Source organism: Lithobates pipiens, unplaced genomic scaffold, assembly GCF_037356315.1.
Source record: "Lithobates pipiens isolate NorthernLeopardFrog02 unplaced genomic scaffold, aLitPip1_a1.2 Scaffold_28, whole genome shotgun sequence".
Classification (NCBI taxonomy): domain Eukaryota; kingdom Metazoa; phylum Chordata; class Amphibia; order Anura; family Ranidae; genus Lithobates; species Lithobates pipiens.
In genome coordinates, this window is record NW_027507789.1 from 82,663,439 (window position 1) to 82,804,441 (window position 141,003).

At 46.0% G+C, this 141,003-nt stretch overlaps 34 pseudogenes; 17 read left to right on the plus strand and 17 right to left on the minus strand.

Annotated features, from left to right (window-relative positions):
• Window positions 1-11,073: 11,073 nt before the first annotated feature.
• LOC143936490 (5S ribosomal RNA) lies at window positions 11,074-11,192 on the minus strand (annotated as a pseudogene).
• A 5,612-nt stretch (window positions 11,193-16,804) lies between these two features.
• On the minus strand, window positions 16,805-16,923 carry LOC143937183 (5S ribosomal RNA; annotated as a pseudogene).
• A 3,716-nt stretch (window positions 16,924-20,639) lies between these two features.
• On the minus strand, window positions 20,640-20,758 carry LOC143936659 (5S ribosomal RNA; annotated as a pseudogene).
• Window positions 20,759-20,859: 101 nt separating this feature from the next.
• LOC143936949 (5S ribosomal RNA) lies at window positions 20,860-20,978 on the minus strand (annotated as a pseudogene).
• Window positions 20,979-21,298: 320 nt separating this feature from the next.
• Window positions 21,299-21,417, minus strand: LOC143937414 (5S ribosomal RNA; annotated as a pseudogene).
• A 1,774-nt stretch (window positions 21,418-23,191) lies between these two features.
• Window positions 23,192-23,310, plus strand: LOC143936894 (5S ribosomal RNA; annotated as a pseudogene).
• Window positions 23,311-27,238: 3,928 nt separating this feature from the next.
• On the plus strand, window positions 27,239-27,357 carry LOC143936941 (5S ribosomal RNA; annotated as a pseudogene).
• Window positions 27,358-27,452: 95 nt separating this feature from the next.
• LOC143937085 (5S ribosomal RNA) lies at window positions 27,453-27,572 on the plus strand (annotated as a pseudogene).
• A 14,199-nt stretch (window positions 27,573-41,771) lies between these two features.
• LOC143936830 (5S ribosomal RNA) lies at window positions 41,772-41,890 on the plus strand (annotated as a pseudogene).
• A 667-nt stretch (window positions 41,891-42,557) lies between these two features.
• On the plus strand, window positions 42,558-42,676 carry LOC143936626 (5S ribosomal RNA; annotated as a pseudogene).
• Window positions 42,677-46,215: 3,539 nt separating this feature from the next.
• LOC143937501 (5S ribosomal RNA) lies at window positions 46,216-46,334 on the plus strand (annotated as a pseudogene).
• A 321-nt stretch (window positions 46,335-46,655) lies between these two features.
• On the plus strand, window positions 46,656-46,774 carry LOC143937751 (5S ribosomal RNA; annotated as a pseudogene).
• Window positions 46,775-46,875: 101 nt separating this feature from the next.
• Window positions 46,876-46,994, plus strand: LOC143936596 (5S ribosomal RNA; annotated as a pseudogene).
• Window positions 46,995-49,464: 2,470 nt separating this feature from the next.
• Window positions 49,465-49,583, plus strand: LOC143937145 (5S ribosomal RNA; annotated as a pseudogene).
• Window positions 49,584-49,743: 160 nt separating this feature from the next.
• LOC143937705 (5S ribosomal RNA) lies at window positions 49,744-49,862 on the plus strand (annotated as a pseudogene).
• A 3,894-nt stretch (window positions 49,863-53,756) lies between these two features.
• LOC143936868 (5S ribosomal RNA) lies at window positions 53,757-53,875 on the plus strand (annotated as a pseudogene).
• A 95-nt stretch (window positions 53,876-53,970) lies between these two features.
• Window positions 53,971-54,090, plus strand: LOC143937055 (5S ribosomal RNA; annotated as a pseudogene).
• A 17,500-nt stretch (window positions 54,091-71,590) lies between these two features.
• On the plus strand, window positions 71,591-71,709 carry LOC143936684 (5S ribosomal RNA; annotated as a pseudogene).
• A 694-nt stretch (window positions 71,710-72,403) lies between these two features.
• LOC143936433 (5S ribosomal RNA) lies at window positions 72,404-72,522 on the plus strand (annotated as a pseudogene).
• A 3,264-nt stretch (window positions 72,523-75,786) lies between these two features.
• LOC143937400 (5S ribosomal RNA) lies at window positions 75,787-75,905 on the plus strand (annotated as a pseudogene).
• Window positions 75,906-76,659: 754 nt separating this feature from the next.
• Window positions 76,660-76,778, minus strand: LOC143936444 (5S ribosomal RNA; annotated as a pseudogene).
• Window positions 76,779-78,910: 2,132 nt separating this feature from the next.
• On the minus strand, window positions 78,911-79,029 carry LOC143937245 (5S ribosomal RNA; annotated as a pseudogene).
• A 5,933-nt stretch (window positions 79,030-84,962) lies between these two features.
• LOC143936906 (5S ribosomal RNA) lies at window positions 84,963-85,081 on the minus strand (annotated as a pseudogene).
• Window positions 85,082-85,180: 99 nt separating this feature from the next.
• Window positions 85,181-85,299, minus strand: LOC143936283 (5S ribosomal RNA; annotated as a pseudogene).
• A 101-nt stretch (window positions 85,300-85,400) lies between these two features.
• Window positions 85,401-85,519, minus strand: LOC143937111 (5S ribosomal RNA; annotated as a pseudogene).
• Window positions 85,520-86,047: 528 nt separating this feature from the next.
• Window positions 86,048-86,166, minus strand: LOC143936907 (5S ribosomal RNA; annotated as a pseudogene).
• Window positions 86,167-86,265: 99 nt separating this feature from the next.
• LOC143936284 (5S ribosomal RNA) lies at window positions 86,266-86,384 on the minus strand (annotated as a pseudogene).
• A 101-nt stretch (window positions 86,385-86,485) lies between these two features.
• On the minus strand, window positions 86,486-86,604 carry LOC143937112 (5S ribosomal RNA; annotated as a pseudogene).
• Window positions 86,605-87,971: 1,367 nt separating this feature from the next.
• On the minus strand, window positions 87,972-88,090 carry LOC143936749 (5S ribosomal RNA; annotated as a pseudogene).
• Window positions 88,091-88,187: 97 nt separating this feature from the next.
• LOC143936908 (5S ribosomal RNA) lies at window positions 88,188-88,306 on the minus strand (annotated as a pseudogene).
• A 99-nt stretch (window positions 88,307-88,405) lies between these two features.
• On the minus strand, window positions 88,406-88,524 carry LOC143936285 (5S ribosomal RNA; annotated as a pseudogene).
• Window positions 88,525-88,625: 101 nt separating this feature from the next.
• LOC143937114 (5S ribosomal RNA) lies at window positions 88,626-88,744 on the minus strand (annotated as a pseudogene).
• A 36,064-nt stretch (window positions 88,745-124,808) lies between these two features.
• LOC143936452 (5S ribosomal RNA) lies at window positions 124,809-124,927 on the plus strand (annotated as a pseudogene).
• Window positions 124,928-125,243: 316 nt separating this feature from the next.
• On the plus strand, window positions 125,244-125,362 carry LOC143937234 (5S ribosomal RNA; annotated as a pseudogene).
• Window positions 125,363-141,003: the final 15,641 nt, after the last annotated feature.

Here is a 141,003-nt window from a genome sequence, read left to right on the forward strand (position 1 = left end):
TCGGCCATTTTCAAGCTAAGCTTTCAATCTCTTACCTTTGAACAGCGATACTTCCTCCCTACAATATTAAGCCATTTAAATGTCCTATTGGTCGCCTATATTATACAACTCTCTGAAAACCCTATATGTAGATAATAAAACTAGTCTTACATCTAAATAAAACAGTTTTATTGCTCAACCAAGTATCAGCTGTCATGACAAATAAAGTTTCCACTGTTTGACTCTATTTTCTGTATTACTTCTTTTTCTCCACCTTATCTGTCACAGTTAAAACACAGTGACAAAACATTTCTTTTTACCGCAGCAAAATGTGAGAAAAGCAGTGTAAGCCGTCGAGATTACTATCTCTAAATCATTGTAACAAATTATAATGTCTACAGCTAATTTTACGTTAAAGCAAAAGTCACACAAAACCATCTTTTTAAAACCTTTTACACACTGCACATTAAGATTAATGCAACCATCTCTCGCTACCTCTATGCAATAGGATTCTCTTTCTGACTCTATTTTGTGTATTACTTTTTCTCCACATTAACTGTCACACTGATAACCATTTGTAACACATAACACTTGCAACACATTTTTTAACAGCGGCAAAAAGTGAGAAAAGCAGTGGGACTTGATTGAGAAGTGGTTGCAGTAGCAAAGCATAGCAATACAGTTTGATTACATTAATAACACATAATGCAACTATTTTACATTCATTTTACATTCACATCATGCATACATCCTAATGTAAGCTGTCTATCACTATTAATGTTCATGGTTACTGATACATTATGCCGATGACCAATGGAAACGGAAAACAGTCAGTGTAAGCCGTCTTCGTGCGTAACATATTTAATGGAACGATTTACACGTTGGAATTTTCAAGCTACGTCAATTTACTCTTAAATACCCTTTAGCTGCTTAGCTCACACTTTGCTGTATGTAGCCGCGTTTACATGTAAGTAACCAATGGGGATTGACATTTCATGTCCATCTCACATCTCTAATGCAATTTGTCTCTTTGCCATGTCATACTTTGCCAGTTATTATACTTTCTCATCCGATAGAAACCTAGTCGTTGCTGATATTTCATGATTACAGCAATCATCTCATCTAATTGCTATTCCGACAATTCTGCCTTGGTATTACTTTGCAACGCTCTATTGAACAATGTAAAGGTAAGCTAGATATTTTGTGTATTTCCAGTTAAACTCGACCTGTATATACTGTCTCAATATTATCTTTTCTAATTTTGCTAAATTAGATTATAGAGTTTGCTATGTCTAAATCCAGGTTACCTACTCACCTTTATTACGTATACTGCTAATTTTAGGATAATACAAAACCATCTTATTGCTTCTTTACACGCTGCACATATTAAGAGTAATGCAAAGCTACCGTGAACAGTTTAATTGCTCGTCTCACATTTAGCTGGTATCTCTCTGCTATAGGAAACTGAATTTGTACTAGAACGATCACTCATCTAATATCAGTCCACTCAGTGCTACCGGGATAACTTTTACATTTAGAGTAATGAAATGATTTCTCAGTCATTTTGGAGCTACTGCAACTAACGCTTCCGATCTCATATCGACTGCAATACTTAATCTCTGCTATTGCAGAATATTTAGCTGCTTAGCTCACACCTTGCTGTACGTAGCCCTGGAGATTGGCATTTCAACTCTAATTCATATTCACATTTCTAATGCAGTTTGTCTTTTTGCCATGCCATCCTCTGTTAGTTATTATGCTTTCTCATCCTTGTGCTCCAATATTGGGGTATATTCACTACATGATTAAAGACACGTAATGAACTTGATTGATAAAAACCTACACACGTTGTTGCTGTTATTTCGTGTATTTCCACTTAAACCCGTTATAGTTATTTTGCTATATTTATTACTAGTAAAAACAGATTACTATCTCTAAATCCTGGTAAACCAGCTCACACTAAACCATCAAATTTCTACCTTACACGCAGCACATATTAACATATTAACATTTAGCCGGTATAGTGAAATAGTAAACGAAATGTGTAGATCACTCATCTAATATCGTCTTTTCAGTGCTGCCGGAACATATTTTAAATTTAGAGTAATGCAACGATTTCTCAGTTTTATGAAGCTACTGCAACTAACGCTTTGAATCTCTTTCCTGATAAATTACGCTCTGCAATATTAAGCCATGTAAATTGTCCTATTGGTCTGCTAACAATGCTATGTATAATAATACAAATCTTTTAAAAGCAATATCGTCTCACTGCAATACTTACACTCTGCATAATATATATGAATAATGCGAATAATGCTAATAATAAAGTCGTCTAAAACTCGGCTATAAGTAGAGAATAAAACTATCTTACATCAAAATAAACCATGTACTGCCAAACCAATAACGGCCAATTACTTAACGTCTATCAGTCAATGACTTAACAAAATAAACTTAGCACTCTTTTGCTCTATTTTGAATAGTTGTAGTTCTCCACATTAACTGTCACATTGATATCACCACTGACAATACACCACTTTTTAACAGCACCAAAATATGAAAAAAGCACTTTATATGTTTTAAAAGTAGTTGCATTAGCAAAAAATAAAGTCCTGTCTTCTTTACACGCTAGCTTTTCTGTATACATTAATCTCTCTGTGTACACCAGCCACTCAATATAGACTAGCCTCTCTGTCTTCTGTATACAGGTGCCCGTAATCTATATACACTAGCCTGCCTTCTTTTTACAATAGTCTCGGTGTCCGAGCCTCTCTGCATACACTAGCCTCACTGAATTCCCCAGACTGTGTTCTGTATACACAAGCCTATCTGTAAAAAAAAATAGCCGTTCTTCTGCATACTCTAGCCTCTCTGTGTAACACAGTCTCTCTCTGGATTCCCTAGCCTACATCTCTGCATACCCAGGACCTTCCTCTGTATAATCTAGCCTATCTGTATACACTAGCCTGTCTTTTGTACAAATTAGCTTCTCTGTAACCGGTCTTCTGTATACACGATCCTCACTGTCTACTCTTGGTTGTCTTTTGTATACACTAGCATCTCTTTATACATATACATATACAGCTCTCTGTATACCCAAGCCTCTCTGTATACACTAGTCCACCGGTATACACTAGCAAGTCTGCCTACACTATCCTCTCTTTGTAACTCAACTTCTCTCTCTGTATACCTTAGCTTCCATCTCTGCATACCCAGGACGTTCTTCTCTATAATCTAGCCTATGTGTATACACTAGCCGGTCTTCTGTAGACATAAGCCTCCCTGTATAAACTAGCTGGTCTACTGTATACACTAGTCCATCTGTATACACTAGCAAGTATGCGTACTCTAGCCTCTCTCTCTGTATAACTTAGCCTCCATCTCTGCATACCCAGGACGTTCTTCTGTATAATCTAGCCTATCTGTATAATCTAGCCTATCTGTATACACTAGCCATCCATCTCTGCATACCCAGGACGTTCTTCTGTATAATCTAGCCTATCTGTATAAACTAGCCTGTCTTTTGTACACATTAACCTCTCTGTATAAACTAGCCGGTCCTCTGTATATACTAGTCCGTCTGTATACACTAGCAAGTCTGTGTAACCAAGCCTCTCTCTCTGCATACCCTAGCCTCCATCTCTTGCATAAACCAGGACCTTCTTCTGCATAATCTAGCCTATCTGTATACACTAGCCTGTCTTTTGTACACATTAGCCTCTCTGTGTAAACTAGCCGGTCTACTGTATACACTAGTCCATCTGTATACACTAGCAAGTCTGCATACTCCTGCCTCTCTGTGTAACCCAGCCTCGCTCTCCCTCTCTGTATACCCTAGCCTCCATCTCTGCATACCAAGGACGTTCTTCTGTATAATCTAGCCTATCTGTATAAACTAGCCTGTCTTTTGTACACATTAACCTCTCTGTATAAACTAGCCGGTCCTCTGTATACACTAGTCCGTCGGTATACACTAGCATCTCTTTATACATTAGCTCTCTGTATACCCAAGCCTCTCTGTATACACTAGTGCACCGGTATACACTAGCAAGTCTGCCTACACTAGCCTCTCTTTGTAACCCAACTGCTCTCTCTGCATACCCAGGACGTTCTTCTCTATAATCTAGCCTATCTGTATAATCTAGCCTATCTGTATACACTAGCCATCCATCTCTGCATACCCAGGACGTTCTTCTCTATAATCTAGCCTATTTGTATACACTAGCCTGTCTTTTGTACACATTTGCCTCTCTGTATAAACTAACCGGTCTTCTGTATTACACTAGTCCCCCTGTATACACTAGCAAGTATGCATACTCTAGCCTCTCTCTCTGTATACCCTAGCAAGTCTGCATACTCCTGCCTCTCTGTGTAACCCAGCCTCACTCTCTCTCTGTATACCCTAGCCTCCATCTCTGCATACCCAGGACGTTCTTTTGTATAATCTAGCCTATCTGTATAAACTAGCCTGTCTTTTGTACACATTAGCCTCTCTATATAAACTAGCCGGTCCTCTGTATACACTAGTCCGTCTGTATACATTAGCAAGTCTGTGTAACCAAGCCTCTCTCTCTGCATACCCTAGCCTTCATCTCTTGCATAACCAGGACCTTCTTATGTATAATCTAGCCTATCTGTATACACTAGCCTGTCTTTTGTACACATTAGCCTCTCTGTATAAACTAGCCGGTCTACTGTATACACTAGTCCATCTGTATACACTAGCAAGTCTGCATACTCCTGCCTCTCTGTGTAACACAGTCTCCCTCTCTGTATACCCTAGCCTCCATCTCTGCATAACCATGACGTTCTTCTGTATAATCTAGCCTGTGTTTTGTACACTTTAGCCTCTCTGTATAAACTAGCCGGTCTTCTGCATACACGAGTCTCTCTTTATACCCTTGGATGTCTTTTGTATACACTAGCTGCTCTTTATACATTAGCTCTCTGTATACCCAAGCCTCTCTATACACTAGTCCGTCTGTATACACTAGCAAGTCTGCATACACCAGCCTCTCTGTGTAACCCAGCCTCTCTCTCTGCATACCCAAGATGTTCTTCTCTATAATCTAGCCTATTTGTATACACTAGCCTGTCTTTTGCACACATTAGCCTCCCTATATAAACTAGCCGGTCTTCTGTATACACTAGTCCGTCTGTATACACTAGCAAGTATGCATACTCTAGCCTCTCTCTCTGTATACCCTAGCCTCCATCTCTGCATACCCAGGACGTTCTTCTGTATAATCTAGTTTATCTGTATACACTAGTGTATACAGACAGACTAGTGTATACAGAGGACCGACTAATGTGTACAAAAGACAGGCTAATGTATACAGATAGGCTAGATTATACAGAAGAACGTCCTGGGTATGCAGAGCGCTCAGCTTCAAGGTATGGCCAACGTGAGTAATATGAGGGACACTCCTCACCCCCGCCCCCACCTACCAGATCTGAGTTTCATCCCCTTGCCCTCTCTGCCCCGGTCATCTGGTGGCAGTTTTATGCACTCCCTGGCCCCCACCCATTCATAATCCTTACCGACCTTTCTTTCCGCTGCTCACAGGAACACACTGGATGACTTGTCTAATTAACCAACTTGTACAAGACACAGCTATCCTCCTGTCTGACACCGGTCCCCCTTGGAGGCTTTACCCCTCACTGTTTGGGTGGTCCCTGCCTCTCCCTGGATGCTCCACATATACCACAACGACATTGTCAGAGGGGCACCACTTGACAGGACACAGGGCTTTCATTCCGGTGGCATCTCCCATTGAAGGAAGGGATGATGGCCCCAACCCCTTGGCAGCAGGTTCTTTCATGTACAGACCAGGGCGGCTCATCTTCCCTTCTGGAGTCTTGACCTTAGATGGGGGAGTTGCACTTTGGGGGGTCTGAGTGATACCTAATGCGCTGTACTGGAAGGGCTTGACATTCCCGCATATGTGTCCCCTCCCCCTGGATGTGCCCCTTGTCCCCCCCTCTGGCTCCCACCTACTCTTTGCCGACATTGCCTTCTGCAGCTTTCGGGGACCCTGGATGACTTATTTATTGAGCCTATTGGTACGAGACACTGCTTCCCTCCAGGGTGACTCTGGACCCCCCTGGAGGATTTACCCCTTACTGTTTGGGCGGTCCCAGCCTCCCTCTGGATGCTCTACACAGCCCCCGATGGCGATGCAGGAGAGACACTAATTGGCGGGCCCTAGGACTGCTGCTCGGGTGAAGTCTCCCATTGGATGGAGGGATGGTGGCCCCAGCCCCTTGCCTGCCGGATTTTCCATGCACCGACCAGGGCTGCTCCTCTTTCATCTTGATGTGGTGACCATGGAGGGGAGGAGTTGAAATTTATGGGGTCCGGGTGTTTGCTGGTGGGAGTGCGCTAAAGGACTTGACATTTCTGCATGTTTGTCCCCTCTCCCCTGTTTCCCCCCTCCCTTCCCCCCCTTCCCACCCTTCCCTTCCCTCCTTTCCCTCCCCCTTTCCCCCTTCCACTCCCCCTTTCCCCCCTTCCACTCCCCCTTTCCCCCCTTCCCTGCCCCTTTCCCCCCCGGGGCGTGGACAGGGGAGAGGGGGTAAGGAGAGGACAATCTGCCAAAGGGAGAAATGCATTTGTTCGGGGACTGCATGTACTTTAGGGGTATGGGATGGGGGGTGGTGGATCCCATTCTGTGATGCCTTTTCTGTTGTGACGGGCTCCCTCGTGCATGCCTATGTTTAGGGCGAGCCGAGGAGACCCCTCAGTGCTGACAGTTATATGCTCTACCTCTGTTTTGGTTATACTATTGTTTTTTGTTTCTTTGATGTTACTGATTGTCTTTTATTTGCATAGCGGTATCAGACGTGACATTTACCACTGCCGGGACTGGGGGGACTAGGATTCGGGGGCTCCCTCTCCGACCTGTCTACCCAATAACCCAAGTAGGACAGCGCTTTAAACCCAGTGTACATCTGGTAAGCGCTATAGCATAATTGTGCTGTTTTAGTATACCCTTCCTGTACTGTTGAGTGCGGACAACCCTTAATTTCCCTCTCCCCCTGGGGTTGGGGTGCCCGGCCTCTTTTTCCCTTTACCTTTCCTTCCATTTGCCCTTCCTTTCTCCCCCTTAGTTCCCGCCATGCATTACCTACCCAAAACCTACCTTGGTTCAACTTTCTTTGCTTTTCTCTGACGTCCCCCTCCCCCTCCCCGAGGAGCGATGGGAGACTCAGTCAAGGTCACCTCTCTAAACGTTAAGGGACTGAACTCCCCTGAAAAACGGTGGATCCTCCTGGGAAAACTGAACACATCCTGTACTGATGTGGCCTTTATACAAGAAACACATTTTAAAAATACTAGCCTCCCCTTTCTATGGTCGAGATCCTTCCCTAAGGTCTACCACTCTACTAACCCCTCCTCTCCATTCTGATCTCTAGCAGGCTCCCCTGGGTTCTCCAGGATTCTCTGGTGGACCCTGGGGGCCAATATCTTTTTCTTAGGGGCCACATTGGAGAGCGCCTTTTTACATTTGCCACTGTGTACGCTCCCAATGATCACCAAGACACGTTCCTCAGAACTACCCTGCACAGATTATGTGACTTTCGGGAGGGCCAATTGATATTAGGTGGGGACTTTAATGTCCCCTTTCGCCATCGGTTGACACTTCTGCCTCTTGCTCCTCGCTCCCTACCCCTCACCTAGGTCTCTATTCTGGCACCTTAATGAGAGCCTCATCCAGATACCGGAAGTTTTAGCAGATGTGACCAGGGAATTGAACCTTTATTTCCAAGAAAACTAAAGCAGGACTGTGACCCGGGGATAATTTGGGAGGCTCACAAGTCAGTACTCCGCAGGGTACTTATCAGGAACAGCTTGCTAATCTGTTTCGTGAACTTGCCTTTGTGGAAGCGAAACATAAACATACCCCCTTACGGACCTTAGAGATTGAATTGGGGACACTCCATACCCATATTGCTGTCCTTCTCCATTATAAAGCGAAAGCGGCACTCCAGTTCTGTCGTAAACTGACGTAGGAGTCAGAGGACAAATGCAGAAAAATCTTAGCCAGGTCGGTAAAGGAGTTGAAATCTTGCTCTTACATACCACAGTTGATAGATGAGAATGGCCAGAGGGCCTCTACCCCAACCCAAATAGTTGAAGTCTTTGAAAAATGTTACTCTGATCTCTACAACCTGCCCGATTCAGGGTCTGGACAGGACAATATAGACAGATATGTAACCGGTTCTGGTCTACCAACCCTCTCATCGGAATCACGGGAGTACTTGGAGGACCCGATCACACTGGAAGAAGTCCAGACGGCCGTGGGACCTCCGAAGGTGGGTAAGGCTCCGGGCCCTGACGGATATACCGCACAATACTTTAAGACCTTCCTCCCTATTCTCGGCCCGCGCTTGGTGAATTTATTTAATACTCTGAGCTCAAATGGGGATTTTCCTGAGGATACCCTTAGAGCCCACATCTCGTTGATACCTAAGGAGGGCAAAGACCCGGGCCTATGTGGGAGCTACAGACCCATTTCCCTCCAAAATTCGGTCCTAAAACTATTCTCTAACTCCTCGCCACGTGATTGGCACATTACTTGTAGTCCCTTATACATATTGACCAGTTAGGTTTTATTCCCACCAGGGAAGATAAGGACAACACCACTAAGGTGCTTACCCTGATCCGTAAAGCAAAGTCATCTGGGACCCCTTGTCTTTTCATGAGTACTGATGTCGAGAAGGCTTTTGATCGGGTCAAATGGACATTAATGTTCTCGGTCCTTTGCCATATAGGTCTGAGTGAACGGATGCTGGCATGGATAAGTAAGATATACTCACGTACTTACATTCCACCGGACATCGCGCGTACGTTTATGTTGAACTTCCCCCCACCCCTTGTCACTAAGATCCGCAGTTTGCTTCACGGGTGGCATTCTGGCCTCCATTCCTGGTTCAGCAGATGCAATCTCATTAAAATGAACATACTCCCTAAATTTACTTATCTTTTCCAAGCTCTCCCGATCCAGATTCCAGTCCTGTTGTTTAAGCAAGCTCAATCCTTGCTCACTCAATTTAACTGGGCCCACAAAAATCCCAGACTTAAGCGGTCACAGCTGACATTGTCTAAACAACAGGGAGGGTTGGTTCTCCCTAACTTGCGACGCTACTACCTGGCCTCCCATCTGGGCCGTGTATTGTACTGGAATCGAAACAAACTTTCTAAGCTCACTCCCGAATTCCGCTAAGAAGCGCCATGTAGTGCTATAAGTATTTACCCACAGAATTTATGTCACATCCCACTATAGGGGCTTAGTTGAAAGTCAGTCACCTGATCGCTACCCAAAACACACTCACGTCTTTGACTTCCCCCCTATTCCCTATACGTGGCCATCCAACCTTTGAACTGGGGACCCACTTAGAAATTCCAACCTAGACAATGCGTCTAAATTCGTCATTGATGGAAAATGGCCTTCTTTCTCAATCCTAACAGATCCGACAGGGCTTTTCCAACTGCCTTTTTGGAGAGCGGCGCAACGACATCATTTTCTCCATTCCATCCCCAATCCTCAAACGTTCGCCCGCCCTCAGACGGAGTTTGAGACTCTATGCAGGAGCGAAGGCCCTTTGGCCCACATTCTCTCTCAAACAGATTACCCACACTTAACCTGTCTGTCCAACTGGGAAAAGGACCTTAATTGCTAATTTTCCCCAGCACAGAGACAACGCATTATCACTTTGGCTCTCAAAATGTCGCTGTGCACGAAGATACAGGAGACGAATTTTAAACTTCTCACCAGGTGGTATTTGACACCATCAAAGCTGCAGAAATGTTTCTCCTCTTCCTCGAACATATGCTGGAGGTGTGGAGAAGAAGAGGGCACGTTGCTGCACATTTTTTGGTCCTGCCTCAGCTTGGTGGACTTCTGGACAGAGATCCGATGCATAACACAAAAATTCACAGACTTCTCCATCCAGGAGGAGGCTGCATTCTTTCTCTTGCACCATTCACAGATTCCCATTAAGAAGTACAAAAAAATCTATTTTACGTCATGTGATAAATGCGGCGAAATCCTGCATCCCTCTCTATTGGAAAAAATGTTCCCCCCCTTTCATTACTCACTGGCTTAAGAAAATAGAGGACATTAAAAAAAATGGAGGACTTGATCCTCACATCACAAGGTATACAAGAATTTTTTAAACAAACCTGAGACATCTGGAATACCTTTATATTCTCACTGGAAGGATGTCGCCTGCTATCGCCTTAGTGCTCTGAGCTTTCCTTGACTGGCCCCTTGGACAGTGGCTGCCATCGTGTCTCGTCCCCTCTTCTCCTTTTCTGATCTTTCAACCCTTCTCTTTTCTGCCTTCCTCCCCTATCTCTCACCCCCTCCACCCCCTCTCTCTTTTGGAAAGAGTGGAAAATTGGGAATGACGGCCCCACACCCCCCTCTGGATGGATTATGCCGGAGGGACCTGGGGGTTTGTGTGACCCTGGATCTTGGTACAGTACTTTATCCGTGCCTCGAATCATTGTGATTGATGGAAGGCAGACTCACAGTTGCGAATATACCTGTATCAAGTATTGTTCAGCTGCTTTTTGCTCTGTATTTCTCTGTTGCATTATGTACTCGGGGGACCGTCTTCCCCTATTTGGAGAAAAAATTATATTTGAAAAAAAAAAGAAGCCTACGACACCTGGTATTCCCAGGCGGTTTCCCATCCAGGCATTAACCAGGCCTGACCCTGCTTAGCCTCCAAGATCAGACGAGATGGAACAGAATCAGGGCGATGTGGCCGTAGCCGATATCTTCAGGCACTCTCAACTCTCTTGACAAACACCAAGATGGTCACCTTGGAAACAAGCGGAAAAAAATAGGTCAACGGCCACAACATAAAAAGAAGCCTACGGCATCTGGAAATCCCAGGCGGTCTCCCATCCAGATACTAAACTGGTCCCAACCCTGCTTAGCCTCTGAGATCAGATGAGATTGGGCTCTTTTAGGGTGGTGTGGCCGTAGGAGATTTCTTCAGGCACTCTCAACCTTGACTAACGCCAATATGGTCACCTTGGGAAACAAACAAAAAAATCAAGTCAACGCCAACAACATGAGAAGAAGTCTACAGCACCTAGTATTCCCAGGTGGTCTCCCATCCAGGTATTAACAAGGCCCGACCCTGTTTAGTCTCTGAGATCAGACGAGATCTGGTGCTTTCAGGGTTATGTGGCCATAGGCGAGCTCTTCAAGCACTCTCAACCCTCTTGACAAACACCAAGATGGTCACCTTGGTAAACAAACAAAAAAAAAAAAACAAGTCAACGCCAACAACATAAAAATAAGCCTTCAGCACCTAGTATTCCCAGGTGGTCTCCAATCCAGGTACTAGCAAGGCCCGACCCTGTTTAGCCTCTGAGATCAGAGGAGATCGGGCGCTTTCAGGCTTATGTGCCCATAGGCAATCTCTTTGGGCACTCTCAACCCTCTTGACAAATGCCAAGATGGTCACCTTGGGAAACAAGCGAAAAAAAAACAAAACGAATCAAGGCCAACAACATAAAAAGAAGCCTACAATAACTGGTATTCCCAGGTGGTCTCCCATCCAGGTACTAACCAGGCCTGACTCTTCTTAGCCTCCAAGATCAGACGAGATTGGGTGCTTTCAGAGTGCTCGGACTCTTTCCCCATCACTAATGGGACGAGGCAGGGGTGCCCTCTGTCTCCCCTAATTTTTATTCTGACACTGGAACCACTTATGTGTCACGTTCGGAATGACCCGAATATTACTGGCATATCCAAACCCTCGGCACACCACAAAATTGCGGCGTACGCTGACGATCTAATTTTTTTCGTCTCCAATCCACACATTTCGCTTCCCAATATACTCGTGGCTCTCCGGCGATACGGCAGCCTATCAAACTATAAAATCAATTGCACCATCGGCTGTATTGAATATATCGGTCCCGGATGGTGAGGCCAAGAGGCTATGCTCCGCTTTTCCATTCTACTGAGCTGAAAAATCTATACGTTACCTGGGCGTTGACATCGCAGCGGATTTGGTGCAATTGTACCCGCTTAATTTTCTTCCTCTCCTGAATAGACTGAAATCTGATTTGGGAAACTGGCATGATTTAACACTGACCTGGTTCGGGCGCTGTAATGCATTCAAAATGACGGCCCTCCCGCGGATCTTATACTTGTTCCAGACATTATCGATCCGGTTACCCCTAATCTTTTTCAGACATCAGCAGGTGCTGCTCCTGGACTTTATTTGGGCGCGCAAACCGCCCAGAGCCCGTTTGCAATTGCTTGCCAGACCAAAGGACAAGGGGGGTCTGGGTCTCCCAGATCTGAGACAATACAACAGAGCGACTCTGCTAGCGAGAGTCGTTGATTGGCATTGTAATGGCCCACACAAGCAGTGGGTGGAGATGGAGATTGAGGATGGATCCATTCCCCTATTGACCTCCCCGTGGCTCCTGTCCTCCCTACCAAAAGACCTCAGAGATCACCCCGTAGTGGGAGCTACGTTGGCTGTTGTGCGGAGGTTGTTCCGCTGCACACACATTGCTCCCCTGCCGTCACCAATGACTCCGGTTATAGGTAATCCAGACTTCCCACCGGGATTTACCAACAAGAAACTGCGACAGTTGACAGTGGTGGGGAAACAGCGTCTGGGAGAGGTGTGGTCCTCGGGAGGGCTCCCGACCACGCAAACTGTCGCCGAGCTTTCTGACCCTCCGCTTGACTTGTTTAATGCTTATCAACTTCGTCACTTTCTTCTGGCCATACAAAGGGCCCCCTACACTCCTAGAGACCTGACGCCCTATGAATCCATCTGTCACAAAAAGGAACCTGTGCAACACACCCTCTCCCTCCTGTACAACCTATTAAGTAGTCAGGAGGAGGAGTCAACCCCACCATTTATCCACAAATGGGAGATTGCATTTGGCATCACATTTACCCCACAACAGATAGGGAATATCCTGACATTAGTACATAAAGCTTCCATCGCAAACCAATATCAAGAATCAGGATACAAGATAGTCTCACGCTGGTATAGAGTCCCATACCTTCTGAATAAAATGAATAGATCGATTCCGGATGTTTGTTGGAGGTGCAATTCAGATACGGGGACCATGGGACACATTTTCTGGGCATGCCCGGCCTTGAGGAACTTTTGGGTGGAGGTGACCGGGACAATAAAAACAGCCTGTTCGAAAATACAAAAAAACCCTCACGATGCAACTCCTGAACGCCGCCCGGGCCTGCATTCCCACACTGTGGAGGCAGCCTCAGCCCCCATCCAAGGTGCTGTGGTATTCCAAAGTCAATCATATTCTCCGGATGGAAGAATTGACCGCCACCCTTCACAACACTGAAGAGGCATTTAGTGTTACATGGAGGCCCTGGAGGTATTTTACTGGTACTTGAGACTACATTTGGGAGGTGAGCAGCGCCCCTGTCCCAGAAAACGACTGAACATCTAACGTTTACCTACGTAGGCCAAGTCTGCCCTGGGTGGCATTCCCCCCCTTCCCTTTTTGTCTTTATTTTTCTTTTTTTCCCTGCCGCCATCCCCCCCCCTCTTCTCTCTCCGTCTTTGCACTCTCTTCTTCCCCCGTCCTCCCTTTTGACTATGCCTTGTCTCCTTACTAGCCTTTGGGACCCAGAAGAACCCCAGGGTTCTGGACACGACCGGCTCATATTTTACTCTGGTTCACGTAGGTCATGATAAGCTGGCTCGCTGTGGTCCCAGTTGTTCTCCAGGATTACATTTGTCCGAACGGAGCTGCATTAGTTATACTGTACTACATGTCGGAGGTGGGGTTTCTCTCTTTTCTGCATGAAACTCTAGGACTCCCCTCTGAGAACCCAGAGTTATTTGGCTGCCTATTTTTTGTTACCATGTAATTGTGACCCTGGGTCATGCTGTATGGTTGACTGTTATATTTATGTTGTTCTACTTATACTTAATAAAAGAATAAAACAAAAAAAAAAAAAAATAAGTCAATGCCAACAACTTAAAAAAAAAGCCTATGGCATCGAGAAATCCCAGGCGGTCTCCCATCCCGGTACTAACCAGGTCCCAACCCTGCTTAGCCTCTGAGACAGGGCTGGTGCAAGGATCGTTGACACCCTAGGCGAAAACCTAATTTTGCCACCCCCCCCCGGCTGCGCCCATGACTCCACCTGCCCTTGCTACACATCACCTATCTGACCCCTACACTGACCCCCTGACACATAAACTAATCCACCTGACTCCTACTTCCTGCACTACTCACATCACATTGACCCCTACACTGACCCACCTGATAATTACACCGACCCACCTGGCACCTACACCAACCCACCTGGCACCTACACTGCCAATTACACTGACCATCGCGCTGACACCTACACTGACCATCACGCTGACACCTACACTGACCATCACGCTGACACCTACCCTGAAAACACATACCCTGAAAACACATACCCTGAAAACACATACCCTGAAAACACATACCCTGACACATAAAATGGCACTGACGCATACACTGACGCATACACTGACGCATACACTGACATGACACATACACTGACACGACACATACACTGACACATTACACTGACACGACACATACACTGACACGACACATCACACTGGCATGACACATACAGTGGCATGACACATACACTGACACATCACACTGGCATGACACATACACAGACACATCACACTGGCATGACACATACACAGACACATCACACTGACATGACACATACACTGACATGACACATACACAGACACATCACACTGACATGACACATACACTGACACATCACACTGACATGACACATACACTGACACATTACACTGACATGACACATACACTGACACGACACATACACTGACACATCACACTGGCATGACACATACACAGACACATCACAATGACATGACACATACACAGACACATCACACTGACATGACACATACACAGACACATCACACTGACATGACACATACACAGACACATTACACTGACATGACACATACACTGACACATTACACTGACATGACACATACACTGACACGACACATACACTGACACATCACACTGGCATGACACATACACTGACACATTACACTGACATGACACATACACTGACACATTACACTGACATGACACATACACAGACACATCACACTGACATGACACATACACAGACACATCACACTGACATGACACATACACAGACACATCACACTGACATGACACATACACAAACACATCACACTGGCATGACACATACACAGACACATCACACTGACATGACACATACACAGACACATCACACTGACATGACACATACACAGACACACCACACTGGCATGACACTGACACACATCACACTGACCTACCTGACTCCTACTTCCTGCATTACTCACACACAAACCCCCTCCATACAGCTCAATGGATCCATCCTCCTCCTTACCTCTGCTCTTTGATGCTGCCTTCAGCGACCATCATCCCACCGGGCCTCTCCGACTCCTCCGCACTGCCAGCGCCGTCCACCCGCTCCGCCGGGGCCACGCCAGCGCCATCCATCCGCTCCGCCGGGGCCACACCAGCGCCGTCCACCCGCTCCGCCGGGGCCACACCAGCGCCATCCATCCGCTCCGCCTCCATCATATCCCCGCCGGGACCAGGCCAGCGCCGTCAACCCCGCTCCATGATGTCCCCGCCGGGCAGGAGGTCAGCTGACCGACCTCTCGAAGCTCCCATCTCCGCCGAGCCCCGCCCCTCCGCTGCACTCACACAGACACACAGCGCAGCTCCAGAGGGACAGGCTGGAGCAAAGGAGTCCCGGAGCGGCGCTGTGAGATGAGTACGGTGGGGCGCTCAGCGGGAAACATGGGGGATTGGTGGCGCCGGTGGAACACCACAGGGGGGGCGAGAGAGCAGAAGAGGAGCTCACACTGGGCAGAGGCCGTAGTTGCGCCCTAGGTGGTAGTGCGCCCTAGGCGGCTGCCTACTTCGCCTAGTGGTAGCGCCGGCCCTGCTCTGAGATCAAATGAGATTTGGCTCTTTCAGGGTGATGCAGCCATAGTAGATTTTTTCAGGCACGCTCAACCCTCTTGACAAATGCCAAGATGGTCACCTTAGGAAACAAACAAAAAAAACAAGTCAACACCAACAACATAAAAAGAAGCCTACCGCACCTAGTATTTCCAGGCGGTCTCCCATCCAGGTATTAACAAGGTGCGACCCTTTCTAGCCTCTGAGATCAGCAGAGATTGGGCGCTTTCAGGGGGATGTGCCCATAGGCAATCTCTTTGGGCACTCTCATCCCTCTTGAAAAATGCCAAGATAGTCACCCTGGGAAACAAGCGAAAAAAAACAGGTCAACGCCAACAACATAAAAAGAAGAATACGGCACCTGGTATTCCAAGGCCGTCTCCCATTCAAGTACTAACTAGGCCCAACCCTTCTTAGCCTCTGAGATCAGAAGAGATAGGGTGCTTTCAGGGTGATGTGGCTGTAAGCGATCTCTTTAGGCACTCTCAACCCTCTTGACAAATGCCAAGATGATCCCTTTGGGAAACAAGCGAAAAAAACAGGTCAACACCAACAACATAAAAAGAAGCCTGCGGCATCTGGAAAACCCAGGCAGTCTCCCATCCAGGTACAAAGCAGGCCCAACCCTGCTTAGCCTCTGAGACCAAACGAGATTGGGCGCTTTCAGGGTGTTGTGCCCATAGGCAATTTCTTTGTGCACTCTCAACCCTCTTGACACATGCCAAGATGGTCACCTTGGGAAACAAGGGAAAAAAAACAGGTCAACGCGACAACATAATGAGAAGCCTACGGCACCTGGTATTCCCAAGCTTTCTCCCATCTAGGTACTAACCAGGCCCATCGCTGCTTAGCCTCCGAGATCAGATGAGATTAGGCTCTTTCAGGGTGATTTGGCTGTAGGCACTCTCTTTGGGCACTCTGAAGCCTCTTGACAAAGGCCAAGATGGTCACCTTGGGAAACAAGCTAAAAAAAACAGGTCAAAGCCAACAACATAAAAAGAAGCCTACGGCATCCAGTATTCCCAGGCGATCTCCCAATCAAGACACTAACCAGACCAGATCCTTCTATGGCACCTGGTCTTCCCAGGCAGTCTCCCATCCAGGTACTAACCAGGCCTGACGCTGCTTAGCCTCTGAAATCAGACGAGATCGGGTGCTTTCAGGTTGATGTGGCCGTAAGCGTTCTCTTCAAGACACGCCTAACCCTCTTGACAAACGCCAAATGGTCGCCTTGAGAACAACAGACAAAGCCAACAACATAAAAGGAAGCCTATGGGCTTACAGCGGACCTTAAAAGATGGGACCCACTAGCTCTGTCATGGTTCGGACGCTGTAATGTGTTGAAGATGAACGCGTTGCCACGACTTCTGTATCTACTACAAGCCTTACCTATCAAAATACCCCAGACTTTCTTTCATTCGGTTCGCTCAATCTTTATCAAGTTCCTCTGGCGCGGAAAACATATGCGTATTGGTAGGGAAATGCTATTGCGACCGAAATTGCGGGGAGGTATTGGCTTCCCGGACCCTGCTCTATATTACACAGCGAGGCACATGACACCGGTGGTTGACTGGTGCCGGTGTTCTGCCATATACTGTCCGGCCATGATATAGTGTCCGCTGTGTACTCCGAAGCTGAACGGCTCCTGCGCGGTGAGTGGAGGTGGTAGCCCCACCATCCAAGCGGACATAGGGTTGTGAATATTAGCCACTTCCCGACCAGCGCACGACGATGTACGTCGACAGCATGGCACGGGCAGGCATATTGGCGTACATGTACGTCCAATATTCGTTGCCGCCGTGCCATCGGGAGCGCGCCGCCGGCGGCGCGCTCCCGCGCTGGTCGGGACCCCCGTGAGTCCGGTCGCGGGACCCGCGGACTCGATCGCCGCGGGCATCCCCGCGATCGTCTCACGGAGCGGCGGAAGTGAGGAAATGCTGTATAAACAACATTTTCTCATTCTGCCTAGCAACTAGTGACGCTGATCTCTGCTCCATGTGATTGGAGCAGAGATCCGTGTACACTAAATGAAAGCCCAACCCCCCCACAGTTAGTAACACTCCCCTAGGAACACTTAACCCCTACACTGCCACTCACTGGTTAACCCTTTCACTGCCAGTGTCATTTACACAGGAATCACTGCATTTATATAGCAGTGATTACTGTATAAATGACAATGGTCCCAAAAATGTGTCAAAAATGTCCGATGGGTCCCCGACAATGTCGCAGTCACAATAAAAATCGCAGATCGCCGCCATTACTAGTAAAAATAAAATAATAAAAAAATATTAATAAAAATGCTATAAAACTATCCCTATTTTGTAAACGCTATAACTTTTGCGCAAACCAATCAATAATCGCTTATTGCGATTTTTTTTACCAAAAATATGTAGACGAATACGTATTGGCCTAAATTGAGGGAAAAAAATGTTTTTTTATATATTTTTGGGGGATATTTATTATAACAAAAAGTAAAAAATAATGCGTTTTTTTCAAAATTGTCGCTCTATTTTTGTTTATAGCGCAAAAAATAAAAACCGCAGGGGTGATCAAATACCACCAAAAGAAAGCTCTATTTGTGGGAAAAAAAGGACGTTAATTTTGTTTGAGAGCCACGTCGCACGACCGCGCAATTGTCAGTTAAAGCGACGCAGTGCCGAATCGCAAAAAGTGGTCTGGTCTTTGACCAGCAAATTGGTCCGGTCTGAAAGTGGTTAGAGGGCCCCTCGCAGGCGAGCTTCGCTCGCCACGCTTCGGGCTTGGCTTCGCTGCGCTCGGCTCTTTTATATTCTTACTCTATGTCCACTTGGATAGTGGGGATAGAACCTGTACTCAGTGCGCAGGTGCCGTTCATGCTCGCAATTTTTGGAATCTGTGTTGCTGTGTACTGCGCATGCGCAGTACACAGCGGACACTATCCGATGGGGGACCATATGTGATAAGACACCGGCATGGGGAACTGAAGCTATGGGTCAAGCTAGAGCAGGAGATGGCGCGGGTTCCACTGGCTGGTCTGCCTTGGGCGGGGAGGCCATTGGAGCCCTGTGTGACTACTCACCCATTAATTGGCCCCTCGCTCGCCGAGATGGATAGTTTTTTTTACCTTTCCCACCTGACTAACTTCCCTTCTCCTATGACCCCAATTATTGGACATCCTAGATTCCCTCCGGGCCTGTCTGACCAGGCCTTTACCAGGCAAGCCCCGAAAGGGCTTCTGAGAGCAGCCCTATTTCTTGGACCCACAGGCTTGATTCCCATGGGAACCATACTGCTAGAGCAAGTACCTGTTGCATTGGATAGCTGGAGAGCTAGACAGCTAATCCATTTCCTCGGATCACTACCTAACCATTCGTTCTTCTCTAGACAATTCCACCCCTTCAAGGAACTTTGCCTGGATGATGGCCCAATTCATGGTTCCCTCTCTAGGTCCTACCTAATCCTGACAGATGCACAATCCTCCACGGATCCACCCTTCCTAGCTAAATGGAAAAGGGACTTACAAACTACATTCTCCAAACCACAGAAGGACAGAATACTCTTTTTCGCCCATAAGTCGTCACTCTGCAGTAAATATCAGGAGATCTCATATAAGCTGATCACATGCTGGTATCGTACACCGGTGGTGTTGGCCAAAATATTCCCCGGTCAATCTGACCGCTGCTGTCGCTGTGGGCAACAGGCTGGCACCATTCTCCACATTTTCTGGGAATGCCCTAAATTACAAACATTCGGGTAGCCTGTCCTGAGACTCATCCACAAGTTCACAGACATTTCCTTAGCCAATGATCCCGCAGCAGTTCTTCTCAATCTAACTCCTATGTCGATAAAGCGTTATCATAAGTCCTTACTTAAACATCTCCTCAAGGCAGCTAGGGCCTGCATCCCAAGTCAGTGGAAAGAGCAATCTGCTCCAATGGTGACCCAGTGGTTCGCAAGGGTTAATGATATTGAACGAATGGAAGACCTGACTGCCACAATGAGGGATAAAACGGAGGAGCATGGGAACAGATGGTTCTACTGGACCCAGTTTCGCTTTTCGGAAGAATACCTCCGCGAGATATAGTAAGCTCATGGTGATCGTTGGAGATCGCTGTTCCAAACGTTGGACAGCTGATGAGCTGGTGAGCCGAGGGCGTCTCTTGCTCCCTGGGAGGGGACCCCATCCTATCCACTCTACCCACGACACCCCCTTACCCCTTCTTTTCCTTTTCTGCCATTTCCTTCCCCAATCTTCTCTTTCCCCTTCTCCCTCCTTTCAGTTCTACTATTTCCCTTCTTAACTCAAAAAAGGGAAAAGAAAATGGTATGTTCCGACCCCATTTGACTACTACACAATACTCTTCCTCTATCTATGGATATCTAAACTCTTTGAAGGTAGCAGGGCTAGTATCAATAATATTTTAAGTGGTAGAGGATCCCAACGAGATGGAGCTTTAATCTCATCTTGATATGACCGCAAAGCTGTACACGTGCTATTCTCCTCGGACTTCTTACCATTGGCTCTGATATCCATGCAATATGATCGTTTGTTTGTAACTATTTGTATCACACATTCTGTGAAGTTGCCTTTGCATTGTATGTCGCATACTACTAAATAAAAAAAAAAAAAAAAAAAAAAAGCCTATGGCATCTGGTATTTCCAGGCGGTCTCCCATCCAGGTACTAACCAGGCCCGACACTGTTTAGCATCCGAGATCAGACGAGATTGGGCGCTTTCAGGGTGATGGGGCCGTAGGTGATCTCTTTGGGCACTCTCAACCCTCTTGACAAACGCCAAGATGGTCACCTTGGGAAACAAGTGAAAAAAAAACCAGGTCAAGGCCAACAACATAAAAAGAAGCCTACAGCACCTAGTATTCCCAGGTGGTCTCCAATCCAGGTACTAGCAAGGCCCAACCCTGTTTAGCTTCTGAGATCAGAGGAGATTGGGCGCTTTCAGGGTTATGTGCCCATAGGCAATCTCTTTGGGCATTTTCAACCCTCTTGACAAATGCCAAGATAGTCACCTTGAGATACAAGCGAAAAAAAACAGGTCAATGTCAACAACATAAAAAGAAGAATACGGCACCTGGTATTCCAACGCCATCTCCCATCCAGGTACTAACTAGGCCCAACCCTTCTTAGCCTCAGAGAAGAGAAGAGATAGGGCTCTTTCAGGGTGATGCTGCTGTAAGCGATCTCTTTGGGCACTCTCATCCCTCTTGACAAATGCCAAGATGGTCACCTTGGGAAACAAGCGGAAAAAAAAAACGAATCAACGCCAACAACATAAAAAGAAGCCTACAATAACTGGTATTCCCAGGTGGTCTCCCATCCAGGTACTAACCAGGCCCGACTCTTCTTAGCCTCCAAGGTCAGACGAGATTGGGTGCTTTCAGAGTGATGTGGCCAAAGGCAATCTCTTCAGGCACTCTCAACCCTCTTGACAAACACCAAGATGGTCACTTTGGGAAACAAGCGGAAAAAAAACAGGTCAACGCCAACAACATAAAAAGAAGTCTACGACACCTGGTATTCCCAGGCGGTCTCCCCTCCAGGTACTAACAAGGCCTGACTCTTCTTAGCTTCCAACATCAAACGTGATCGGGTGCTTTCAGGGTGATGTGCCTGTAGGCAATCTCTTCAGGCACTTTCAACCCTCTTGACAAACGCCAAGATGGTCACCTTGGGAAACAAGCAAAAAAATAAAAATAAGTCGGAAGCTAGAGACAATACGGCCCGAGTCCTCAATTTAATCCATGCGGCGCATGTACAGGGAAGGCCCTTGCTTATGTTGTCAACGGACGTGGAGAAGGCCTTTGACAGGGTGGCCTGGCACTTTATGCAGGCCACCCTGAAACATATAGGTCCAATATATATATATATATCCAATGCAACAGGTACTTGCTCTAGCAGTATGGTCCCCATGGGAATCAAGCCCGTGGGTCCAAGAAATAGGGCTTCTCTCAGAAGCCCTTTCGGGGCTTGCCTGGTAAAGGCCTGGTCAGACAGGCCCGGAGGGAATCTAGGATGTCCAATAATTGGGGTCATAGGAGAAGGGAAGTTAGTCAGGTGGGAAAGGTGAAAAAAACTATCCATCTCGGCGAGCGAGGGGCCAATTAACGGGTGAGTAGTCACACAGGGCTCCAATGGCCTCCCCGCACAAGGCAGACCAGCCAGTGGAACCCGCACCATCTCCTGCTCTAGCTTGACCCATAGCTTCAGTTCCCCATGCCGGTGTCTTATCACATATGGTCCCCCATCGGATAGTGTCCGCTGTGTACTGCGCATTTGGGCAGCGAGGCCAAGCCCGAAGCGTGGCGAGCGAAGCTCGCCTGCGAGGGGCCCTCTAATATTCACAACCCTATGTCCACTTGGATGGTGGGGCTACCACCTCCACTCACCGTGCATGAAAATCTCCGAAGCTTCGTCTGCTCCGTACTGCGCATGCGCAGTACGGCGCAGACACTATATCATTGCCGGACAGTATATGGCAGAACACCGGCACCAGTCAACACCGGTGTCATGTGCGTCGCTGTGTAATATAGAGCAGGGTCCGGGAAGCCAATACCTCCCCGCAATTTCGGTCGCAATAGCATTGCCCTACCAATACGCATATGTTTTCCACGCCAGAGGAACTTGATAAAGATTGAGCGAACCGCATGAAAGAAAGTCTGGGGTATTTTGATAGGTAAGGCTTGTAGTAGATACAGAAGTCGTGGCAACGCGTTCATCTTCAACACATTACAGCGTCCGAACCATGACAGAGCTAGTGGGTCCCATCTTTTAGGGTCCACTGTAAGCCCATAGGCTTCTTTTTATGTTGTTGGCTTTGACCTGTTTTTTTTGCTTGTTTCTCAAGGCGACCATCTTGCCGTTTGTCAAGAGGGTTGGGCGTGTCTTGAAGAGAACGCTTACGGCCACATCAACCTGAAAGCACCCGATCTCGTCTGATTTCAGAGGCTAAGCAGCGTCAGGCCTGGTTAGTACCTGGATGGGAGACTGCCTGGGAAGACCAGGTGCCATAGAAGGATCTGGTCTGGTTAGTGTCTTGATTGGGAGATCGCCTGGGAATACTGGATGCCGTAGGCTTCTTTTTATGTTGTTGGCTTTGACCTGTTTTTTTTAGCTTGTTTCCCAAGGTGACCATCTTGGCCTTTGTCAAGAGGCTTCAGAGTGCCCATAGAGAGTGCCTACGGCCAAATCACCCTGAAAGAGCCCAATCTCATCTGATCTCGAAGGCTAAGCAGCGATGGGCCTGGTTAGTTCCTGGATGGGAGACAGCTTGGGAATACCAGGTGCCATAGGCTTCTCATTATGTTGTCGGCGTTGACCTGTTTTATTTTCCCTTGTTTCCCAAGGTGACCATCTTGGCATGTGTCAAGAGGGTTAAGAGTGCACAAAGAAATTGCCTACGAGCACAACAACCTGAAAGCCCCAATCTCGCTTGGTCTCAGAGGCTAAGCAGGGTTGGGCCTGGTTTGTACCTGGATGGGAGACCGCCTGGGTTTTCCAGATGCCGCAGGCTTCTTTTTATGTTGTTGGTGTTGACCTGTTTTTTTCGCTTGTTTCCCAAAGTGATCATCTTGCCATTTGTCAAGAGGGTTGAGAGTGCCTAAAGAGATCGCTTACAGCCACATCACCCTGAAAGCACCCTATCTCTTCTGATCTCAGAGGCTAAGAAGGGTTGGGCCTAGTTAGTACTTGAATGGGAGACGGCCTTGGAATACCAGGTGCCGTATTCTTCTTTTTATGTTGTTGGCGTTGACCTGTTTTTTTTCGCTTGTTTCCCAGGGTTTTGGCATTTTTCAAGAGGGATGAGAGTGCCCAAAGATATTGCCTATGGACACATCACCCTGAAAGCGCCCAATCTCCGCTGATCTCAGAGGCTAGAAAGGGACGCGCCTTGTTAATACCTGGATGGGAGACCGCGTGGAAATACTAGGTGCGGTAGGCTTCTTTTTATGTTGTTGGCATTGACTTGTTTTTTTTGTTTGTTTCCCAAGGTGACCATCTTGGCGTTTGTCAAGAGGGTTGAGCGTGCCTGAAAAAATCTACTATGGCTGCATCACCCTGAAAGAGCCAAATCTCATTTGATCTCAGAGGCTAAGCAGGTTTGGGACCTGGTTAGTACGTGGATGGGAGACCGCCTGGGATTTCTCGATGCCATAGGCTTTTTTTTTAAGTTGTTGGCATTGACTTATTTTTTATTTTTTGTTTTATTCTTTTACTAAGTATAAGTAGAACAACACAAATGTAACAGTCAACCATACAGCATGACCCAGGGTCACAATTACATGGTAACAAAAAATAGGCAGCCAAATAACTCTGGGTTCTCAGAGGGGAGTCCTAGAGTTTCATGCAGAAAAGAGAGAAACCCCACCTCCGACATGTAGTACAGTATAACTAATGCAGCTCCGTTCGGACAAATTTAATCATGGAGAACAACTGGGACCACAGCGAGCCAGCTTATCATGACCTACGTGAACCAGAGTAAAATATGAGCCGGTCGTGTCCAGAACCCTGGGGTTCTTCTGGGTCCCAAAGGCTAGTAAGGAGACAAGGCATAGTCAAAAGGGAGGACGGGGGAAGAAGAGAGTGCAAAGACGGAGAGAGAGGAGGGGGGGGATGGCGGCGGGGAAAAATAGAAAAATAAAGACAAAAAGGGAGGGGGGGGAATGCCACCCAGGGCAGACATGGCCTACGTAGGTAAACGTTAAATGTTCAGTCGTTTTCTGGGACAGGGGCGCTGCTCACCTCCCGAATGTAGTCTCAAGTACCAGTAAAATACCTCCAGGGCCTCCATGTAACACTAAATGCCTCTTCAGTGTTGTGAAGGGTGGCGGTCAATTCTTTCATCCGGAGAATATGATTGACTTTGGAATACCACAGCACCTTGGATGGGGGCTGAGGCTGCCTCCACAGTGTGGGAATGCAGACCCGGGCGGCGTTCAGGAGTTGCATCGTGAGGGTTTTTTTGTATTTTCGAACAGGCTGTTCGGTCAAGTGTAGAAGGCACGCTGCTGGGTTGTCTGCGATATCTACATTTCTGAGAGTTTTTATCGTCCCGGTCACCTCCACCCAAAAGTTCCTCAAGGCCGGGCATGCCCAGAAAATGTGTCCCATGGTCCCCGTATCTGAATTGCACCTCCAACAAACATCTGGGATCGATCTATTCATTTTATTCAGAAGGTATGGGACTCTATACCAGCGTGAGACTATCTTGTATCCTGATTCTTGATATTGGTTTGCGATGGAAGCTTTATGTACTAATGTCAGGATCTTCCCTATCTGTTGTGGGGTAAATGTGTTGCCAAATGCAATCTCCCATTTGTGGATAAATGGTGGGGTCGACTCTTCCTCCTGACTACTTAATATGTTGTACAGGAGGGAGAGGGTGTGTCGCACAGGTTCCTTTTTGTGACAGATGACTCATAGGGCGTCAGGTCTCTAGGAGTGTAGGGGGCCCTTTGTATGGCCAGAAGAAAGTGACGAAGTTGATAAGCATTAAACAATTCAAGCGGAGGGTCAGAAAGCTCGGCGACAGTTTGCGTGGTCGGGAGCCCTCCCGAGGGCCACACCTCTCCCAGACGCTGTTTCCCCACCACTGTCAACTGTCGCAGTTTATTGTTGGTAAATCCCGGTGGGAAGTCTGGATTACCTATAACCGGAGTCATTGGTGACGGCAGGGGAGCAATGTGTGTGCAGCGGAACAACCTCCGCACAACAGCCAACGTAGCTCCCACTACGGGGTGATCTCTGAGGTCTTTTGGTAGGGAGGACAGGAGCCACGGGGAGCTCAATAGGGGAATGGATCCATCCTCAATCTCCATCTCCACCCACTGCTTGTGTGGGCCATTACAATGCCAATCAACGACTCTCGCTAGCAGAGTCGCTCTGTTGTATTGTCTCAGATCTGGGAGACCCAGACCCCCCCTGTCCTTTGGTCTGGCAAGCAATTGCAAACGGGCTCTGGGCGGTTTGCGTGCCCAAATAAAGTCCCGGAGCAGCAGCTGCAGTTGTCTGAAAAAAATTGGGGGTAACCGGATCGGTAATGTCTGGAACAAGTATAAGATCCGCGGGAGGGCCGTCATTTTGAATGCATTACAGCGCCCGAACCGGGTCAGTGTTAAAGCATGCCAGTTTCCCAAATCAGATTTCAGTCTATTCAGGAGAGGGACAAAATTAAGCGGGTACAATTGCGCCAAATCCGCTGCGATGTCAACGCCCAGGTAACGTATAGATTTTTCAGCTCAGTAGAATGGAAAAGCGGAGCGTAGCCTCCTGGCCTCACCATCCGGGACCGATATATTCAATACAGCCGACGGTGCAATTGATTTTATAGTTTGATAGGCTGCCGTATCGCCGGAGAGCCGCGAGTATATTGGGAAGTGAAATGTGTGGATTGGAGACGAAAAAAATTAGATCGTCAGCGCATGCCTCAATTTTGTGGTGTGCCGAGGGTTTGGATATGCCAGTAATATTCGGGTCATTCCGAACGTGACACATAAGTGGTTCCAGTGTCAGAATAAAAATTAGGGGAGACAGAGTACACCCCTGCCTCGTCCCATTAGTGATGGGGAAAGAGTCCGAGCACTCTGAAAGCACCCAATCTCATCTGATCTTGGAGGCTAAGAAGAGTCAGGCCTGGATAGTACCTGGATGGGAGACCACCTGGGAATACCAGTTATTGTAGGCTTCTTTTTATGTTGTTGGCCTTGATTCGTTTTGTTTTGTTTTCGCTTGTTTCCCAAGGTGACCATCTTGGCATTTGTCAAGAGGGTTGAGAGTGCCCAAAGAGTTCGCTTACATCACCCTGAAAGAGCCCTATCTCTTCGCATCTCTGAGGCTAAGAAGGGTTGGGCCTAGTTAGTCCCTGGATGGGAGATGGCTTTGGAATACCAGGTGCCGTAGTCTTCTTTTTATGTTGTTGACATTGACCTGTTTTTTTTTCGCTTGTTTCCCAAGGTGACTATCTTGGCATTTGTCAAGAGGGTTGAGAGTGCCCAAAGAGATTGCCTATGGGCACATAAGCCTGAAAGCGCCCGATCTCCTCTGATCTCAGAGGCTAAACAGGGTCGGGCCTTGCTAGTACCTGGATTGGAGACCACCTGGGAATACTAGGTGCTGAAGGCTTATTTTTATGTTGTTGGCGTTGACTTGTTTTTTTTTTTTTTTTGTTTACCAAGGTGACCATCTTGGTGTTTGTCAAGAGGGTTGAGAGTGCTTGAAGAGCTCGCCTATGGCCACATAACCCTGAAAGCAACAGATCTCGTCTGATCTCAGAGACTAAACAGGGTCGGGCCTTGTTAATACCTGGATGGGAGACCACCTGGGAATACTAGGTGCTGTAGACTTCTTCTCATGTTGTTGGCGTTGACTTGATTTTTTTGTTTGTTTCCCAAGGTGACCATATTGGCGTTAGTCAAGGTTGAGAGTGCCTGAAGAAATCTCCTACGGCCACACCACCCTAAAAGAGCCCAATCTCATCTGATCTCAGAGGCTAAGCAGGGTTGGGACCAGTTTAGTACCTGGATGGGAGACCGCCTGGGATTTCCAGATGCCGTAGGCATCTTTTTATGTTGTGGCCATTGACCTATTTTTTTCCGCTTGTTTCCAAGGTGACCATCTTGGTGTTTGTCAAGAGAGTTGAGAGTGCCTGAAGATATCGGCTACGGCCACATCACCCTGAATCTGTTCCATCTCGTCTGATCTTGGAGGCTAAGCAGACCAGCAGGCCTGGTTAATGCCTGTATGGGAAACCGCCTGGGAATACCAGGTGTCGTAGGCTTCTTTTTTTTTTTCAAATATAATTTTTTCTCCAAATAGGGGAAGACGGTCCCCCGAGTACATAATGCAACAGAGAAATACAGAGCAAAAAGCAGCTGAACAATACTTGATACAGGTATATTCGCAACTGTGAGTCTGCCTTCCATCAATCACAATGATTCGAGGCACGGATAAAGTACTGTACCAAGATCCAGGGTCACACAAACCCCCAGGTCCCTCCGGCATAATCCATCCAGAGGGGGGTGTGGGGCCGTCATTCCCAATTTTCCACTCTTTCCAAAAGAGAGAGGGGGTGGAGGGGGTGAGAGATAGGGGAGGTAGGCAGAAAAGAGAAGGGTTGAAAGATCAGAAAAGGAGAAGAGGGGACGAGACACGATGGCAGCCACTGTCCAAGGGGCCAGTCAAGGAAAGCTCAGAGCACTAAGGCGATAGCAGGCGACATCCTTCCAGCGAGAATATAAAGGTATTCCAGATGTCTCAGGTTTGTTTAAAAAATTCTTGTATACCTTGTGATGTGAGGATCAAGTCCTCCATTTTTTTTAATGTCCTCTATTTTCCTAAGCCAGTGGGTAATGAAAGGGGGGGAACATTTTTTCCAATAGAGAGGGATGCAGGATTTCGCCGCATTTATCACATGCCGTAAAATAGATTTTTTTGTACTTCTTAAAGGGGAGGGCCACCCTGAAAAACAAAAAAATGTTAAAAATTACAAAAAATCTGAAAAAAAAAAAAATGAAAAAAATTTTTTTTTTTTACTTACCAGAAATGCCTGTTGCTAGGCACTTTCTCCTAATCTTCCTCTTCCTCCTCCGCGGAGGTCTTCTGTCTTCTGTCTTCGTCGCGGCGTCTTCTGGGTAATGAGTCGCGCTGTGTTCTGGGAACTGTGTGTTCCAGAACACAGCGCGTCCCATTCAGAAAGCGCTGCGGGACTCGCGCATGCGCAGTAGCTGCGGGACTCGCGCATGCGCAGTAGGAAACGGGCAGTGAAGCCATAAGGCTCCGCTGCCTGTTTCCCTTACAAGGGATGGCGGCGCCGGGACCCGAGAGCCGAGGGACGGGTCGGCCTCGGGCGGCCGACATCGCGGGCGCCCTGGACAGGTGAGTGTGTTTATTAAGTCAGCAGCTGCAGTGTTTGCAGCTGCTGACTTTTTTTTTTTTTTTTTTTTTTATAACCGGCCCTCCACTTTAATGGGAATCTGTGAATGGTGCAAGAGAAAGAATGCAGCCTCTTCCTGGATGGAGAAGTCTGTGAATTTTTGTGTTATGCATCGGATCTCTGTCCAGAAGTCCACCAAGCTGAGGCAGGACCAAAAAATGTGCAGCAATGTGCCCTCTTCTTCTCCACACCTCCAGCATATGTTCGAGGAAGAGGAGAAACATTTCTGCAGCTTTGATGGTGTCAAATACCACCTGGTGAGAAGTTTAAAATTCGTCTCCTGTATCTTCGTGCACAGCGACATTTTGAGAGCCAAAGTGATAATGCGTTGTCTCTGTGCTGGGGAAAATTAGCAATTAAGGTCCTTTTCCCAGTTGACCAGACAGGTTAAGTGTGGGTAATCTGTTTGAGAGAGAATGTGGGCCAAAGGGCCTTCACTCCTGCATAGAGTCTCAAACTCCGACTGAGGGCGGGCGAACGTTTGAGGATTGGGGATGGAATGGAGAAAATGATGTAGTTGCGCCGCTCTCCAAAAAGGCAGTTGGAAAAGCCCTGTCGGATCTGTTAGGGTTGAGAAAGAAGGCCATTTTCCATCAATGACGAATTTAGACGCATTGTCTAGGTTGGAATTTCTAAGTGGGTCCCCAGTTCAAAGGTTGGATGGCCACGTATAGGGAATAGGGGGGAAGTCAAAGACGTGAGTGTGTTTTGGGTAGCGATCAGGTGACTGACTTTCAACTAAGCCCCTATAGTGGGATGTGACATAAATTCTGTGGGGGAATACTTATAGCACCACATGGCGCTTCTTAGCGGAATTCGGGAGTGAGCTTAGAAAGTTTGTTTCGATTCCAGTCCAATACATGCCCCAGATGGGAGGCCAGGTAGTAGCGTCGCAAGTTAGGGAGAACAAACCCTCCCTGTTGTTTAGACAATGTCAGCTGTGACCGCTTAAGTCTGGGATTTTTGTGGGCCCAGTTAAATTGAGTGAGCAAGGATTGAGCTTGCTTAAAAAACAGGACTGGAATCTGGATCGGGAGAGCTTGGAAAAGATAAGTAAATTTAGGGAGTATGTTCATTTTAATGAGATTGCATCTGCTGAACCAGGAATGGAGGCCAGAATGCCACCCGTGAAGCAAACTGCGGATCTTAGTGACAAGGGGTGGGGGGAAGTTCAACATAAACGTACGCGCGATGTCCGGTGGAATGTAAGTACGTGAGTATATCTTACTTATCCATGCCAGCATCCGTTCACTCAGACCTATATGGCGAAGGACCGAGAACATTAATGTCCATTTGACCCGATCAAAAGCCTTCTCGGCATCAGTACTCATGAAAAGACAAGGGGTCCCAGATGACTTTGCTTTACGGATCAGGGTAAGCACCTTAGTGGTGTTGTCCCTATCTTCCCTGGTGGGAATAAAACCTAACTGGTCAATATGTATAAGGGACTACAAGTAATGTGCCAATCACGTGGCGAGGAGTTAGAGAATAGTTTTAGGACCGAATTTTGGAGGGAAATGGGTCTGTAGCTCCCACATAGGCCTGGGTCCTTGCCCTCCTTAGTTATCAACGAGATGTGGGCTCTAAGGGTATCCTCAGGAAAATAAATTCACCAAGCGCAGGCCGAGAATAGGGAGGAAGGTCTTAAAGTATTGTGCGGTATATCCGTCAGGGCCCGGAGCCTTACCCACCTTCGGAGGTCCCACGGCCGTCTGGACTTCTTCCAGTGTGATCGGGTCCTCCAAGTACTCCCGTGATTCCGATGAGAGGGTTGGTAGACCAGAACCGGTTACATATCTGTCTATATTGTCCTGTCCAGACCCTGAATCGGGCAGGTTGTAGAGATCAGAGTAACATTTTTCAAAGACTTCGACTATTTGGGTTGGGGTAGAGGCCCTCTGGCCATTCTCATCTATCAACTGTGGTATGTAAGAGCCAAATTTCAACTCCTTTACCGACCTGGCTAAGATTTTTCTGCATGTGTCCTCTGATTCCTACGTCAGTTTACGACAAAACTGGAGTGCCGCTTTCGCTTTATAATGGAGTAGGACAGCAATATGGGTATGGAGTGTCCCCAATTCAATCTCTAAGGTCCGTAAGGGGGTATGTTTATGTTTCGCTTACACAGAGGCAAGTTCACGAAACAGATTAGCAAGCTGTTCCTTCCGTGTTCGTTTGATGCGCGCCCCGTGCCTGATAAGTACCCTGCGGAGTACTGACTTGTGAGCCTCCCAAATTATCCCCGGGTCACAGTCGTGCTTTAGTTTTCTTGGAAATAAAGGTCCAATTCCCTGGTCACATCTGCTAAAACTTACGGTATCTGGAGGAGGCTCTCATTAAGGTGCCAGAATAGAGACCTAGGTGAGGGGTAGGGAGCGAGGAGCAAGAGGCAGAAGTGTCAACCGATGGCGAAAGGGGACATTAAAGTCCCCACCTAATATCAATTGGCCCTCCCGAAAGTCACATAATCTGTGCAGGGTAGTTCTGAGGAACGTGTCTTGGTGATCATTGGGAGCGTACACAGTGGCAAATGTAAAAAGGCGCTCTCCAATGTGGCCCCTAAGAAAAAGATATTGGCCCCCAGGGTCCACCAGAGAATCCTGGAGAACCCAGGGGAGCCTGCTAGAGATCAGAATGGAGAGGAGGGGTTAGTAGAGTGGTAGACCTTAGGGAAGGATCTCGACCATAGAAAGGGGAGGCTAGTATTTTTAAAATGTGTTTCTTGTATAAAGGCCACATCAGTACAGGATGTGTTCAGTTCTCACAGGAGGATCCACCATTTTTCAGGGGAGATCAGTCCCTTAACGTTTAGAGAGGTGACCTTGACTGAGTCTGCCATCGCTCCTCGGGGAGGGGGAGGGGGACATCAGAGAAAAGCAAAGAAAGTTGAACCAAGGTAGGTTTTGGGTAGGTAATGCATGGCGGGAACTAAGGGGGAGAAAGGAAGGGCAAATGGAAGGAAAGGTAAAGGGAAAAAGAGGCCGGGCACCTCAACCCCAGGGGGAGAGGGAAATTAAGGGTTGTCCGCACTCAACAGTACAGGAAGGGTATACTAAAACAGCACAATTATGCTATAGCGCTTACCAGATGTACACTGGGTTTAAAGCGCTGTCCTACTTGGGTTATTGGGTAGACAGGTCGGAGAGGGAGCCCCCGAATCCTAGTCCCCCCAGTCCCGGCAGTGGTAAATGTCACGTCTGATACCGGTATGCAAATAAAAGACAATCAGTAACATCAAAGAAACAAAAAACAATAGTATAACCAAAACAGAGGTAGAGCATATAACTGTCAGCACTGAGGGGTCTCCTCGGCTCGCCCTAAACATAGGCATGCACGAGGGAGCCCGTCACAACAGAAAAGGCATCACAGAATGGGATCCACCACTCCCCGTCCCATACCCCTAAAGTACATGCAGTCCCCGGACAAATGCATTTCTCCCTTTGGCAGATTGTCCTCTCCTTACCCCCCTCTCCCCCGTCCACGCCCCGGGGGGAAAAGGGGCAGGGAAGGGGGGAAAGGGGGAGTGGAAGGGGGGAAAGGGGGAGTGGAAGGGGGAAAGGGGGAGGGAAAGGAGGGAAGGGAAGGGTGGGAAGGGGGGGAAGGGAGGGGGGAAACAGGGGAGAGGGGACAAACATGCAGAAATGTCAAGTCCTTTAGCGCACTCCCACCAGCAAACACCCGGACCCCATAAATTTCAACTCCTCCCCTCCATGGTCACCACATCAAGATGAAAGAGGAGCAGCCCTGGTCGGTGCATGGAAAATCCGGCAGGCAAGGGGCTGGGGCCACCATCCCTCCATCCAACGGGAGACTTCACCTGAGCAGCAGTCCTGGGGCCCGCCAATTAGTGTCTCTCCTGCATCGCCATCGGGGGCTGTGTAGAGCATCCAGAGGGAGGCTGGGACCGCCCAAACAGTAAGGGGTAAATCCTCCAGGGGGGTCCAGAGTCACCCTGGAGGGAAGCAGTGTCTCGTACCAATAGGCTCAATAAATAAGTCATCCAGGGTCCCCGAAAGCTGCAGAAGGCAATGTCAGCAAAGAGTAGGTGGGAGTCAGAGGGGGGGACAAGGGGCGCATCCAGGGGGAGGGGACACATATGCGGGAATGTCAAGCCCTTCCAGTACAGCGCATTAGGTATCACTCAGACCCCCCAAAGTGCAACTCCCCCATCTAAGGTCAAGACTCCAGAAGGGAAGATGAGCCGCCCTGGTCTGTACATGAAAGAACCTGCTGCCAAGGGGTTGGGGCCATCATCCCTTCCTCCAATGGGAGATGGCACCGGAATGAAAGCCCCGTGTCCTGTCAAGTGGTGCCCCTCTGACAATGTCGTTGTGGTATATGTGGAGCATCCAGGGAGAGGCAGGGACCACCCAAACAGTGAGGGGTAAAGCCTCCAAGGGGGACCGGTGTCAGACAGGAGGATAGCGGTGTCTTGTACAAGTTGGTTAATTAGACAAGTCATTCAGTGTGTTCCTGTGAGCAGCGGAAAGAAAGGTCGGTAAGGATTATGAATGGGTGGGGGCCAGGGAGTGCATAAAACTGCCACCAGATGACCGGGGCAGAGAGGGCAAGGGGATGAAACTCAGATCTGGTAGGTGGGGGCGGGGGTGAGGAGTGTCCCTCATATTACTCACGTTGGCCATACCTTGAAGCTGAGCGCTCTGCATACCCAGGACGTTCTTCTGTATAATCTAGCCTATCTGTATACATTAGCCTGTCTTTTGTACACATTAGTCGGTCCTCTGTATACACTAGTCTGTCTGTATACACTAGTGTATACAGATAAGCTAGATTATACAGAAGAACGTCCTGAGTATGCAGAGATGGAGGCTAGAGTGTATACAGACGGACTAGTGTATACAGAAGACCGGCTAGTTTATATAGGGAGGCTAATGTGTGCAAAAGACAGGCTAGTGTATACAAATAGGCTAGATTATAGAGAAGAACATCTTGGGTATGCAGAGAGAGAGGCTGGGTTACAAAGAGAGGCTGGTGTATGCAGACTTGCTAGTGTATACAGACGGACTAGTGTATAGAGAGGCTTGGGTATACAGAGAGCTAATGTATAAAGAGCAGCTAGTGTATACAAAAGACATCCAAGGGTATACAGAGAGACTCGTGTATGCCGAAGACCGGCTAGTTTATACAGAGAGGCTAAAGTGTACAAAACACAGGCTAGATTATACAGAAGAACGTCCTGGGTATGCAGAGATGGAGGCTAGGGTATACAGAGAGAGAGACTGGGTTACACAGAGAGGCAGGAGTATGCAGACTTGCTAGTGTATACAGATGGACTAGTGTATACAGTAGACCGGCTAGTTTACACAGAGAGGCTAATCTGTACAAAAGACAGGCTAGTGTATACAGATAGGCTAGATTATACAGAAGAAGGTCCTGGTTTATGCAAGAGATGGAGGCTAGGGTATGCAGAGAGAGAGGCTTGGTTACACAGACTTGCTAGTGTATACAGACGGACTAGTGTATACAGAGGACCGGCTAGTTTATACAGAGAGGCTAATGTGTACAAAAGACAGGCTAGTGTATACAGATAGGCTAGATTATACAGAAGAACGTCCTGGGTATGCAGAGATGGAGGCTAAGGTATACAGAGTACGCATACTTGCTAGTGTATACAGATGGACTAGTGTATACAGAGGACCGGCTAGTTTATACAGAGAGGCTAATGTGTACAAAAGACAGGCTAGTGTATACAAATAGGCTAGATTATAGAGAAGAACGTCCTGGGTATGCAGAGATGGAGGCTGGGTTACACAGAGAGGCTAATCTGTACAAAAGACAGGCTAGTGTATACAGATAGGCTAGATTATACAGAAGAAGGTCCTGGTTTATGCAAGAGATGGAGGATAGGGTATGCAGAGAGAGAGGCTTGGTTACACAGACTTGCTAGTGTATACAGACGGACTAGTGTATACAGAGGACCGGCTAGTTTATACAGAGAGGCTAATGTGTACAAAAGACAGGCTAGTGTATACAGATAGGCTAGATTATACAGAAGAACGTCCTGGGTATGCAGAGATGGAGGCTAAGGTATACAGAGTACGCATACTTGCTAGTGTATACAGATGGACTAGTGTATACAGAGGACCGGCTAGTTTATACAGAGAGGCTAATGTGTACAAAAGACAGGCTAGTGTATACAAATAGGCTAGATTATAGAGAAGAACGTCCTGGGTATGCAGAGATGGAGGCTGGGTTACACAGAGAGGCTAGTGTATGCAAGCTTGCTAGTGTATACAGACGGACTAGTGTATACAGTAGACCAGCTAGTTTATACAGGGAGGCTAATGTCTACAGAAGACCGGCTAGTGTATACACATAGGCTAGATTATAGAGAAGAACGTCCTGGGTATGCAGAGATGGAGGCTAAGGTATACAGAGAGAGAAGTTGAGTTACAAAGAGAGGCTAGTGTATGCAGACTTGCTAGTGTATACCGGTGGACTAGTGTATACAGAGAGGCTTGGGTATACAGAGAGCTAATGTATAAAGAGATGCTAGTGTATACAAAAGACAACCAATAGTAGACAGTGAGGCTCGTGTATACAGAAGACCGGCTACAGAGAAGCTAATTTGTACAAAAGACAGGCTAGTGTATACAGATAGGCTAGATTATACAGAGGAAGGTCCTGGGTATGCAGAGATGTAGGCTAGGGAATCCAGAGAGAGACTGTGTTACACAGAGAGGCTAGAGTATGCAGAAGACCGGCTATTTTTTTTACAGATAGACTTGTGTATACAGAAGACAGTCTGGGGAATTCAGTGAGGCTAGTGTATGCAGAGAGGCTGGGACACCGAGACTATTGTAAAAAGAAGGCAGGCTAGTTTATATAGATTACGGGCACCTGTATACAGAAGACAGAGAGGCTAGTCTATATTGAGTGGCTAGTGTACACAGAGAGATTCATGTATACAGAAAAGCTAGCGTGTAAAGAAAACAGGACTTTATTTTTTGCTAATGCAACTACTTCTGAAACATGTAAAATGCTTTTTTTAATATTTTGGTGCTGTTACAAAGTGGTGTGTTGTCAGTGGTGATATCAATGTGACAGTTAATGTGGAGAACTACAACTATTCAAAATAGAGCAAAAGAGTGCTAAAGTTTATTTTGTTAAGTCATTGACTGATAGACGTTGAGTAATTGGCCATTATTGGTTTGGCAGTACATGGTTTATTTTGATGTAAGATAGTTTTATTCTCTACTTATAGCCGAGTTTTACACGACTTTATTATTAGCATTATTCGCATTATTCATATATATTATGCAGAGTGTAAGTATTGCAGTGAGACGATATTGCTTTTAAAAGATTTGTATTATTATACATAGCATTGTTAGCAGACCAATAGGACAATTTACATGGCTTAATATTGCAGAGCGTAATTTATCAGGAAAGAGATCCAAAGCGTTAGTTGCAGTAGTTTCATAAAACTGAGAAATCGTTGCATTACTCTAAATTTAAAAGTTGTTCCGGTAGCACTGAAAAGACGATATTAGATGAGTGATCTACACATTTCGTTTACTATTTCACTATACCGGCTAAATGTTAATATGTTAATATGTGCTGCGTGTAAGGTAGAAATTAGATGGTTTAGTGTGAGCTGGTTTACCAGGATTTAGAGATAGTAATCTGTTTATACTAGTAATAAATATAGCAAAATAACTATAACGAGTTTAAGTGGAAATACGTGAAATAACAGCAACAACGTGTGTAGGTTTTTATCAATCAAGTTAATTACGTGTCAGCAGCTAAATATTCTGCAATAGCAGAGATTAAGTATTGCAGTCGAAATGAGATCGAAAGCGATAGTTGCAGTAGCTCCAAAAAAAATGAGAAATCATTTCATTACTCTAAATGTAAAAGTTATCCCGAGCAATTAAACTGTTCACGGTAGCATTGCATTACTCTTAATATGTGCAGCGTGTAAAGAAGCAATAAGATGGTTTTGTATTATACTAAAATTAGCAGTATACGTAATAAAGGTGAGTAGGTAACCTGGATTTAGACATAGCAAACTCTATAATCTAATTTAGCAAAATTAGAAAGGATAATATTGAGACAGTATATACAGGTCGAGTTTAACTGGAAATACACAAAATATCTAGCTTACCTTTACATTGTTCAATAGAGCATTGCAAAGTAATACCAAGGCAGAATGTCGGAAACACAATTAGATGAGATGATTGCTGTAATCATGAAATATCAGCAACGCCTAGGTTTCTATCGGATGAGAAAGTATAATAACTGGCAAAGTATGACATGGCAAAGAGACAAATTGCATTAGAGATGTGAGATGGACATGAAATGTCAATCCCCATTGGTTACTTACATGTAAACGCGGCTACATACAGCAAAGTGTGAGCTAAGCAGCTAAAGGGTATTTAAGAGTAAATTGACGTAGCTTGAAAATTCCAACGTGTAAATCGTTCCATGAATTATGTTACGCACGAAGACGGCTTACACTGACTGTTTTCCGTTTCCACTGGTCATCGGCATAATGTATCAGTAACCATGAACATTAATAGTGATAGACAGCTTACATTAGGATGTATGCATGATGTGAATGTAAAATGAATGTAAAATAGTTGCATTATGTGTTATTAATGTAATCAAACTGTATTCCTATGCTTTGCTACTGCAACCACTTCTCAATCAAGTAAACCGTCCCACTGCTTTTCTCACATTTTGCCGCTGTTAAAAAATGTGTTGCAAGTGTTATGTGTTACAAATGGTTATCAGTGTGACAGTTAATGTGGAGAAGAAGTAATACACAAAATAGAGTCAGAAAGAGAATCCTATTGCATAGAGGTAGCGAGAGATGGTTGCATTAATCTTAATGTGCAGTGTGTAAAAGGTTTTAAAAAGATGGTTTTGTGTGACTTTTGCTTTAACGTAAAATTAGCTGTAGACATTATAACTTGTTACAATGATTTAGAGATAGTAATCTCTATAAAATAATAATAATAAGTATAGCAAAACAAATTACGAAAATTTTGAGGCAGTATGTATAGGTCGAGATATAGTGAATACACAAAAGGGATCAAGGGATAGTAGCAAAGTCAAGGGATAAATGCAAAGGTACTCTATTTAACAGTAAATTGACGTAGCTTGCAAATTCCAACGTGTAAATCGTTCCATTAATTTTGCTGCGCACGAAGACGGCTTTCACTGACTGTTTTCCGTTTCCACTGGAAAGAGAATCCTATTGCATAGAGGTAGCGAGAGATGGTTGCATTACTCTTAATGTGTAAAGGTTTTAAAAAGATGGTTTTGTGTGAATTTTGCTTTAACGTAAAATTAGCTGTAGACATTATAACTATGGTTAGGTTTACAATGATTTAGAGTTAGTAATCTCTATAATATAATAATAAGTATAGCAAAACAAATTAGGAAAATATTGAGGCATTATATATAGGTCGAGATAAAGTGAATACACAAAAGGGATCAAGGGATAGTTGCAAAGTCAAGGGATAAATGCAAAGGTACTCTATTTAACAGTAAATTGACGTAGCTTGCAAATTCCAACGTGTAAATCGTTCCACTAATTTTGTTACGCACGAAGACGGCTTACACTGACTGTTTTCCGTTTCCACTGGAAAGAGAATCCTATTGCATAGAGGTAGCGAGAGATGGTTGCATATGGCAGAAAGACGGCTTATACTGCTTTTCTCACATTTTGCTGCGGTAAAAAGAAATGTTTTGTCACTGTGTTTTAACTGTGACAGATAAGGTGGAGAAAAAGAAGTAATACAGAAAATAGAGTCAAACAGTGGAAACGTTTATTTGTCATGACAGCTGATACTGGTTGAGCAATAAAACTGTTTTATTAAGATGCAAGACTAGTTTTATTCTCTACATATAGGCTTTTCAAAGAGTTGTATAATATAGGCGACCAATAGGACATTTAAATGGCTTAATATTGTAGGGAGGAAGTATCGCTGTTCAAAGGTAAGAGATTGAAAGCTTAGCTTGAAAATGGCCGAGAAATAGTTGCGTTAGTCTAAATTTAAAGGATATGCCGGTACCAATGAGAAAGCTTATATTAGACTAGTTGATCTTTGCATTACACAATCCTATTATTATTATTATTATTATTATTAAGATCATAGTGCAGAGAGATACTCAGTTAATGTCAGAGATACTCGGTCAATGTCAGAAAAGCAATAAAACTGTTTACATCGTTAGAGAGCGATAGTTACATTACTCTTAGTATGTGCAGCATGTCTGGTAGCAAATGGATGGTTTTGTGAACATTTTGCATTAAGGTACAATTAGAGGTAGAACTCATGGAAGTGAATAGATTTAAGCGGATTTTGAGATAGTACTCTCCATTTCTAATAAGAAATAAAGAAAAATAAGTCAGGATGGTGTGTCAGGACTGTCACATAATCACAGTCCCGGTACAAATATGCAAAATAGAGCAAAAGAGTACATGGTTTATTTTGATGTATGATAGTTTTATTGCATGCTTGATGTGGATGATTAAAATCGTGTAGTGATCTATATTTAGCATAAGAATGAAAAGGCATAACATGGCAATGAGACAAACTCCATTAGAGATGTGAGCTAGATGAAATGATGAAATGTCTCTGTATAGCCCAGATTGTCTTCTGTTAACACTTAGCCTACCCTCTAAATTCTCTAGCCTCTCTATATACACCAGCATGTTTACACTAGCCGGTCTTCTGCATACAATAGCCTGTCTTCGATATACACTAGCCTATGTTCTGAATACACTAGCCCGTCTTCTGTCTTCTGTATGCCCTAGCCTGTCTTCTGTATACATTAGTCTCTCTGTATAAACTAGCATCTCTGTATACCCCAAACTGTCTTCTATAAAAACTTGTCTCTCTTTATAGCCTGTCTAGCCTTTCTTCTGTACACACTAGCTTCTCTGTATACACTAACCAGGCTTCTATATACAATAGCTTCACTCTATGCACTAGCCTCTCTGTATAATCTAGCCTCTCTATATACCCTAGGTAGTGTTCTGCATCTCCGTAGTGGTAGCCTCTCCGTAGAAGCCAGCCTTTATTCTGTATTCACTAGCCTTTCTTCTGTATGCTGTAGTCTTCTATATATACTAGCTTCTCTGTACACCCTTGCATCTCTGTAATACACTAAACCCTCTGTATACCACAGCTTGTCTTCTGTATACACTAGACTGTAAACACTAGATAGAATACACCAGCCTGTCTTCTGTACCCACTAGAATCTCTGTATACACTACCCAGTCTTCTGTATACACTGTCAGCTTGGATGTATACCCAAGCCTGTCTTCTGTATACACTAGTTTCTCTATATGCACTGTCCTTTCTGTATACTCTCGACCCTCTCTATACATTAACCTCTCTATATACACTAACATCTTTGTATATACTAGCCTCTCTTTAAATTAGCCTCTCTGTGTACCCCAGCCTCACTGTTTACTCTAGCATCTCTGTATACTCAAGCCTACACGAGTCTTCTGTATTCTGTATTAACTAGCCTTTCTTCTGTATGCTGTAGTCTTCTATATATACCAGCTTCTCTGTACACCCTTGCATCTCTGTAAACACTGTGTAAACTAGCCAGTCTTATGTATACACTCGCCGACTGTATACACTAGACTCTCTGAATACACTAAACTCTATGTCTTCTGTATACACTAGACTGTAAAAACTAGCTAGAATACACCAGCCTGTCTTCTGTACCCACTAGACTCTCTGTATACACTACCCAGTCTTCTGTATAGAATGTCAGCTTTCATGTATACCCTTTCTGTATACACTAGCTTCTCTATATGCACTGTCCTTTCTGTATACACTCGACTCTCTCTATACACGAACCTCTCTATATACACTAACATCTTTGTATTTGTCTTTAAACTAGCCTCTCTGTGTACCCCAGCCTCACTGTTTACTCTAGCATCTCTGTATACTCAAGCCTATCTACATACACGAAACCTGTATTCTGTATTCACTAGCCTTTCTTCTGTATGCTGTAGTCTTCTATATATACCAGCTTCTCTGTACACCCTAGCACTGTAACAGTATTACAGAAACAGAACACCAGCAATAAGGTGTATACTGTGCAGGAGGCACACAACACCGACTCTAACTTATGCACTGCAGATGCATGTATTGCAGAAATTGAACACCAGTAATAAAGGGTAGCTTCAGGTGTGTACTGTGCAGGAGGCACATAACACCCACTGTAACAGTGCTAGGTTCCCAAGCAGTAAAGACACTGTCCCTGCCTATCGTCCTCTTTCCCTGACCACCGCAACACACTATACAAGGCCGCCGTGCTGGCGGCCTTATATAGTGTGGGGTGTGTACTAAACCCCCCGAGCTATAATTGGCCACAGGAATCCTGCCTGTGGTGAATTGTGGCTCTCCTCACACAGGATGTCACATCTGTTCTTATTATATAGAACCTATTATGCTCCTCGTAAACTTTTTCAGTTTGGCCGAACGGCCGGACGCAAGTTGCCCCCGGTGCGGGAACATGGGGGGAGACATGATGCACATGTTTTGGAGAGGCCCAAAATTGATCCGCTACTGGACAGAGGTGACAGGAACCATTGATCGGGTGGTTGGAACCTCCACCAGGATGGAGGCGAAGTATTGTCTCCTGGGATTAGTTGAAGGAGTTGGAAACCCGGGAAGTAGCCAGATGGCAGTTCTGAGATGCCTATTTCAGGCAAGGAAACTGATTGCCCAACCCTGCTTAGCCTCCAATGTTGGCAATGACTTGGTTTTTTTCGCTTGTTTCCCAAGATGACCATGTTGGCGTTTGTCAAGATGGTTGAGAGTGCCCGAAGAGATCGCCTATGGCCCCATCACCTTGAAAGTGCCTGATCTTGTCTGATCTCGGAGGCTAAGCATTGTCGGGCCTGATTAGTAACTGGATGGGAGACCAACTGGGAATACCAGGTGCCGTAGGATTCTTTTTATGTTGTTGGCGTTGACATGTTTTTTTTTTTCCGCTTGTTTCCCAAGGTGATCATCTTGGCATTTGTCAAGAGGGCTGAGAGTGCCCAAAGAAATCTCCTACGGCCACATTCCCCTGAAAGCGCCCGATCTCATCTGATCTCAGAGGCTAAGCAGGGTCCGTAGGAATCTTTTTATATTGTTGGCTTTGACCTGTTTTTCTTTCGCTTGTTTCCCAAGGTGACCATTTTAGCATCAGTCAAGAGTTTTGAGTATGTCCCAAAGCGTTCGCCTGAGGTCACATCACCCTGAAAGCGCCTGATCTCAGAGGCTAAGCAGGGTCTGGGTCAGATGGGAGACCGCCAGGGTCTATGTTGTTGGCGTTGACCTTTTTTTTTTCACTTGTTTCCCAAGATAACCATCTTGGTATTTGTCAAGAGGGTTGAGAGTTGTCTAAATAGAACACCTATGGCCACATCACCCTGAAAGCGCACAATCTCATCTGATCTCGGAGGCCTAGCAGTGTACGTCCTGGTTAATACCTGTATGGGAGACCATCTGTGAATACCAGGTGCCGTAGGCTTCTTTTTATGTTGTTGGCGTTTACCTGTTTATTTTCGCTTGTTTCCCAAGGTGACCATCTTGGCGTTTAACAAGAGGGTTGAAAGTGCCCAAAGAGATCATCTACGGCCCCATCACCCTGAAAGCGCCCAATCTCATCTGATCTCAGAGGCTAAACAGTGTCGGGCCTGGTTAGTACCTGGATGGGAGACCGCCTGGAAATACCAGGTGCCATAGGCTACTTTTTTTGTTGTTGGCTTTGAACTGTTTTTTTCGCTTGTTTCTCAAGGCGACCATCTTGGCGTTTGTCAAGAGGGTTGGGCGTGTCTTGAAGAGAACGCTTACGGCCACATCACCCTGAAAGCACCCGATCTCGTCTGATTTCAGAGGCTTAGCAGCATCAGGCCTGGTTAGTACCTGAATGGGAGACTGCCTGGGAAGACCAGGTGACATAGAAGGATCTGGCCTGGTTAGTGTCTTGATTGGGAGATCGCCTGGGAATTCCGGATGCCGTAGGCTTCTTTTTATGTTGTTGGCTTTGACCTGTTTTTTTTCCCTTGTTTCCCAAGGTGACCATCTTGGCATTTGTCAAGAGGGTTGAGAGTGCACAAAGAAATTGCCTACGGGCACAACACCCTGAAAGCGCCCAATCTCGTTTGGTCTCAGAGGCTAAGCAGGGTTGGGCCTGGTTTGTACCTGGATGGGAGACCGCCTGGGTTTTCCAGATGCCGCAGGCTTCTTTTTATGTTGTTGGCGTTGACTTGTTTTTTTTGTTTGTTTCCCAAGGTGACCATCTTGGCGTTTGTCATTTGATCTCAGAGGCTAAGCAGGGTTGGGACATGGTTAGTACATGGATGGGAGACCGCCTGGGATTTCTCGATGCCATAGGCTTTAGTTTTAAGTTGTTGACATTGACTTATTTTTTTAATTTTTATTATACTTTTATTAAGTAGAACAACATAAATATAACAGTCAACCATACAGCATGAGCCAGGGTCACAATTACATGCTAACAAAAAATAGGCAGCCAAATAACTCTGGGTTCTCAGAGGGGAGTCCTACAGTTTCATGCAAAAAATAGAGAAACCCCACCTCCGACATGTAGTACAGTATAACTAGTGCAACTCCGTTCGGACAAATGTAATCATGGAGAACAACTGGGACCACAGCGAGCCAGCTTATCATGACCTACGTGAACCAGAGTAAAATATGAGCCGGTCATGTCCAGAACCCTGGGGTTCTTCTGGGTCCCGAAGGCTAGTAAGGAGACAAGGCATAGTCAAAAGGGAGGACGGGGGAAGAAGAGAGTGCAAAGACGGAGAGAGAGGAGGTGGGGGGATGGCGGCGGGGAAAAAAAAGAAAAATAAAGACAAAAAGGGAGGGGGGGAATGCCACCCAGGGCAGACATGGCCTACGTAGGTAAACGTTAGATGTTCCGTCGTTTTCTGGGACGGAGGCACTGCTCACCTCCCGAATGTAGTCTCGCGTAACAGTAAAATACCTCCAGGGCCTCCATGTAACACTAAATGCCTCTTCAGTGTTGTGAAGGGTGGCGGTCAATTCTTCCATCCGGAGAATATGATTGACTTTGGAATACCACAGCACCTTGGATGGGGGCTGAGGCTGCCTCCACAGTGCGGGAATGCAGGCCCGGGCGGCATTCAGGAGGTGCATCGTGAGGGTTTTTTTGTATTTTCGAACAGGCTGTTCGGTCAAGTGTAGAAGGCACGCTACTGGGAACCCAAAAGTTCCTCAAGGTCGGGCATGCCCAGAAAAGGTGTCCCATGGTCCCCATATCTGAATTTCACCTCCAACAAACATCCGGGATCGATCTATCCATTTTATTTAGAAGGTATGGGACTCTATACCAGCGTGAGACTATCTTGTATCGTGATATTGGTTTGCGATGGAAGCTTTATGTACTAAGGTCAGGATCTTCCCTATCTGTTGTGGGGTAAATGTGATGCCAAAGTCCCTCTCCCATTTGTGGATAAATGGTGGGGTCGACTCCTCCTCCTGACTACTCAATAGGTTGTACAGGAGGGAGAGGGTGTGTCGCACAGGTTCCCTTTTGTGACAGATGGATTTATAGGGTGTCAGGTCTCTAGGAGTTTAGGGGGCCCTTTGTATGGCCAGAAGAAAGGGACGAAGTTGATAAGCACTAAACAAGTCAAGCGGAGGGTCAGAAAGCTCGGCGTCAGTTTGCGTGGTCGGGAGCCCTCCCGTGGGCCACACCTCTCCCAGACGCTGTTTCCCCACCACTGTCAACTGTCGCAGTTTCTTGTTGGTAAATCCCGGTGGGAAGTCTGGATTACCTATAACCGGAGTCATTGGTGATGGCAGGGGAGCAATGTGTGTGCAGCGGAACAACCTCCGCACAACAGCCAACGTAGCTCCCACTACGGGGTGACCTCTGAGGTCTTTTGGTAGGGAGGACAGGAGCCACGGGGAGGTCAATAGGGGAATGGATCCATCCTCAATCTCCATCTCCACCCACTGCTTGTGTGGGCCATTACAATGCCAATCAACGACTCTCGCTAGCAGAGTCACTCTGTAGTATTGTCTGAGATCTGGGAGACCCAGACCCCCCTTGTCCTTTGGTCTGGCAAGCAATTGCAAACGGGCTCTGGGCGGTTTGCGCGCTCAAATAAAGTCCCGGAGCAGCACCTGCAGTTGTCTGAAAAAAATTGGGGGTAACCAGATCGGTAATGTCTGGAACATGTATAAGATCCGAGGGAGGGCCATCATTTTGAATGCATTACAGCGCCCGAACCAGGTCAGTGTTAAAGCATGCCAGTTTCCCAAATCAGATTTCAGTCTATCCAGGAGAGGGACAAAATTAAGCAGGTACAATTGCGCTAAATCCGCTGCGATGTCAACGCCCAGTTAACGTATAGATTTTTCAGCCCAGTAGAATGGAAAAGCGGACCGGAGCCTCTTGGCCTCACCATCCGGGACCGATATATTCAATACAGCCGACTTGGCGCAATTGTTTTTATAGTTTGATAGGCTGCCGTGTCGCTGTAGAGACGCAAGTATTTTGGGAAGCAAAATGTGTGGATTGGAGACGGAAAAAATTAGATCGTCAGCGTACGCCGCAATTTTGTGGTGTGCCGAGGGTTTGGATATGCCAGTAAAATTCGGGTCATTCCGAACGTGACACATAAGTGGTTCCAGTGTCAGAATTAAAATTAGGGGAGACAGAGGGCACCCCTGCCTCGTCCCATTAGTGATGGGGAAAGAGTCCGAGCACCCCTCGGTCACCCGTACCGCTGCCGATGGCGTGGAGTAAAGCGACATTACCCAGCTCATCATGTTGGGGCCAAGACCTATATGTTCCAGGGTGGCCTGCAAAAAGTGCCAGGCCACCCTGTCAAAGTCCTTCTCCGCGTCCGTTGACAACATAAGCAAGGGCCTTCCCTGTTAATGCGCCGCATGGATTAAATTGAGGACTCGGGCCGTATTGTCTCTAGCTTCCGACTTATTTATATTTTTTTGCTTGTTTCCCAAGGTGACCATCTTGGCGTTTGTCAAGAGGGTTGAAAGTGCCTGAAGAGATTGCCTACGGGCACATAACCCTGAAAGCACCCGATCTCGTTTGATGTTGGAGGCTAATAGAGTCGGGCCTTGTTAGTACCTGGATGGGAGACCGCCTGGGAATACCAGGTGTCGTAGACTTTTTTTTATGTTGTTGGCGTTGACCTGTTTTTTTTTTCGCTTATTTCCCAAAGTGACCATCTTGGTGTTTGTCAAGAGGGTTGAGAGTGCCTGAAGAGATTGCCTATGGCCACATCACTCTGAAAGCACCCAATCTCGTCTGATCTTGGAGGCTAAGAAGAGTCGGGCCTGGTTAGTACCTGGATGGGAGACCACCTGGGATTACCAGTTATTGTAGGCTTCTTTTTATGTTGTTGGCGTTGATTCGTTTTCTTTTTTTTGCTTGTTTCCCAAGGTGACCATCTTGGCATTTGTCAAGAGGGTTGAGAGTGCCCAAAGAGATCGCTTACAGCAGCATCACCCTGAAAGAGCCCTATCTCTTCTCTTTTCTGAGGCTAAGAAGGGTTGGGCCTAGTTAGTACCTGGATGGGAGATGGCGTTGGAATACCAGGTGCCGTATTCTTCTTTTTATGTTGTTGACATTGACCTGTTTTTTATCGCTTGTATCTCAAGGTGACTATCTTGGCATTTGTCAAGAGGGTTGAGAATGCCCAAAGAGATTGCCTATGGGCACATAACCCTGAAAGCACCCGATCTCCTCTGATCTCAGAAGCTAAACAGGGTTGGGCCTTGCTAGTACCTGGATTGGAGACCACCTGGGAATACTAGGTGCTGTAGGCTTCTTTTTATGTTGTTGGCCTTGACCTGTTTTTTTTTTCACTTGTTTCCCAAGGTGACCATCTTGGCGTATGTCAAGAGGGTTGAGAGTGCCCGAAGAGATTACCTACGGCCCCATCACCCTGAAAGCACCCAATCTCGTCTGATCTCGGATGCTAAACAGTGTCGGGCCTGGTTAGTACCTGGATGGGAGACCGCCTGGGAATACCAGGTGCCATAGGCTTCTTTTTTTTATTTTTTTTTATTTAGTAGTATGCAACATACAATGCAAAGGCAACTTCACAGAATGTGTGATACAAATAGTTACAAACAAACGATCATATTGCATGGATATCAGAGCCAATGGTAAGAAGTCCGAGGAGAATAGCATGTGTACAGCTTTGCGGTCATATCAAGATGAGATTAAAGCTCCATCTCGTTGGGATCCTCTACCACGTAAAATATTATTGATACTAGCCCTGCTATCCTCGAAGAGTTTAGATATCCATAGATAGGGGAAGAGTATTGTGTAGTAGTCAAATGGGGTCGGAACATACCATTTTCTTTTCCCTTTTTTGAGTTAAGAAGGGAAATAGTAGAACTGAAAGGAGGGAGAAGGGGAAAGAGAAGATTGGGGAAGGAAATGGCAGAAAAGGAAAAGAAGGGGTAAGGGGGTGTCGTGGGTAGAGTGGATAGGATGGGGTCCCCTCCCAGGGAGCAAGAGACGCCCTCGGCTCACCAGCTCATCAGCTGTCCAACGTTTGGAACAGCGATCTCCAACGATCACCATGAGCTTACTATGTCTCGCGGAGGTATTCTTCCGAAAAGCGAAACTGGGTCCAGTAGAACCATCTGTTCCCATGCTCCTCCGTTTTATCCCTCATTGTGGCAGTCAGGTCTTCCATTCGTTCAATATCATTTACCCTTGCGAACCACTGGGTCACCATTGGAGCAGATTGCTCTTTCCACTGACTTGGGATACAGGCCCTAGCTGCATTGAGGAGATGTTTAAGTAAGGACTTATGATAACGCTTTCTCGACATAGGAGTTAGATTGAGAAGAACTGCTGTGGGATCATTGGCTAAGGAAATGTCTGTGAACTTGTGGATGAGTCTCAGGACAGGCTGCCAGAATGTTTGTAATTTAGGGCATTCCCAGAAAATGTGGAGAATGGTGCCAGCCTGTTGCCCGCAGCGACAGCAGCGGTCAGATTGACCGGGGAATATTTTGGCCAACACCACCGGTGTACGATACCAGCGTGTGATCAGCTTATATGAGATCTCCTGATATTTACTGCAGAGTGACGACTTATGGGCGAAAAAGAGTATTCTGTCCTTCTGTGGTTTGGAGAATGTAGTTTGTAAGTCCCTTTTCCATTTAGCTAGGAAGGGTGGATCCGTGGAGGATTGTGCGTCTGTCAGGATTTGGTAGGACCTAGAGAGGAAACCACGAACTGGGCCATCATCCAGGCAAAGTTCCTCGAAGGGGTGGAATTGTCTAGAGAAGAACGAATGGTTAGGTAGTGATCAGAGGAAATGGATTAGCTGTCTAGCTCTCCAGCTATCCAATGCAACAGGTACTTGCTCTAGCAGTATGGTCCCCATGGGAATCAAGCCCGTGGGTCCAAGAAATAGGGCTGCTCTCAGAAGCCCTTTCGGGGCTTGCCTGGTAAAGGCCTGGTCAGACAGGCCCGGAGGGAATCTAGGATGTCCAATAATTGGGGTCATAGGAGAAGGGAAGTTAGTCAGGTGGGAAAGGTGAAAAAAACTATCCATCTCGGCGAGCGAGGGGCCAATTAACGGGTGAGTAGTCACACAGGGCTCCAATGGCCTCCCCGCCCAAGGCAGACCAGTCAGTGGAACCCGCACCATCTCCTGCTCTAGCTTGACCCATAGCTTCAGTTCCCCATGCCGGTGTCCTATCACATATGGTCCCCCATCGGATAGTGTCCGCTGTGTGCTGCGCATGCGCAGTACACAGCAACACAGATTCCGAAAATTGCCGAGCATGAACGGCGCCTGCGCACTGAGTCCAGTTTCTATCCCCACTATCCAAGTGGACATAGAGCGAGAATATAAAAGAGCCGAGCGCAGCGAGGCCGAGCCCGAAGCGTGGCGAGCTAAGCTCGCCTGCGAGGGGCCCTCTAATATTCACAACCCTATGTCCGCTTGGATGGTGGGGCTACCACCTCCACTCACCGCGCAGGCGCCGTTCGGCTTCGGAGATTTTCCGAAGCTTCGTCTGCTCCGTACTGCGCATGCGCAGTACGGCGCAGACACTTTATCATGGCCGGACAGTATATGGCAGAACACCAGCACCAGTCAACCACCGGTGTCATGTGCGTCGCTGTGTAATATAGAGCAGGGTCCGGGAAGCCAATACCTCCCCGCAATTTCGGTCGCAACAGCATTGCCCTACCAATACGCATATGTTTTCCGCGCCAGAGGAACTTGATAAAGGTTGAGCGAACCGCATGAAAGAAAGTCTGGGGTATTTTGATAGGTAAGGCTTGTAGTAGATACAGAAGTCGTGGCATTGCGTTCATATTACAGCGTCCGAACCATGACAGAGCTAGTGGGTCCCATCTCTTAGGGTCCGCTGTAAGCCCATAGGCTTCTTTTTATGTTGTTGGCTTTGACCTGTTTTTTTTGCTTGTTTCTCAAGGCGACCATCTTGGCGTTTGTCAAGAGGGTTGGGTGTGTCTTGAAGAGAATGCTTACGGCCACATCAACCTGAAAGCACCTGATCTCGTCTGATTTCAGAGGCTAAGCAGCGTCAGGCCTGGTTTGTACCTGGATGGGAGACTGCCTGGGAAGACCAGGTGCCATAGAAGGATCTGGTCTGGTTAGTGTCTTGATTGGGAGATCGCCTGGGAATACTGGATGCCGTAGGCTTCTTTTTATGTTGTTGGCTTTGACCTGTTTTTTTTAGCTTGTTTCCCAAGGTGACCATCTTGGCCTTTGTCAAGAGGCTTCAGAGTGCCCAAAGAGAGTGCCTACGGCCAAATCACCCTGAAAGAGCCCAATCTCATCTGATCTCGGAGGCTAAGCAGCAATGGGCCTGGTTAGTACCTGGATGGGAGACAGCTTGGGAATTCCAGGTGCCGTAGGCTTCTCATTATGTTGTCGGCGTTGACCTGTTTTATTTTCCCTTGTTTCCCAAGGTGACCATCTTGGCATGTGTCAAGAGGGTTGAGAGTGCACAAAGAAATTGCCTACGAGCACAACACCCTGAAAGCGCCTAATCTCGTTTGGTCTCAGAAGCTAAGCAGGGTTGGGCCTGGTTTGTACCTGGATGGGAGACCGCCTGGGTTTTCCAGATGCCGCAGGCTTATTTTTATGTTGTTGGTGTTGACCTGTTTTTTTCGCTTGTTTCCCAAAGTGATCATCTTGGCATTTGTCAAGAGGGTTGAGAGTGCCTAAAGAGATCGCTTACAGCCGCATCACCCTGAAAGCACCCTATCTCTTCTGATCTCAGAGGCTAAGAAGGGTTGGGCCTAGTTAGTACTTGAATGGGAGACGGCACTAGGTGCCGTAGTCTTCTTTTTATGTTGTTGGCGTTGACCTGTTTTTTTTCGCTTGTTTCCCAGGGTGACTATCTTGGCATTTTTCAAGAGGGATGAGAGTGCTCAAAGAGATTGCCTATGGGCACATCACCCTGAAAGCGCCCAATCTCCGCTGATCTCAGAGGCTAGAAAGGGTCGCGCCTTGTTAATACCTGGATGGGAGACCGTCTGGAAATACTAGGTGCGGTAGGCTTCTTTTTATGTTGTTGGCGTTGACTTGTTTTTTTTTGTTTGTTTCCCAAGGTGACCATCTTGGCGTTTGTCAAGAGGGTTGAGCGTGCCTGAAAAAATCTACTATGGCTGCATCATCCTGAAAGAGCCAAATCTCATTTGATCTCAGAGGCTAAGCAGGGTTGGGACCTGGTTAGTACCTGGATGGGAGAACGCCTGGGATTTCTCAATGCCATAGGCTTTTTTTAAGTTGTTGGCATTGACTTATTTTTATTTTTTTTGTTTTATTCTTTTATTAAGTATAAGTAGAACAACATAAATATAACAGTCAACCATACAGCATGACCCAGGGTCACAATTACATGGTAACAAAAAATAGGCAGCCAAATAACTCTGGGTTCTCAGAGGGGAGTCCTAGAGTTTCATGCAGAAATGAGAGAAACCCCACCTCAGACATGTAGTACAGTATAACTAATGCAGCCCTGTTCGGACAAATGTAATCATGGAGAGCAACTGGGACCACAGCGAGCCAGCTTATCATGACCTATGTGAACCAGAGTAAAATATGAGCCGGTCGTGTCCAGAACCCTGGGGCTCTTCTGGGTCCCAAAGGCTAGTAAGGAGACAAGGCATAGTCAAAAGGGAGGACGGGGGAAGAAGAGAGTGCAAAGACGGAGAGAGAGGAGGGGGGGGGATGGCGGCGGGGAAAAATAGAAAAATAAAGACGAAAAGGGAGGGGGGGGGGATGCCACCGAGGGCAGACATGGCCTACGTAGGTAAACGTTAGATGTTCAGTCTTTTTCTGGGACAGGGGCGCTGCTCATCTCCCGAATGTAGTCTCAAGTACCAGAAAAATACCTCCAGGGCCTCCATGTAACACTAAATGCCTCTTCAGTGTTGTGAAGGGTGGCGGTCAATTCTTCCATCCGGAGAATATGATTGACTTTGGAATACCACAGCACTTTGGATGGGGGGCTGAGGCTGCCTCCACGGTGTGGGAATGCAGGCCCGGGCGGCGTTCAGGAGTTGCATCGGGAGGGTTTTTTTGTATTTTCGAACAGGCTGTTCGGTCAAGTGTAGAAGGCACGCTGCTGGGTTGTCTGCGATATCTACATTTCTGAGAGTTTTTATCGTCTCGGTCACCTCCACCCAAAAGTTCCTCAAGGCCAGGCATGCCCAGAAAATGTGTCCCATGGTCCCCGTATCTGAATTGCACCTCCAACAAACATCCGGGATCGATCTATTCATTTTATTCAGAAGGTATGGGACTCTATACCAGCGTGAGACTATCTTGTATCCTGATTCTTGATATTGGTTTGAGATGGAAGCTTTATGTACTAATGTCAGGATCTTGCCTATCTGTTGTGGGGTAAATGTGATGCCAATGTCCCTCTCCCATTTGTGGATAAATGGTGGGGTCGACTCCTCCTCCTGACTACTTAATAGGTTGTACAGGAGGGAGAGGGTGTGTCGCACAGGTTCCTTTTTGTGACAGATGGATTCATAGGGTGTCAGGTCTCTAGGAGTGTAGGGGGCCCTTTGTATGGCCAGAAGAAAGTGATGAAGTTGATAAGCACTAAACAAGTCAAGCGGAGGGTCAGAAAGCTTGGCGACAGTTTGCGTGGTCGGGAGCCCTCCCGAGGGCCACACCTCTCCCAGACGCTGTTTCCCCACCACTGTCAACTGTCGCAGTTTCTTGTTGGTAAATCCCGGTGGGAAGTCTGGATTACCTATAACCGGAGTCATTGGTGACGGCAGGGGAGCAATGTGTGTGCAGCGGAACAACCTCCGCACAACAGTCTTTTGGTAGGGAGGACAGGAGCCACGGGGAGGTCAATAGGGGAATGGATCCATCCTCAATCTCCATCTCCACCCACTGCTTGTGTGGGCCATTACAATGCCAATCAACGACTCTCGCTAGCAGAGTCACTCTGTAGTATTGTCTCAGATCTGGGAGACCCAGACCCCCCTTGTCCTTTGGTCTGGCAAGCAATTGCAAACGGGCTCTGGGCGGTTTGCGCGGCCAAATAAAGTCCCGGAGCAGCACCTGCAGTTGTCTGAAAAAAATTGGGGGTAACCGGATCGGTAATGTCTGGAACAAGTATAAAATCCGCGGGAGGGCCGTCATTTTGAATGCATTACAGTGCCTGAACCAGGTCAGTGTTAAAGCATGCCAGTTTCCCAAATCAGATTTCAGTCTATTCAGGAGAGGGACAAAATTAAGCGGGTACAATTGCGCCAAATCCGCTGCGATGTCAACGCCCAGGTAACGTATAGATTTTTCAGCTCAGTAGAATGGAAAAGCGGAGCGTAGCCTCTTGGCCTCACCATCCGGGACCGATATATTCAATACAGCCAAAGGTGCAATTGATTTTATAGTTTGATAGGCTGCCGTATCGCCGGAGAGCCGCGAGTATATTGGGAAGCGAAATGTGTGGATTGGAGACAAAAGAAATTAGATCGTTAGCGTACGCCGCAATTTTGTGGTGTGCCGAGGGTTTGGATATGCCAGTAATATTCGGGTCATTCCGAACGTGACACATAAGTGGTTCCAGTGTCAGAATAAAAATTAGGGGAGACAGAGGGCACCCCTGCCTCATCCCATTAGTGATGGGGAAAGAGTCCGAGCACTCTGAAAGCACCCAATCTCGTCTGATCTTGGAGGCTAAGAAGAGTCAGGCCTGGTTAGTACCTGGATGGGAGACCACCTGGGAATACCAGTTATTGTAGGCTTCTTTTTATGTTGTTGGCCTTGATTCGTTTTTTTTTTTTTTTCGCTTGTTTCCCAAGGTGACCATCTTGGCATTTGTCAAGAGGGTTGAGAGTGCCCAAAGAGTTCGCTTACAGCAGCATCACCCTGAAAGAGCCCTATCTCTTCTCATCTCTGAGGCTAAGAAGGGTTGGGCCTAGTTAGTCCCTGGATGGGAGATGGCTTTGGAATACCAGGTGCCGTAGTCTTCTTTTTATGTTGTTGACATTGACCTGTTTTTTTTTCGCTTGTTTCCCAAGGTGACTATCTTGGCATTTGTCAAGAGGGTTGAGAGTGCCCAAAGAGATTGCCTATGGGCACATAAGCCTGAAAGCGCCCGATCTCCTCTGATCTCAGAGGCTAAACAGGGTCGGGCCTTGCTAGTACCTGGATTGGAGACCACCTGGGAATACTAGGTGCTGGAGGCTTATTTTTATGTTGTTGGCGTTGACTTGTTTTTTTGTTTACCAAGGTGACCATCTTGGTGTTTGTCAAGAGGGTTGAGAGTGCTTGAAGAGCTCGCCTATGGCCACATAACCCTGAAAGCACCAGATCTCGTCTGTTCTCAGAGACTAAACAGGGTCGGGCCTTGTTAATACCTGGATGGGAGACCACCTGGGAATACTAGGTGCTGTAGACTTCTTCTCATGTTGTTGGCGTTGACTTGATTTTTTTGTTTGTTTCCCAAGGTGACCATATTGGCGTTAGTCAAGGTTGAGAGTGCCTGAAGAAATCTCCTACGGCCACACCACCCTGAAAGAGCCCAATCTTATCTGATCTCAGAGGCTAAGCAGGGTTGGGACCAGTTTAGTACCTGGATGGGAGACCGCCTGGGATTTCCAGATGCCGTAGGCTTCTTTTTATGTTGTGGCCATTGACCTATTTTTTTCCGCTTGTTTCCAAGGTGACCATCTTGGTGTTTGTCAAGAGAGTTGAGAGTGCCTGAAGATATTGGCTACGGCCACATCACACTGAATCTGTTCCATCTCATCTGATCTTGGAGGCTAAGCAGGGTCCGGCCTGGTTAATGCCTGGATGGGAGACCGCCTGGGAATACCAGGTGTCGTAGGCTTCTTTTTTTTTCAAATATAATTTTTTCTCCAAATAGGGGAAGACGGTCCCCCAAGTACATAATGCAACAGAGAAATACAGAGCAAAAAGCAGCTGAATAATACTTGATACAGGTATATTCGCAACTGTGAGTCTGCCTTCCATCAATCACAATGATTCGAGGCACGGATAAAGTACTGTACCAAGATCCAGGGTCACACAAACCCCAGGTCCCTCCGGCATAATCCATCCAGACGGGGGTGTGGGGCCGTCATTCCCAATTTTCCACTCTTTCCAAAAGAGAGAGGGGGTGGAGGGGGTGAGAGATAGGGGACCAAGGCCGAAAAGAGAAGGGTTGAAAGATCAGAAAAGGAGAAGAGGGGACGAGACACGATGGCAGCCACTGTCCAAGGGGCCAGTCAAGGAAAGCTCAGAGCACTAAGGCGATAGCAGGCGACATCCTTCTAGCGAGAATATAAAGGTATTCCAGATGTCTCAGGTTTGTTTAAAAAATTCTTGTTTACCTTGTGATGTGAGGATCAAGTCCTCCATTTTTTTTAATGTCCTCTATTTTCCTAAGCCAGTGAGTAATGAAAGGGGGGGAACATTTTTTCCAATAGAGAGGGATGCAGGATTTCGCCGCATTAATCACATGCCGTAAAATAGATTTTTTTGTACTTCTTAATGGGAATCTGTGAATGGTACAAGAGAAAGAATGCAGCCTCTTCCTGGATGGAGAAGTCTGTGAATTTTTGTGTCATGCATCGGATCTCTGTCCAGAAGTCCACCAAGCTGAGGCAGGACCAAAAAATGTGCAGCAACGTGCCCTCTTCTTCTCCACACCTCCAGCATATGTTCGAGGAAGAGGGGAAACATTTCTGCAGCTTTGATGGTGTCAAATACCACCTGGTGAGAAGTTTAAAATTCGTCTCCTGTATCTTCGTGCACAGCGACATTTTGAGAGCCAAAGTGATAATGCGTTGTCTCTGTGCTGGGGAAAATTAGCAATTAAGGTCCTTTTCCCAGTTGGCCAGACAGGTTAAGTGTGGGTAATCTGTTTGAGAGAGAATGTGGGCCAAAGGGCCTTCGCTCCTGCATAGAGTCTCAAACTCCGTCTGAGGGCGGGCGAACGTTTGAGGATTGGGGATGGAATGGAGAAAATGATGTCGTTGCGCCGCTCTCCAAAAAGGCAGTTGGAAAAGCCCTGTCGGATCTGTTAGGGTTAAGAAAGAAGGCCATTTTCCATCAATGACGAATTTAGACGCATTGTCTAGGTTGGAATTTCTAAGTGGGTCCCCAGTTCAAAGGTTGGATGGCCACGTATAGGGAATAGGGGGGAAGTCAAAGACGTGAGTGTGTTTTGGGTAGCGATCAGGTGACTGACTTTCAACTAAGCCCCTATAGTGGGATGTGACATAAATTCTGTGGGTAAATACTTATAGCACCACATGGCGCTTCTTAGCGGGATTCGGGAGTGAGCTTAGAAAGTTTGTTTCGATTCCAGTCCAATACACGCCCCAGATGGGAGGCCAGGTAGTAGCGTCGCAAGTTAGGGAGAACCAACCCTCCCTGTTGCTTAGACAATGTCAGCTGTGACCGCTTAAGTCTGGGATTTTTGTGGGCCCAGTTAAATTGAGTGAGCAAGGATTGAGCTTGCTTAAAAAACAGGACTGGAATCTGGATCGGGAGAGCTTGGAAAAGATAAGTAAATTTAGGGAGTATGTTCATTTTAATGAGATTGCATCTGCTGAACCAGGAATGGAGGCCAGAATGCCACCCGTGAAGCAAACTGCGGATCTTAGTGACAAGGGGTGGGGGGAAGTTCAACATAAACGTACGCGCGATGTCCGGTGGAATGTAAGTACGTGAGTATATCTTACTTATCCATGCCAGCATCCGTTCACTCAGACCTATATGGCGAAGGACCGAGAACATTAATGTCCATTTGACCCGATCAAAAGCCTTCTCGGCATCAGTACTCATGAAAAGACAAGGGGTCCCAGATGACTTTGCTTTACGGATCAGGGTAAGCACCTTAGTGGTGTTGTCCCTATCTTCCCTGGTGGGAATAAAACATAACTGGTCAATATCAGTACTCATGAAAAGACAAGGGGTCCCAGATGACTTTGCTTTACGGATCAGGGTAAGCACCTTAGTGGTGTTGTCCCTATCTTCCCTGGTGGGAATAAAACCTAACTGGTCAATATGTATAAGGGACTACAAGTGATGTGCCAATCACGTGGCGAGGAGTTAGAGAATAGTTTTAGGACCGAATTTTGGAGGGAAATGGGTCTGTAGCTCCCACATAGGCCTGGGTCTTTGCCCTCCTTAGGTATCAACGAGATGTGGGCTCTAAGGGTATCCTCAGGAAAATCCCCATTCGAGCTCAGAGTATTAAATAAATTCACCAAGCGCGGGCCGAGAATAGGGAGGAAGGTCTTAAAGTATTGTGCGGTATATCCGTCAGGGCCCGGAGCCTTACCCACCTTCGGAGGTCCCACGGCCGTCTGGACTTCTTCCAGTGTGATCGGGTCCTCCAAGTACTCCCGTGATTCCGATGAGAGGGTTGGTAGACCAGAACCGGTTACATATCTGTCTATATTGTCCTGTCCAGACCCTGAATCGGGCAGGTTGTAGAGATCAGAGTAACATTTTTCAAAGACTTCGACTATTTGGGTTGGGGTAGAGGCCCTCTGGCCATTCTCATCTATCAACTGTGGTATGTAAGAGCCAGATTTCAACTCCTTTACCGACCTGGCTAAGATTTTTCTGCATTTGTCCTCTGACTCCTACGTCAGTTTACGACAAAACTGGAGTGCCGCTTTCGCTTTATAATGGAGTAGGACAGCAATATGGGTATGGAGTGTCCCCAATTCAATCTCTAAGGTCCGTAAGGGGGTATGTTTATGTTTCGCTTCCACAGAGGCAAGTTCACGAAACAGATTAGCAAGCTGTTCCTTCCGTGTTCGTTTGATGCGCGCCCCGTGCCTGATAAGTACCCTGCGGAGTACTGACTTGTGAGCCTCCCAAATTATCCCCGGGTCACAGTCCTGCTTTAGTTTTCTTGGAAATAAAGGTCCAATTCCCTGGTCACATCTGCTAAAACTTCCGGTATCTGGAGCAGGCTCTCATTAAGGTGCCAGAATAGAGACCTAGGTGAGGGGTAGGGAGCGAGGAGCAAGAGGCAGAAGTGTCAACCGATGGCGAAAGGGGACATTAAAGTCCCCACCTAATATCAATTGGCCCTCCCGAAAGTCACATCATCTGTGCAGGGTAGTTCTGAGGAACGTGTCTTGGTGATCATTGGGAGCGTACACAGTGGCAAATGTAAAAAGGCGCTCTCCAATGTGGCCCCTAAGAAAAAGATATTGGCCCCCGGGGTCCACCAGAGAATCCTGGAGAACCCAGGGGAGCCTGCTAGAGATCAGAATGGAGAGGAGGGGTTAGTAGAGTGGTAGACCTTAGGGAAGGATCTCGACCATAGAAAGGGGAGGCTAGTATTTTTAAAATGTGTTTCTTGTATAAAGGCCACATCAGTACAGGATGTGTTCAGTTCTCACAGGAGGATCCACCGTTTTTCAGGGGAGTTCAGTCCCTTAACGTTTAGAGAGGTGACCTTGACTGAGTCTGCCATCGCTCCTCGGGGAGGGGGGGGGGGGGGACATCAGAGAAAAGCAAAGAAAGTTGAACCAAGGTAGGTTTTGGGTAGGTAATGCATGGTGGGAACTAAGGGGGAGAAAGGAAGGGCAAATGCAAGGAAAGGTAAAGGGAAAAAGAGGCCGGGCACCTCAACCCCAGGGGGAGAGGGAAATTAAGGGTTGTCCGCACTCAACAGTACAGGAAGGGTATACTAAAACAGCACAATTATGCTATAGCGCTTACCAGATGTACACTGGGTTTAACGCGCTGTCCTACTTGGGTAATTGGGTAGACAGGTTGGAGAGGGAGCCCCCGAATCCTAGTCCCCCCAGCCCCGGCAGTGGTAAATGTCACGTCTGATACCGGTATGCAAATAAAAGACAATCAGTAACATCAAAGAAACAAAAAACAATAGTATAACCAAAACAGAGGTAGAGCATATAACTGTTAGCACTGAGGGGTCTCCTCGGCTCGCCCTAAACGTAGGCATGCACGAGGGAGCCCGTCACAACAGAAAAGGCATCACAGAATGGGATCCACCAACCCCCGTCCCATACCCCTAAAGTACATGCAGTCCCCAAACAAATGCCTTTCTCCCTTTGGCAGATTGTCCTCTCCTTACCCCCGCTCCCCCGTCCACGCCCCGGGGGGAAAAGGGGCAGGGAAGGGGGGAAAGGGGGAGTGGAAGGGGGGAAAGGGGGAGTGGAAGGGGGAAAGGGGGAGGGAAAGGAGGGAAGGGAAGGGTGGGAAGGGGGGGAAGGGAGGGGGGAAACAGGGGAGAGGGGACAAACAAGCAGAAATGTCAAGTCCTTTAGCGCACTCCCACCAGCAAACACCCGGACCCCATAAATTTCAACTCCTCCCCTCCATGGTCACCACATCAAGATGAAAGAGAAGCAGCCCTGGTCGGTGCATGGAAAACCCGGCAGGCAAGGGGCTGGGGCCACCATCCCTCCATCCAATGGGAGACTTCACCCGAGCAGCAGTCCTGGGGCCCGCCAATTAGTGTCTCTCCTGCATCTCCAGAGGGAGGCTGGGACTGCCCAAACAGTAAGGGGTAAATCCTCCAGGGGGGTCCAGAGTCACCCTGGAGGGAAGCAGTGTCTCGTACCAATAGGCTCAATAAATAAGTCATCCAGGGTCCCCGAAAGCTGCAGAAGGCAATGTCGGCAAAGAGTAGGTGGGAGCCAGAGGGGGGGACAAGGGGCACATCCAGGGGGAGGGGACACATATGCGGGAATGTCAAGCACTTCCAGTACAGCGCATTAGGTATCACTCAGACCCCCCAAAGTGCAAATCCCCCATCTAAGGTCAAGACTCCAGAAGGGAAGATGAGCCGCCCTGGTCTGTACATGAAAGAACCTGCTGCCAAGGGGTTGGGACCATCATCCCTTCCTCCAATGGGAGATGCCACCGGCATGACAGCCCCGTGTCCTGTCAAGTGGTGCCCCTCTGACAATGTCGTTGTGGTATATGTGGAGCATCCAGGGAGAGGCAGGGACCACCCAAACAGTGAGGGGTAAAGCCTCCAAGGGGGACCGTTGTCAGACAGGAGGATAGCGGTGTCTTGTACAAGTTGGTTAATTAGACAAGTCATCCAGTGTGTTTCTGTGAGCAGCGGAAAGAAAGGTCGGTAAGGATTATGAATGGGTGGGGGCCAGGGAGTGCATAAAACTGCCACCAGATGACCGGGGCAGAGAGGGCAAGGGGATGAAAGTCAGATCTGGTAGGTGGGGGCGGGGGTGAGGAGTGTCCCTCATATTACTCACATTGGCCATACCTTGAAGCTGAGCGCTCTGCATACCCAGGACGTTCTTCTGTATAATCTAGCCTATCTGTACACATTAGTCGGTCCTCTGTATATACTAGTCTGTCTGTATACACTAGTGTATACAGATAGGCTAGATTATACAGAAGAACGTCCTGGGTATGCAGAGATGGAGGCTAGGGTATACAGAGAGAGAGGCTAGAGTATGCATACTTGCTAGTGTATACAGACGGACTAGTGTATACAGAAGACCGGCTAGTTTATATAGGGAGGCTAATGTGTGCAAAAGACAGGCTAGTGTATACAAATAGGCTAGATTATAGAGAAGAACATCTTGGGTATGCAGAGAGAGCGGCTGGGTTACACAGAGAGGCTGCTGTATGCAGACTTGCTAGTGTATACAGACGGACTAGTGTATACAGAGAGGCTTGGGTATACAGAGAGCTAATGTATAAAGAGCAGCTAGTGTATACAAAAGACATCCAAGGGTATACAGAGAGACTCGTGTATGCAGAAGACCGGCTAGTTTATACAGAGAGGCTAAAGTGTACAAAACACAGGCTAGATTATACAGAAGAACGTCCTGGGTATGCAGAGATGGAGGCTAGGGTATACAGAGAGAGAGTGAGGCTGGGTTACACAGAGAGGCAGGAGTATGCAGACTTGCTAGGGTATACAGAGAGCGAGGCTAGAGTATGCATACTTGCTAGTGTATACAGGTGGACTAGTGTATACAGAAGACCGGTTAGTTCATGGTCACCACATCAAGATGAAAGAGGAGCAGCCCTGGTCGGTGCATGGAAAATCCGGCAGGCAAGGGGCTGGTGCCACCATCCCTCCATCCAATGGGAGGCTTCACCCGAGCAGCAGTCCTGGGGCCCGCCAATTAGTGTCTCTCCTGCATCGCCATCGGGGGCTGTGTAGAGAATCCAGAGGGAGGCTGGGACCGCCCAAACAGTAAGGGGTAAATCCTCCAGGGGGGTCCAGAGTCACCCTGGAGGGAAGCAGTGTCTCATACCAATAGGCTCAATAAATAAGTCATCCAGGGTCCCCGAAAGCTGCAGAAGGCAATGTCGGCAAAGAGTAGGTGGGAGCCAGAGGGGGGGACAAGGGGCGCATCCAGGGGGAGGGGACACATATGCGGGAAGGACACATATGCGGGAATGTCAAGCCCTTCCAGTACAGCGCATTAGGTATCACTCAGACCCCCCAAAGTGCAACTCCCCCATCTAAGGTGAAGACTCCAGAAGGGAAGATGAGCCGCCCTGGTCTGTACATGAAAGAACCTGCTGCCAAGGGGTTGGGGCCATCATCCCTTCCTCCAATGGGAGATGCCACCGGAATGAAAGCCCCGTGTCCTGTCAAGTGGTGCCCCTCTGACAATGTCGTTGTGGTATACAGTGACTACAAGTAGTATTCAACCCCCTGCAGATTTAGCAGGTTTGATAAGATGCAAATAAGTTAGAGCCTTCAAACTTTAATTAAGAGCAGGATTTATTAACAGATGCATAAATCTTACAAACCAAAAAGTTATGTTGCTCAGTTAAATTTTAATAAATTTTAAACATAAAAGTGTGGGTCAATTATTATTCAACCCCTATGTTTAATATTTTGTGGAATAACCCTTGTTTGCAATTACAGCTAATAATCGTCTTTTATAAGACCTGATCAGGCCGGCACAGGTCTCTGGAGTTATCTTGGCCCACTCCTCCATGCAGATCTTCTCCAAGTTATCTAGGTTCTTTGGGTGTCTCATGTGGACTTTAATCTTGAGCTCCTTCCACAAGTTTTCAATTGGGTTAAGGTCAGGAGACTGACTAGGCCACTGCAACACCTTGATTTTTTCCCTCTTGAACCAGGCCTTGGTTTTCTTGGCTGTGTGCTTTGAGTCGTTGTCTTGTTGGAAGATGAAATGACGACCCATCTTAAGGTCCTTGATGGAGGAGCGGAGGTTCTTGGCCAAAATCTCCAGGTAGGCCGTGCTATCCATCTTCCCATGGATGCGGACCAGATGGCCAGGCCCCTTGGCTGAGAAGCAGCCCCACAGCATGATGCTGCCACCACCATGCTTGACTGTAGGGATGGTATTCTTTGGGTCGTATGCAGTGCCATCCAGTCTCCAAACGTCACGTGTGTGGTTGGCACCAAAGATCTCGATCTTGGTCTCATCAGACCAGAGAACCTTGAACCAGTCTGTCTCAGAGTCCTCCAAGTGATCATGAGCAAACTGTAGACGAGCCTTGACATGGCGCTTTGAAAGTAAAGGTACCTTACGGGCTCGTCTGGAACGGAGACCATTGCGGTGGAGTACGTTACTTATGGTATTGACTGAAACCAATGTCCCCACTGCCATGAGATCTTCCCGGAGCTCCTTCCTTGTTGTCCTTGGGTTAGCCTTGACTCTTTGGACAAGCCTGGCCTCGGCACGGGAGGAAACTTTCAAAGGCTGTCCAGCCCGTGGAAGGCTAACAGTAGTTCCATAAGCCTTCCACTTCCGGATGATGCTCCCAACAGTGGAGACAGGTAGGCCCAACTCCTTGGAAAGGGTTTTGTACCCCTTGCCAGCCTTGTGACCCTCCACGATCTTGTCTCTGATGGCCTTGGAATGCTCCTTTGTCTTTCCCATGTTGACCATGTATGAGTGCTGTTCACAAGTTTGGGGAGGGTCTTAAATAGTCAGAAAAGGCTGGAAAAACAGATAATTAATCCAAACATGTGAAGCTCATTGTTCTTTGTGCCTGAACTACTTCTTAATACTTTAGGGGAACCAAACAGAATTCTGTTGAATTGAGGGGTTGAATAATAATTGACCCTCTGAATAAACTTTTCACTATTTAAAAAAAAATTAAACAAAGAAATAACATTCTTTTTTGCTGCAGTGCATTTCACACTTCCAGGCTGATCTACAGTCCAAATGTCACAATGCCAAGTTAATTCCGAATGTGTAAACCTGCTAAATCTGCAGGGGGTTGAATACTACTTGTAGGCACTGTATGTGGAGCATCCAGGGAGAGGCAGGGACCACCCAAACAGTGAGGGGTAAAGCCTCCAAGGGGGTTAATTAGACAAGTCATCCAGTGTGTTTCTGTGAGCAGCGGAAAGAAAGGTCGGTAAGGATTATGAATGGGTGGGGGCCAGGGAGTGCATAAAACTGCCACCAGATGACCGGGGCAGAGAGGGCAAGGGGATGAAAGTCAGATCTGGTAGGTGGGGGCGGGGGTGAGGAGTGTCCCTCATATTACTCACATTGGCCATACCTTGAAGCTGAGCGCTCTGCATACCCAGGACGTTCTTCTGTATAATCTAGCCTATCTGTACACATTAGTCGGTCCTCTGTATACACTAGTCTGTCTGTATACACTAGTGTATACAGATAGGCTAGATTATACAGAAGAACGTCCTGGGTATGCAGAGATGGAGGCTAGGGTATACAGAGAGAGAGGCTAGAGTATGCATACTTGCTAGTGTATACAGACGGACTAGTGTATACAGAAGACCGGCTAGTTTATATAGGGAGGCTAATGTGTGCAAAAGACAGGCTAGTGTATACAAATAGGCTAGATTATAGAGAAGAACATCTTGGGTATGCAGAGAGAGCGGCTGGGTTACACAGAGAGGCTGCTGTATGCAGACTTGCTAGTGTATACAGACGGACTAGTGTATACAGAGAGGCTTGGGTATACAGAGAGCTAATGTATAAAGAGCAGCTAGTGTATACAAAAGACATCCAAGGGTATACAGAGAGACTCGTGTATGCAGAAGACCGGCTAGTTTATACAGAGAGGCTAAAGTGTACAAAACACAGGCTAGATTATACAGAAGAACGTCCTGGGTATGCAGAGATGGAGGCTAGGGTATACAGAGAGAGAGTGAGGCTGGGTTACACAGAGAGGCAGGAGTATGCAGACTTGCTAGGGTATACAGAGAGCGAGGCTAGAGTATGCATACTTGCTAGTGTATACAGGTGGACTAGTGTATACAGAAGACCGGTTAGTTTATACAGAGAGGCAAATGTGTACAAAAGACAGGCTAGTGTATACAAATAGGCTAGATTATAGAGAAGAACGTCCTGGGTATGCAGAGATGGATGGCTAGTGTATACAGATAGGCTAGATTATACAGATAGGCTAGATTATACAGAAGAACGTCCTGGGTATGCAGAGATGGAGGCTAAGGTATACAGAGAGAGAGGCTAGAGTACGCATACTTGCTAGTGTATACAGATGGACTAGTGTATACAGAGGACCGGCTAGTTTATACAGAGAGGCTAATGTGTACATAAGACAGGCTAGTGTATACAAATAGGCTATGTTATAGAGAAGAACGTCCTGGGTATGCAGAGAGAGAAGTTGGGTTACAAAGAGAGGCTAGTGTATGCAGACTTGCTAGTGTATACCGGTGGACTAGTGTATACAGAGAGGCTTGGGTATACAGAGAGCTAATGTATAAAGAGATGCTAGTGTATACCGACGGACTAGTGTATACAGAGGACCGGCTAGTTTATACAGAGAGGTTGATGTGTAAAAAAGACAGGATAGTTTATACAGATAGGCTAGATTATACAGAAGAACGTCCTGGGTATGCAGAGATGGAGGCTAGGGTATACAGAGAGAGAGAGCGAGGCTGGGTTACACAGAGAGGCAGGAGTATGCAGACTTGCTAGTGTATACAGATGGACTAGTGTATACAGTAGACCGGCTAGTTTACACAGAGAGGCTAATGTGTACAAAAGACAGGCTAGTGTATACAGATAGGCTAGATTATACAGAAGAACGTCCTGGGTATGCAGAGATGGAGGCTAGGGTATACAGAGAGAGAGGCTAGAGTATGCATACTTGCTAGTGTATACAGGCGGACTAGTGTATACAGAAGACCGGTTAGTTTATACAGAGAGGCTAATGTCTACAGAAGACCGGCTAGTGTATACACATAGGCTAGATTATAGAGAAGAACGTCCTGGGTATGCAGAGATGGAGGCTAAGGTATACAGAGAGAGAAGTTGAGTTACAAAGAGAGGCTAGTGTATGCAGACTTGCTAATGTATACCGGTGGACTAGTGTATACAGAGAGGCTTGGGTATACAGAGAGCTCATGTATAAAGAGATGCTAGTGTATACAAAAGACAACCAAGAGTAGACAGTGAGGCTCGTGTATACAGAAGACCGGCTACAGAGAAGCTAATTTGTACAAAAGACAGGCCAGATAGGCTAGATTATACAGAGGAAGGTCCTGGGTATGCAGAGATGTAGGCTAGGGAATCCAGAGAGAGACTGTGTTACACAGAGAGGCTAGAGTATGCAGAAGACCGGCTATTTTTTTTTTTTACAGATAGGCTTGTGTATACAGAAGACAGTCTGGGGAATTCAGTGAGGCTAGTGTATGCAGATAGGCTGGGAAACCGAGACTATTGTAAAAAGAAGGCAGGCTAGTGTATATAGATTACGGGCACCTGTATACAGAAGACAGAGAGGCTAGTCTATATTGAGTGGCTGGTGTACACAGAGAGATTAATGTATACAGAAAAGCTAGCGTGTAAAGAAGACAGGACTTTATTTTTTGCTAATGCAACTACTTTTGAAACATATAAAGTGCTTTTTTCATATTTTGGTGCTGTTAAAAAGTGGTGTGTTGTCAGTGGTGATATCAATGTGACAGTTGATGTGGAGAACTACAACTATTCAAAATAGAGCAAAAGAGTGCTAAGTTTATTTTGTTAAGTCATTGACTGATAGAAGTTAAGTAATTGGCCGTTATTGGTTTGGCAGTACATGGTTTATTTTGATGTAAGATAGTTTTATTCTCTACTTATAGCCGAGTTTTAGACGACTTTATTATTAGCATTATTCGCATTATTCATATATATCATGCAGAGTGTAAGTATTGCAGTGAGACGATATTGCTTTTAAAAGATTTGTATTATTATACATAGCATTGTTAGCAGACCAATAGGACAATTTACATGGCTTAATATTGCAGAGCGTAATTTATCAGGAAAGAGATCCAAAGCGTTAGTTGCAGTAGCTTCATAAAACTGAGATATCGTTGCATTACTCTAAATTTAAAAGTTGTTCCGGTAGCACTGAAAAGACGATATTAGATGAGTGATCTACACATTTCGTTTACTATTTCACTATACCGGCTAAATGTTAATATGTGCTGCGTGTAAGGTAGAAATTAGATGGTTTAGTGTGAGCTGGTTTACCAGGATTTAGAGATAGTAATCTGTTTATACTTGTAATAAATATAGCAAAATAACTATAACGGGTTTAAGTGGAAATACACGAAATAACAGCAACAACGTGTGTAGGTTTTTATCAATCAAGTTAATTACGTGTCAGCAGCTAAATATTCTGCAATAGCAGAGATTAAGTATTGCAGTCGAAATGAGATCGGAAGCGTTAGTTGCAGTAGCTCCAAAATGACTGAGAAATCATTTCATTACTCTAAATTTAAAAGTTATCCCGGTAGCACTGAGTGGACTGATATTAGATGAGTGATCGTTCTAGTACAAATTCAGTTTCCTATAGCAGAGAGATACCAGTTACTGTGAGACGAGTAATTAAACTGTTCACGGTAGCATTGCATTACTCTTAACATGTGCAGCGTGTAAAGAAGCAATAAGATGGTTTTGTATTATCCTAAAATTAGCAGTATACGTAATAAAGGTGAGTAGGTAACCTGGATTTAGACATAGCAAACTCTATAATCTAATTTAGCAAAATTAGAAAGGATAATATTGAGACAGTATATACAGGTAGAGTTTAAGTGGAAATACACAAAATATCTAGCTTACCTTTACATTGTTCAATAGAGCGTTGCAAAGTAATACCAAGGCAAAATGTCGGAATAGCAATTAGATGAGATGATTGCTGTAATCATGAAATATCAGCAACGCCTAGGTTAATATCGGATGAGAAAGTATAATAACTGGCAAAGTATGACATGGCAAAGAGACAAATTGCATTAGAGATGTGAGATGGACATGAAATGTCAATCCCCATTGGTTACTTACATGTAAACGCGGCTACATACAGCAAAGTGTGAGCTAAGCAGCTAAAGGGTATTTAAGAGTAAATTGACGTAGCTTGAAAATTCCAACGTGTAAATCGTTCCATTAATTATGTTACGCACGAAGACGGCTTACACTGACTGTTTTCCGTTTCCACTGGTCATCGGCATAATGTATCAGTAACCATGAACATTAATAATGATAGACAGCTTACATTAGGATGTATGCATGATGTGAATGTAAAATGAATGTAAAATAGTTGCATTATGTGTTATTAATGTATTGCTATGCTTTGCTACTGCAACCACTTCTCAATCAAGTAAACCGTCCCACTGCTTTTCTCACATTTTGCCGCTGTTAAAAAATGTGTTGCAAGTGTTATGTGTTACAAATGGTTATCAGTGTGACAGTTAATGTGGAGAAGAAGTAATACACAAAATAGAGTCAGAAAGAGAATCCTATTGCATAGAGGTAGCGAGAGATGGTTGCATTAATCTTAATGTGCAGTGTGTAAAAGGTTTTAAAAAGATGGTTTTGTGTGACTTTTGCTTTAACGTAAAATTAGCTGTAGACATTATAACTTGTTACAATGATTTAGAGATAGTAATCTCTATAAAATAATAATAATAAGTATAGCAAAACAAATTAGGAAAATTCTGAGGCAGTATGTATAGGTCGAGATATAGTGAATACACAAAAGGGATCAAGGGATAGTAGCAAAGTCAAGGAATAAATGCAAAGGTACTCTATTTAACAGTAAATTGACGTAGCTTGCAAATTCCAACGTGTAAATCGTTCCATTCATTTTGCTGCTCAAGAAGACGGCTTACACTGACTGTTTTCCGTTTCCACTGGAAAGAGAATCCTATTGCATAGAGGTAGCGAGAGATGGTTGCATTACTCTTAATGTGTAAAGGTTTTAAAAAGATGGTTTTGTGTGAATTTTGCTTTAACGTAAAATTAGCTGTGGACATTATAACTATGGTTAGGTTTACAATGATTTAGAGTTAGTAATCTCTATGATATAATAATAATAAGTATAGCAAAACAAATTAGGAAAATATTGAGGCAGTATATATAGGTCGAGATAAAGTGAATACACAAAAGGGATCAAGGGATAGTTGCAAAGTCAAGGGATAAATGCAAAGGTACTCTATTTAATAGTAAATTGACGTAGCTTGCAAATTCTAACGTGTAAATCGTTCCATTAATTTTGTTACGCACGAAGACGGCTTACACTGACTGTTTTCCGTTTCCACTGGAAAGAGAATCCTATTGCATAGAGGTAGCGAGAGATGGTTGCATATGGCAGAAAGACGGCTTACACTGCTTTTCTCACATTTTGCTGCGGTAAAAAGAAATGTTTTGTCACTGTGTTTTAACTGTGACAGATAAGGTGGAGAAAAAGAAGTAATACAGAAAATAGAGTCAAAACGTGGAAACGTTTATTTGTCATGACAGCTGATACTGGTTGAGCAATAAAACTGTTTTATTAAGATGTAAGACTAGTTTTATTCTCTACATGTAGGCTTTTAACCGAGTTGTATAATATAGGCGACCAATAGGACATTTAAATGGCTTAATATTGTAGGGAGGAAGTATCGCTGTTCAAAGGTAAGAGATTGAAAGCTTAGCTTGAAAATGGCCGAGAAATAGTTGCGTTAGTCTAAATTTAAAGGATATGCCGGTACCAATGAGAAAGCTTATTGATTGACTAGTTGATCTTTGCATTACACAATCCTATTATTATTATTATTATTAAGATCATAGTGCAGAGAGATACTCAGTTAATGTCAGAGATACTCGGTCAATGTCAGAAAAGCAATAAAACGTCGTTAGAGAGCGATGGTTACATTACTCTTAGTATGTGCAGCATGTCTGGTAGCAAAAAGCGGTAGAAGTGAATAGATTTAAGCGGATTTTCAGATAGTACTCTCCATTTCTAATAAGAAATAAAGAAAAATAAGTCAGGATGGTGTGTCAGGACTGTCACATACTCAAGGTCCCGGTACAAATATGCAAAATAGAGCAAAAGAGTACATGGTTTATTTTGATGTATGATAGTTTTATTGCATGCTTGATGTGGATGATTAAAATCGTGTAGTGATCTATATTTAGCATAAGAATGAAAAGGCATAACATGGCAATGAGACAAACTCCATTAGAGATGTGAGCTAGATGAAATGATGAAATGTCTCTGTATAGCCCAGATTGTCTTCTGTTATCACTTAGCCTACCCTCTAAATTCACTAGCCTCTCTATATACACCAGCATGTTTACACTAGCCGGTCTTCTGCATACAATAGCCTGTCTTCGATATACACTAGCCTATGTTCTGAATACACTAGCCCGTCTTCTGTCTTCTGTATGCCCTAGCCTGTCTTCTGTATACATTAGTCTCTCTGTATAAACTAGCATCTCTGTATACCCCAAACTGTCTTCTGTAAAAACTTGTCTCTCTTTATAGCCTGTCTAGCCTTTCTTCTGTACACACTAGCTTCTCTGTATACACTAACCAGGCTTCTATATACAATAGCTTCACTCTATGCACTAGCCTCTCTGTATAATCTAGCCTCTCTATATACCCTCTCTCTATATATAGTGTTCTGCATCTCCGTAGTGGTAGCCTCTCCGTAGAAGCCAGCCTTTATTCTGTATTCACTAGCCTTTCTTCTGTATGCTGTAGTCTTTTATATATACTAGCTTCTCTGTACACCCTTGCATCTCTGTAATACACTAAACCCTCTGTATACCACAGCCTGTCTTCTGTATACACTAGACTGTAAACACTAGCTAGAATACACCAGCCTGTCTTCTGTACCCACTAGAATCTCTGTATACACTACCCAGTCTTCTGTATACACTGTCAGCTTGGATGTATACCCAAGCCTGTCTTCTGTATACACTAGTTTCTCTATATGCACTGTCCTTTCTGTATACTCTCGACCCTCTCTATACATTAACCTCTCTATATACACTAACATCTTTGTATATACTAGCCTCTCTTTAAATTAGCCTCTCTGTGTACCCCAGCCTCATTGTTTACTCTAGCATCTCTGTATACTCAAGCCTATCTGCATTCACTAGCCTGTATTCACTAGCCTTATATATACTAGCTTCCTGCTTCTCTGTACACCCTTGCATCTCTGTACACTAGACTCTCTGAATACACTAAACCCTCAGTATACCACAGCCTGTCTTCTGTATACATTAGACTGTAAAAACTAGCTAGAATACACCAGCCTGTCTTCTTTACCCAATAGACTCTCTGTATGCACTACCCAGTCTTCTGTATACACTGTCAGCTTTGATGTATACCCAAGCCTGTCTTCTGTATACACTAGTTTCTCTATATGCACTGTCCTTTCTGTATACTCTCGACCCTCTCCTTTATACCCTCTCCTTTATACACTCTATATACACTAACATCTTTGTATCTACTAGCCTCTCTTTAAATTAGCCTCACTGTTTACTCTAGCATCTCTGTATACTCAAGCCTATCTACATACACGAGTCTTCTGTATTGTGTATTAACTAGCCTTTCTTCTGTATGCTGTAGTCTTCTATATATACCAGCTTCTCTGTACACCCTTGCATCTCTGTAAACACTGTGTAAACTAGCCAGTCTTATGTATACACTCGCCGACTGTATACACTAGACTCTCTGAATACACTAAACTCTCTGTATACCACAGCCTGTCTTCTGTATACACTAGACTGTAAAAACTAGCTAGAATACACCAGCCTGTCTTCTGTACCCACTAGACTCTCTGTATACACTACCCAGTCTTCTGTATAGAATGTCAGCTTTCATGTATACCCTTTCTGTATACACTAGCTTCTCTATATGCACTGTCCTTTCTGTATACACTCGACTCTCTCTATACACTAACCTCTCTATATACACTAACATCTTTGTATTTGTCTTTAAACTAGCCTCTCTGTGTACCCCAGCCTCACTGTTTGCTCTAGCATCTCTGTATACTCAAGCCTATCTACATACACGAAACCTGTATTCTGTTTTCACTAGCCTTTCTTCTGTATGCTGTAGTCTTCTATATATACCAGCTTCTCTGTACACCCTAGCACTGTAACAGTACTAGGTTCCTGTATTACAGAAACAGAACACCAGCAATAAGGTGTATACTGTGCAGGAGGCACACAACACCGACTCTAACTTCTGCACTGCAGATGCATGTATTGCAGAAATTGAACACCAGTAATAAAGGGTAGCTTCAGGTGTGTACTGTGCAGGAGGCACATAACACCCATTGTAACAGTGCTAGGTTCCCAAGCAGTAAAGACACTGTCCCTGCCTATCGTCCTCTTTCCCTGACCACCGCAACACACTATACAAGGCCGCCATGCTGGCGGCCTTATATAGTGTGGGGTGTGTACTAAACCCCCCTGAGCTATAATTGGCCGCAGGAATCCTGCCTGTGGTGAATTGTGGCTCTCCTCACACAGGATGTCACATCTGTTCTTATTATATAGAACCTATTATGCTCCTCGTAAGCTTTTTCAGTTTGGCCAAACGGCCGGACGCAAGTTGCCCCCGGTGCGGGAACATGGGGGGAGACATGATGCACATGTTTTGGAGATGCCCGAAGTTGATCCGCTACTGGACAGAGGTGACAGGAACCATTGATCGGGTGGTTGGAACCTCCACCATGATGGAGGCAAAGTATTGTCTCCTGGGATTAGTTGAAGGAGTTGGAAACCCGGGAAGTAGCCAGATGGCAGTTCTGAGATGCCTATTTCAGGCAAGGAAACTGATTGCCCAACCCTGCTTAGCCTCCAATGTTGGCAATGACTTGGTTTTTTTCGCTTGTTTCCCAAGATGACCATGTTGGCGTTTGTCAAGATGGTTGAGAGTGCCCGAAGAGATCGCCTATGGCCCCATCACGTTGAAAGTGCCTGATCTTGTCTGATCTCGGAGGCTAAGCATTGTCGGGCCTGATTAGTAACTGGATGGGAGACCAACTGGGAATACCAGGTGCCGTAGGATTCTTTTTATGTTGTTGGCGTTGACATGGTTTATTTTTTCCGCTTGTTTCCCAAGGTGATCATCTTGGCATTTGTCAAGAGGGCTGAGAGAGCCCAAAGAAATCTCCTACGGCCACATCCCCCTGAAAGCGCCCGATCTCATCTGATCTCAGAGGCTAAGCAAGGTCCGGCCTGGATAGTACCTAATTAAAGGTGCCGTAGGAATCTTTTTATATTAATGGCTTTGACCTGTTTTTCTTTCGCTTGTTTCCCAAGGTGACCATTTTAGCATCAGTCAAGAGTTTTGAGTATGTCCCAAAGCGTTCGCCTGAGGTCACATCACCCTGAAAGCGCCCAATCTCAGAGGCTAAGCAGGGTCTGGGTCAGATGGGAGACCGGCAGGGTCTATGTTGTTGGCGTTGACCTTTTTTTTTTCACTTCTTTCCCAAGATAACCATCTTGGTATTTGTCAAGAGGGTTGAGAGTGTCTAAATAGAACACATATGGCCACATCACCCTGAAAGCGCACAATCTCATTGATCTCGGAGGCCTAGCAGTGTACGGCCTGGTTAATACCTGTATGGGAGACCATCTGTGAATACCAGGTGCCGTAGGCTTCTTTTTATGTTGTTGGCGTTTACCTGTTTATTTTCGCTTGTTTCCCAAGGTGACCATCTTGGCGCTTAACAAGAGGGTTGAGAGTGCCCAAAGAGATCACCTACGGCCCCATCACCCTGAAAGCGCCCAATCTCATCTGATCTCAGAGGCTAAACAGTGTCGGGCCTGGTTAGTACCTGGATGGGAGACCGCCTGGAAATACCAGGTGCCATAGGCTTCTTTTTTTGTTGTTGGCTTTGACCTGTTTTTTTTCCCTTGTTTCCCAAGGTGACCATCTTGGCATTTGTCAAGAGGGTTGAGAGTGCACAAAGAAATTGCCTATGGGCACAACACCCTGAAAGCGCCCAATCTCGTTTGGTCTCAGAGGCTAAGCAGGGTTGGGCCTGGTTTGTACCTGGATGGGAGACCGCCTGGGTTTTCCAGATGCCGCAGGCTTCTTTTTATGTTGTTGGCGTTGACTTGTTTTTTTTGTTTGTTTCCCAAGGTGACCATCTTGGCGTTTGTCAAGAGGGTTGAGCGTGCATTTGATCTCAGAGGCTAAGCAGGGTTGGGACATGCTTAGTACCTGTATGGGAGACCGCCTGGGATTTCTCAATGCCATAGGCTTTAGTTTTAAGCTGTTGGCATTGACTTATTTTTTTTATTTTTATTATTCTTTTATTAAGTAGAACAACATAAATATAACAGTCAACCATACAGCATGACCCAGGGTCACAATTACATGCTAACAAAAAATAGGCAGCCAAATAACTCTGGGTTCTCAGAGGGGAGTCCTACAGTTTCATGCAGAAAATAGAGAAACCCCACCTCCGACATGTAGTACAGTATAACTAGTGCAGCTCCGTTCGGACAAATGTAATCATGGAGAACAACTGGGACCACAGCGAGCCAGCTTATCATGACCTACGTGAACCAGAGTAAAATATGAGCCGGTCATGTCCAGAACCCTGGGGTTCTTCTGGGTCCTGAAGGCTAGTAAGGAGACAAGGCATAGTTAAACGGAGGACGGGGGAAGAAGAGAGTGCAAAGACGGAGAGAGAGGAGGTGGGGGGATGGCGGCAGGGAAAAAAAGAAAAATAAAGACAAAAAGGGAGGGGGGAATGCCACCCAGGGCAGACATGGCCTACGTAGGTAAACGTTAGATGTTCAGTCGTTTTCTGGGACGGGGGCACTGCTCACCTCCCGAATGTAGTCTCGAGTACCAGTAAAATACCTCCAGGGCCTCCATGTAACACTAAATGCCTCTTCAGTGTTGTGAAGGGTGGCGGTCAATTCTTCCATCCGGAGAATATGATTGACTTTGGAATACCACAGCACCTTGGATGGGGGCTGAGGCTGCCTCCACAGTGCGGGAATGCAGGCCCGGGCGGCATTCAGGAGTTGCATCGTGAGGTTTTTTTTGTATTTTCGAACAGGCTGTTCGGTCAAGTGTAGAAGGCACGCTACTGGGAACCCAAAAGTTCCTCAAGGTCGGGCATGCCCAGAAAAGGTGTCCCATGGTCCCCATATCTGAATTTCACCTCCAACAAACATCCGGGATCGATCTATCCATTTTATTCAGAAGGTATGGGACTCTATACCAGCGTGAGACTATCTTGTATCTTGATATTGGTTTGCGATGGAAGCTTTATGTACTAAGGTCAGGATCTTCCCTATCTGTTGTGGGGTAACTAAGTCCCTCTCCCATTTGTGGATAAATGGTGGGGTCGACTCCTCCTCCTGACTACTCAATAGGTTGTACAGGAGGGAGAGGGTGTGTCGCACAGGTTCCCTTTTGTGACAGATGGATTTATAGGGTGTCAGGTCTCTAGGAGTGTAGGGGGCCCTTTGTATGGCCAGAAGAAAGTGACGAAGTTGATAAGGACTAAACAAGTCAAGCGGAGGGTCAGAAAGCTCGGCGACAGTTTGCGTGGTCGGGAGCCCTCCCGTGGGCCACACCTCTCCCAGACGCTGTTTCCCCACCACTGTCAACTGTCGCAGTTTCTTGTTGGTAAATCCCGGTGGGAAGTCTGGATTACCTATAACCGGAGTCATTGGTGATGGCAGGGGAGCAATGTGTGTGCAGCGGAACAACCTCCGCACAACAGCCAACGTAGCTCCCACTACGGGGTGACCTCTGAGGTCTTTTGGTAGGGAGGACAGGAGCCACGGGGAGGTCAATAGGAGAATGGAACCATCCTCAATCTCCATCTCCACCCACTGCTTGTGTGGGCCATTACAATGCCAATCAACGACTCTCGCTAGCAGAGTCACTCTGTAGTATTGTCTGAGATCTGGGAGACCCAGACCCCCCTTGTCCTTTGGTCTGGCAAGCAATTGCAAACGGGCTCTGGGCGGTTTGCGCGCCCAAATAAAGTCCCGGAGCAGCACCTGCAGTTGTCTGAAAAAAATTGGGGGTAACCGGATCGGTAATGTCTGGAACATGTATAAGATCCGAGGGAGGGCCATCATTTTGAATGCATTACAGCGCCCGAACCAGGTCAGTGTTAAAGCATGCCAGTTTCCCAAATCAGATTTCAGTCTATCCAGGAGAGGGACAAAATTAAGCAGGTACAATTGCGCTGAATCCGCTGCGATGTCAACGCCCAAGTAACGTATAGATTTTTCAGCCCAGTAGAATGGAAAAGCGGACCGGAGCCTCTTGGCCTCACCATCCGGGACCGATATATTCAATACAGCCGACTTGGCGCAATTGTTTTTATAGTTTGATAGGCTGCCGTGTCGCTGTAGAGACGCAAGTATTTTGGGAAGCAAAATGTGTGGATTGGAGACGGAAAAAATTAGATCGTCAGCGTACGCCGCAATTTTGTGGTGTGCCGAGGGTTTGGATATGCCAGTAATATTCGGGTCATTCCGAACGTGACACATAAGTGGTTCCAGTGCCAGAATTAAAATTAGGGGAGACAGAGGGCACCCCTGCCTTGTCCCATTAGTGATGGGGAAAGAGTCCGAGCACCCCTCGGTCACCCGTACCGCTGCCGACGGCGTGGAGTAAAGCGACATTACCCAGCTCATCATGTTGGGGCTAAGACCTATATGTTCCAGGGTGGCCTGCATAAAGTGCCAGGCCATCCTGTCAAAGGCCTTCTCCGCGTCCGTTGACAACATAAGCAAGGGCCTTCCCTGTACATGCGCCGCATGGATTAAATTGAGGACTCGGGCCGTATTGTTTCTAGCTTCCGACTTATTTATATTTTTTTGCTTGTTTCCCAAGGTGACCATCTTGGCGTTTGTCAAGAGGGTTGAAAGTGCCTGAAGAGATTGCCTGCGGGCACATCACCCTGAAAGCACCCGATCTCGTTTGATGTTGGAGGCTAATAGAGTCGGGCCTTGTTAGTACCTGGATGGGAGACCGCCTGGGAATACCAGGTGTCGTAGACTTCTTTTTATGTTGTTGGCGTTGACCTGTTTTTTTTTCGCTTATTTCCCAAAGTGACCATCTTGGTGTTTGTCAAGAGGGTTGAGAGTGCCTGAAGAGATTGCCTATGGCCACATCACTCTGAAAGCACCCAATCTCATCTGATCTTGGAGGCTAAGAAGAGTCGGGCCTGGTTAGTACCTGGATGGGAGACCACCTGGGATTACCAGTTATTGTAGGCTTCTTTTTATGTTGTTGGCGTTGATTCGTTTTCTTTTTTTTGCTTGTTTCCCAAGGTGACCATCTTGGCATTTGTCAAGAGGGTTGAGAGTGCCCAAAGTGATCGCTTACAACAAAAGAAACAAGTCAACGCCAACAACATAATAAGAAGTGTACAGCACCTAGTATTCCCGGGTGGTCTCCAATCCAGGTACTAGCAAGGCCCGACCCTGTTTAGCCTCTGAGATCAGAGGAGATCGGGCGCCTTCAGGGTTATGTGCCCATAGGCAATCTCTTTGGGCACTCTCATCCCTCTTGAAAAATGCCAAGATAGTCACCCTGGGAAACAAGCGAAAAAAAACAGGTCAACGCCAACAACATAAAAAGAAGAATACGGCACCTGGTATTCCAAGGCCGTCTCCCATTCAAGTACTAACTAGGCCCAACCCTTCTTAGCCTCCGAGATCAGAAGAGATAGGGTGCTTTCAGGGTGATGCGGCTGTAAACGATCTCTTTAGGCACTCTCAACCCTCTTGACAAGATGATCACTTTGGGAAACAAGCGAAAAAAACAGGTCAACACCAACAACATAAAAAGAAGCCTGCGGCATCTGGAAAACCCAGGCGGTCTCCCATCCAGGTAAAAACCAGGACCAACCCTGCTTAGCCTCTGAGACCAGGGCGCTTTCAGGGTGTTGTGCCCGTAGGCAATTTCTTTGGCAATTTCTTTGGGAAACAAGGGAAAAAAAAACAGGTAAATGCCGACAACATAATTAGAAGCCTACGGCACCTGGTATTCCCAGGCTGTCTCCCATCCAGGTACTAACCAGGCCAATCGCTGCTTAGCCTCCGAGATCAGATGAGATTGGGCTCTTTCAGGGTGTTTTGGCCGTAGGCACTCTCTTTGGGCACTCTGAAGCTTCTTGACAAAGGCCAAGATGGTCACCTTGGGAAACAAGCTAAAAAAAACAGGTCAAAGCCCACAACATAAAAAGAAGCCTACGGCATCCAGTATTCCCAGTTGATCTCCCAATCAAGACACTAATGAGGCCCGACAATGCTTAGCCTCCGAGATTAGACAAGATCGGGCACTTTCAAGGTGATGGGGCCGTAGGCGATCTCTTTGGGCACTCTCAACCATCTTGACAAATGCCAACATGGTCATCTTGGGAAACAAGTGAAAAAAAACAAGTCATTGCCAACATTGAAGGCTAAGCATTGTTGGGCAATCAGTTCCCTTGCCTGAAATAGGCAGCTCAGAAATGCCATCTGGCTGCTTCCTGGGTTTCCAACTCCTTCAACTAATCCCAGGAGACAATACTTAGCCTCCATCCTGGTGGAGGTTCCAAAAACCCGATCAATGGTTCCTGTCACCTCCGTCCAGTAGCGGATCACCTTCAGGCATCTACAAAACATGTGAATCATGTCTCCCCCCATGTTCCCGCACTGGGGGCAGCTTGCATCTGGCCACTCGGCCAAATTGGAAAAGTTTACGAGGAGCATAATAAGTTCTATATAATAAGAACAGATGTGACATCCTCTGAGAGGAGAGCCACAATTGACCACAGGCAGGATTCCTGTGGCCAATTATAGCTCAGGGGGGTTTAGTACACACCCCACACTATGGTGTGTTGCGGCGGTCAGGGAAAGAGGACGATAGGCAGGAACGTAGTCCTCAGCCGTCCTACGGCCCTGCTGGAGCGCAGTTAATGCGGATTCTGCGGTGGCAGTCCGCTGCGGGTCGTCGTAAAGTTGCACCATCCCTTCGAAGAAGGTGGAGAGAGTCTGAGTAAGGGGACTGTCATTCTCCAGAAGGTGGTGGGCCCAGGACTGAGGTTCTTCTTGCAGGAGAGAGATAACAAACCCCACCTTAGTTGCCTCCAGGGAGAAGGTCCTGGGCTGGAGGGCAAAGTATAGCTGGCAGGCGTTGCGAAAAGCCTGGAATTTGGAGCGGTCCCCCGAAAACCTCTCCGGAATGGGAACCCTAGGCTCAGGTGGAAGCATCATGATTGCCGAATGGGCAGCTGGCTGAACAGGAGGAGGCTGAGGTGTGGTGTCTGGTGTAGCCATCCTGAAGAGACTTCACGGCCTGGGTGAGAGCCGCAAGGTGGGAGCAGATCTCCTTCATGGTGGAGGCCCCTTCCGCAGACTCAGACATGGCTGTCTCGTACTGTTAAGGTCTTCAGATAGTGAGTCTGACTGAGTGGAAGGGGACCTCTCTTACGGCTCTGGTTCTAGTCTCTCTGGAATGGGAACAGGGAGACCGGAGCGCAGCGGGGTAGGAGAGTCCAGCCAGGTGCAGCAGCAGATGCTAGGTAGATGAGGATCCTCTGGAGCAGGAGCTCTCTGTAGCAGGAAGGCAGCTGGGAGAAGGCCACGGACCGTGGAATCAGGATGGATGGATCTCTGGATGAGGAGGTAGCAGACACAGAAGCAAGCAGGAGCCAGCAGAAGAGTCAGGTACAAGCAGAGGTTCAGCAACGAGAAACAGTCCAAGAAGGGTCAAACAAGCCGGGGTCGGAGCAGGAGAGATCAGCAAGGTCAGACGGAGCCGGGTCAGGTATCAGATAGGGTTCAGGCAGAATAGCAGGTAACTTCGGGTACAAGCTGCAGACAAGACAGCACAGAGCCCCTGCAGCTGTGCCTTTAAATAAGGCCACTGGCGCCAATCAGTTCTACTATTTCCCTTCTTAACTCAAAAAAGGGAAAAGAAAATGGTATGTTCCGACCCCATTTGACTACTACACAATACTCTTCCCCTATCTATGGATATCTAAACTCTTCGAGGGTAGCAGGGCTAGTATCAATAATATTTTAAGTGGTAGAGGATCCCAACGAGATGGAGCTTTAATCTCATCTTGATATGACCGCAAAGCTGTACACGTGCTATTCTCCTCAGACTTCTTACCATTGGCTCTGATATCCATGCAATATGATCATTTGTTTGTAACTATTTGTATCACACATTCTGTGAAGTTGCATTTGCATTGTATGTCGCATACTACTAAATAAAAAATAAAAAAAACAGAAGCCTATGGCACCTGGTATTCCCAGGCGGTCGCCCATCCAGGTACTAACCAGGCCCGACACTGTTTAGCATCCGAGATCAGACGAGATTGGGCGTTTTCAGGGTGATGGGGCCATAGGTGATCTCTTCGGGCACTCTCAACCCTCTTGACAAATGCCAAGATGGTCACCTTGGGAAACAAGTGAAAAAAAAAACAGGTCAATGTCAACAACATAAAAAGAAGAATACGGCACCTGGTATTCCAACGCCATCTCCCATCCAGGTACTAACTAGGCCCAACCCTTCTTAGCCTCAGAGAAGAGAAGAGATAGGGCTCTTTCAGGGTGATGCTGCTGTAATCGTGCTAACGCTCGCCCGTGCGTGCGTGTACCGCGCGCACATGCGAACGACGTGCACCCGCGCGCGTCGGAAAGACGCTCGTGCCCACGACGACCCGCGGCACGAACGCGCGTGCGCGTACGGAGAGCCGATCGCACGGAACGGGCAGATTCCTGACAGGTTCCTAGAGAGGGTGTAGGTAAGGGCTACAGGAGCGTGGTCAGACCAAGTAATATGGCCGAAGTAAGAGGCAGAAGTGTCAACCGATGGCGAAAGGGGACATTTAAGTCCCCACCTAATATCAAGTGGCCCTCCCGAAAGTCACATAATCTGTGCAGGGTAGTTCTGAGGAACGTGTCTTGGTGATCATTGGGAGCGTACACAGTCGCAAATGTAAAAAGGAGCTCTCCAATGTGGCCCCTAAGAAAAAGATATCGTCCCCCAGGGTCCATCAGAGAATCCTGGAGAACCCAGGGGAGCCTGCTAGAGATCAGAATGGAGACTCCCTTGGTCTTAGAGGAGGGGTTAGTAGAGTGGTAGACTTTAGGGAAGGATCTCGACCGTAGAAAGGGGAGGCTAGTATTTTTAAAATGTGTTTCTTGTATAAAGGCCACATCAGTACAGGAAGTCTTCAGTTCTCACAGGAGGATCCACCGTTTTTCAGGGGAGTTCAGTCCCTTAACGTTTAGAGAGGTGACCTTGACTGAGTCTGCCATTGCTCCTCGGGGAGGGTGAGGGGGAGGGGGATGTCAGAGAAAAGCAAAGAAAGTTGAACCAAGGTAGGTATTGGGTAGGTAATGGATGGCGGGAACTAAGGGGGAGAAAGGAAGGGCAAATGGAAGGATAGGTAAGGGGAAAAAGAGGCCGGGTACCTCAACCCCAGGGGGAGAGGGAAATTAAGGGTTGTCCGCACTCAACAGTACAGGAAGGGTATACTAAAACAGCACAATTATGCTATAGCGCTTACCAGATGTACACTGGGTTCATTTTAACAGCACCAAAATGTGAAAAAAGCACTGTATCTCTTTACATGATTCAGAAGTAGTTGCATTAGCAAAAAATAAGCCTCTCTCTTGTACACATTAGCCTCTCTGTATAAACTAGCCGGTCCTCTGTATACACTAGCAAGTATGTGTAACCAAGCCTCTCTCTCTGTATACCCTAGCCACCATCTCTGCATAAGCAGGACGTTCTTCTGTATAATCTAGCCTATCTGTATACACTAGTCTGTCTTTCGTACACATTAGCCTCTACGTATAAACTAGCCGGGCTACTGTATACACTAGACCATCTGTATACACTAGCAAGTCTGCATACTCCTGCCTCACTGTGTAACCCAGCCTCTCTCTCTGTATACCTTAGCCTCCATCTCTGCATACCCAGGACGTTCTTCTGTATAATCTAGCCTATCTGTACACTAGCCTGTCTTTTGTACACATTAGCCTCTCTGTATAAACTAGCCGGTCTACTGTATACACTAGTCCATCTGTATACATTAGCAAGTCTGCATACACCTGCCTCTCTGTGTAACCCAGCCCCTCTCTCTGTATACCTTAGCCTCCATCTCTGCATACCCAGGACGTTCTTCTGTATAATATAGCCTAACTGTATACACTAGCCTGTCTTTTGTACAAATTAGCCTCTCTGTATAAACTAGTTGGTCTACTGTATACACTAGCAAGTATGCATACTCTAGCCTCTCTCTCTGTATACCCTAGCCTCCATCTCTGCATACCCAGGACGTTCTTCTGTATAATCTAGCCTATCTGTATACACTAGCCTGTCTATTGTACACATTAGCCTCTCTGTATAAACTAGCCGGTCCTCTGTATACACTAGTCCGACTGTATACACTAGCAAGTCTGTGTAACCAAGCCTCTTTCTCTGTATACCTTAGCCTCCATCTCTGCATTCCCAGGACATTCTTCTGTATAATCTAGTCATCTGTATACACTAGCCTGTCTTTTGTACACATTAGACTCTCTGTATAAACTAGCCGGTCTTCTGTATATACGAGCCTCTCTGTATTTCCTTGGTTGTCTTTTGTATACACTAGCTTCTCTTTATACATTAGCTCTCTGTATACCCAAGCCTCTCTGTATACACTAATCCGTCTGTATACACTAGCAAGTCTGCATACACTAGCCTCTCTGTGTAACCCAGTCTCTCTCTCTTTATACCCTAGCCTCCATCTCTGCATACCCAGGACGTTCTTCTGTATAATCTAGCCTATCTGTATGAACTAGCTTGTCTTTTGTACACAACCTCTCTGTATAAACTAGCCGGTCTTCTGTATACAGGAGCCTCTCTGTATACCCTTCGTTTTCGTTTGTATACACTAGCTTCTCTTTATACATTAGCTCTCTGTATACCCAAGCCTCTCTGTATACACTAGTCTGTCTGTATACACTAGCAAGTCTGCATACACTATCCTGTCTGTGTAACCCAGCCTCTCTCTCTGTATACCCTAGCCTCCATCTCTGCATACCCAGGACGTCCTGCTCTATAATCTAGCCTATTTTTATACACTAGCCTGTCTTTTGTACACATTAGACTCTCTGTATAAACTAGCCAGTCTTCTTTATACACTACTCCGTCTGTATACACTAGCAAGTATGCATACTCTAGCCTCTCTGTCTGTATACCCTTGCCTCCATCTGTGCATACCCAGGACGTTCTTCTGTATAATCTAGCCTATCTGTATACACTAGCCTGTCTTTTGTACACATTAGACTCTCTGTATAAACTAGCCGGTCTTCTGTAAACACTAGTCCGTCTGTATACTCTAACAAGTCTGTGTAACCCAGCCTCTCTCTCTGTATAACCTAGCCTCCATCTCTGCATACCCAGGACGTTCTTCTGTATAATCTAGCCTATCTATATACACTAGCCTGTGTTTTGTGCACATTAGCATCTCTGTATAAACTAGCCGGTCTTCTGCATACACGAGCCTCTCTGTATACCCTTAGATGTCTTTTGTATACACTAGCTTCTCTTTATAGATTAGCTATCTGTATATCCAATCCTCTTTGTATACACTAGTCCATCTGTATACACTAGCAAATCTGCATACACCGACCTCTCTGTGTAACCCAGCCTCTCTCTCTGTATACCCTAGCCTCCATCTCTGCATACCCAAGATGTTCTTCTCTATAATCTAGCCTATTTGTATACACTAGCCTGTCTTTTGCACACATTAGCCTCTCTATATAAACTAGCCGGTCTTCTGTATACACTAGTCCGTCTGTATACACTAGCAAGTATGCATATTCTAGCCTCTCTCTCTGTATACCCTAGCCTCCATCTCTGCATACCCAGGACGTTCTTCTGTATAATCTAGCTTATCTGTATACACTAGTGTATACAGATGGACTAGTGTGTACAGAGGACCGGCTAGTTTATACAGAGAGGCTAATGTGTACAAAAGACAGGCTAATGTATAAAGATAGGCTAGATTATACAGAAGAAAGTCCTGGGATGCCTTTTCTGTTGTGACGGGCTCCCTCGTGCATGCCTAGGTTTAGGGCGAGCCGAGGAGACCCCTCAGTGCTGTCTTTTATTTGCATACTGGTATCAGACGTGACATTTACCACTGCCGGGACTGGGGGGACTAGGATCCGGGGGCTCCCTCTCCGACCTGTCTACCCACCAACCCAAGTAGGGCGGCGCTTTGAACCCAGTGTACATCTGGTAAGCGCTATAGCATAATTGTGCTGTTTTAGTATACCCTTCCTGTACTGTTGAGTGCGGACAACCCTTAATTTCCCTCTCCCCCTGGGGTTGAGGTGCCCGGCCTGTTTTTCCCCTTACCTTTCCTTCCATTTGCCCTTCCTTTCTCCCCCTTAGTTCCCGCCATCCATTACCTACCCAATACCTACCTTGGTTCAACTTTCTTTGCTTTTCTCTGACACCCCCCTCCCCCTCCCCGAGGAGCAATGGCAAACTCAGTCAAGGTCACCTCTCTAAACGTTAAGGAACTGAACTCCCCTGAAAAACGGTGGATCCTCCTGTGAGAACTGAAGACTTCATGTACTGATGTGGCCTTTATACAAGAAACACATTTTAAAAATACTAGCCTCCCCTTTCTACGGTCAAGATCCTTCCCTAAGGCCTACCACTCTACTAACCCCTCCTCTAAGACCAAGGGAGTCTCCATTCTGATCTCTAGCAGGCTCCCCTGGGATCTCCAGGATTCTCTGGTGGACCCTGGGGGATGATATCTTTTTCTTAGGGGCCACATTGGAGAGCTCCTTTTTACATTTGCCACTGCGTACGCTCCCAATGATCACCAAGACAAGTTCCTCAGAACTACCCTGCACAGATTATGTGACTTTCGGGAGGGCCAGTTGATATTAGGTGGGGACTTTAATGTCCCCTTTCACCATCGGTTGACACTTCTGCCTCTTGCTCCTTGCTCCTCATTTCCTCTAGAAAGCGGATTGCTAAATGTTTACTGAATGACCAATTAGTTGATGTTTGGCGTCTGCAACACGCCGGGGAAAGGGACTACTTTTTTTGCTCTTCCCCTCACAAATCATACTTGAGGATAGACTTCTTCTTGATTCCACATGACCAACTGCACTTGGTGAGCTCTTCCTCCATCGGCCATATTACTTGGTCTGACCACGCTCCTGTAGCCCTTACCTACACCCTCTCTAGGAACCCCTCACCTAGGTCTCTATTCTGGCACCTTAATGAGAGCCTCCTCCAGATACCGGAAGTTTTAGCAGATGTGACCAGGGAATTGGACCTTTATTTCCAAGAAAACTAAACGCAGGACTGCAACCCAGGGATAATTTGGGAGGCTCACAAGTCAGTACTCCGCAGGGTACTTATCAGGCACGGGGCGCATCAAACGAATATGGAAGGAACAGCATGCTAATCTGTTTCGTGAACTTTCCTCTATGGAAGCGAAGCATAAACATGCCCCCGCACTCCAGTTTTGTCATAAACTGAAGTAGGAGTCAGGGGACAAATGCGGAAAAATCTTAGCCAGGTCGGTAAAGGAGTTTAAATCTGCCTCTTACATACCACAGTTGATAAATGAGAATGGCTATAGGGCCTCTACCCCAACCCAAATCGCCAAAGTCTTTGAAAAATTTTACTCAACAACATAAAAAGAAGCCTACGGCATCTGGCAATCCCAGGCGGTCTCCCATCCAGGTACTAAACTGGTCCCAACCCTGCTTAGCCTCTGAGATCAGATGACATTGGGCTCTTTCAGGGTGATGTGGCCATAGGAGATTTCTTCAGGCACTCTCAACCCTCTTGACTAACGCCAAGATGGTCACCTTAGGAAACAATTAAAAAGTAATCAGATCTTGCAGATCCCAGGCCACGCTACAGAGGCTAAAGTGAGACTAGACGTAAATGGGAGGGCACACAGACAGCGTTGCCAGCCCTATAAATCGCAGCCCCAAAGGGGATGCAACCAGTAACAGAATTATTTATATGCAAGGTCCGGCGCCACTGTTACTTGGCTACAATGGAGTGTGTACACAAAATGTGGGTACATCCACACAAATGGCCTCCAAAGAAGTGCAATAGTTACCAAAATAGGTGTCAAGCCGGTCCCAACCCTGCTTAGCCTCTGAGATCAAATGAGATTGGGCTCTTTCAGGGTGATGCGGCCATAGTAGATTTTTTCAGGCACTCTCAAACCTCTTGACAAACGCCAAGATGGTCACCTTGGGAAACAAACAATAAAACAAGTCAACGCCAACAACATAAGAAGAAGTCTACAGCACCTAGTATTCCCAGGTGGTCTCCCATCCAGGTATAAACAAGGCCCAACCCTATTTAGTCTCTGAGATCAGACGAGATCTGGTGCTTTCAGGGTTATGTGGCCATAGGCGAGCTCTTCAGGCACTCTCAACCCTCTTGACAAACACGAAGATGGTCACCTTAGGAAACAAACAAAAAAAAACAAGTCAACGCCAACAACATAAGAAGAAGTCTACAGCACCTAGTATTCCCAGGTGGTCTCCCATCCAGGTATTTACAAGGCCCGACCCTGTTTAGTCTCTGAGATCAGACGAGATCTGGTGCTTTCAGGGTCATATGGCCATAGGCGAGCTCTTCAGGCACTCTCAACCCTCTTGACAAACACCAAGATGGTCACCTTGGTAAACAAAAACAAAAAAAAACAAGTCTACGCCAACAACATAAAAAGAAGCCTACAGCACCTATTATTCCCAGGTGGTCTCCAATCCAGGTACTAGCAAGGCCCAACCCTGTTTAGCCTCTGAGATCAGAGGAGATCGGGCGCTTTCAGGGTTATGTGCCCATAGGCAATCTCTTTGGGCACTTTCAACCCTCTTGACAAATGCCAAGATAGTCACCTTGAGATACAAGCAAAAAAAAACAGGTCAATGTCAACAACATAAAAAGAAGCCTATGACACCTGGTATTCCCAGGCGGTCTCCCATCCAGGTACTAACAAGGCCCGACTCTTCTTAGCCTCCAACATCAAACGAGATCGGGTGTTTTCAGGGTGATGTGCCCTGAGGCAATCTCTTCAGGCACTTTCAACCCTCTTGACAAACGCCAAGATGGTCACCTTGGGTTACAAGCAAAAAAGCCAATGCCAACAACTTAAAAAAAAACCTATGGCATCGTGAAATCCCAGATGGTCTCCCATCCAGGTACTAACCAGGTCCCAGCCCTGCTTAGCCTCTGAGATCAAATGAGATTGGGCTCTTTCAGGGTGATGCGGCCATAGTAGATTTTTTCAGGCACTCTCAAACCTCTTGACAAACGCCAAGATGGTCACCTTGGGAAACAAACAATAAAACAAGTCAACGCCAACAACATAAGAAGAAGTCTACAGCACCTAGTATTCCCAGGTGGTCTCCCATCCAGGTATAAACAAGGCCCAACCCTATTTAGTCTCTGAGATCAGACGAGATCTGGTGCTTTCAGGGTTATGTGGCCATAGGCGAGCTCTTCAGGCACTCTCAACCCTCTTGACAAACACGAAGATGGTCACCTTAGGAAACAAACAAAAAAAAACAAGTCAACGCCAACAACATAAGAAGAAGTCTACAGCACCTAGTATTCCCAGGTGGTCTCCCATCCAGGTATTTACAAGGCCCGACCCTGTTTAGTCTCTGAGATCAGACGAGATCTGGTGCTTTCAGGGTCATATGGCCATAGGCGAGCTCTTCAGGCACTCTCAACCCTCTTGACAAACACCAAGATGGTCACCTTGGTAAACAAAAACAAAAAAAAACAAGTCTACGCCAACAACATAAAAAGAAGCCTACAGCACCTATTATTCCCAGGTGGTCTCCAATCCAGGTACTAGCAAGGCCCAACCCTGTTTAGCCTCTGAGATCAGAGGAGATCGGGCGCTTTCAGGGTTATGTGCCCATAGGCAATCTCTTTGGGCACTTTCAACCCTCTTGACAAATGCCAAGATAGTCACCTTGAGATACAAGCAAAAAAAAACAGGTCAATGTCAACAACATAAAAAGAAGCCTATGACACCTGGTATTCCCAGGCGGTCTCCCATCCAGGTACTAACAAGGCCCGACTCTTCTTAGCCTCCAACATCAAACGAGATCGGGTGTTTTCAGGGTGATGTGCCCTGAGGCAATCTCTTCAGGCACTTTCAACCCTCTTGACAAACGCCAAGATGGTCACCTTGGGTTACAAGCAAAAAAGCCAATGCCAACAACTTAAAAAAAAACCTATGGCATCGTGAAATCCCAGATGGTCTCCCATCCAGGTACTAACCAGGTCCCAGCCCTGCTTAGCCTCTGAGATCAAATGAGATTGGGCTCTTTCAGGGTGAAGTGGCCGTAGGAGATTTCTTCAGGCGCTCTCAACCCTCTTGACTAACGCCAAGATGGTCACTTTGGGAAACAAACAAAAGAAACAAGTCAACGCCAACAACATAATAAGAAGTGTACAGCACCTAGTATTCCGAGGTGGTCTCCCATCCAGGTATTTACAAGGCCCGACCCTGTTTAGTCTCTGAGAACCGACAAGATCTGGTGCTTTCAGGGTTATGTGGCCATAGGCGAGCTCTTCAGGCACTCTCAACCCTCTTGACAAACACCAAGATGGTCACCTTGGTAAACAAACAAACAAAAAAACAAGTCAACGCCAACAACATAAAAAGAAGCCTACAGCACCTAGTATTTCCGGGTGGTCTCCAATCCAGGTACTAGCAAGGCCCGACCCTGTTTAGCCTCTGAGATCAGAGGAGATCGGGTGCCTTCAGGGTTATGTGCCCATAGGCAATCTCTTTGGGCACTCTCATCCCTCTTGAAAAATGCCAAGATAGTCACCCTGGGAAACAAGCGAAAAAAAACAGGTCAACGCCAACATAAAAAGAAGAATACGGCACCTGGTATTCCAAGGCCGTCTCCCATTCAAGTACTAACTAGGCCCAACCCTTCTTAGCCTCCGAGATCAGAAGAGATAGGGTGCTTTCAGGGTGATGCGGCTGTAAACGATCTCTTTAGGCACTCTCGACCCTCTTGACAAATGCCAAGATGATCACTTTGGGAAACAAGCGAAAAAATCAGGTCAAAACCAACAACATAAAAAGAAGCCTGCGGCATCTGGAAAACCCAGGCGGTCTCCCATCCAGGTAAAAACCAGGACCAACCCTGCTTAGTCTCTGAGACCAGACGAGATTGGGCGCTTTCAGGGTGTTGTGCCTGTAGGCAATTTCTTTGGCAATTTCTTTGGGAAACAAGGGAAAAAAACAGGTAAATGCCGACAACATAATTAGAAGCCTACGGCACCTGTTATTCCCAGGCTGTCTCCCATCCAGGTACTAACCAGGCCAATCGCTGCTTAGCCTCCGAGATCAGATGAGATTGGGCTCTTTCAGGGTGTTTTGGCCGTAGGCACTCTCTTTGGGCACTCTGAAGCTTCTTGACAAAGGCCAAGATGGTCACCTTGGGAAACAAACAATAAAACAAGTCAACGCCAACAACATAAGAAGAAGTCTACAGCACCTAGTATTCCCAGGTGGTCTCCCATCCAGGTATAAACAAGGCCCAACCCTATTTAGTCTCTGAGATCAGACGAGATCTGGTGCTTTCAGGGTTATGTGGCCATAGGCGAGCTCTTCAGGCACTCTCAACCCTCTTGACAAACACGAAGATGGTCACCTTAGGAAACAAACAAAAAAAAACAAGTCAACGCCAACAACATAAGAAGAAGTCTACAGCACCTAGTATTCCCAGGTGGTCTCCCATCCAGGTATTTACAAGGCCCGACCCTGTTTAGTCTCTGAGATCAGACGAGATCTGGTGCTTTCAGGGTCATATGGCCATAGGCGAGCTCTTCAGGCACTCTCAACCCTCTTGACAAACACCAAGATGGTCACCTTGGTAAACAAAAACAAAAAAAAACAAGTCTACGCCAACAACATAAAAAGAAGCCTACAGCACCTATTATTCCCAGGTGGTCTCCAATCCAGGTACTAGCAAGGCCCAACCCTGTTTAGCCTCTGAGATCAGAGGAGATCGGGCGCTTTCAGGGTTATGTGCCCATAGGCAATCTCTTTGGGCACTTTCAACCCTCTTGACAAATGCCAAGATAGTCACCTTGAGATACAAGCAAAAAAAAACAGGTCAATGTCAACAACATAAAAAGAAGCCTATGACACCTGGTATTCCCAGGCGGTCTCCCATCCAGGTACTAACAAGGCCCGACTCTTCTTAGCCTCCAACATCAAACGAGATCGGGTGTTTTCAGGGTGATGTGCCCTGAGGCAATCTCTTCAGGCACTTTCAACCCTCTTGACAAACGCCAAGATGGTCACCTTGGGTTACAAGCAAAAAAGCCAATGCCAACAACTTAAAAAAAAACCTATGGCATCGTGAAATCCCAGATGGTCTCCCATCCAGGTACTAACCAGGTCCCAGCCCTGCTTAGCCTCTGAGATCAAATGAGATTGGGCTCTTTCAGGGTGAAGTGGCCGTAGGAGATTTCTTCAGGCGCTCTCAACCCTCTTGACTAACGCCAAGATGGTCACTTTGGGAAACAAACAAAAGAAACAAGTCAACGCCAACAACATAATAAGAAGTGTACAGCACCTAGTATTCCGAGGTGGTCTCCCATCCAGGTATTTACAAGGCCCGACCCTGTTTAGTCTCTGAGAACCGACAAGATCTGGTGCTTTCAGGGTTATGTGGCCATAGGCGAGCTCTTCAGGCACTCTCAACCCTCTTGACAAACACCAAGATGGTCACCTTGGTAAACAAACAAACAAAAAAACAAGTCAACGCCAACAACATAAAAAGAAGCCTACAGCACCTAGTATTTCCGGGTGGTCTCCAATCCAGGTACTAGCAAGGCCCGACCCTGTTTAGCCTCTGAGATCAGAGGAGATCGGGTGCCTTCAGGGTTATGTGCCCATAGGCAATCTCTTTGGGCACTCTCATCCCTCTTGAAAAATGCCAAGATAGTCACCCTGGGAAACAAGCGAAAAAAAACAGGTCAACGCCAACATAAAAAGAAGAATACGGCACCTGGTATTCCAAGGCCGTCTCCCATTCAAGTACTAACTAGGCCCAACCCTTCTTAGCCTCCGAGATCAGAAGAGATAGGGTGCTTTCAGGGTGATGCGGCTGTAAACGATCTCTTTAGGCACTCTCGACCCTCTTGACAAATGCCAAGATGATCACTTTGGGAAACAAGCGAAAAAATCAGGTCAAAACCAACAACATAAAAAGAAGCCTGCGGCATCTGGAAAACCCAGGCGGTCTCCCATCCAGGTAAAAACCAGGACCAACCCTGCTTAGTCTCTGAGACCAGACGAGATTGGGCGCTTTCAGGGTGTTGTGCCTGTAGGCAATTTCTTTGGCAATTTCTTTGGGAAACAAGGGAAAAAAACAGGTAAATGCCGACAACATAATTAGAAGCCTACGGCACCTCTTATTCCCAGGCTGTCTCCCATCCAGGTACTAACCAGGCCAATCGCTGCTTAGCCTCCGAGATCAGATGAGATTGGGCTCTTTCAGGGTGTTTTGGCCGTAGGCACTCTCTTTGGGCACTCTGAAGCTTCTTGACAAAGGCCAAGATGGTCACCTTGGGAAACAAGCTAAAAAAAAACGGTCAAAGCCCACAACATAAAAAGAAGCCTACGGCATCCGGTATTCCCAGTTGATCTCCCAATCAAGACACTAATGAGGCCCGACAATGCTTAGTGGGTGTTGTGTGCCTCCCACGCTTTTCCTTATTTTCGGCAGCTGGACGTGTTGAGCCACATTATGCTGAAGACTTGGTTGGATGTGGAAGACCAAGCCCTCCTAATGCTCCTCATCCACTCTCACCCAGGCCCAGGGTACTAGCCTGTGTTCTGTATACACTAGGCTTTCTTCTGTATACCTTATTCTCTCTTTAGCCTGTCATTTATGTACACTAGACTCCTTGTTTAACTCATAAATGGCAGTTTATATAGAAGGAAGGCTAAGCTAAGTATATACAGAGAGGCTAAGGGTAAGTTTATACAGAAAACCGGTTCGGTATACAAAGTAGTAGGCTAGAGAATAAAGAAGACAGGCTAGTGTATACAGGACACATGCTAATGTATACAGATAACAGGCTTGGTTATAGAGAGAGACTGAGACTATTATATTCAGAAGAAAAGCTAGTGCATACAGAGAGGCAGGCTGGGGTATACAGAGAGGCTAGTGAATACAGATAGGGGTATGTATACAGAAATGCTAGTGTATACAGTGTAGTGTATACAGAGAGGCTGCCATAAGGTAGGCTGGGGTATACAGAGATGCTAATTAATACAGGTAGGGTGATGTATACAGAAATGCTAGTGTATTCAGAGATGCTAGAATAAACAGTGAGGCTGGGGTACACAGAGAGGCTAGTTTAAAGAGATGTTAATGTATATAGAGAGGTTAGTGTATAGAGAGAGTCGAGTGTATACAGAAAGGACAGTGCATATAGAGAAACTAGTGTATACAAGACAGGCTTGGGTATACATCAAAGCTGACAGTGTATACAGAAGACTGGGTAGTGTATACAGAGAGTATAGTTTGTACAGAAGACAGTCCAGTGTAAAGAGACAGTCTAGTGGATACAGAAGACAGGCTGGTTTATTCTAGCTAGATTGTACAGGCTAGTGTATACTGAAGACAGGCTGTGGTATACAGAGAGTTTAGTGTATTCAGAGAGTCTAGTGTATACAGTCGGCAAGTTAGACTTACTTACATTAGACTGGCTAGTTTATACAGAGTTTACAGAGATGCAAGGGGTACAGAGAAGCTAGTAAATATAGAAGACTACAGCATACCGAAGAAAGGCTAGTGAATACAGAATAAAGGCTGGCTTCTACGGAGAGGCAAGTGTATGCAGAACACTATCTAGGGTATACAGAGAGGCTAGATTATACAGAGAGAGCATAGAGTGAGTCTATTGTATAAAGAAGCCTGGTTAGTGTATACAGAGAAGTTAGGGTGTACAGAAGAAAGGCTAGACAGGCTATAAAGAAGAGACAAGTGTTTACAGAAGACAGTTTGGGGTATACAGAGATGCTAGTTTATACAGAGAGACTAATGTATACAGAAGACAGGCTAGGGCATACAGAAGACAGAATACGTATTCAGAACATAGGCTAGTGTATATCGAAGACAGGCTATTGTATGCAAAAGACCGGCTAGTGTAAACATGCTGGTGTATATAGAGAGGCTAGTGAATTTAGAGGGTAGGCTAAGTGATAACAGAAGACAATCTGGAATATACAGAGACATTTCATCTAATGGAGTTTGTCTCATTGCCATGTTATGCCTTTTCATTCTTATGCTAAACATAGATTATACTCACTACACGATTATAATAATCTACATCAAGCATGCAATAAAACTATTATACATCAAAGTAAACCATGTACTGGCAAACCAATAACGGTCAATGCCTTAACAAATAACTTATCTTTGCTCTCTTTTGCTCTATTTTGCATATTTGTTAATTCTCCACATCAACTGATGTCACCATTGACGACACACCATCCTGACTTATTTTGCTTTATTTATTACTAGAAATAGAGAGTACTATCTCAAAATCCGGTTAAATCTATTCACCTCGATGTCTACCGCTAATTGTACGGTAATGTAAAATGGTCAAAAAAACATCCATTTGCTACCAGACATGATGCACATACTAAGAGTAATGTAACTATCGCTCGCTAACGATGTAAGCAGTTGTATTGCTCTTCTGACATTAACCGAGTATCTCTGACATTAACTATCTCTCTGCACTAGAATTGTAATAATAATAATAGATTGTGTAATGCAAAGATCAACTAGTCTAATATAAGCTTTCTCAATGGTACCGGCATATCCTTTAAATTTAGACTAACGCAACTATTTCTCAGCCATTCTCAAGCTAAGCTTTCAATTTCTTACCGTTGAACAGCGATACTTCCTCCCTGCAATATTAAGCCATTTAAATGTCCTTTTGGTCGCCTATGTTATACAACTGTCTCAAAGGCATTTATTTAGAGAATAATACTAGTCTTACATCTTAATAAAACAGTTTTTTTGCTAAACCAGTATCAGCTCTCATGACATTAGCAAATAAACGTTTCCACTGTTTGACTCCATTTTCTGTATTATTTCTTTTTCTCCACCTTAAATGTCACAGTTAAAACACAGTGTAAGCCGTCTTTCTGCCATATGCTTCAGAAAACGAATGTATCACTTTTAAATCCATATCAATTCCACATCCTAATACATTGTAACCGTCTTACAATTTTAACATTTACTGATATTACATTATGATTATACCAGTGGAAAAGGACCGCGTAAAAGAACTGTCAAATCAACCTGTGACTTAATCATAATCTCAGAGTTAGTTATCTGATAAATATACGATTTACTCAACGATTTAAACTTAGATTTTCTTTCAAGCTAAATCAATTTAATCTTAAATAATGTATACTATATTCTACTGTACTCTTAAATTATTACTGTTTTTCTGTACCTTGCCGTGCTCATATTTCGTGTTATGTTACAACCATCTAATCTCATTGCTATTCCGACAGCAGCAAAATGTGAGAAAAGCAGTGGGACGGTTTACTTGATTGAGAAGTGATTGCACTAGCAAAGGATAGCAATAAAGTTTGATTACATTACTAACACATAATGCAACTATTTTACATTCACATCAAGCATACATCCTAATGTAAACTTTCTATCACTATTAATGTTCAGGGTTACTGATACATTATGCCGATAACCAGTGAAAACGGAAAAATGTCAGTCTAAGCCGTCTTCGTGCGTAACAAAATTAATGGAACGATTTACACGTTGGAATTTTAAAGCTACGTCAATTTACTCTTAAAAAATGTATACCCCTTAGCTGTTTAGCTCACACTTTGCTGTATGTAGCCGCGTTAACTGTATTAATGGTTACATGAAAGTAACCAATGTGGATTGACATTTCATGTCTATCTCACACCTCTAATGCAATCTGTCTCTTTACCATGTCATACTTTGCCAGTTATTATACTTTCTGATCTTTAAAGACACGTAAGGATACTGAAAAACGATAGAAATCTAGTGACGTCGTTGCTGATATTTCATGATTACAGCAATCATCTCATCTAAATTGCAATTCCGTCATTCTGGCTTGGTATTACTTTGCAACGCTCTATTGAACAATGTAAAGGTAAGCTAGATATTTTGTGTATTTCCACTTAAGCTCGACCTGTATATACTGTCTCAATATTATCCTTTCTAATTTTGCTAAATTAGATGATAGAATTTGCTATGTCTAAATCCAGGTAACCTACTCACCTACTCACCTTTATTACGTACACTTCTAATTGTAGGATTATACAAAACCATCTTATTGCTTCTTTACACGCTGCACATATTAAGAGTAATGCAATACTACCGATGTGAACAGTTTAATTGCTCATCTCACATTTAGCTGTTATCTCTCTGAAATAGGAAACTGAATTTGTACTACAACGATCACTCATCTAATATCAGAAAACTCAGTGCTACCGGGATAACTTTTACATTTAGAGTAATGAAAGAATTTCTTAGTCATTTTGAAGCTACTGCTTCCGATCTCTTTTCAACTGCAATACTTAATCTCTGCAATTTTAAGGAATATTTAGCTGCTTAGCTCACACTTTGCTGTATGTAGCCGTGTTAACTGTATTAATGGTTACCTGCAAGTAACCAATGGGGATAGACATTTCATCTCTAATTCACATTCACAATTCTAATGCAGTTAGTTTTTGCCATGTCATCTTCTGCCAGGTGTTATCCTTTTTCATCTTTATGCTATATTTGGAGTATATTCACTACATGATTAAAAAGACACGTAATGAACCAGAATGATAAAAACCTAGGCTGTTATTTCGTGTTATGCAGCAATCATATATATTTTGTGTATTTACACTTAAACGCGACCTGTATATACTGTCTCAATATTAATCTGAGTTATTTTGCTAAATTTATTATTAGAATAAACTGATTAATATCTCTAAATCCTGGTAAACCAACAAAAACAAAACCATCTTATTTCTACCTTACACATATTAAGATATTAACATTTAGCCGGTATTAGTAAACGAAATGTGTATATTTCACCTAATATCAGTCTTCTCAGTGCTACCGGAACAACTTTTAAATTTAGAGTAATGCAACGATTTCTCAGTTTTATGAAGCTACTGCAACTAACGCTTTGGATCTCTTTCTTGATAAATTACGCTCTGCAACATTAAGCCATGTAAATTGCTATGTAAATTGTCCTAATGTCCCAATGACTTAACAAATAAAACTTAGCACTCTTTTGCTCTATTTTGTATATTTGTAGTTCTCCACATTAACTGTATATATCACCTCTGAAAACACACCACTGACCTTTTAACAGCACCAAAAAATTAAAAAAGCACTGTGTCTCTTTACATGATTAAGACGTAGTTGCATTAGCAAAACATAAAGTCCTGTCTTCTGTACACGCTAGCCTTTCTGCATACATTAATCTCTCGGTGTACACCGCCTTCTCTGTCTTCTATATACATGTTCCCGTAATCTATATACACTAGCCTGCCTCCTTTTTACAATAGTCTCGGTGTCCCAGTCTCTCTGCATACACTAGCCTCACTGAATTCCCCAGACTGTCTTCTGTATGCAAAAGCCTATCTGTAAACAATAGCTTGTCATCTGTACACACTAGTCTCTCTGTATACACTAGCCATTCTTCTGTATACACTAGGCTCAGGGGAATAACATTAGATCTGTATAATCTAGCCTATCTATATACACTAGCCTGTGTTTTGTACACTTTAACCTCTCTGTATAAACTAGCCGGTCTTCTACATACACGAGCCTCTCTGTATACCCTTGGATGTCTTTTGTATACACTAGCTTCTCTTTATACATTAGCTCTCTGTATACCCAAGCCTCTCTGTATACACTAGTCCGTCTGTATACACTAGCAAGTCTGCATACACCAGCCTCTCTGTGTAACCCAGCCTCTCTCTCTGTATACCCTAGCCTCCATCTCTGCATACCCAAGATGTTCTTCTCTATAATCTAGCCTATTTGTATACACTAGCCGGTCTTTTGCACACATTAGCATCTCTATATAAAGTAGCCGGTCTTCTGTATACACTACTCCGTCTGTATACACTAGCAAGTATGCATACTCTAGCCTCTCTGTCTGTATACCCTTGCCTCCATCTGTGCATACCCAGGACGTTCTTCTGTATAATCTAGCCTATCTGTATACCCTAGTCTGTCTTTTGTACACATTAGCCTCTCTGTATAAACTAGCCGGCCTTCTGTATACACCAGTCCGTCTGTATACACTAGCAAGTATGCATACTCTAGCCTCTTTCTCTGTATACCCTAGCCTCCATCTCTGCATACCCAGGACGTTCTTCTGTATAATCTAGTCTATCTGTATACACTAGTGTGTACAGAGGACAGGCTAGTTTATACAGAGAGGCTAATGTGTACAAAAGACAGGCTAATGTATACAGATAGGCTAGATTATATAAGAAGGCCGGCCGCAGTTTGTAGGAGGAGTCGGGGGGTATTTAAACCCGCCCTCCTCCTCCTTGCTCCTGTCGGCGTCTTCGGCGATTTCCGGCGGTTTCGGCTGTCTCCGTTGGCTTTTCGGCTGCTCCCGTCAGCAATCGGCTGGTTCCGCCGGCGGTCGGCTCTTCTCCGTTCTTCGGCTCTTCCCGGCAGTTCCCGGTTCCTCTCGGCCACCCTCGGTTCCGCGCCGAAGGTTCTGACAGGTTTTTTTTTTTGTCGTCTCGTCACGTAGGTAGTGTCGAGGCTTGGGGTAAGGTAGGGTTGGGGCCCTTTGGGATGCCGGCGGAGGGGGGATGGGTTTTTTGTGGCCGTAGGTGGGTGTGTGTGGGGGGGGGGGGGGGGGGAGGTGGAGTGCTGAAGAAAAAAAAAAAAAAAAAAAATTAACATACAGACGTTTGGCTAGGGAGGATGCATCACGGCTACGAGGGGCTTATTGAGGGAGGGGGGGGCTTTCTAAAAAAAAAAAAAAAAAAAAAAAAAAAAAAAAGGGATAAAAGAGGGAGAGGGCATGTTTTAATTGAACATTGGGAATTAGTGGACACATGTAGACATTTGTTGGGGGTGGGGGGAAACCACGTATCATTGGGGTACATGGTCACTGGCAGGGGGGGGGGAGTTGGTAGGGGGGTTGTTTCTGGTCATTTATGGTTTGGCCAATTCACCTGCGCAGGCATTTGTGGTTTGTTTCCATAACTTGTTTTTTCTGCAGGTAGAAGTCTCACGTTTCATCGGTTGCTTGTTGCTGGTCAAGGTTTTCATCGTTGCCGTTAACTATCTGTTCCCCCGTTGCTGTAAGTGTTTTGGGGGGGTGGGTCACCCTCGTTGGGGTGCAAGTGTTTTTTTTTTTTTTTTCATGTCGGAGGCTCGTAGGTTTGGGGGGGGTTCCAGTTCCTTCAGGGGGTGGGGTGGGTTGAGGTTTCTGATCAGCTTACTCAGGCCAAGGGTTTGGTTGGGGGGGAGGGGCTGTCACGCCACTGCGGGGTCACCCACCACGTCTGTGGGTGCTATACGGTTTGAGATGTTCGTTTTTAATTGTCTTGAGCAGTGGCAAGTCTCCTCAGCCGTTTAGTCACGTCAGGGCTCGTTCATGGTTCGATGGGTAGGTTTTTCCTTTTCATTGCCTGACACGTTTTTCAGGTTCGTAGGTTGGGTCTCGTAGTTTCATCTATTTTACGTTTCATACACATTCGTCAAGTCTGTCATGGTTTTTAGTTCCATTCGTATTTGTGTTGTAGGGCAGGCTTCAGAGGCCAGTCGCAAGCCTTGTCCTGTCCAGGTTAAAGGTGCTTGAAGGTAAGTCAGGTTTGGGGTTGTCGTTCTCTTGGTTTCTCGTTTCCTCGTTTGTAGGTTTTTCACTGCTACGCCATGTGGCTCGGGGTTAGGTCTAGCAGGTGCAGAGGTTCGTTTTTAATGGGCGTAGGGCGGGTGGCAGGTCTATTCACCCGGAGGTTGGTTTTGGTTGCAGGGAACCTGTCACGCTTTCAGGTTCAGGAGGCCTGAGTTTTCGTTTTTAATTAGCCTACATTGTAGGTTTTCTCGGCTTCCGGGTTAAGTTAGGTGGGTTTCTGGTCTTGGAAGGCCGCGTTTGGGGGGAGGGGTTTCTGGGGCTGAGTTGGTGGTTGGTGGAGGGTCCTTTTAGGTTGTTGTTTTCATGCTTGTTTATTTAGGTTATGTTTTGTTCATTTAGGATATGTCGCAGGCTGCTGACATCGGGGATTTTGCTTCCATTTCCTCTTCCCCTGCCAGGGGTTCGGATCAGGGCAGCTCGCCTTCAATGAGGACCTGGACTGTCCCGAGGTTGATGGCTGAATTACGTCTTAGAGGGATCTCTTTCTCGGCTTCAGCCCGCAAGGCGGAACTTTTTAGACTCTTGTTCCCCACCGCTTCAGGTTCTGGCGTGGAGCAGGCCACCCTGCATACGATGTCCTCTTCCCTTTCCCAGATTCAAGCTACCCTTAGCTCGTTGGCAGGTTCTTTTCAGGAGTTACGGGCCAGGGTGGAGGTGCTGGAGTCCGGTCCTAATCCGACCCCTGTGGATCTGGCAGCTTCAGGGATCGCTGCAGGAGCTGAGGTTCCCGTGGTGGCGGGGCCGGCTCAGGTGGTGGCAGGTACTAGTTCCGATGTCCCTTCAGTCACCCCAGCCCATTTTATCCCGGGGAATCTCAGGAGGGATATTTTGGAGGGCAAGGATGTTAATCTGGCCTCCCTATTGATTGCTGCTCATGATGTTGCGGACAATAAGTCGTTTGCTTGCGGCGATGTGTCAGTTGTCATCAAGTCCAGGGATCATAGGTTGAACCGAAAGCTCTCGATCCCTGAGTTTGTGCTGGCTTTCAGCATGTTCAGGGACATTGTTGGCTCGATAAGTCCCCACAGGAGGGAGGAATTGGATCACTACTTGTATGCGGTGGTAGAGTTGGGTCACAAATTTGGGGGATCGGCTTTTTATGACTACCATCGTTCATTTTCTGCTAAAGCTGCTGCCATGTTTTCGCAGCATCGGGTGGTCACTAACTGGAGTAGCATGGACACTGAGCTTTTTTGCCGTCATTTTGCCGGTTTGAGGTCTCCTGTCTGTGCCACTTGCCAGTCATCATCTCACACGGCTTTTTGGTGCCCCAACACTGAGTTCCCTGTTCTCCTGGGCACTTCTAGGGGTTTCCCCAGTGCTTTGCCAGCTCCGACTCCGTCTGCCACTGTTGACAAACTGGGGCGGCCTGTTCAGTATCTGGGGAAGTCGCAGATTTGCAATAATTTCAATTATGGAGTTTGTAATTACAGTCAATGTCGGTTGTTACATATATGCTCTGGTTGTTTCAGGGCCCATCCTAGATCTGCCTGCGCTCTCAGGCAGGGCAAGCGCAGCTGACTGAGCCAGATTAATGTGGATCTGTTGGATTTCTGGTTAATCACCCACCCTTCTCCTACATCCAGGGTTTTTCTGGTGGAGGGGTTCACGGAAGGGTTCCATACGGGTTTTGTTGCTCTGCCCTCAAGCACGTTTGAGAGTCCCAATCTCAGGTCCTCTATGGCGGATTTGGGGGCGGTAGACTCCTTGCTGCAGTCTGAGCTGGATAAGGGATTCATCATTGGTCCCTTTCAGGTGTCTCCTTTTCAGCATTGGAGGGTGAATCCTTTGGGGTTGGTGAAGGGGAAGTTTTCAAATAAATTTCGTTTGATTTACGATTTGTCTGCCCCTCATTGCTCTGCGGTGCCTAGTTTAAATTCCTTAATCCCATCGGAGGAATTTTCTTTGAAATATGCTTCTGTGGATCAGGCCATCCAGCGGATCATCGAGGTGGGGAGGGGAGCCTGGTTATCCAAAGCAGACATTGCGGATGCATTCAAACTCCTTCCGATCATGCCATCGCTCTGGCAGTGGCATGGGGTGAAGTGGAGGGGGCTGTACTATTTCGCTACCAAGCTCACTTTTGGTTCAAAAAGCAGTCCTTGGTTGTTTGAGGCATTCGCGCAGGCCCTGGCTTGGATTCTCGTTCAGGTGGAGGGTTGTCACGAGGTCATCCATTACCTGGATGATTTCCTCCTCATTGAGAATCCAGGTCCGGCTCCTGTAGATCTGCGCAAGTTGTGCTCGGTTTTCATGGCGCTCAATGTCCCGCTGGCTGTCAAGAAATTGGAAGGCCCGGCTACGGCATTGACCTTTTTAGGGATAATTTTGGACTCCAAGGCCTTGCAGGCCAGTCTCCCGGCCGACAAGCTGGTCAGGATTAGGGAATGTATTCATACCTTCTCTTTCTCACAGTCTTGTTCCAGGGTGGAGTTGTTATCCTTATTGGGTATGTTGAATTTTGCAATGAGGATTATTCCGCAGGGAAGAACTTTTATTTCAAGATTGTTGGCGTTATTGCCATCAGCCCCGGATTCAGACTCCCGCATCAAGCTGGATGCTGCCGCGCTTGCGGATCTGCGCATGTGGGATCATTTCCTCCGGCACTGGAACGGGATTGCCATGTTCATTCCGGCGGCATCCTCTTCATCTCCTCGGGTGGGGTCGGATGCGGCTGCCACAGTAGGTTATGCTGCCATTTTTGGCACCCATTGGTTGGCCGGACCATGGCCGGAGGAGATCTTGGCCATCCCAGGGTTTACAGATTCTTCTGCCTTGTTTGAGATTTTCCCCATAGTGGCTGCGGCCCAGGTATGGGGTGGGTCTTGGACGGGGCAGACGGTGGTGTTCTCCACGGACAATTTGGCGGCCGTGGAGATTATCAACAAAGGCAGGTCTAGGTCTTTGGTCATCATGTCTTTTGTGCGCAGGCTAATTTGGTTATCCTTGCAGTTCCATTTCCATATACATTGCAAGTTCATCAGTGGGGTGGAGAACGTTGCGGCAGATGCTTTGTCTCGGCTCAACTTCCCACTATTCTTCCAACAGGTCCCAGACGCAGACGTTCTCGCCACACCTTCCCCGCAGCCGTCACTTCTGAGGTTGGACTGAAATCCCTTTTACTGGATGCTGCGGCACTGATCGATGTGTCTCTATCAGCAAACACCAGGAAGGCGTATGCCTCAGCCTGGAATACCTTCCAGATTTTCCGGTCTCGATTCCCGTTCTTTGATGGGTATGATGTTCGTTTCCTGCTGGCTTTTGTGGCTTACTGCCACTCCCAATTGAGGTTGTCACATCGCACCATCAGGTGCTATTTGGCAGGGGTTCAGCACCACCTGTCCCTGCTGGATCCGAATAGGGCATCCATATTTTCAGCGCATGCTGTTAAGGCCATTCTCAGGGGCGTCCTGAGGAGCAGCCCCCCTACTTCGGTCAGGAGATTACCGGTCACAGGGCCCATTTTCCGGGGCATGTCGGAGCTGTTGGACAGGCTGCCGTTCGGGAGGTTCCTCAGTTTGGTCCTTAAAGCTGCCATCTATTTGGCTTTTTTTGGGTTCCTTAGGCCGGGGGAACTTACCCGTACTGGCCCAGGTTCACGGGTACTCACAGTAGGGCTTTTGGTTAGGCATCCTGATCATTATATTTTGCATTTGTCTGCATGTAAGACTCAGCAGTTTGGGGCCGGTATAGATGTGAGGTATTTTAGTACCGGTGGTGCCTGGTGCCCTGTGGCAGTATTGGATCAACTCGGGGCGTTGGTTGCGGGCAAGCCGAGGGACAGCCCGTTGCTGCCTTTTCCTCACGCTCCTCTCACCATGGCTCAGTTCACCGGGCATTGCCGGATGTTATGGTCTAATTTAGGTTTGAACCCGGCAGAGCTTTCAGGCCATTCTTTTAGGATAGGGGCGGCTTCCGCGGCTTCTCGTCAGGGGATTCCGGCCCATGTAATTAAGAAGTTGGGGAGGTGGAACTCTGCATGTTTTACTAGATACATCCCGGATCCGCAGGTTGAGATGGCTCAGGCTTTCAGACGTTTAACTGACTGATGTTATGGTTGTTGGTTAATAAACTTGTTTGTTAAACTACCCTATTGTCTTCTTTTTGGCCCCTTTAGGCATACTGACCACGTGACCTTTTGGCACACCTCAGGTCTTTTCCTTTTGTGCTCTTGCATATCATTCTCATAGTTACGTTAAGACTCTGAGTACAAATAAGAAGGCCGGCCGCAGGCGGGCCTGAGTTTGTAGGAGGAGTCGGGGGGTATTTAAACCCGCCCTCCTCCTCCTTGCTCCTGTCGGCGTGTTCAGTGTTTCCCACCCTCCCGTCCCCCTTTTTTATTTCTATTTTCCTTTCATTTCATTTCATATTTGGGTATGCCCCCTTTAGGCATACTGACCACGTGACCTTTTGGCACACCTCAGGTCTTTTCCTTTTGTGCTCTTGCATATCATTCTCATAGTTACGTTAAGACTCTGAGTACAAACAGAAGAACGTCCTGGGTATGCAGAGCGCTCAGCTTCAAGGGATGGCCAACATGAGTAATATGAGGGACACTCCTCAACCCCCCCCCCCCACCTAGCAGATCTGACTTTCATCCCCTTGCCCTCTCTGCCTCGGTCATCTGGTGGCAGTTTTATGCACTCCCGTGCCCCCACCCATTCATAATCCTTACCGACCTTTCCTTCCGCTGCTCACAGGAACACACTGGATGACTTGTCTAATAACCCAACTTGTACAAGACACCGCTATCCTCCTGTCTGACACCGGTCCCCCTTGGAGTCTTTATCCCTCACTGTTTGGGTGGTCCCTGCCTCCCCCTGGATGCTCCACATATACCCCGACGACATTGTAGGAGGGGCACCACTTGACAGGACACGGGGCTGTCATGCCGGTGGCATCTCCCATTGGAGGAAGGGATGATGGCCACAACCCCTTGGCAGCAGGTTCTTTCATGTACAGACCAGGGCGGCTCATCTTCCCTTCTGGGGTCTTGACCTTAGGGGGGGAGTTGCACTTTGGGGGGTCTGAGTGATACCTAGTGCACTGTATTGGAAGGGCTTGACATTCCCGCATATGTGTCCCCTCTCCCTGGTTGCACCCCTCGTCCCCCCCTCTGGCCCCCACCTACTCTTTACCGACATTGCCTTCTGCAGCTTACGGGGACACCCTGGATGACTTATTTATTGAGCCTATTGGTACGAGACACTGCTTCCCTCCAGTTTGACTCTGGACCCCCCTGGAGGATTTACCCCTTACTGTTTGGGCGATCCCAGCCTCCCTCTGGATGCTCTACACAGCCCCCGATGGCGATGCAGGAGAGACACTAATTGGCGGGCCCCAGGACTGCTGCTCGGGTGAAGTCTCCCGTTGGATGGAGAGATGGTGGCCCCAGACCCTTGCCTGCTGGATTTTCCTTGCACCGACCAGGGCTGCTCCTCTTTCATCTTGATGTGTTGACCCTGGAGGGGAGAAGTTGAAATTTATGGGGTCCGGGTGGTTGCTGCTGTGAGTGCGCTAAATGACTTGACATTTCCACATGTTTGTACCCTTTCCCTTGCTGCCCCCCTTCCCTCCCCCTTTTTCCCCCCTTTTCCCCCGGGACGTGGACGGGGGAGAGGGGGTAAGGAGAGGAATATCTGCCAAAGGGAGAAATGCATTTGTTCGGGGACTGTATGTACGTTTGGGGTATGGGACGGGGGGTGGTGGATCCCATTCTGTGATTCCTTTTCTGTTGTGACGGGCTCCCTCATGCATGCCTACATTTAGGGCGAGCCGAGGAGACCCCTCGGTGCTGACAGATATATGCTTTACCACTGTTTTGATTACACTATTGTTTTTTGGTTCTATGATGTTACTGATTGTGTTTTATTTTCATACCGGTATCAGACGTGACATTTACCACTGCTGGGAGTGGGGGGACTAGGATCCGGGGGCTCCTTCTCTGACCTGTCTACCCACCAACCCAAGTAGGACGGCGCTTTAAACCCAGTGTACAACTGGTAAGCGCTATAGCATAATTGTGCTGTTTTAATATACCCTTCCTGTACTGTTGAGTGTGGACAACCCTTAATTTCCCTCTCCCCCTGGGGTTGAGGTGCCCGGCCTCTTTTTCCCCTTACCTTTCCTTCCATTTGCCCTTCCTTTCTACCGCTTTGTTCCTGCCATCCATTACCTACCCAATAACTACCTTGGTTCAACTTTCTTTGCTTTTCTCTGTCGTCCCCCTCCCCGAGGAGCTAAGGCAGACTCAGTCAAGGTCACCTCTCTAAACGTTAAGGGACTGAACTCCCCTGGAAAATGGTGGATCCTCCTTTGAGAACTCAAGACTTCCTGTACTGATGGGGCCTTTATACAAGAAACCCATTTTAAAAATACTAGCCTCCCCTTTCTATGGTCGAGATCCTTCCCTAAGGTCTACCACTCTACTAACCCCTCCTCTAAGACCAAGGGAGTCTCCATTCTGATCTCTAGCAGGATTCTCTGGTGGACCCTGGGGGCAGATATCTTTTTCTTAGGGGCCACATTGGAGAGCTCCCTTTTACATTTGCCACTGTGTATGCTCCCAATGATCACCAGGACATGTTCCTCAGAACTACCCTGCACAGATTATGTGACTTTCGGGAGGGCCAGTTGATATTAGGTGGGGACTTTAATGTCCCCTGTCGCCATCGATTGACACTTCTGTCTCTTGCTCCTCGCTCCTCATTTCCTCTATAAAGCAGATTACTAAGTGTTTACTGAATCACCAATTAGTTGATGTCTGGCGTCTGCAACACTCCTGGTAAAGGGACCACTCTTTTTGCTCTTCTCCTCACAAATCATACTTGAGGATAGACTTCTTCTTGGTTCCATGTGACCAACTGCACTTGGTGAGCTCTTCCTCCATCGGCCATATTACTTGGTCTGACCACGCTCCTGTAGCCCTTACCTTCACCCTCTCTAGGAACCCCTCACCTAGGTCTCTATTCTGGCACCTTAATGAGAGCCTCCTAGAGATACTGGAAGTTTTAGCAGATGTGACCAGGGAATTGGCCCTTTATTTTCAAGAAAACTAAACGCAGGACTGCGACCCGGGGATAATTTGGGAGGCTCACAAGTCAGTACTCCGCAGGGTACTTATCAGGCACAGGGTGCGCATCAAACGAACACGGAAGGAACAGCTTGCTAATCTGTTTCGTGAACTTGCTTCTGTGGAAGCGAAACATAAACATGCCCCCTCACGGACCTTGGAGATTGAATTGGGGACACTCTGTACCCAGATTACTGACCTACTCCATTATAAAGCGAACTCCAGTTTTGTCGTAAACTGACGTAGGAGTCAGGGGACAAATGCGGAAAAATCTTAGCCAGGTCAGTAAAGGAGTTGAAATCTGCCTCTTACATACCACAGTTGATAGATGAGAATGGCCAGAGGGCCTCTACCCCAACCCAAATAGCCAAAGTCTTTGAAAAATGTTACTCTGATCTCTACAACCTGCCCGATTCAGGGTCCGGACAGGACAATAAAGACAGATATGTAACCTGTTCTGGTCTACCAACCCTCTTATCGGAATCACGGGAGTACTTGGAGGACCCGATCACACTGGAAGAAGTCCAGACGGCCGCGGGACCTCCGAAGGTGGGTAAGGCTCCTGGCCCTGACGGATATACCGCACAATACTATAAGACCTTCCTCACTATTCTCGGCCCGCGCTTGGTGAATTTATTTAATACTCTGAGCTCGAATGGGGATTTTCCTGAGGATACCCTTAGAGCCCACATCTCGTTGATACCAAAGGAGGGCAAAGACACGGGCCTATGTGGGAGCTACAGACCCATTTCCCTCCTAAATTCGGTCCTAAAACTATTCTCTAATATCCTCGCCACGCAATTGGCACAGCACTTGCAGTCCCTTATACACATTGACCAGTTAGGTTTTATTCCCACCAGGGAAGATAGGGACAACACCATTAAGGTGCTTACCCTGGTCCATAATGCAAAGTCATCTGGGACCCTTTGTCTTTTCGTGAGTACTGATGCCGAGAAGGCTTTTGATCGGGTCAAATGGACATTCATCTTCTCGGTCCTTCGCCATATAGGTCTGAGTGAACGGATGCTGGCATGGATAAGTAAGATATACTCACGCTCTCTTCAGCTCAAGTCAAAGCGAATGGGGTGCTCTCATCTCCCCTTAACATCGGGAATGGGACCAGACAGGGTTGCCCCCTGTCGCCCCTATTATTCGCACTGTCATTGGAACCCTTTCTCTCCACAATTCGACAAAACTCAGACATAACGGGACTCCAAATGGGTACTATTGAGTGCAAGATATCTGCCTACGCGGATGACATGCTGTTCTTGCTGACGAATCCCAGAGTTTCCTTGCCAAATCTCCTTCGGGAATTCCAGATATATGGGATACTTCTTGAAATCAGAGGCTATGGGGGTTGCAGTCCCCCCACAAACGTTACTAGACTTGCAGTCCAATTTTCGATTTAAATGGACCCATACAGCCCTTAAGAACTTAGGTACTTACATTCCACCGGACATCGCGCGTACGTTTATGTTGAACTTCCCCCCACCCCTTGTCACAAAGAACCGCAGTTTGCTTCACGGGGGGCTTTCTGGCCTCCATTCCTGGTTCAGGAGATGCAATCTCATTAAAATGAACATACTCCCTAAATTTACCTATCTTTTCCAAGCTCTCCCAATCCAGATTCCAGTCCCGTTTTTTAAGCAAGCTCAATCCCTGCTCACTCAATTTAACTGGGCCCACAAAAATCCCCGACTTAAGCGGTCACAGTTGACATTGTCTAAACAACAGGGAGGGTTGGTTCTCCCTGACTTGCGACGCTACTACCTGGTCTCCCATCTGGGGCGTGTATTGGACTGGAATCAAAACAAACTTTCTAAGCTCTGGGTGCAACTAGAACAATCTGACTCCCGAATTCAGCTAAGAAGCGCCATGTGGTGCTATAAGGATTTACCCACAGAATTGATGTCACATCCCACCATAGGGGCTTCGTTGAAAATCAGTCACCTGATCGCTACCCAAAACACACTCACGTCTTTGACTTCCCCCCTATTCCCTATACGTGGCCATCCAAACTTTGAACCGGGGACCCACTTAGAAATTCCAACCTAGACCATGCGTCTAAATTCGTCATTGATGGAAAATGGCCTTCTTTCTCAACCCTAACAGATCCGACAGGGCTTTTCCAACTGCCTTTTTGGAGAGTGGCGCAACGACATAATTTTCTCCATTCCATTCCCAATCCTCAAACTTTCGCCCGCCCTCAGACGGAGTTCGAAACTCTATGTAGGAGCGAAGGCCCTTTGGCCCACATTCTCTCTCAAACAGATCACCCACACTTAGACCTTAATTGCTCGCTTTCCCCAGCACAGAGACAACGCATTATCACTTTGGCTCTGAAAACCTCACTGTGCACGAAGATACAGGAGACAAATTTTAAACTTCTCACCAGGTGGTATTTGACACCATCAAAGCTGCATAAATGTTTCCCCTCTTCCTCGAACATTTGCATTTTTTGGTCCTGCCCCAGCTTGGTGGACTTCTGGACAGAGATCCGATGCATAACACAAAATTTCACAGACTTCTCCATCCCGGAAGAGGCTGCATTCTTTCTCTTGCACCATTCACAGATTCCTATTAAGAAGTACACAAAATCTACTTTACGGCTTGTGATAAATGCGGCGAAATCCTGCATCCCTCTCTATTGGAAAAAATGTTCCCCCCTTTTCATTACTCACTGGCTTAGGAAAATATAGGACATTAAAAAAATGGAGGACTTGATCCTCACATCACAAGGTAAACAAGAATTTTTTAAACAAACCTGGGTCATCTTTATATTCTCGCTGAAAGGATGTCGCCTGCTATCGCCTTAGTGCTCTGAGCTTTCCTTGACTGGCCCCTTGGGCAGTGGCTGCCCTCGTGTCTCGTCCCCTCTTCTCCTTTCCTGATCTTTCACCCCTTCTCTTTTCTGCCTTCTTCCCCTATCTCTCACCCCCTCCACCCCCTCTCTCTTTTGAAAAAAGTGGAAAATTGGGAATGACGACCCCACACCCCCCTCTGGATGGATTATGCGGAGGGACCTGGGGTTTTTGTGACCCTGGATCTTGGAACAGTACTTTATCCGTGCCTCGAATCATTATGATTGATGGAAGGCAGACTGACAGTTGTGAATATACCTGTATTAAGTATTGTTCAGCTGCTCTTTGCTCTGTATTTCTCTGTTGCATTATGTACTCGGGGGACCGCCTTCCCCTGTTTGGAGAAAAAATGATATTTGAAAAAAAAAAAGAAGGCTACGACGCCTGGTATTCCCAGGCGGTCTCCCATCCAGGCATTATCCAGGCCCGACCCTGCTTAGCCTCCAAGATTAGACGAGATGGAACAGATTCAGGGTGATGTGGCTGTAGCCAATATCTTCAGGCACTCTCAACTCTCTTGACAAACGCCAAGATAGTCACCTTGGGAACAAGCGGTAAAAAATAGGTCAACGCCAACAACATAAAAAGAAGCCTACGGCATCTTGAAATCCCAGGCGGTCTCCCATCCAGGTACTAAACTGGTCCCAACCCTGCTTAGCCTCTGAGATCAGATGAGACTGGGCTCTTTCAGGGTGATGTGGCCGTAGGAGATTTCTTCAGGCACTCTCAACCCTCTTGACTAACGCCAAGATGGTCACCTTGGGAAACAAACAAAAAAAACAAGTCAACGCCAACAACATAAGAAGAAGTCTACAGCACCTAGTATTCCTAGGTGGTCTCCCATCCAGGTATTAACAAGGCCCGACCCTATTTTGTCTCTGAGATCAGACGAGATCTGGTGCTTTAAGGGTTATGTGGCCATAGGCGAGCTCTTCAGGCACTCTCAACCCTCTTGACAAACACCAAGATGGTCACCTTGGTAAACAAACAAAAAAAAAACAAGTCAACGCCAACAACATAAAAAGAAGCCTACAGCACCTAGTATTCCCATACTCTAGCCTCTCTGTGTAACACAGTCTCTCTCTCTCTATACCCTAGCCTCCATCTCTGCATACCCAGGACCTTCCTCTGTATAATCAAGCCTATCTGTATACACTAGCCTGTCTTTTGTACAAATTAGCCTCTCATTATAAACTAGCCGGTCTACTGTATACACGAGCCTCTCTGTATACCCTTGGTTGTCTTTTGTATACACTAGCTTCTCTTTATACATTAGCTCTCTGTATACCAAGCCTCTCTGTATACACAAGTCCGTCTGTATTCACTAGCAACTCTGCATACACTAGCCTGTCTGTGTATCCCAGCCTCTCTCTTTGTATACTCTAGCCTCCATCTCTGCATACCCAGGACGTCCGTCTGTATAATCTAGCCTATCTATATACACTAGCCTGTCTTTTGTACACATTAGCCTCTCTGTATAAACTAGCCGTTCTTCTGTATACAAGAGCCTCTCTGTATACCCTTGGTTGTCTTTTGTATACAATAGCTGCTCTTTATACATTAGCTCTCTGTATACCCAAGCCTCTCCGTATACACTAGTCCATCTGTATACACTAGCAAGTCTGTGTAACCCAGCCTCTCTCTCTGTATACCCTAGCCTCCATCTCTGCATACTCAGGACATTCTTCTGTATAATCTAGCCTATCTGTATACACTAGCCTGTCTTTTGTACACAACCTCTCTGTATAAACTAGCCGGTCTTCTGTATACAAGAGCCTCTCTGTATACCCTTTGTTGTCTTTTGTATACACTAGCTTCTCTTTATACATTAGCTCTCTGTATACCCAAGCCACTCTGTATACACTAGTCCGTCTGTATACACTAGCAAGTCTGCATACACTATCCTGTCTGTGTAACCCAGCCTCTCTCTCTGTATACCCTTGCCTCCATCTCTGCATACCCAGGATGTCCTTCTCTATAATCTAGCCTATTTTTATACACTAGCCTGTCTTTTGTACACATTACACTCTCTGTATAAACTAGCCAGTCTTCTGTATACACTACTCCGTCTGTATACACTAGCAAGTATGCATACTCTAGCCTCTCTCTCTGTATACCCTTGCCTCCATCTCTGCATACCCAGGACATTCTTCTGTATAATCTAGGCTATCTGTATACACTAGTGTGTACAGAGGACCGGCTAGTTTATACAGAGAGGCTGATGTGTACAAAAGACAGGCTAATGTATACAGATAGGCTAGATTATACAGAAGAAAGTCCTGGGTATGCAGAGCGCTCAGCTTCAAGGGATGGCCAACGTGAGTAATATGAGGGACTCTCCTCACCCCCCACCTACCAGATCTGACTTTCATCCCCTTGCCCTCTCTGCCCCGGTCATCTGGTGGCAGTTTTATGCACTCCCTGGCCCCCACCCATTCATAATCCTTACCGACCTTGCCTTCCGCTGCTCACAGGAACACACTGCATGACTTGTCCAATTAACCAATTTGTACAAGACACCGCTATCCTCCTGTGTCACACTGGTCCCCCTTGGAGGCTTTATCCCTCACTGTTTGGGTGGTCCCTGCCTCCCCGTGGATGCTCCACATATACCCAGATGACATTGTCGGAGGGGCACCACTTGACAGGACACGAGGCTGTCATACCGGTGGCATCTCCCATTGGAGGAAGGGATGATGGCCCCAACCCCTTGGCAGCAGGTTCTTTCATGTACAGACCAGGGCGGCTCATCTTCCCTTCTGGAGTCTTGACCTTAGAGGGGGAGTTGCACTTTGGGGGGTCTGAGTGATACCTAGTGCACTGTACTGGAAGGGCTTGATATTCCTGCATATTTGTCCCCTCCCCCTGGTTGCGCCCCTCGTCCCCCCCCCTCTGGACCCCACCTACTCTTTGCCGACATTGCCTTCTGCAGCTTACGGGGACACCCTGGGTGACTTATTTATTGAGCCTATTGGTACGAGACACTGCTTCCCTCCAGTTTTACTCTGGACCCACTGGAGGATTTACCCCTTACTGTTTGGGCGGTCCCAGCCTCCCTCTGGATGCTCTACACAGCCCCCGATGGCGATGCAGGAGAGACACTAATTGGCGGGCCCCAGGACTGCTGCTTGGATGAAGTCTCCCGTTGGATGGAGAGATGGTGGCCCCAGCCCCTTGCCTGCTGGATTTTCCATGCACTGACCAGGGCTGCTCCCTTTCATCTTGATGTGGTGACCATGGAGGGGAGGAGTTGAAATTTATGGCATCCATGTGGTTGCTGGTGGTAGTGCGCTAATGGACTTGACATTTCCGCATGTTTGTCCCCTCTCCCTTGCTGCCCCACCCCTTCCTTCCCCCCTTCCCTCCTTCCCTTCCCTCCCCCTTTCCCTCCCTTTCCCCCCCCTTCCCCCCCTTCCCCCCCTTTTTCCCCCTTCCCTCCCCCTTTTCCCCCCGGGGTGTGGACAGGGGAGAGGGGGTAAGGAGAGGACAATCTGCCAAAGGGAGAAATGTTCGGGGACTGCATGTACTTTTGGGGTATGGGACGGGGGGTGGTGGATCCCATTCTGTGATGCCTTTTCTGTTTTGACGGGCTCCCTCGTGCATGCCTACGTTTAGGGCGAGCCGAGGAGACCCCTCAGTGCTGTCTTTTATTTGCATACCGGTATCAGACGTGACATTTACCACTGCCGGGACTGGGGAGACTAGGATCCGTGGGCTCCCTCTCCGACCTGTCTACCCACCAACCCAAGTAGGGCGGTGCTTTGAACCCAGTGTACATCTGGTAAGCGCTATAGCATAATTGTGCTGTTTTAGTATACCCTTCCTGTACTGTTGAGTGCGGACAACCCTTAATTTCCCTCTCCCCCTGGGGTTAAGGTGCCCGGCCTCTTTTTCCCCTTACCTTTCCTTCCATTTGCCCTTCCTTTCTCCCCCTTAGTTCCCGCCATCCATTACCTACCCAATACCTACCTTGGTTCAACTTTCTTTGCTTTTCTCTGACGTCCCCCTCCCAATCCCCGAGGAGCGATGGCTGACTCAGTCAAGGTCACCTCTCTAAACGTTAAGGGACTGAACTCCCCTGAAAAAAGGTGGATCCTCCTGTGAGAACTGAAGACTTCCTGTACTGATGTGGCCTTTATACAAGAAACACATTTTAAAAATACTAGCCTCCCCTTTCTACGGTCGAGATCCTTCCCTAAGGTCTACCACTCTACTAACCCCTCCTCTAAGACCAAGGGAGTCTCCATTCTGATTTTGCATATATTGTAACGGGTGCACTGTAAATGAAGAAAGGGAAGATGATATACTTAAGTCGGGCTGTAGAGAATGACACACAGTATAGTAAGAACTTATGTATGAGAAAGGGGAGGGTCAAAGGGGGAGGTTGTTAAGTATTAGGGGGGGGGACGGAAGCATGAGAGAAGGAGGGGGGTGGGGGGAGCATGTGGGTGTGTGTGGGAGTGTAGTGGTCACGGAAAAAGCCCCTAGGGGTAACCTTGATAGGTATGGAGAGGGTAGGGGGGAGGGAACAGGGAAAATGGAAACATATAAAATTCAGGAAAAGGAAAAGGGTAATACTTGCACAGTTATAGATGATAATTTAAAAGTAATGAGTAAGCACGGGGTAAAGGTGTGTGTAGACAGAAGGTTTGGATCTCATGCTCACAAGGGGAGATTGGGAAGGGATCACACTATGAAGCATAAAAGATTGTATAACTTTATCAAAGTACTCACTAAGTGGGATTGCACTTTCCTTTTTACATCCCCCCCTTGCATTCTCCTCCTCGGCATGAACTATAGGGAGAGAAGCAGGGATTATTTCTGCTCATCGTCAGGGAATTCAGAGAATTTAAATGTTAATTTTGAGTCTCCAGGTTTTATTCTTTTTTCGCTCTTCTTTACTCTTTTTCCGCACTTCCTAGAGTCATGCAGTCTAGAGTTTTGAATATTGGCTCTTGGAATGTCCGAGGGCTGGGAGCTTCTGTAAAAAGAGCAGTAGTGTTTGACACCCTGGATAGGTGTAGGGTAGGATTGATCTGCCTACAGGAGACACACCTAATTAAAGAAACCATATCAAAAAGTCAGAGTAGGAAATTTCAAGTCCAGTACCATTCAGTCCACACCTCTTATTCGAGGGGAGTGGCTGTGCTGGTAAGGAGAGAGGTGGCGTTCTCCTGTCGGCAGATCAATATAGATAAAGAAGGGCGGTTTATTTTTTTACACTGTGTAATTGAAAATCAGGAGTATGTTTTTGCAAATGTTTACATTCCTCCTCCATTTAAAATTGAAGTTTTATATTGTTTGATGGAATTTATAGCGGATAAATCGGGGATTCCTGTTATAGTAATGGGAGACTTTAATGAGGTTATAAATAAAAGTCAGGATAGGTTTCCGCCAGGAATATATATGCAAACGGAGGCTGAGACCCGGCTGTCTCGATTTTTGCTGGAGGGGGGCCTGTCTGATATATGGAGAATGCGTAACCCGGACCAGTTGCAATACTCATGTTTCTCTAGCTCATACTCCTCACTCTCAAGGATAGATTTAGTCCTTGGGAATGAGGAGGCGAGCCGTGTAGTAAGGGAAATAGTTTATCAACCTAGAGGGGTGTCAGATCACTCGCTCGTGACAGTATCGATAAATCTAGGGGGGATAAAGCCCCCAAGAGTATGGAATATGAATCCAGTGTGGTTTGAGTTAATTGGAGACCCCGAGAGGGTGCTGTTTAGAGTGGCAGAGTTTATGGAGTTTAACAGTGGGTCTGCAGAAGTAGGAGTAATATGGGACGCATTGAAGGCCTATCTTAGGGGTATTCTCATTCAACAGGTAGCGAAAGTTAAGAAAACATCTAATGAATGGGAGAATAGGGGCAAAAGGGATCTAGTAATAGCAGAGAGAGCATATATAGAAAACCCCACCCCAGAGAAAAAAAAAAATATGGTTAGAGAAATAACAGGAACATAAGGTAGTGGCTACTAGGAAAATAGAGAATAAAAGATTGTTCCAGAAACAAGTGGAATATGGGGAAGGGGAAAAAGTAGGAAAGATGTTGGCACAGATTGTAAGAAGCAACTCCTCGCCATCCACTGTCCCAGTGATAAGGACTGAGAATGGAGAAATATCAGCACAGAGCTCAGTGATTACTGATACCTTTAGGGTATTCTATGCCAAACTGTATTCCTCTCGGGGGACAGAGGTTGGCGAGGATATGGATAGGTTCTTTTCGAATATCAAAATGCCGTCCCTAACAAAGGAGGAGAGTGAGATAATGGAAGCCCCATTAACAATAGAGGAAATTCAGTGCGCAGTAGCAGAAATGGCCAATAAGAAATCCCCAGGACCAGATGGTCTTCCTGTGGAAACTTATAAATACTACAGTAAAATATTGCTTCCAGAGCTCCTTAAAGTATTTAATTGGGCAAAAAAGGAGGGGAGATTGCCGACGTCAATGACGGAGGCAACAATAATAGTCTTACACAAGGAAGGGAAGGACCCATTGGAAACACAGTCCTATCGACCTATTTCCCTTCTCTGTGCGGACGCTAAAATATTAGCCAAAGTATTAGCCATTAGATTGAATAAAATTATCTCCAGGCTGATACATCCCGACCAAACAGGTTTTATCCCAGGCAGAACTACAAGCACGAACATAAGAAGATTATATCTTAATATGCAGGTACCTATAGAGAATGATGGTAATAAGGCAATAATGGCTTTAGATGTAATCAAAGCCTTTGATAGTTTAGAATGGCCCTATATCTGGCGGGTACTGGGGGAATTTGGGTTTGGCCCTAATTTTATTGCATGGGTAAAAACTCTGTATAATGGCCCTAGTGCTAGAATTAGGGTTAATAATGAATATTCAGATAGGATTTTCCTAGAGAGGGGGACAAGACAGGGGTGCCCTCTGTCACCCCTGATCTTTGCCCTGACAATAGAACCATTAGCTATTGCAATTAGATCTAGTAGGAATATGGTTGGTTTTCAAAGGAGGACGAGGGAAGAGAGGATAGCGCTATATGCGGACGATATTCTCCTTTTTCTGGGGGACACAGAGCAGTCCCTTAGACAAGGGATGAAACTTATTACAGATTTCGGGAGGTTCTCAGGCCTGGAGATAAACTGGGAAAAATCAGCTCTTATGCCATTGGATAAAAGTAGGGCCCAAAGCCCAGGGACAGATGCGCAGCTGGAAGTTGTGGAGCGCACGAAATACCTGGGGATACACATACAAAGAGATCCTAATAAATATATAAGTGATAATTTGGTCCCATTAATAGCTAAATTTAAAAAGAAAATCGAAATCTGGAAAAGACTCCCATTATCGAATGCAGGGAGATGCAATTTGATTAAAATGGTATGGATGCCTCAGTTATTGTATGTGTTACATAATTCCCCGATTTGGGTAGATACAATGTGGTTTAGGAAAATAGAGGTATTATTTCGAGAACTTATATGGAAAGGGGGAGTATCCAGGATTGCTCTACAAACTTTGCAATCACCTACAAGAAAAGGAGGAATGGCAGTTCCACATCCAAGGAGCTACTTTTTAGCTGCTCAATTACAACACTTGGAAATGAGAGAGGAGATGGGTGGAGGAATTAACAGGGCCTTAATATTAATGGAGACACCTCATAAGAATATGGTAGAAGCTCTGGAGGCAAATTCATTTCCCAAAAAAAAAATACCTACAATAAAATTAGTAGTAAAGGTGTGGAAGGCAGTTAAGGCGATTAAAGGCCTGGGAGGCTTAACTCAGTACACTCCATTGTGGGACAACCGGAACCTGCAGGAAATGGAAGAAATAGGGGTATATAAAGAATGGGAAGTCAAAGGGATAGATAAGTTGGCCCAGTTATATACAGGGAAAATATTAAAAACATTTAGCGCTTTAAGATCAGAGTTTGATATATCAAAACAATCATTTTATAAATACCTTCAAATTAGACACGCTCTAGGGAAACAATTTAATAGGCAAGGTCCTGTGTGGAATAACTCCCCTATTTTTAGCAGATTAAATGCCCCAGTAAGGACAAAAGGATTTATAGCGGATGTATATCCAGTTATATGTGAAGGAAGTATAGGATGCCCAGACAGGTTTAAATGCAGAAGGAAATGGGAGGAGGAGTTGGGAATATTTACGGACGAACAGTGGAGGAAAATACTGGAGGATGGTTATTCAATCTCAGTCTCGCCTGCCCAGAAGATGTCACACTTAATGCTGCTACATAGGGCCTATTATACACCAAAAAGACTGTTTAGTTTTGGACGCAGAGCAGATGATAAGTGCCCTAGATGTCAAGAGTCTGGAGACCTGGCTCACATGTTCTGGCGATGCCCAAAATTGTTTCGCTACTGGTCAGAGATTGTTATCACCCTGAATGAAACATTTGGTGTAGCGATCAGGAGGGATCCCAGGATATGTGTGCTGGGCCTGGGTGAAGCAATAGGAAGATCGTGACATACCAATAAAGCAATACTGAGATGTCTGTTTCAGGCAAGAAAATTGTTAGCTTAAAGGTGGCAAGAAAAAAATGCCCCTTCAGCAGCGGACTGGCAGATAGTAATTATGGAGACAATATGGAAGGAGAGGGTGATATATTTGAGGAGAGGAAATTTTAAAGAATTTAAAAAGATGTGGAAACCCTGGCTGGATAGAATGAGATATCCAGAATGAGGCATGGGAGAGGAGGAAGTTGGGTAGAGAGAGAGGAAGTAGGAGGGGAAGGAGGAATATATGAGTAATGAGTGAAAAGTGGGGTTAGATAGAAGAAGTATTGACACATCATGGATAGGAATGTTTTCTAAAGGTTTTTATTATTCACTAAAGTATTACTGTATTTGTAAAGGTGAAATAAGTGTTACACGTGTTATAGAGAATGTTTCTCTTGCTTTTATTATGTAAAAGAATGTTGAAAATGAATAAAGATTATGAAACTTAAAAAAAAAAAAAGAGTATGCATACTTGCTAGTGTATACAGACGGAGTAGTGTATACAGAAGACTGGCTAGTTTATACAGAGAGTGTAATGTGTACAAAAGACAGGCTAGTGTATAAAAATAGGCTAGATTATAGAGAAGGACGTCCTGGGTATGCAGAGATGGAGGCAAGGGTATACAGAGAGAGAGGCTGGGTTACACAGACCGGATAGTGTATGCAGACTTGCTAGTGTATACAGATGGACTAGTGTATACAGAGAGGCTTGGGTATACAGAGAGCTAATGTATAAAGAGAAGCTAGTGTATACAAAAGACAACCAAGGGTATACAGAGAGGCTCCTGTATGTAGAAGACTGGCAAGTTTATACAGAGAGGCTAATGTGTACAAAAGACAGGCTAGTGTATACAGATAGGCTAGATTATACAGAAGAACGTCCTGGGTATGCAGAGATGGAGGCTAGGGTATACAGAGAGAGAGGCTGGGTTACACAGAGAGGCAGGAGTATAAAGACTTGCTCGTGTATACAGATGGACTAGTGTATACAGTAGACCGGCTAGTTTATACAGAGAGGCTAATGTGTACAAAAGACAGTCTAGTGTATACAGATAGGCTAGATTATACAGAAGAACGTCCGGGTTATGCAGAGATGGAGGCTAGGGTATTCAGAGAGAGAGGTTTGGTTACACAGACTTGCTAGTGTATACAGATGGACTTGTGTATACAGAGGACCTGCTAGTTTATACAGAGAGGCTAATGTGTACAAAAGACAGGCTAGTGTATATAGATAGGCTAGATTATACAGAAGGACGTCCTGGGTATGCAGAGATGGAGGCTAGAGTATACAAAGAGAGAGGCTGGGATACACAGAGAGGCTAGTGTATGCAGAGTTGCTAGTGAATACAGACGGACTAGTGTATACAGAGAGGCTTGGTATACAGAGAGCTAATGTATAAAGAGAAGCTAGTGTATACAAAAGACAACCAAGGGTATACAGAGAGGCTCATGTATACAGTAGACCGGCTAGTTTATACAGAGAGGCTAATTTGTACAAAAGACAGGCTAGTGTATACAGATAGGCTAGATTATATATATATATTTTTTTTTTTCTTTTTTCTTTTTTTTTTTTTTTGCCACGTCAGCGAATCTTCATCTGAGACTGTAAATCAACTTGACGTTCATTATTGTCTCTTAAAATTAATCATCACATCATTATGGCTATTTTCTTTTTACTTGTTTATAAAGTCTAATAAAAAATGTTTATAAGACTTTTATTTCATATTCTTAAAACTATTCTTACATCTTACTCCCAATTTTTCACTGAAGTTATACTGCCCCCCCCCTTCCTCCCTTTATCCCCCTGTCAGTAGTGTCCCTTCTCCTAATAACCTAGTCTTTATGGTCTTAATTGCGCGGAGTAACTCCAGTCTCGCTTAAATTGTTTCCAACCTCTCCATTTTTTTACAAATGTTACCCTTTCCTCTTCTTCTCTCAAACTCAGGCTTTCCATATTATATATTTCCTCAACCGCATCTACCCACTCCCATGTTGTTGGGCACTCCACCTCTCGCCATTTTTTAGGGATCAGTTTTTTCGCGGCGTTTAATAAGTGCGGGATAATTGTATCCTGATATTGTTTAACCCCGCCCTCCGTACCATGAAAAAGTACAATCCAGGGGTCTGATTTCAATGTTGTTTGAGTTATTTCTTTTATCATTTGGAGGATCTTTTCCCAATATACCTTAATTTTGGCACACTCCCACCAAATATGTGTCATGGTACCTGTTTTTCCGCAGCCCCGCCAACACTCGGCGGTCCTGCCTTGTTGATATTTAGATAACTTATCCGGAGTATTATACCAACGGGAGATAAGTTTGTAGTTCATCTCAGCTGTTTTATTATCCCTTGCCGAACAGTGTGTCATTTTCAATATTTTATTTATTGTTTCTTTACCCTTTTGTGACCCCAATTCCCTTTCCAGCTAGTCCGTATCAATAGCCTGTATAGCTTTGAGATTATACCCTTTGCTCTGTCGGCCATACATAGTTGTTCCACACCTGTCAGATCCTCTTTAGATCTAATCGGCTGGGGTAATTTTTCAATGAAACGGGTCAGCTGGAGGTATCGCCACCTATCCCTTCTCATAAATCCCATGTGCACTAAGTCTTCATGTGAAAGAAGTTTCCCCTTTTTAATTATATCTTTTATTTGTGACCCCTCAAATCTTATCCAGTTCCCTCCTATCACCCTTCTACCAGGGGGGAAGTATTCGTTGTCTTTTAAAGTTATCAACGGTGAATTATAGTGTCCATTTAATCTTTTGTACTCCTTATCCCATATCTTCAATACAATCTGTGTTAACTTATTTGTGTCTATGTCTAGTGCCCTCTTTTTTGGTGGGTTCCATATTATCTTATTTAATTGTGCTTTACTATATATATATTCTAAGTTTACCCATCTTTTTTCCTCTTTTTTTTCCCCTTTCACCCATTCGACAATTCTTGATAGAACTACCGCATGATAGTAATATTGTAAATCAGGGACCGCTAATCCTCCCCTCCCTTTTTCTTGTTTTAATACCCCGTGGGAGATCCTGGGTTTTTTTATTGTTCCATATATATTTACTCATTATTGATTTTAATTTTTTGAAATAACTAGAAGGAATGTCAATCGGCAACATCTGGAGTTTATATACAATTTTTGGGAGAATAAACATTTTAAACACATTTATTCGACCTATCCACGAGATCGGTCTATTACTTGCTCTTCTGAGTTCAGTTTTTATTTCATTTAATAGAGGGATAAAATTTAAGCGATATATCTTATCCAGGGTATTTGCCAATTTTATTCCGAGATATTTCAGGTCTTTAGTCCATTTAAATTTACACTGTTCTTGGATTGATTGTATTTCCAGCGGACCTACATTTATATTAAGGATTTCAGATTTTGTTTGGTTGACTTTAAAATTTGATAGTTTCCCATATTCCTCCAGGGCCTTTGTTATCTTAGGCAGAGAGACTTCAGGGTTACTTACATAAAACAATACGTCGTCTGCGTATGCTGCAAGTTTATGTTCCTCCTGCCCTGCCTTAATTCCAATTATTTCCGGGTTGTTTCTGATTGTCGCGAGTAAGGGTTCTAACGAGAGCACAAAAAGAAGGGGTGAGAGTGGGCATCCCTGTCTGGTCCCATTTTCCATCTCAAAGGAAGAGGAGGGCAACCCATTGATGTTTACAGTCGCTGTAGGGTGATCATACATCATTTTGATCCATCTGATCATCCTAGGACCGATGCCCATTTTATCCATTGTCTGGAACATGAATTCCCAATCGACTCTATCAAAAGCCTTTTGGGCGTCCGTTGACAATAGCAGAGCCGGGGGTTCCGTCTTCTTCCTTTGAGATAAAATCAGTAAGGTTCTTACCCCATTATCTTTTCCCTCTCTTCCAGGTATGAACCCAGTCTGATCCGGGTGTACCAATATATTCATTACTTTTTTCATTCTTTTTGCTAGCACCTTAGCAAACAGTTTAGTGTCCTCATTTAGGAGTGATATTGGTCTATAACTGGCACACTTGGTCTCATCTTTTCCCTCTTTTCGTATGATCGTTATTGATGCAGATAACGCCTCTTTACTCATAGCGTACTCTGTCCCAATCCCGTTCATATACTTACAGAGTTTCGGTGTCAAAATATTTTTGAACCTTTTGTAATAGCTAATTGTCAGACCGTCTGGTCCAGGGCTTTTCCCGGGGGCTGATTCCGCTAGTGCCTCATTTATTTCTGCTTCCGTTATGGGATTTTCTAGATATTCTTTATCAATTTCACTAATCCTGGGGAGTCTCGCCTTGTTTAGATATTTATCAATTTCTTTTGGTTTATCTTTTTTATTTATTAAATTATTTTTTACCGCATATAAATTCCCGTAATATGTTTTAAATGATTCGGCTATTTCTTTTGAGGAGTATACTATGTCCCCGGTTTCTGTTTGGATTTTCTCTATGTAGTTCATGGCTTTTTTCTTTTGAAGCATCCTAGCTAAATATTTAGTGGGTTTATTTTCATCTTGATATCTTATTTTATTAAGCTGGTTGTAATATTTTTGGGTTTCTTGTTCCATTAGCCCCCGTAGTTCTTCTCTCCTGGTCATTAATTTTTGGTATAACTTTTTATCTGCAAACCCCTTTTTATGTTGTTGTTCTATTCTGAATATTTCCTCTCTGAGTTTATTACTCCTTTCTATGCGTTCTTTTTTTTTCTGCGAGCCTCGTGCGATCAAGATCCCTCGAATGTACGCTTTGTGAGCATCCCACAGAGCCCGCCCGGAGATTCCTTCGGTCTCATTAATCAGAAAGTACTTCTCTAATTCCTTACTCACTGCTTCCCCCCCCTCCTTATCTAGAATCAGCGTATCATTTAGTCGCCACCTAGAGGCACACTTACTTTGTCCGGGAATCTGCATTTTCATTTTTATAGGCGCATGATCTGACTGTGTTGTTATTTCTATGCTTGTTTCCAGTACCATCTCTAGGGCTCTGTGTTCTACTAGAATGTAATCAATCCTTGAATACGTCCCGTGTGCTGGGGAGAAGAATGTATAGTCCATTATCTTAGGGTGCTGTGCCCTCCATACATCTACTAACTGGTTTTTATTAAGGTTTTGAATTAACCTTTTTAATTGAGTACTACTCCTTCCCTGCACTCGGGACGAGCTATCAAGTACGGGATCTAGGCAAAAATTCAGATCTCCCATTATGACTACATGGCCGCTTTTAAATTCTTGTATTTTGGTCAATATTCCCCTCAAAAAATTTATAGGGTTTTTATTTGGGGAGTAAATATTAGCCAATGTATATCCAATATTTCCTAGTTTTCCTTTCAGGAATAAGTATCTTCCTTCTGGGTCTGCTTCTCTTCCTTCTACGGTAAATCGAATATCTTTCCCGAATCCTATCGCTACTCCTCTTGCCCTCTTTGAGATCGTATCCCCGTAGTACCATTTCGGATGGTCTTTAGAGTAAAGCCTACTCCTTGACGTATGTGATATATGCGTCTCCTGAAGAAAAATCACCTCTGCCTTTAGCTGTTTTAATTCTACTAGGATTTTATGCCTCTTTTTTGCTGTGTTAAGCCCCCTGACATTATAAGACAGAAAGTTTAGTTCCATTTTCTTTTTATCTATATTCTCAGTTCTGACCATATTCTCTTTTTTTTTTTTTCCTCTTTTTCCCCCGCAGGGTTTCACTACTGACATCTCCCTCCCTTCCCTTCCCTCCCCTTTACCCACTTTACCTCCCATTTCCCCGTCCACCCCCCCATTATCCACTTTCCCTCCCCCACCCCCTCCCCCCCCCCCGTGTTGGCCATCCTACGGCCCTCGACTTATCAGTTGGCCTCCAATCTCTGGCCATTTCTAAGTCTTTGCGCTCTAAGGTGGGGTTCGCCTAATGCCTCCTTTCCCTCCCTACTTTGATGTATCTCCTTGTAGGGGTGGGAATGGGGCTGCCCCCCCGGCCGGTCAGACCTCACACATCCCCCCACCTCTCTTCCCCTCCCCCCCCCGTCTCCCCCGAGGTCCCCATCTCTTCCTCTTCTGATTTATCATTTAAGATTTGTGACGTTTAGGGTATTTCCTCAAGCTCGTCTGTCCAGCCGGGAAGACTTGGAGTTTGAATCTCCAGTTTTTCACAGAAGTCTCTTAATTCTTCAGGGAAGCTTAATTTAGCTGTTATTCCATCTTTAAATGCCAACAGGCAAGCCGGAAAGCCCCATCTGTATCTAATGTTCCGTACTCTCATCTGTTCCAAGAGAGGTTTCAGAAGACGTCTTCTGGAAAGGGTCTCAAATGCTAGGTCCGGGAAGATTTGTATTTCTGTTTCCGCGTATTTTAATGGGGATTTTCCCCTTAATTTCCTCCAGATCTCCGCTTTATCTTCATAATGTTCAAACCTTACAATAATATCACGGGATCTTCCCCTTCCTGTTTCTTCAGATCCTATCCTCCCGACCCGATGTACCCTCTCTAACAAAGGGAGTGCCCCCTCTACATTGTCTAGTGTGGGGCGAAGTATAGCTTTCAAAACCTCCCTTAAATCTTCTTTCTTGTTCTCTGGGACATTTCTTATTCTCAGATTTAGTCTTCTATTTCTGTTTTCCTGGTCTTCGAGTCGATAGAGAATTCTTCTCTGGTTCTGAGAAATTAATTTGACTTGCGTCTGTACTTTATTTAATTTCTGTTCTTGATTCTCAGTTCTTTCTTCCACGGCTTCAACTCTCGTTAGTAAATGACCCAGGTCGCTTCTTAGCATGCTAATATCTGATCTTATAGAGTTCTCCAATTTTTGGAGCATCTCCCTCATGGCCCCTTTTGTTATTCCCAGATCATCCATCCTGTGATCTTCACCTTTACTTAGTTCCAACTCGCTCTCCGTTGTCAATTCATCTCTAGATTGATCTGGGGTCTCCCCTGCTGTTTTTTCCGCCCCCCTATTTTTCCCGTGGTTTGGAGGAACCTTTTCCTTCCCTCCTCCTCTCGGGCTGACTCCTTGAGTCATATACTGTTTTATAGTGCTTTCCATGGCGGCATTTTTTGGTATCTTGGGGCCCCCCTTAGCGGATTGCTTTGAGGCTCTACTCATTTTACTTTTTTTTGTTTCCCGTGGTCGTCTCCCCAGTTTGTTGGTCTCCTCGCGTTCTCTTTCCACGGCTAATGGTTTTACAACTGAGATTTCCTTCCGATCTGCCCCTTAAATTTATTTACCAGGGTAATACCCCTTGGATATAGTTGAACGGTTTTCTCCCCTGAGTCTGTCGGCCTAATACTTCTGTCAATATTTCTCCTCCTAATTTGTGGTCAGTCAGGGGCAAATAATTTCTGACCCACACCTTTTCTCTTTTTTTTTTTTTTTTTTTTTAGAGACAAAAGGAGAGAGTCAATATCAAATTATGTGGCACCACAGTCAGATTCTATCGAGCCATTCAGAGAACCATTCAAGAGAAAGTAAGCGCGGGAAAGTACTGAGCAGCAGCTAAACTTATCCGTCCGGTGCGTTACTCCTCTACGTTTCCTGACCTTATCCCACCTGGTGACCTTAATGAGCATCCACCGGATTGATAGTCTACTTGTGTTCAGCTCAACTATTTCCAACACTTTTATCCCTTATGGGATTTCTTGCTTATTTCCGTTCACTCAACAGTTATTTCAATATAGGTCATATACAGAGAGATGAGAAAAAATGCCAGGCTACTGCCCAACTTATCTGTTCTAAGTGTTATTCCCCAGTATATCCTGGAGCTGTCCTCCTGAGTAAACACATATAGCGCATATAAACCGTCCACTTTGACCTTGACCAACAGCTTTAAATATGGGGAGTTTTACATACAATTTTATCATACTTGCTGTCCTTACTTCTTGCTGCTGGGATGGCCATCCCTCAATTTATTGAGTTTTATGCAACTGATGGAAAAGAAGGAAGGAGGAGAAAAAAAAAAAAAAAAAAAAAAAACCACACGAGAAACTGCGTCTGGGTTATCTGTTGCGACTACTATTTGCACAGTATATCATATAGTTCCCTATTGTTTGATAGCCGAGAGATTTATCAGACAGTATTGATCTTCATACAGTTCCCCCTCTGTTACCATACTGTTCATCGTCATTCAGTTGTATATATTTATGTGCAGACAAACTCCTGACAGAGAGAGAACAAACCAAGTGTAGGAGGGAAAGGGATATCCACATCTATATCAATCAGCATTATAGCCTTAGTGAGCTGAGAGTTTCCAGATGGAATCTAAAAATTCCTGCCCTTTGCTGCTTATTTTATCGATTACATTCAGACATATGTTTCCTGTACACATAGAATGTATCCCACCGGACTACAACCATCAAACTTATCTGTTTGTTCCAGAGTTGCCCAGCTCGTTTTCCGGTGTTTCTCTCCCTCCTAAGCTCCTGGCTTCTCGGCGTTCCTACGGGGGACCCGTGGGGGGGGGAGCGGGGGGCGGAAGTTTATCGTGTCCCGGCCGGCAGGCGGGCAGGTGCCGGAGTAGGCTCGTACATCTATAGGTTCATGCTGTAGTACGTCGGAGCTTCCCGGAGCCTCTGATAGGCTAGATTATACAGAGGAAGGTCCTGGGTATGCAGAGATGGAGTCTAGGGTATACAGAGAGAGAGACTGTTTTACACAGAGAGGCTAGAGTATGGGAATACTAGGTGCTGTAGGCTTCTTTTTATGTTGTTGGCGTTGACTTGTTTTTTTTTTGTTTGTTTACCAAGGTGACCATCTTGGTGTTTGTCAAGAGGGTTGAGAGTGCCTGAAGAGCTCGTCTATGGCCACATAACCCTGAAAGCACCAGATCTCGTCTGATCTCAGAGACTAAATAGGGTCGGGCCTTGTTAATACCTGGATGGGAGACCACCTGGGAATACTAGGTGCTGTAGACTTCTTCTTATGTTGTTGGCGTTGACTTGTTTTTTTTGTTTGTTTCCCAAGGTGACCATCTTGGCGTTAGTCAAGAGGGTTGAGAGTGCCTGAAGAAATCTCCTACGGCCACATCACCCTGAAAGAGCCCAATCTCATCTGATTTCAGAGGCTAAGCAGGGTTGGGACCATTTTAGTACCTGGATGGGAGACCGGCTGGGATTTCAAGATGCATTAGGCTTCTTTTTATGTTGTTGGCATTGACCTATTTTTTTCCGCTTGTTCCCAAGGTGACCATCTTGGCGTTTGTCAAGAGAGTTGAGAGTGCCTGAAGATATTGGCTATGGCCACATCACCCTGAATCTATTCCATCTCGTCTGATCTTGGAGGCTAAGCAGGGTCGGGCCTGGTTAATGCCTGGATGGGAGACCGCCTGGGAGTGCCAGGTGTCGTAGGCTTTTTTTTTTTCAAATATAATTTTTTCTCCAAACGGGAAGGCGGTCCACCGAGTACATAATGCAACAGAGAAATACAGAGCAAAAAGCAGCTGAACAATACTTGATACAGGTATATTCGCAATTGTGAGTCTGCCTTCCATCAATCATAATGATTCGAGGCACGGATAAAGTACTGTACCAAGATCCAGGGTCACACAAACCCCAGGTCCCTCCGGCATAATCCATCCAGAGGGGGGTGTGGGGCCGTCATTCCCAATTTTGCACTTTTTCCAAAAGAGAGAGGGGGTGGAGGGGGTGAGAGATAGGGCAAGAAGGCAGAAAAGAGAAGGGGTTAAAGATCAGGAAAGGAGAAGAGGGGACGAGACACGAGGGCAGCCACTGCCCAAGGGGCCAGTCAATGAAAGCTCAGAGCACTAAGGCAATAGCAGGCGACATCCTTCCAGCGAGAATATAAAGGTATTCCAGATGTCCCTGGTTTGTTTAAGAAATTCTTGTTTACCTTGTGATGTGAGGATCAAGTCCTCCACTTTTTTTAATGTCCTATATTTTCCTAAGCCAGTGAATAATGAAAAGGGGGGAACATTTTTTCCAATAGAGAGGGATGCAGGATTTCGCCGCATTTATCACATGCCGTGAAATAGATTTTGTGTACTTCTTAATAGGAATCTGTGAATGGTGCAAGAGAAAGAATGCAGCCTCTTCCGGGATGGAGAAGTCTGTGAATTTTTGTGTTATGCATCGGATCTCTGTCCAGAAGTCCACCAAGCTGGGGCAGGACCAGAAAATGCATATGTTCGAGGAAGAGGGGAAACATTTATGCAGCTTTGATGGTGTCAAATACCACCTGGTGAGAAGTTTAAAATTTGTCTCGTGTTTGTTCGTGCACAGTGAGGTTTTCAGAGCCAAAGTGATAATGCGTTGTCTCTGTGCTGGGGAAAACTAGCAATTAAGGTCTAAGTGTGGGTGATCTGTTTGAGAGAGAATGTGGGCTAAAGGGCCTTCGATTCCTGCATAGAGTCTCGAACTCTGTCTGAGGGCAGGCGAAAGTTTGAGGATTGGGAATGGAATGGAGAAAATTATGTCGTTTCGCCGCTCTCCAAAAAGGCAGTTGGAAAAGCCCTGTTGGATCTGTTAGGGTTGAGAAAGAAGGCCACTTTCCGTCAATGACAAATTTAGACGCATGGTCTAGGTTGGAATTTCTAAGTGGGTCCCGGTTCAAAGTTTGGATGGCCACGTATAGGGAATAGGGGGGAAGTCAAAGACGTGAGTGTGTTTTGGGTAGCGATCAGGTGACTGACTTTCATCGAAGCACCTATGGTGGGATGTGACATCAATTCTGTGGGTAAATCCTTATAGCACCACATGGCGCTTCTTAGCGGAATTCGGGAGTGAGATTGTTCTAGTTGCACCCAGAGCTTAGAAAGTTTGTTTTGATTCCAGTCCAATACACGCCCCAGATGGGAGGCCAGGTAGTAGCGTCGCAAGTCAGGGAGAACCAACCCTCCCTGTTGTTTAGATAATGTCAGCTGTGACCACTTAAGTCTGGGATTTTTGAGGGCCCAGTTAAATTGAGTGAGCAGGGATTGAGCTTGCTTAAAAAACGGGACTGAAATCTGGATCGGGAGAGCTTGGAAAAGATAGGTAAATTTAGGGAGTATGTTCATTTTAACCACTTGCCGCCCGCCCTATAGACAATTGACGGTGGCAAAGTGGTTTCATAATCCTGATCGGACGTCATATGACGTGATCAGGATTATGACCTGCTGCGCACCCCCGGGGGCACGCATCGCGGCGATCGTTGTTACGGGGTGTCAGTCTGACACCCGGCAACTACGATCTCGGTAAACAGTCTCCGACGGAGACTCTTTACCACGTGATCAGCCGTGTCCAATCACGGCTGATCACAGTGTAAATAGGAAGAGCCGGTGATCGGCTTTTCCTCACTCGCGTTTGTCCTGCTCCTCTGACGGGGGGGGTCTGTGCTGATCGATAATCAGCACAGCCCCCCCGAGGATGCCCACACTGGACCACCAGGGACGCCACCAGACCACCAGGGAAAAGGTAATCCTCCCTAGACCACCAGGGATGCCAGTCAGCACAATGGATGCCAATCAGTGCCCATAATGGATGCCAATCAGTGCCCACAATGGGCATCACTGGTTGGCATGCATTATTGTTTGGCACTGATTGGCATCCATTAGTACAGTATAACACCAATGCCGCCTATGAGTGCCCACCTGTGCCGCCTATGAGTGCCCACCTGTGCCGCCTATCAGTGCCCACCTGTGCCACCTATCAATGCCCATATGTGCCGCCTATCCATGCCCATCTGTGCCGCCTATCCATGCCCATCTGTGCCGCCCATCCATGCCAATCCGTGCCAGGTATCAGTGCCAATTTTTGCCACCTATCAGTGTCCATCCGTGTCGCCCATCCGTGTCGCCCATCCGTGCCGCCTATCAGTGCCACATATCAGTGTCCATCAATGCCACCTCATCAGTGTCACTTCGTTGGTGCCACATCATTGGTGCCCATCAGTGCCGCCTTATCAGTGCCCATCAGTGTAGCCCCATCAGTGCCCATCAGTGATGGAGAAAACGTACTTATTTACAAAGTTTTGAAACTGAAACAAAAAAAAACATTTTTTTTTTCAAAATGTTAGGTATTTTTTTATTTGTAGCACAAAAAATAAAAACCGTAGAGGTGATCAAATACCACCAAAAGAAAGCTCTATTTGTGGGAAATTTCATTTGGGTACAGTGTAGCATGACCGCGCAATTGTCATTCAAAGTGCGACAGCGCTGAAAGCTCAAAATTGGTCTGGGCAGGAAGGTGTTTAAGTGCCCTGTATTGAAGTGGTTAATGAGATTGCATTTCCTGAACCAGGAATGGAGGCCAGAAAACCACCCGTGAAGCAAACTGCGGATCTTAGTGACAAGGGGTGGGGGGAAGTTCAACATAAACATACGCGCGATGTCCGGTGGAATGTAAGTACCTAAGTTCTTAAGGGCTGTATGGGTCCATTTAAATCAAAAATTGGACTGCAAGTCTAGTAACGTTTGCTGGGGGACTGCAACCCCCATGGCCTCTGATTTCAAGAAGTATCCCGTATATCTGGAATTCCCGAAGGAGATTTGGCAAGGAAACTCTGGGATTCGTCAGCAAGAACAGCATGTCATCCATGTAGGCAGATATCTTGCACTCAATAGTATCCATTTGGAGTCCCGTTATGTCTGAGTTTTGTCGAATTGTGGAGAGAAAGGGTTCCAATGACACTGCCAATAATAGGGGCGACAGGGGGCAACCCTGTCTGGTCCCATTCCCGATGTCAAGGGGAGATGAGAGCACCCCATTCGCTTTGACTTGAGCTGAAGGGAGCATGAGTATATCTTACTTATCCATGCCAGAATCCATTCACTCAGACCTATATGGCGAAGGACCGAGAACATGAATGTCCATTTGACCCAATCAAAAGCCTTATCGGCATCAGTACTCACGAAAAGACAAAGGGTCCCAGATGACTTTGCTTTATGGACCAGGGTAAGCACCTTAATGGTGTTGTCCCTATCTTCCCTGGTGGGAATAAAACCTAACTGGTCAATGTGTATAAGGGACTGCAAGTGCTGTGCCAATCGCGTGGCTAGGATTTTAGAGAATAGTTTTAGGACCGAATTTAGGAGGGAAATGGGTCTGTAGCTCCCACATAGGCCCTTGTCTTTGCCCTCCTTAGGTATCAACGAGATGTGGTCTCTAAGGGTATCCTCAGGAAAATCCCCATTCGAGCTCAGAGTATTAAAAAAATTCACCAAGCGCGGGCCGAGAATAGGGAGGAAGGTCTTATAGTATTGTGCGGTATATCCCTCAGGGCCAGGAGCCTTACCCACCTTTGTAGGTCCAACGGCCGTCTGGACTTCTTCCAGTGTGATCGGGTCCTCCAAGTACTCCAGTGATTCCGATGAGAGGGTTGGTAGACCAGAACCGGTTACATATCTGTCTTTATTGTCCTGTAAGGACCCTGAATCGGGCAGGTTGTAGAGATCAGAGTAACATTTTTCAAAGACTTTGGCTATTTGGGTTGGGGTAGAGGCCCTCTGGCCATTCTCATCTATCAACTGTGGTATGTAAGAGGCAGATTTCAACTCCTTTACTGACCTGGCTAAGATTTTTCCGCATTTGTCCCCTGACTCTTACATCAGTTTACGACAAAACTGGAGTGCCGCTTTCGCTTTATAATGGAGTAGGTAATCTGTAATCTGGGTACGGAGTGTCCCCAATTCAATCTCTAAAGTCCGAGAGGGGGCATGTTTATGTTTCGCTTCCACAGAGGCAAGTTCACGAAACAGATTAGCAAGCTGTTCCTTCCGTGTCCGTTTGATGCGCGCCCCGTGCCTGATAAGTACCCTGCGGAGTACTGACTTGTAAGCCTCCCAAATTATCCCTGGGTCGCAGTCCTGCGTTTAGTTTTCTTGAAAATAAAGGTCCAATTCCCTGGTCACATCTGCTAAAACTTCCGGTATCTGGAGGAGGCTCTCATTAAGGTGCCAGAACAGAGACCTAGGTGAGGGGTTCCTAGAGAGGGTGTAGGTAAGGGCTACAGGAGCGTGGTCAGACCAAGTAATATGGCCGATGGAGGAAGAGCTCACCAAGTGCAGTTGGTCATGTGGAATCAAGAAGAAGTCTATCCTCAAGTATGATTTGTGAGGAGAAGAGCAAAAAGAGTAGTCCCTTTACAAGCAGTGTGGCAGACGCCAGACATCAACTAATTGGTCATTCAGTAAACACTTAGTAATCTGCTTTCTAGAGGAAATGAGGAGCGAGGAGCAAGAGGCAGAAGTGTCAATCGCTGGTGAAAGGGGACATTAAAGTCCCCACCTAATATCAATTATCAGTGGTAGACCTTAGGGAAGGATCTCGACCATAGAAAGGGGAGGCTAGTATTTTTAAAATGTGTTTCTTGTATAAAGGCCACATCAGTACAGGAAGTCTTCAGTTCTCATAGGAGGATCCACCATTTTTCAGGGGAGTTCAGTCCCTTAACGTTTAGAGAGGTGACCTTGACTGAGTCTGCCATAGCTCCTCGGGGAGGGGGAGGGGGCGTCAGAGAAAAGCAAAGAAAGTTGAACCAAGGAAGTTATTGGGTAGGTAATGGATGGCAGGAACAAAGGGGGAGAAATGAAGGGCAAATGGAAGGAAAGGTAAGGGGAAAAAGAGGCTGGGCACCTCAACCCCAGGGGGAGAGGGAAATTAAGGGTTGTCTGCACTCAACAGTACAGGAAGGGTATATTAAAACAGCACAATTATGCTATAGCGCTTACCAGATGTACACTGGGTTTAAAGCGCCGTCCTACTTGGGTTGGTGGGTAGACAGGTCGGAGAGGGAGCCCCCGGATCCTAGTCCCCCCAGTCCCGGCAGTGGTAAATTTCATGTCTGATACTGGTATGCAAATAAAAGACAATCAGTAACATCATAGAACCAAAAAACAATAGTATAATCAAAACAGAGGTAGAGCATATAACTGTCAGCACCTAGGGGTCTCCTCGGCTCGCCCTAAACGTAGGCATGCACGAGGGAGCCCGTCACAACAGAAAAGGCATCACAGAATGGGATCCACCACCCCCTGTCCCATACCCCAAACGTACATGCAGTCCCCGAACAAATGCATTTCTCCCTTTGGCAGATTGTCCTCTCCTTACCCCCTCTCCCCCGTCCACACCCCGGGGGAAAAGGGGGAGGGAAGGGGGAAAAGGGGGAGGGAAGGGGGAAAAAGGGGGAGGGAAAGGGGGAGGGAAGGGGGGCAGCAAGGGAAAGGGTACAAACATGCGGAAATGTCAAGTCCTTTAGCGCACTCACAGCAGCAACCACCCGGACCCCATAAATTTCAACTTCTCCCCTCCAGGGTCAACACATCAAGATGAAAGAGGAGCAGCCCTGGTCGGTGCAAGGAAAATCCGTCAGGCAAGGGGCTGGGGCCACCATCTCTCCATCCAACGGGAGACTTCAGTCCTGGGCCCGCCAATTAGTGTCTCTCCTGCATCGCCATCGGGGGCTGTGTAGAGCATCCAGAGGGAGGCTGGGATCGCCCAAACAGTAAGGGGTAATTCCTCCAGGGGGGTCCAGAGTAAAACTGGAGGGAAGCAGTGTCTCGTACCAATAGGCTCAATAAATAAGTCATCCAGGGTGTCCCCGTAAGCTGCAGAAGGCAATGTCGGTAAAGAGTAGGTGGGGGCCAGAGGGGGGGACGAGGGGTGCAACCAGGGGGAGGGGACACATATGCGGGAATGTCAAGCCCTTCCAACACAGTGCACTAGGTATCACTCAGACCCCCCAAAGTGCAACTCCCCCCTCTAAGGTCAAGACCCCAGAAGGGAAGATGAGCCGCCCTGGTCTGTACATGAAAGAACCTGCTGCCAAGGGGTTGGGGCCATCATCCCTTCCTCCAATGGGAGATGCCACCGGCATGACAGCCCCGTGTCCTGTCAAGTGGTGCCCCTCCTACAATGTCATCGGGGTATATGTGGAGCATCCAGGGGGAGGCAGGGACCACCCAAACAGTGAGGGATAAAGACTCCAAGGGGGACCGGTGTCAGACAGGAGGATAGCAGTGTCTTGTACAAGTTGGTTAATTAGACAAGTCATCCAGTGTGTTCCTGTGAGCAGCGGAAGGAAAGGTCGGTAAGGATTATGAATGGGTGGGGGCACGGGAGTGCATAAAACTGCCATGGGATGACCGAGGCAGAGAGGGCAAGGGGATGAAAGTCAGATCTGCTAGGTGGGGGGGGGGGGGGGTGAGGAGTGTCCCTCATATTACTCATGTTGACCATCCCTTGAAGCTGAGCGCTCTGCATACCCAGGACGTTCTTCATTATAATCTAGCCTATCTGTATACATTAGCCTGTCTTTTGTACACATTAGCCTCTCTGTATAAACTAGCCGGTCCTCTGTATACACTAGTCCGTCTGTATACACTAGTGTATACAGATAGGCTAGATTATACAGAAGAACGTCCTGGGTATGCAGAGATGGAGGCTAGGGTATACAGAGAAAGAGGCTAGAGTATACATACTTGCTAGTGTATACAGACGGACTAGTGTATACAGAAGACTGGCTAGTTTATATAGAGAGGCTAATGTGTGCAAAAGACAGGCTAGTGTATACAAATAGGCTAGATTATAGAGAAGAACATCTTGGGTATGCAGAGATGGAGGCCAGGGTATACAGAGAGAGAGGTTGGTTTACACAGAGAGGCTAGTGATTGCAGACTTGCTAGTGTATACAGACAGACTAGTGTATACAGAGAGGCTTGGGAATACAGAGAGCTAATGTATAAAGAGAAGCTAGTGTATACAAAACACAAGCAAGGGTATACAGAGAGGCTCGTGTATACAGAAGACCGGCTAGTTTATACTGAGATGCTAATGTGTACAAAAGTGTATACAGATAGGCTAGATTATACAGAAGAACGTCCTGGGTATGCAGAGATGGAGGCTAAGGTATACAGAGAGAGAGGCTGGGTTACACAGAGAGGCAGGAGTATGCAGACTTGCTAGTGTATACAGATGGACTAGTGTATACAGTAGACCGGCTAGTTTATACAGAGAGGCTAATGTGTACAAAAGACAGGCTAGTGTATACAGATAGGCTAGATTATACAGAAGAACGTCCTGGTTATGCAGAGATGGAGGTTAGGTTATACAGAAAGAGAGGCTTGGTTACACAGACTTACTAGTGTATACAGACGGACTAGTGTATACAGAGGACCGGCTATTTTATACAGAGAGGCTAATGTGTACAAAAGACAGGCTAGATTATACAGAAGAACGTCCTGGGTATGAAGAGATGGAGGCTAGGTTATACAAAGGGAGAGGATGTTTTACACAGAGATGCTAGTGTATGCAGACTTGCTAGAGTACAAAGACAGACAAGTGTATACAGAGAGGCTATTTTATACCGAGAGACTAGGGAAAGCAGAGAGGTTAGTGTACAGAGACAAGCTGACAGTGAGGCCGGGGTATAAAAAGAAGTTAGGTTATACAGTATAATTGGAATGAGGCTGGGGTAATAAGATTGGCTTGGGTATACGGCGAGGTACACCCTAGAAAAGAAACAGAAAATAGAAAAGTCATACAAGGTAATATAGATAGGCTAATGTTATTCCCCTGAGCCTAGTGTTTACAGAAGAATGGCTAGTGTATACAGAGAGACTAGTGTGTACAGATGACAAGCTATTGTTTACAGATAGGCTTTTGTATACAGAAGACAGTCTGGGGAATTCAGTGAGGCTAGTGTTTGCAGAGAGACTGGGACACCGAAACTATTGTAAAAAGAAGGCAGGCTAGTGTATATAGATTACGGGAACATGTATACAGAAGACAGAGAAGGCGGTGTACACCGAGAGATTAATGTATGCAGAAAGTCTAGCGTGTACAGAAGACAGGACTTTATTTTTTGCTAATGCAACTACTTCTTAATCATGTAAAGAGATACAGTGCTTTTTTCATATTTTGGTGCTGTTAATAGGTCAGTGGTGTGTTTTCAGAGGTGATATATACAGTTAATGTGGAGAACTACAAATTTACAAAATAGAGCAAAAGAGTGCTAAGTATATTTTGTTAAATCATTGACTGACAGAACATTAGGACAATTTACATGGCAATTTACATGGCTTAATATTGCAGAGCGTAATTTATCAAGAAAGAGATCCAAAGCGTTAGTTTTGCAGTAGCTTCATAAAACTGAGAAATCGTTGCATTACTCTAAATTTTAAAGTTGTTCCGGTAGTACTGAGAAGACTGATATTAGGTGAAATATACACATTTCGTTTACTATTGCAGAGTGATACCGGCTAAATGTTAATATCTTAATATGTGCTGCGTGTAAGGTAGAAATAAGATGGTTTTGTGTTTGTTGGTTTACTAGGATTTAGAGATATTAATCTGTTTATTCTAATAATAAATTTAGCTAAATAACTCTGATTAATATTGAGACAGTATATACAGGTCGGGTTTAAGTGTAAATACACAAAATATATATGATTGCGGTATAACACGAAATAACAGCAACGACGTGTCTAGGTTTTTATCATTCTGGTTCATTACGTGTCTTTTTAATCATGTAGTGAATATACTCCAAATAATAGCATAAGGATGAGAAAGGATAACACCTGGCAGAGGATGACATGGCAAAAAGACAAACTGCATTAGGCCGCGTACACACGCGCGGACTGTTTGCCCAACCTTGTTCGGCAAACAGTTTGTCAAACAGTCCGCTCAAAATTTGCATGAGCGGACTTGCCCACACACGAGCGGACTGTTTGACGAACAAGGTTGGGCAAACAGTTCGCTCAACTTTTGAAATGAACGGACTCGCCCACGTAAGGAGGAGGCAAATCCGCCCATTTCAAGCGCGTGTACAGGTAGGCGGGGCCCGCGAAGGAGACGTCGCGGGCTCCGCCGCCTGGAATGGGCTTAAAGGGGAACCCCAACGCCGAAAAAAATCGGCGTGGGGGTTCCCCCCAAGTCCACACCAGACCCTTGTCCGAGCACGCTACCCGGCCGGCCAGGAAAGGGGGGCGAGCGAGCGCGCCCCCCCTCCTGAGCCGTACCAGGCCGCGTGCCCTCAACATGGGGGGGTGCCTTGGGGAAGGGGGGGCCGCGCGGCCCCCCCACCCCAAAGCACCTTGTCCCCATGTTGATGAGGACAAGGGCCTCTTCCCGACAACCCTGGCCGTTGGTTGTCGGGGTCTGCGGGCGGGGGGCTTATCGGAATCCGGGAGCCCCCTTTAAGAAGGGGGCCCCCGGATACCGGCCCCCCACCCTATGTGAATGAGTATGGGGTACAATGTACCCCTACCCATTCACCTGTGAAATAAAGTACAATAAAACACACAACACAGAGAAAAAGTATTTTATTGCACAGCCGGGGGTCTTCCGTCTTCGGGGGTCTTCTCGCCGGACTCCTCCGCTATGTGTGTGTAGCTCTTTTGCCAGCGGAGGAGTCCGGCTTTCTTCCTCCCCGCCGCCGGCCTCTTCTCCCGACTTCGGGGGTCTTGTCCCCCTCTTCGGTTCTTCTGCCGGGCCACCGCGCCTGGTCCGGTGGCCCGGTCTTCTGTCGCCGCCTTCGGTTCTTCTGCCGGGCCACCGCGCCTTCTTGTAGCTCTTTTACAGGCGGTGGCCCGGTCTTCTGTCGCCGCTGTCGCCTTCCGTTCTTCTTCTTGTTCTTCTTGTTCTTCTCCAGGAGATGTTGACACGTCGCTCCCTCCGGCCGGAATGCCAGAGCCGCCCTGCGCTGTGACTTATATAGTGACAATGGGGCGGGGTCACATGGTATATGTCACATGGGTTGGTCACATGGTGACCCCGCCCCCTTACGATGTCATAGTCCCCATGTGACATCAACCCATGTGACCAACCCATGTGACATATACCATGTGACCCCGCCCCATTGTCACTATATAAGTCACAGCGCAGGGCGGCTCTGGCATTCCGGCCGGAGGGAGCGACGTGTCAACATCTCCTGGAGAAGAACAAGAAGAACAAGAAGAAGAACGGAAGGCGACAGCGGCGACAGAAGACCGGGCCACCGCCTGTAAAAGAGCTACAAGAAGGCGCGGTGGCCCGGCAGAAGAACCGAAGGCGGCGACAGAAGACCGGGCCACCGGACCAGGCGCGGTGGCCCGGCAGAAGAACCGAAGAGGGGGACAAGACCCCCGAAGTCGGGAGAAGAGGCCGGCGGCGGGGAGGAAGAAAGCCGGACTCCTCCGCTGGCAAAAGAGCTACACACACATAGCGGAGGAGTCCGGCGAGAAGACCCCCGAAGACGGAAGACCCCCGGCTGTGCAATAAAATACTTTTTCTCTGTGTTGTGTGTTTTATTGTACTTTATTTCACAGGTGAATGGGTAGGGGTACATTGTACCCCATACTCATTCACATAGGGTGGGGGGCCGGTATCCGGGGGCCCCCTTCTTAAAGGGGGCTCCCGGATTCCGATAAGCCCCCCGCCCGCAGACCCCGACAACCAACGGCCAGGGTTGTCGGGAAGAGGCCCTTGTCCTCATCAACATGGGGACAAGGTGCTTTGGGGTGGGGGGGCCGCGCGGCCCCCCCTTCCCCAAGGCACCCCCCATGTTGAGGGCACGCGGCCTGGTACGGCTCAGGAGGGGGGGCGCGCTCGCTCGCCCCCCTTTCCTGGCCGGCCGGGTAGCGTGCTCGGACAAGGGTCTGGTGTGGACTTGGGGGGAACCCCCACGCCGATTTTTTTCGGCGTTGGGGTTCCCCTTTAAGCCCATTCCAGGCGGCGGAGCCCGCGACGTTTCCTTCGCGGGCCCCGCCTACCTGTACACGCGCTCGAAATGGGCGGACTTTCCGAGCGGGAACAGTCCGCTCATTTCGAAAGTACAGCGGACAGGCCCACACACGGGCGGACTGTTCGCTCAAACACAGTTTCAGCGGACAGTTTTTCGGAATTTCCGAAAGACCTTGTCCGTCCAACTGTCCGCTGAAACTGTCCGCTGAAAGCCCACACACGAGCGGACTGTCCGCCCAAACACTGTTCAGCGGACAAGGTTGGGCGAACAGTCCGCCCGTGTGTACGCAGCCTTAGAATTGTGAATTTGAATTAGAGATGAAATGTCAATCCCCATTGGTTACTTGCAGGTAACCATTAATACAGTTAACACGGCTACATACAGCAAAGTGTGAGGTAAGCAGCTAAATATTCCTTAAAATTGCAGAGATTAAAAGTATTGCAGTTGAAAAGAGATCAGAAGCGTTAGTTGCAGTAGCTTCAAAATGACTGAGAAATTCTTTCATTACTCTAAATGTAAAAGTTATCCCGGTAGCACTGAGTGGTCTGATATTAGATGAGTGATCGTTGTAGTACAAATTTAGTTTCCTATTTCAGAGAGATAACAGCAAAATTTGAGATGAGCAATTAAACTGTTCACATCGGTAGCATTGCATTACTCTTAATATGTGCAGCGTGTAAAGAAGCATTAAGATGATTTTGTATAATCCTAATATAAGCAGTGTACGTAATAAAGGTAAGTAGTTTACCTGGATTTAGACATAGCAAACTCTATAATCTAATTTAGCAAAATTAGAAAGGATAATATTGATACAGTATATACAGGTCGAGGTTAAGTGGAAATACACAAAATATCTATCTTACCGTTACATTATTCAATAGAGCGTTGCAAAGTAATACCAAGGCAGAATGACGAAATAGCAATTACATGAAATATCAGCAACGACGTGACGAGATTTCTATCGTTTTTCAGTATCCTTACGTGTCTTTAAGGATGAGAAATTATAATAACTTGCAAAGTATGACATGGCAAAGAGACAGATTGCATTAGAGGTGTGAGATAGACATGAAATGTCAATCCACATTGGTTACTTTCATGCAACCATTAATACAGTAAACGCGGCTACATACAGCAAAGTGGGAGCTAAACAGCTAAGGGGTATACATTTTTTAAGAGTAAATTGACGTAGCTTGAAAATTCCATCGTGTAAATCGTTCCATTAATTTTGTTTCGCATGAAGACGACAGTTTTCCGTTTTCACTGGTTATCGGCATAATGTATCAGTAACCCTGAACATTAATAGTGCAATCACTTCTCAATCAAGTAAACCGTCCCACTGCTTTTCTCAAATTTTGCTGCTGTCGGAATAGCAATGAGATTAGATGGTTGTAACATTACACGAAATATGAGCACAGCTAGCTACAGAAAAACAGTACATAATTTAAGAGTACAGTAGAATATAGTATACATTTTTTTAAGATTAAATTGATTTAGCTTGAAAAAAATCGTTGAGTAAATCGTAAATTTATCAGATAACTAACTCTGAGATTATGATTATGTCACAGGAATTTGACAGTTCCTTTACGCGGTAATTTTCCACTGGTATAATCATAATGTAATATCAGTAAATGTTAAAATTTTAAGACGGTTACAATGTATTAGGATGTGGAATTGATATGGATTTAAAAGTGATACATTAATTTTCTGAAGCATATGGCAGAAAGACGGCTTACACTGCTTTTCTCACATTTTGCAACGGTTAAAAGAAATGTTTTGTCACTGTGTTTTAACTGTGACAGTTAAGGTGGAGAAAAAGAAGTAATACAGAAAATAAAGTCAAACAGTGGAAACGTTTATTTGCTTATGTCATGAGAGCTGATACTCGTTGAGCAATAAAACTGTTTTATTAAGATGTAAGAATAGTTTTATTCTCTACATAAATGCTTTTGAGACAGTTGTATAATCACCGTCGTCAGTGGTGATATCAATATGACAGTTGATGTGGAGAATTACAAATATGCAAAATAGAGCAAAAGAGAGAAAAGATAAGTCATTTGTTAAGTCATTGGCCGTTATTGGTTTTGGCAGTACATGGTTTACTTTGATGTATGATAGTTTTATTGCATGCTTGATGTGGATGATTATAATCGTGTAGTGAGTATAATCTATATTTACCATAAGAATGAAAACATGGCAATGAGACAAACTCCATTAGAGATGTGAGCTAGATGTGAGCTAGATGAAATGATGAAATGTCTCTGTATATCCCAGATTGTCTCTATTTACACCAGCATGTTTACACTAGCCGGTCTTATGCATACAATAGCCTGTCTTCGATATACACTAGCCTATGTTCTGAATACGTATTCTGTCTTCTGCCCTAGCCTGTCTTCTGTATACATTAGTCTCCCTGTATAAACTTAGCGTAGAAAATAGAGTCAAACAGTGGAAACGTTTATTTCCTTATGTCATGACAGCTGATACAGGTTTAGCAATAAAACAGTTTTATTAAGATGTAAGACTAGTTTTATTCTCTAGATATATGCTTTTGAGAGAGTTGTACAATATAGGCGACCAGTATGACATTAAAATGGCTTAATATTGCAGGGAGGAAATATCGCTGTTCTAGCTTGAGAATGGGCGAGAAATAGTTGCGTTAGTCTAAATTTAAAGGATATGCCGGTACCATTGAGAAAGCTTATATTAGACTAGATGATCTTTGCATTACACAATCCTATTATTACAATTCTAGAGCAGAGAGATAGTTAATGTCAGAGATACTCGGTTAATGTCAGAAGAGCAATAAAACTGTTTACATCGTTAGCGAGCGATAGTTACATTACTCTTAGTATGTGCGGCATGTCTGATAGCAAATGGATGGTTTTGTGTACATTTTAAATTACCGTACAATTAGCGGTAGACATCGATGTGAATAGATTTAACCGGATTTTGAGATAGTACTCTCTATTTCTAGGAATAAATAAAGCAAAATAAGTCAGGATGGTGTGTCGTCAATGGTGATATCAGTTGATGTGGAGAATTAACAAATATGCAAAATAGAGCAAAAGAGAGCAAAGATAAGTCATTTGTTAAGGCATTGGCCGTTATTGGTTTGCCCGTACATGGTTTACTTTGATGTATGATAGTTTTATTGCATGCTTGAAGTGGATGATTATAATCGTGTAGTGAGTATAATCTATGTTTAGCATAAGAATGAAAAGGCAATGAGACAAACTCCATTAGAGATGTGAGCTAGATGAAATGATGAAATGTCTCTGTATATTCCAGATTGTCTTCTGTTATCACTTAGCCTACCCTCTAAATTCACTAGTCTCTCTATATACACCAGCATGTTTACACTAGATGGTCTTCTGCATACAATAGCATGTCTTCGAAATACACTAGCCTATGTTCTGAATACGTATTCTGTCTTCTGTATGCCCTAGCCTGTCTTCTGTATACATTAGTCTCTCTGTATAAACTAGCATCTCTGTATACCCCAAACTGTATCTGTAAACACTTGTCTCTTCTTTATAGCCTGTCTAGCCTTTCTTCTGTACACCGTAACTTCTCTGTATACACTAACCAGGCTTCTTTATACAATAGCTTCACTGTATGCACTAGCCTCTCTGTATAATCTAGCCTCTCTGTATACCCTAGATAGTGTTTTGCATACACTTGCCTCTCCGTAGAAGCCAGCCTTTATTCTGTATTCACTAGCCTTTCTTCTGTATGCTGTAGTCTTCTACATTTACTAGCTTCTCTGTACCCCTTGCATCTCTTTAAACTCTGTGTAAACTAGCCAGTCTAATGTATACACTCGCCGACTGTATACACTAGACTCTCTGAATACACTAAACTCTCTGTATACCACAGCCTGTCTTCAGTATACGCTAGCCTGTACAAACTAGCTATAATAAACCAGCCTGTCTTCTGTACCCACTGGCCTGTCTTCTGTACACACTATACTCTCTGTATACACTACCCAGTCTTCTGTATAAACTGTCAGTTTCTCTATATGCACTGTCCTTTCTGTATACACTCGACTCTCTCTATACACTAACCTCTCTATATACATTAACATCTCTTTAAACTAGCCTCTCTGTGTACCCCAGCCTCACTGTTTATTCTAGCATCTCTGAATACACTAGCATTTCTGTATACATCACCCTACCTGTATTAATTAGCATCTCTGTATACCCCAGCCTACCTTATGGCAGCCTCTCTGTATACACTACACTGTATACACTAGCATTTCTGTATACATACCCCTATCTGTATTCACTAGCCTCTCTGTATACCCCAGCCTGCCTCTCTGTATGCACTAGCTTTTCTT